Source organism: Dendrobates tinctorius, unplaced genomic scaffold (genome assembly GCF_039654945.1).
Source record: "Dendrobates tinctorius isolate UK_male_01 unplaced genomic scaffold, ASM3965494v1 ptg000020l, whole genome shotgun sequence".
Classification (NCBI taxonomy): domain Eukaryota; kingdom Metazoa; phylum Chordata; class Amphibia; order Anura; family Dendrobatidae; genus Dendrobates; species Dendrobates tinctorius.
Window position 1 is genome coordinate 52,605,154 of NW_027361688.1, and position 144,179 is coordinate 52,749,332.

Here is a 144,179-nt window from a genome sequence, read left to right on the forward strand (position 1 = left end):
GTAAATTTTTGGTGAAGAATCAACAACAAGTGGGACACAATTGTGAAGTTGAACGAAATGTATTGGTTATTTTAAATTTTTGTGGAAATTCAAAAACTGATAAGTGGGGCGTGTAATATTATTTGGCCCCTTTAACTTAATACTTTGTTGCGCTACCTTTTGCTGCGATTACAGCTGCAAGTCACTTGGGGCATGTCTCTACCAGTTTTGTACATCGAGAGACTGAAATTCTTGCCCATTCTTCCTTGGCAAACAGCTCGAGCTCAGTGAGGTTTGATGGAGATCATTTGTGAACAGCAATTTTCAGCTCTTTCCACAGATTCTCGATTGGATTCCGGTCTGGACTTTGACTTGGCCATTCTAACACAGGATACGTTTATTTGTGAACCATTCCATTGTAGATTTTGCTTTATGTTTGGGATCATTGTCTTGTTGGAAGACAAAGCTCTGACCCAGTCTCAGGTCTTTTGCAGACTCCAACAGGTTTTCTTCAAGAATGGTCCTGTATTTGGCTCCATCCATCTTCCCATCAATTTTAACCATCTTCCCTGTCCCTGCTGAAGAAAAGCAGCCCCAAACCAAAGTTTAAAGGGACGGCCAGGTCTTGGTAGATTTGCAGTGTTATGATACTCCTTCCAATTCAATATGATCGCTTGCACAGTGCTCCTTGGGATGTTTAAAGTTTTGGAAATCATTTTGTATCCAAATCTGGCTTTAAACTTCTCCACAACAGTATCACGGACCTGCATGTTATGCTCATTGGTCTTCATGATGCTGTCTGTGCTTCAAACAGAACCCTCAGACTATCACAGAGCAGGTGCATTTATAAGGAGACTTGATTACACACAGGTGGATTATATTTATCATCATTAGTCATTTAGGACAACATTGGAGCATTCTGAGATCCACAATGAACTTCTGGAGTGAGTTTACTGCACTGAAAGTAAAGGGGCTGAATAATATTGCACGCCCCACTTTTCAGTTTTTGAATTTCCACAAAAATTTTAAATAACCAATAAATTTCGTTCAACTTCACAATTGTGTCCCACTTGTTGTTGATTCTTCACCAGAAATTTACATTTGGTATCTTTATGTTTGAAGCATATGTGGGAAAAGGTTGAAAAGTTCCAGGGAGCCGAATAATTTCGCAAGGCACTGTATGTCGTGGGACTCTGAGATTACAGCGATACATTGCAACACTGGATGTAATGAACTCCTATGGTATCGTGTTGCGACCAGTGACATATTTTGCCACTGCAACACAGGGTTGCACGTTTCCAAACGTGTTGCACGCAACATGCGACTTGCGAGCAACATATCTGCAACTTCGGAAGAAGCAATAACGCGAAACGCGCGTTAAGGGGATTCCTGCACGTGGTCCTTCAGCATTTAACCTGTGTTATGTCGTTCTGAGGCTCATGTATGTCTGTGTGGTGAACATTTCCTGGCACTATGTATAACCAGCTTTTTTGCACTATGCATGCACTTTCCCACAAAAAATTTTTGCATTATGAACTTTATTGATTTCTTATTTTTTTTTATGCAATTGAGTAGTGCCTGGTGCTCTTTACAACCCATATGTGAGGATTATAAACAAATGAAGTTGGATATTCATGAATTTTTAGAAGGATAATGTATTTTTTGCCCCACTAGGTGGCAGTATAACAATAAAGAATATATATAAAACTATGTGATGCATTTTCTCAAATAATTTATAATAAAACTATGTAAATAACTAGAGATATTTATAAAATGCACATGGTTTTTCCTTCTATTAATGTGGATGATTTCTAGAGGCTAATATATTTGAATTAAGGACGACCTTATGAGAGGATAATTGTATCCTGAAAAAATCTGTATAACTGATACCATGTTTTAAAAGGACGTACCACGTGTTGTCTAATCATGCACCACTTTTAATGTCATTAAATAAAGAATTGTTTATTTTTTAATAGTTTCCTAAGTTTTTTGTAGGATAGAATATCTGCAACTTTGCTGTTATATTCACAGCAAAATTAGAGCTCTAAAATAGTCTCAGGAAAACAAGCCGCAGACAACTGTGTAATACGTAAATGAGCTGTTAAGATCTGTGGGCCGGACATAGATCTCCCTGAGAATCTGCCTCCAGAATATATTTTAAATGAAAGGGGGCGTTACTAGTGTGAGACATGTAATGACTGCCAGTCTGCTCTACTAATCTACATGTTTCACACGTTTCATTTAAAATAAGTTCGGGGAGATCTATGGCCCACCCATAGATCTTAACAGCTCATTTACATCTTACGAAAAAATGTGGATTTCTCTGGAATAGGACATCGGATCAGATATATCAAGGCATGCCATTATTCAGGTTCCTACATTCTACATTCTACATTCCTGTATTAGGAGGGTTTATCCTACTGACAGATTCCCTAGATGATTGCTGAATTCTTAAGCCTATCCTGTACATTTAATGTCCCTGTTATGGACGTGGGAATGGTAGAGATAAATGTATCCACTGCTTAGGTAAGAATCCATCAGTAGACCTAATCGGATTAGCGTCTTCACTGACCAGTGAGTTCTCTATATTTCCTTTCTCTGATGTATTGATTAGACTTCATGGTGTACATAGGCTTCACAGCATTGTGATGAGATTAGTGGCTTGGGCAGGACATTTCAGGCCGGCAGCTGGCACACCACACTATATACAGTACACTCTCAATAATTCTGTATGGAACCAAACATATGCATCAAAATTTTTTTTTAACCCTTACTGTAACATGTGGACATATTTACATATATGGCCAATTTACATGGAAGATGTCAGCTGATACATGCAAACCAATCCATGGGCAGCATGTATAGGCACTGGCTGTATTATCTCAGCCAGGTACTGTATGTGTGACTCTGGAACGTTGCGGCGTAGCAGAGAAAAATTTACTTTAAAAACCTCCATGGACCAAGCTGCGGTGGAGACTACGCGGATAGGCAGGTTCCCGGTGACTTTTCATCAACCGCTGCCCTGGAGTGACAGATCTCTGCCTGCGTGCACCGGATTGGGCAGCATATATCCATCCTCTCATGTGGACACTCTCTGACGGCCTAGATACTAGGAGCAGCAGTGGAGCGCTGGACCTGGTGAGGGTGAGTAAAGCTCAGTTTGGTCTTTTATAACAAACTGCAGCCGGAGAACATGGGTTTTCCAAAGCTAAAAAAACGCCTTTGAAGGATACTTTAGTGTCCCTCAGAAATGTTTGCCACTTAGCATCTCCATATGGTCAACGTCACATGACCGTATTATCGGTCCATGAAAAGACACAGACAGCAGTCAAGACCAATGATATTCACTGGGGCAGTGCAGATGAGCATATTTTTCATGAAGAGAGTCCAATGCGGGAAAACAAAATTTGCAGATTGCACTCATTTCTTCCCCGTGTCGGATTACACTCGTCCATTCAAGTCTACGGGTGCGCAAATAATACCAGATTTCTCACAGAGCCACCATACAGAGTACGATCTGAACAGATACGTTGCGATTCTTTAACATTGGAAACTAAATGGGCTTGTAAATTTTACTACTGATGTATTAAAACAGCAGAAAAAAATCCTCCTAAATTTTATGGATGAAACTCCATTTTTTACGTGCTCGTATGAACTTAATGTTCAAAAAAAGTAATTTTTCTTATAATGGAAGCCTATGCCATCTATCTACGTATAATAGCCCCCCACGCAGGGTGTTGATGGAGGCCTTAGGGAAAGCCCATAGTGCTTGGTACTAGTGATAAGCGAGTATACACGTTGCTCGATTTTCCCGAGCATGCTCGGGTGTCCCCCAAGTATTTGGGCGTACTCGGAGATTTAGTTTTAGTTTACAAAGCTGCATGATTTGTGGCTGCTAGACAGCCTGAATACATGTGTGAAATTCCTAACAAACAGGCAATACCCACATGTATTCAGGCTGTCTAGCAGCCGCAAATCATGCAGCTACGGCGACAGAAACTAAATCTCCGAGCACATCCAAATACTCGGAGATCACCCGAGCATGCGGGAAAACCCGAGCAACGAGCATACTCGCTTATCACTATTTGGTACAAGCCACACTTATACAGGGACTGATTTCTTTGCCCCGGGTGAAGCACAGCCCAGCCCCAGCTCTTCCTCACATGGAAAATAAAGGCGCACCTGCTATATTTTACATTTCCGTCAGAGATTTGCAGTCTGTTCCTTATAGGTCTCTATTTGGCAAATGGATTCATGAATTGCCAACAATGAGGACACGGGATAAATCGAATGTTTTTTTTTCCTTTTTGACAAATGAGAATCAATTTGCTATTTTGTAAACCACAACCAGGTAAAAGAACATTTCCTCACATCGACTGGTCAACTGGCTAATCCTCAATAGCACACATATTTATACCTATACCATCATTACATGTGCAGAAATATAAAACCACTATAGCTATATAATAAAGGAGCCCACCATGATGTAGTCATAACAGGATCCATCCCCCTGTGTTTCCATTGTATCCACATTCTTCACATATACTTGTATATACAATGGGCACTAGGTGCCAGTTACATTCTTACCAGGTCAGATGAGCAGCAGAGGAGGCAATGGATGAATCTTCAGCTCCTTGTTTGGATGTTTCCTTGTACTGAGGTTCCTTGAGATGAGAAGGCATCAGAGAGAAGATGAAGCTGGCAAATATTTTCTTTCTAAACATAAGACTCTGTCCTGAAGCCATGTCAGGGGGCATACACATCACATTAAACTTCAAGGGGCATTTTCTTCTTCCTCCAAGTTATATGGTGTGTGCTCAATCAGGGGTGCAGTCTCTGTAACACACCCATGCATCAGTCAGCATATGCACTCTGAGCAGTATGCACTGACCGCAGGGTCTCTGGACATTTCCTACAGGCAGATTTGCTGTGCTGGGAGCAGGATGTGGGATTTGCTGAAGGCTCAGCCTCTAAAGACCACAAGTAAAAGGGAAGGATCGCGCTAATTGTAAAAGGAGTGACTGTGTATTGTTCCAATAAGGAGCCACAGAGAGCTCTGGTGACACCTAGTGTGAAAATAGTAGTATGCAGGCAAACGATCATCCCGCATCATACAGATCAATGTTTTTCCAGGATTCCATGGATAGTCCAAAACAAATACTGATTTAATTCTAAGGGCTCATACCCATTTGCGAGAAAAATGGACTAGTGCAATCTGATAAAAAAAAAATCAGATTGCGCTCTGTCCAATGTTCTTCAATAGGTTACATCCCATATGCAATTTTTTTTTCTCGGCTGAAATCGAACCAAGAAAAAAAATCGCAGCGTGCTGCATCTTGCTGCGTATCTCGGATGAGACTCGGCAATGCAAGCCTATCGGTGCGAGAAAAAAATCGCACAGAACTCTGACCATGCGAGTGCTGTCCGATTTTTATGCTCTGATTTTTACTCACCAATGACCTTTGAAAAGTCGGCAATTCATCTGTCAAGTACAGTGAAATCACAGAGTGACATGTTGGAATAGAATGGATAGAATAGACATATACACATAGGATAGGTAGATTTAAAGATGTCAATGACACACACATGTTGTATATATATGTATTTAAGTTGCATATATAGATAGATGCAAGAAAAGGTGGCAATTCGTGTGCCGTGTACTGTAAAATCACTAAAGTGAGTTCATTGGCTGTGAACTCACAGGACGCTTCAGATGGCACCGCGAGCAGGAGAACTTTCTCACGCTCGTGGTGCCCTCAGACAGGGAATAGCAGTTCACAGGCAGACACTGAGCACATGATGCAGCCTGCCATCTAGATGTAGCAGAGCTAGACCCATCGTCGGACAAATGGATTAGCAGCATAAAGGTGAGGAATATTGTTTTTTTTTTTACCTTTTCACGAGGGCTTTGGTGGAATCAGGCGAGGTTGTAAGTATGGCTTAATTAAGATTATTAAAGGAGTCTGTGTATTTCTTTGAATTAAATGGCTTTTTTTCTGGTTGTCTGTGTTTTCTTACAATGTAATTATGAGGTTAGTAATGGGGCGTCTTATTGATGCCTCTCCATTACTAACCTCAGGGCTTGATGTCACCTGACTATACAAAGGTTACATATCAACCCACTCCAACTATCACCCCACTTGCCACCGCTACAGGGCAAGTAGGAAGAGCGAGGCTAAGTGCCAGAATTGGCCCATCTTAGAGATGCACCTTTTGTGGGGCAACTGAGAGCTGATGTTTTTAGCCTGGATAGGGCAGTATCCATGGCCCCTTCCTAGGCTATTAATATCAGCCCACATAGCATGTCTGCATAGCCTTTGCTGATTACTAATTATAGGGGACCGCACGTCATTTTATTTGGAGGTCCCCATTTTAATAGTCAGTAAAGGCTAATTATACAGCTGTGAGCTGATATTAATAGCCTGGGAAGCTCCATGGGTATTACCCCCTTCCCAGGCTATAAACATCGACCCCGTAGCCATGGGCTTTCCCTCTGCTGGTTACGAAAATTGCGTGGGAGCCCACCACACCCTGCTCCCGGGAAAACGCATGCCTTTTTTGATGCGCTTTTGTAAGCGTTTGTCAAGCATTTTTGCCAATATAATTGACGGTATGCGGAATCGCGTGCGATTCCGCAAAATTAATCAACATGCTGCGTTTTTAATCGCTAAGCGTTTCTGCAGCGGTTAAAAACGCACCATTGGCACAACATGTGCGATTTTCATTAAAAATCAATTGGATGCTTTTCTTAAGCGTTTCTGGAGCAGAATTGCTTGTCTAAAAGTGCTGCAGAAACGCTTAAAAAACGCTATGTGGGCACGCAGCCTGACAGCTCAGTGGTCCAGTCTGGCAATGAGGCGTGCTGAGCTGTTAGTTTCGGCAGTCAAATCTGAGACTGTGAGACGCTGGCTGTCTCCAGGTGTTCATTATCCCAGGTGATTGCCAGGCTACTTAACTGAGCTGTTTCTCCCAGACCTCTGCAAGACGTGCATTTAGCTAAGTGAGGTTTGTTCCTGTGTGCCTTATGAACTGTATGTTCATAATTCGTTTTAATAATAATAATAATCTTTATTTTTTATATAGCGCTAACATATTCCGCAGCGCTTTACAGTTTGCACACATTATCATCACTGTCCCTGATGGGGCTCACAATCTAAATTCCCTATCAGTATGTCTTTGGAATGTGGGAGGAAACCGGAGTGCCCAGAGGAAACCCACGCAAACACAGGGAGAACATACAAACTCCTTGCAGATATTGTCCTTGGTGGGATTCGAACCCAGGACCCCAGCGCTGCAAGGCTAACCACTGAGCCACCGTGCCGCCCGACCTTGGACCTCATTATGACAATTGATCTGTTTACCCCTTCTGCTCTGATCCGTTATCCTCCTGGTATTCTGACCTCAGAACTTTACCTGATTACGCCTTTCTCTCTTCCTTCTGTTTATGACGTACCCTCCTGGCTTCTGACCTTTATAGATTGAGCCACACGGGAGACTAGTTGAAAAGTGGGGCTCTGGCTTCTTCTCCCTGCCAGATTTCTCACTATACACACATGCTATACACACTATACACAGTGACACCTGTCACTCAAGGGGGAGTAGGTGGGGAGAAGCTGCCAGAGCTCTACCTCTCCGACTAGTCTCCCATGTGGCTCTTTTACGGACAGCTTTTGAACAATGTTTTTTTTCCTCGGAAACACTGCAATATTTCAAAGAAACCTCCATGGCTCTGATTATACAGCCAGTGCCTGATACACACTGACTGTGGTAGGGGCAACATGTATTAGCTGTTAGATTACCTTTAAAAAGTCACTGCTGATAGAAGCTGGTGCCATCTATTTAACACAGCTGGCATGTACCCTGTATGGAGTAGGCTCAGCTCCTGAGCACCCTTCATACATGTTTCTGTGTATTATGTACATACCAAGATGCAAGAATGGGTTTAACTATTGCCTCATGTGATACCTTTATGGTATAAGTTCTGACTGGGGCACTGACTCATGCTGCTGGGAAAGGACGGGTAATACACCTGAAAGGCATGTAGAAAGCTGTAGGACATACAGCTTTTTCATCCGTTGAACCTGGTTACTGATTCCTAAGAGGTCCGTATCCCTTAATATTTTACGTTGTTTCAGTCATAAGGTCAGACCATGTGACTGCTATGGGGCTCATGAGTAAGGGGAGCCCTGTCCCCGACAACCCATCTGACACCTGGCACCAAACGTTCAACTGTAACTGTATCCTGAGTGGAAGCAGGCACAGGTGAAAACAATGTGTGAACAGGGAACCATCAGCATCCTCTGCAAGCATTCAGCCTGTGTCTGAGCTCCAATCTAAGAACAGTATGCCCTTTTTATTTCAGCAATTAATACATTTATGGGTATATTCTTTGAGGGTCATTAAATGTATATGGGAAGGGGACTGTGAGTGATCACACTGTGGTTTTTGCTGTACGAACCACCAGACTGTAGGTGGAAGTGATTACTTTGGGTGCCATTATTCTGTGTTGGGGAACAGTGTAGGGGTCATCATACAGTGTTGGGGTCACTGGAGATCTTAATGTGTGTGTGTGTGTGTGTGTGTGTATGGGTGGGGACTGTGTGTGGGCATCACTGTGTGTAGGCATTGAATGGGAATCATGCTGTGTATGTGGAGGGTACTGTGCATGAATTCACTGTGAGGGTATCCTGTGTTTGTGGGAAAAATGTGTTGGTATCATGCTTTATGGTGGCCATTAATGGGTTACCATAGTGAGTGAAAACAGAAAGGGGTTCAATAGGGGAAAATTACTTTGTAAGTGCTACAATACAAGTTCCTCTCACTGCCCTTAATATCTGGGAGATACAGCCTTCTGTGTCTGCACCTATGTGCTGTGATCCCACTGACATTTTTTAGTTTGGTAAGGGGAAACCCCAATTAAGATGTTTGCTAGACCTTTCTCCCCCAGACATGGATTAAGGCGCATGACAGAACAATGGACAGGTATGGTATATTGTTGTTTTTTATTTTTGTTTTATTACAGGAGAACGAGGGCTTTGGTGAAATTAGGCGTTAGGTGAGTATAACTGTGCTTGTTATTTTTAAATAAAAAAGGAAAACACTGTTTTGTTTCATTTATAATAAAGGATTTTTATTTCATATGTATACAGAGGTGCTGGGGCTGATATATAGAGGTGCTGGAGTCTGGTGTATATACAGGGGCTGGTGTATACACAGGTGCTGGTGGAGATACGTTGCTGGGGCTGGGTATATACAGGTGCTTGGGCTGTTGTATATACAGGACCTGTATACACATCAGCCCCAACAACGTATATCCACCAACACCTGTGTATACACACCAGTCCCAGCATCTACATCACCCCCAGCCCCTGTATATACATCACATCAGCGCAGGCAGATGGCGGCCCCCCAGCCCCTGTATATACATCACATCAGCGCAGGCAGATGGCGGCCCCCCCAGCCCCTGTATATACATCACCATCAGTGCAGGCAGATGGCAGCCCCTGTGTATACATCATCATTAGCGCAGACAGATGGCGGCCCTCCAGCCCCTGTGTATATATATCATCATCAGCGCAGGCAGATGGTGCCCCCCCAAGCCCCTGTATATACATCATCATCAGCACAGGCAAATGGCGGCCCCCCAGCCCCTGTATATACATCATCATCAGCCAGGCAGATGGCAGCCCCCCAGCCCCTGTATATACATCATCATCAGCACAGGCAGATGGCGGCCCCCCAAGCCCCTGTATATACATCATCATCAGCGCAGGCAGATGACGGCCCCCCAGCCCTTGTATATACATCACATCAGTCATCTCATCAGCGCAGGCAAATGGCGGCCCCCCAGCCCCTGTATATACATCATCATCAGCACAGGCAGAAAGCAGCCCCCAGCCCCTGTATATACATCATCATCAGCGCAGGCAGATGGCAGCCCCCCCCAGCCCCTGTATATACATCATCATTAGCGCAGGCAGATGGCAGCCCCCCAGCCCCTGTATATACATCCTCATCAGCGTAGGCAGATGGCGGCCCCCATCCCCTGTATATACATCCTCATCAGCGCAGGCAGATGGCGGCCCCCCAGCCCCTGTATATACATCATCATCAGCGTAGGCAGATGGCGTCCCCTCAGCCTTTGTATTTACATCATCATCAGCGCAGGCAGACGGCGCCCCCCCAGCCCTTGTATATGCATCACATCAGTGCAGGCAGTTGGTGGCCCACCAGCCCCTGTATATACATCACATCAGCACAGACAGATGGCGCCCCCCCCAGCCCTTGTATATACATCATCAGCGCGGGCAGATGGCGGCCCCTGAGCCCTTGTATATACATCATCATCAGTCATCTCATCAGCGCAGGCAGATGGCGGCCCCCCAGCCCTTGTATATACATCATCAGCGCAAGCAGATGGCGGCCCCCCAGCCCCTGTATCTACATCACATCAGCACAGGCAGATGGTGGCCCCCTAGCCCCTGTATATACATCACATCAGCACAGGCAGATGACGGTCTCCCCAGCCTCTTTATAACTCACCCCCGGCTGAATTATACACTACTAGTACTGCGCGTCTGCTGCAGCACTGAGATTGCTTGAACTTACTGGACCTGAAGCCAGAGCCAGCGCATGGGGGTAGGAGTTGCAGCCGCTCCTCTGGATTCTGTATGATAGGTCAGTGGCAGTAGTGCTGCCTGCAGGCAGCCATTGATGGAAGAGCAGAGGCAGAGCGCCCTCTCTCCGGCTCTCCGCCCTCAAAGAACGTCCGAGGACGTGCAGCGTCACGTCGCGGCGTATTCTTAACCCCTAGGGTGCTGCCCCAAAAGCCTTGCCACTGACTGCAGTGTGCGCACCTTTGAAACTCCCGTCATGCCAGCAAATTTAAAGGGCCGGCGGCAGGAAAAAGTGGCCGGTGGCCGCATTAACTGGCAAGTAGCCAGAGGAGCGGGCGCCGCCAGCCAGTGGCCCACAACTGACTAATAAATAGCGGCCCAGTGGGAAAATGCCCTGTTGGGCAGGTTACCAATCCGGACCTGAATGTGGTGATGGAATCCTCAGGATCGCCTGCAATCAGGTACGGAGTGGGGCTGAAATTCAGTCCTGGCATTTGAAATCACACATGAACCTGATGAGAAATATTACTAATATTACCCTGGATGGAGGAAAGGAAGATTTACTACAAGATCAATATTTCTAATGCTACCTGTGACCTGCTGGGGTGAGTGACGGAGTCAGTGACTTTGTGCTCCATCACAATTCTTAGCAGTGTGAGTGTCTTGAGAACACTGATTTTGTTAACAACGTAGCAGACAAGGCAGCCCACGACCAGACAGGCCCTTCTGGCATTTGCCAGAATTGCCAAATGGCCAGTCCGGCCCTGACACCGATCCTAAGCACTCGCACCTTATATGTGACATAGGGTGGTTACTATATACTGTGACGGTCTGCCATTACACAGATCCTAAGCACTTGCACCTTATCATAGGTGACATATGGCAGAGTTTTTGTCATCATCCGCGATGTTCTGCGCAACCCAATGGACTAATTCCTGGATAAAATCTGACCGAGTATCTGTGGCCTGGTATTCAATCCATCAAGGCTGGCATAGCTCCTGTAGTTGCAGTTTCTGGTTGCGGTTATACATCCACTCTGGACCTCTTCAAAAGGCACAGCTGATTGGGTTGGACATGGTGCTGTCTGAAACCTATTGTGTATGCCTCACCTATGGTCTGCTGGGTTTTTATATACGCCTCCCTGGCTTTGGAGCCCTTGGATGGTGTCTATGAGCATCAGTCCCCTGCAGCTCCCCCCAGATCCACCTGGCTGAGTATTTTCCCACTGCTGCAATCAAATGTGGGTTAGTGGGTGCTCTTGTCCACTGTTCCGAGATCGCAGGGGCTCTTCCCACTAAACACCCACTCTCCTTTTCCGGTGGGCAGAGTACTACTCAGACAACACAGGGTGAAGGTAAACTGTTGCAATACTTTATTGAACCAACAACAGACTATAACATATAGAACAGTCCCAGCAATACCCAAGATGGTGTAAATTATAGTCTCACTTTTCTGCTGGCTTGCCGGGATTAGAGCAGCTGTGACGTTAAGTCCATCTAGTTCAACCCATATCCTAACCTAACATGCCCTAACATGTTGATCCAGAGGAAGGCAAAAAAAACCCATGTGGCAAACAGTAAGCTCCACATTGGGGAAAAAAATCTCTTCCAGACTCCACATTCGGCAATCAGACTAGTTCCCTGGATCAACGCCCTATCAAGGAATCTAGTATATATACCCTGTAACATTATACTTTTCAAGAGAGGCATCCAGACCCCTCTTAAATTTTAGTAATTTGTGCTCTAATACGATGTTCCAGTGGCCGTGGCTGCATGTCTCACGGCTGTTAGGCAGTCACAACACATGGAGGGATTGTCTATCAAACAACTATCAGAGTACGCTCACTCATCACTAATAGCAAATAATAATCTGCAAAATACAACTCAAGAGTCAACATTCTGACTCATATGAACAATAGTCTATATCTCTTGAACGACTGAAGAAGGACAAGTCTGGCATCAATAAGATTAACCCCTTAGCGACAGAGCCAGTTTGCAGCTTAATGACCAGGCCAATTTTTACAATTCTGACCACTGTCAATTTATGAGGTTATAACTCTGGAACACTTTAATGGATCCCGCTGATTCTGAGATTGTTTTTTCGTGACATATTGTACTTTATGTTAGTGGTAAAATTTCTTCGATAAGTCTTGAGTTTATTTATGAAAAAAATGGAAATATGGCGAAAATTTAGCAATTTTAAAACTTTAAGTTTTATGCCCTTAAATCAGAGAGATGTGTCACAAAAATATCTTAATAAATAACATTTCCCACATGTCTACTTTACATCAACACAATTTTGGAAGCAAAATTTTTTTTTGTTAGGAAGTTATAAGGGTTAAAAGTTGACCAGCGATTTCTCATTTTTACAACAAAATTTACAAAACCATTTTTTTTAGGGACCACATCATATTTAAAGTCATTTTGAGGGGTGTACATGACAGAAAATACCCAAAAGTGGCACCATTCATTTTGCCAAAAATTTACTTCAGAACCAATTTTTTTTTATTTTCACAAGTGTTAAAAGAGAAAATCAACCACAAAATTTGTTGTACAATTTCTCCTGAATACGCCGATACCCCATATGTGGTGGTAAACCACTTTTTCAGCACACGGCAGAGCTCCCAAGGGATGGAGCACCGTTTGACTTTTTCAACGCAGAATTGGCTGGAATTGAGATCGGATGCCATGTTGCGTTCGGAGAGCCCTTAATGTGCCTAAACAGTGGAAACCTCCAACAAGTGACCTAAGTTCCGTTTGGCAATTACTCTGATCTGCTCCTTGTCCACATTTTCCACTAAGGCTTTTGTGGATTCAGGAGCAGCTCTGAATCTGATTGATTTGGACTTTGCTAAATGTTGTGGTTTGTCCATGACGCCTCTGCAGATGCCCATTCCTTTGAGGGGTATTGATGCCACTCCGTTGGCGGAGAATAAACCTCAGTTTTGGACCCAGGTGATAATGCGAGTTGCCCCAGATCACCAAGAAAATTGTAAATTTTTGGTGCTGCATAATTTGCATGATACTATTGTTCTGTGGTTCCCCTGGTTGCAAACTCATAACCCAGTTTTGGATTGGAAATCTGTGTCTGTGGTGAGTTGGGGTTGTCAGTGTGTTCTTAGGGACGCTCCTGTTTTCTCCACCTCTCCTCAGTCTCATGATATTCCTGATTATCTGGTTGATTTCTCTGATGTTTTTAGTGAGAGTAAGTCTGCGTCTTTGCCTCCTCATAGGAGTTATGACTGTGCAATTGAATTGATGCCTGGATGTAAATTTCCCAAGGGTCGGCTTTTCAACTTATCTGTACCCGAACATGATGCTATGCGATCCTATATTAAGGAGTCGTTGGAGAAGGGTCACATTAGACGATCCTCGTCACCGTTAGGCGCTGGTTTTTTTTTGTGGCCAAGAAAGATGGTTCATTAAGACCGTGTATTGATTATCGTTCCCTTAACAAGATGACGGTTAAATATCAGTACCCGTTACCTCTGATGTCTGATTTATTCTCCAGAGTTAAGAGTGCCTGCTGGTTTACTAAGCTTGACCTCAGGGGGGCGTATAATCTTATTCACAAGCACGGGGATGAATGGAAGACGGCGTTTAATACTCCGGAGGGACATTTTGAGTACCTGGTGATGCCTTTTGGGCTCTCTAATGCCCCTTCTGTCTTCCAATCCTCTATGAATGATATTTTCCGAGACTTTGTGGATAAGTTATTGATCATCTATCTGGATGACATTTTGATCTTTTCTAGTGATTGGGATTCCCATGTGGAACATGTCCGGACTGTGTTCTGGATTTTGAGGGAGGATTCCCTGTTTGTTAAGGGATCGAAGTGCCTCTTTGGTGTACAGGGGATTTCATTTTTGGGATTTATCTTGTCTCCGTCGACTATTGAAATGGACCCGGCCAAGGTACAGGCCATTTATGAATGGGTTCAGCCTACTTCTTTGAAGGCTCTCCAGAAGTTTTTGGGTTTTTCTAATTTCTATGGTAAATTTATAGGTAATTTTTCTAGTATTGTCAAACCACTGACTGATCTGACCAAGAAGCGAGCTGATGTGCTGAATTGATCTCCTGAGGCTGTCTCAGCATTTCAGGAGCTTAAGCGGAGATTTACTTCAGCTCCAGTTTTACGGCAACCTGATGTCTCACTTCCATTTCAAGTGGAGGTGGACGCTTCAGAGATTGGTGCAGGAGCTGTGTTGTCCCAAAAAGACCCTGTGACTTCTAAGAGGAATCCCTGTGCCTTCTTTTCTCGAAAGTTTTCCCCATCTGAACGCAACTATGACGTGGGGAATCGGGAATTGTTGGCCATGAAATGGGCATTTGAGGAGTGGAGACATTGGTTGGAGGGAGCTAGACATCAATTTGTGGTCCTCACCGATCACAAGAATCTGATCTATCTGGAGTCGGCCAAACGCTTGAATCCTAGACAGGCTAGATGGGCCTTGTTATACACGCGTTTTAATTTTGTGGTCTCTTTTCTTCCGGGCACTAAGAATGTTAAGGCAGACGCCCTTTCTAGCAGTTTCTTTGCTGATTCTCGTAATGTGACCGACCCTATTACTATCCTAGGTGAGGGGGTAGTTCTTTCTGCCATTTCGCCCGATTTGAGACGCGCCCTGGAGGAATTTCAGGAGGATAAACCTGAGCGTTGCCCTATGAGAAGATTGTATGTTCCTGACCAGTGGAGAAAGAGAGTGATGTCTGAAGGCCATTGCTCCGCATTGGCTGGTCATCCGGGTATTTTTGGTACCAGAGATTTGGTGAGTCAGTCATTTTGGTGGCCTGCCTTATCTCGTGATGTCAGGAATTTTGTACAGTCCTGTGGGACTTGATCTCGGTCTAAACCCTGTTCTCGTTCTAGTGGGTTGCTGATGCTCCTGCCGATGCCCAAAAGGTCATGGAACCATATCTCAATGGATTTTATTTCTGATCTTTCTGTCTTTCAGAGAATGACTGTTATCTGGGTGATTTGTGATAGATTTTCGAAGATGGTCCATCTTGTACCACTCCCAAAGTTGCCATCTTCCACTGAGTTGGTGCCCTTGTTTTAACAACAGGTGGTTCGGTTACACGGGATTCCTGAGAACATTGTGTCCGATAGAGGGGTCCAGTTTGTTTCCAGATTCTGGAAAGCCTTTTGTACCAATCTGGGAATTCAGTTATCCTTCTCCTCCGCGTTTCATCCCCAGACCAATGGGCAGACTGAGAGAACAAACCAGACCCTGGAATCTTATTTAAGATGTTTTATATCTGCTGATCAAGATGATTGGGTCTCATTTTTGTCCTTGGCCGAATTTGCGCTGAACAATAGAGCTAGTTCTGCCACTCTGATGTCACCCTTTTTCTGTAATTTTGGGTTTCATCCTCAATTCTCTTCAGGGCAAGTGGAATCTTAGTCCTGCCCAGGTGTGGACACTGTGGTTGTGAGAATGCAGCAGATATGGGACCAAGTGGTGTATAAGTTGTCACTCTCTCAGGAAAAGGCCCAGCGTTTTTCCAACCGGCGTAGGACCATTGGTCCCTGGTTTAAAGTGGGTGATATGGTTTGGCTATCGTCTAAGAATATTCCTATGAAGGTTGCATCTCCAAAATTTAAGCCAAGATTTATTGGACCTTATAAGATTTTGGAGATTCTTAATCCTGTTTCTTTTCGATTGGCTCTTCCAGTTACGTTCAAAAATCATAACGTATTTCACAAGTCACTGTTGAAGAGGTTTGTTGAGCCAGTAGTTCCTGTGGTGGCACCTCCTGATCCTGTATTGGTTAAAGGCAATGTGGAATATGAGGTAGAGAAAATATTGGATTCTCGTTTGGTTAGATGGAGACTCCAGTATTTGGTCAAATGGAAGGGTTATGGCCAGGAGGATAATTCTTGGGTCTCTGCCTCTGATATTCATGCCAATAAATTGGTTCGTGCTTTTCACCGGGCCCATCCTGATCGGCCTGGTGGCATGGATGAGGGTTCAGTGACCCCTCCTCAAGGGGGGGTACTGTCATGAACTCATTTTCTGCTCCACCAGTTGAGAGTTCCCCTTCCGTTCTCCCTCTGGTGGTGACAGGAGGTAGTGCGGTTGGTTTAAGTGGTAGTGATCTGCCACCTGATGAGGAAGATAACGATTGGATCTCTGGAGTATCAGACTGGATATAAGACAGCCAACGCCCTATCCGGGTGCTGGTGATTCAGTCTGCTTCTCAGGTCCTGGACTTCAGCTCTCTTCCAGTTTTCTCAAGTTAAGTTTGTTTTTTGCTAATGTCCACACTTTCGCTTGTTGGTCAATTCAGTTTTTTGTGTAATCAGCCTGCCCCTGCTGGGGCTATGCTGAAATTCCACTCCTATTAATCAGTATTTGCCAATCTGCTTTTTGTCCCTTATTAGATTGGTCTCTTTTTTGCTCTGTCTCAGAATATTTCAGAGTGCTGATATAGGTTTAGAAGTCTAGTGACTTCAGGGTTAATTTTGCTATCAGAAGTGTTGGACAATATTTTTGTAGGCTTTTTTGGCAGATTGCAGACAGTGTCTTTCCTTTTCTGTCCTTTTTAGTTAGCCGGGCCCCATCATTTGCTCAGCCTATTTTCCCGCCTTTGTTTGTATTTTCATCTTGTTTCACCATCAATACATGTGGGGGGCTGTCTTTCCTTTGGGGTCTGCTCTGGGGCAGTTAGTTTTCCTCTTTTCCTGCTTTAGGCTTATGTAGTTCTCCGGTTGTGACGAGGCGTCTAGGACCAACGTAGGAACGCTCCACGACTGCTGCTAGTTGTGTGGTTAAGATCAGGGATCTGCAATCTGCATAGTTACCAACTTCTCTGGTTTTCTGAGACTTATCTTGTTGTCTTTTTTTCCTCCTCGGTTTCCCATTCATAACAGTGTTGCAAATGGCCTGTTTGGGGTTATCGGCAGAGTCTTTAACCCCTTATTGACTGCCAATACGCCTTTCAACAGAGGTAGTTAAGGGTACTTAAACCACAGCGCCGTTAATTAATGACGCTGTGGAAAAAGTGTATGGCGCCGCCCAGAATCGGATCGGGGGTAGCCGAGACCCCAGAGAACATAATTCGGGTCTGTTTTTACCAACCCCGCTTTTGAGATCTCCATTATTAACCGTATAATGGCATCTGCAAATAAAGCTGCGATTTTGCTTTCACTTTCTCTCTCCTCTGATGTGATCGCTCATCAGAAGAGAGAGAAATAGGGTCCCCGATCCTCCCCCCGGTACCTCCCAGTGATCTTCGAGCCCTCCTTCCTCCTCCGGTGGGTGCCGCCATCTTGGTCCGGGAAGAAAATAGTGGGCGCATGTTCATTCATTCAATGTACATTTTGATCACAGTGATCAAAATAAAGAAAATAGTAAATAACCCCCCCCTTTATCACCACCTTAGTTAGGGAAATATAATGAAATAAAGAAAATATATTTATTTTCATTTTTCCTTTAGGGTTAGGGTTAGAATTAGGGTTAGGGTTGGAAATAGGGTTAGGGTTGGAATTAGGGTTAGGGATTAGGGTTAGGGTTGGGATTAGGATTAGGGTTAGGGATCAGCATTAGGGTTGGGATTAGGGTTAGGGTGTGGGGGTTAGGGTTGGAGCTAGAATTGAGGGGTTTCCACTATTTACCAAGATTGGGGGTCTAATTTCTCCTGTTACCCTTGGGAAAATAAAATAATTGGGGGCTAAAAAACCACTTTTGTGGAAAAAAATTATTTTTAATTTTCACGGCTCTGCGATGTAAACTTCTGTGAAGCACTTGGGGGTTTAAAGTGTTCACCACACATCTAGATAAACTCCTTCGGGGTCTAGTTTCCAAAATGGGTTCACTTGTGGGGGGTTTCTACTGTGTAGGCACATCAGAGGCTCTGCAAACGCAACATGATTCCCGCAGAACATTCCATCAAAGTCTGCATTTCAAAATAGAGCTCCTTCCCTTCCGAGCTCTCCCATGTGCCCAAACAGTGGTTGCCCCACATATGGCGTATCATCATACTCAGGAAAAATTGCACAACAACTGTTCTGTCTCCGACATAAGCAATGACTCTTAATTACCTGTTTTGATAACATACCATATTGCTGTATGTACAGGATGTTCAGTTTTTCCTTAGATAATATTTAGTGTTCTTAGCTCCATCTAATGGCCAAAAGTTATAACTGTATGTTATTATGCATTCTACTTCCTGATTCATTCCCTCCAATTCCCAATGTATCCTGGGTAAGTTACAAGGCATCATGGTCTAATACAGCCCCCTTTCTCTGTCTAGTCTGCCATTTTCTGCCAAGCCTGCTTCATGTGGACATCTCATTTTTCTACCTCCCCTTGTGTCAGCATCGTCGATGAGTAACCACGCTCCCACATCTAATCCCTGTCTCAGATCACCACTAGTCAGCTCTCCCCTTGTTAGCTGTTAGCGCAGGTAATTTGTAATGTATGTATGTATTTTATGTAGCCATACTGATTGTTTGTATTATGTGCTTATTTGTAGTTTCACCGTGCATCTATATACCATCGCGTTCAATAAACACAGATTCAACCTACAGTCTTCGTATTGGACCCTCGGTATAGCGGTTTAGCTACCCGTATAAGTTATATGAACCCGTGCATTTAGCTGAGGACGGAATAGTGAAACGACGGCTCTCCAGCTAGTGGGAATACAGAGAGAAGAGCCTTCATCTAGTTTGCAGGAACTAGTGATGCTGCAGAAATCCATCTAGTGTGATTCAAGTCACCGGCTACACAGAGACTAATACAGCCACAGCAATCTCTGCACAGCCAAGCATCCCTCTAAGACACCATGTCCCACAAATTACACAGGACAAAATCTACTTCATCCATTTCCTCAAAGACTGTATCCATCAGCAGCGCGGTCGCCATTGCCCGCGCAAATGCTGAGGTCGCCAAAATGCGAGCAAGATATGCTGAAGAAGAGATGCAACTTAAACTAGAGAAAGCATGCCTAGAAGATCAAGAGAGAAAGTCACACATAGAAAGAGACGAGCAAGAGAGAAAGACGCAGTTAGAGAAGGCACGTGTGGATGCCGCCTTAGAGAGCCTAGAAGTAAAAAGAGAGGCTGCTGCAGCATTGGCCAAGGCAGAAGCACTGGAAGCCGCACACAACCCTGAGTTGCATAGTCGTTGCAGTACGTCAAGTCTGAAGTTGCCGCTGCAAGATTCACCACAACGCACATCTCAATATGTTAATGAACTTCCTGATTCAAACTATAACCAAGACACGACACATCCAGTGAAACGAGTGAGAGTCATCATGAGGCTCAGCTCCAGGAAAACGTGAAGCAAAGCAACTGTCCTGTCTTCCTTGCCCCTCACCAGGAAACCAACGTGAATCACCTTGCTGACACACCGCATGTCAGACCGAAGCAATATGACACCGGCTGGCGCCACCCAGAGGATACTAACAGGTATGACCGTACCTCACATCACTATCAGGGTGACCCATCACCAGTATACTCTGATGACAACCGGTTCACATCAGAACTTGCTAGGATCTTACCTAGTTGCCAAGGGACTCATGAAATTCACTGACCATGCTGAAGGTTACAGAGCTTGGAAAGCTTCCTTCCAAAATGTTACTAGAGACTTGGGGCTAAAAAACAGGGAAGAGATAGACCTCTTAGTCAAATATCTGGGAGAAGAGTCAGTCAAACACGCAGTAAGGATCAGAGACATTAATATAAACCACCCTTAAATAGGCCTTAAAGAGATCTGGAAGAGGATAGATGAGTGTTACGGCTCTGCAGAGGTAATAGAGAGAGCCTTGTTCAAAAGAATCGATGACTTTCCTAAAATATCTAACAAAGGTCTCCCAAAACTTAGAGAGCTAGGTGGCCTGCTTCAAGAGGTCCTAGTTGCCAAATGTGAAGGTGACCTACTAGGACTTGCATACCTTGACACAGCCAAAGGCGTTAACCCTATAGTCCAAAAGTTGCCCTACAATCTACAGGAGAGGTGGCTCACACGTGGCTCCATGTACAAATACAAACACAGTGTTTCGTTCCCTCCCTTCTCCGTTTTTGTAGACTTTACACATGAACAAACTGCAATCAGAAATGATCCCAGTTTGACTTAGCAATGTCATATGCCGCACCACCACCAGCTGCAAACCCACATAGAACATCTGTGGCAGTGCACAAGACTAATGTTTCTTCTCCAAGTTCCAAATACAGGTCTGCTGGCTGCTCTCAATCAGAGACACAAGTACAAGAACCTGACAAGCAGTGCCTGCTTCATCAGAAGCCTCATCCTCTCCTGAAATGCAGAGTCTTCAGAGGAAAATCTATGCCAGATCGCAGAATCTTCCTGAAAGAGAACGGTATCTGCTACAAGTGCTGCTCATCCACCACTCATCTCGCCAAGGATTGTAAGGTCAGTGTAAAATGCACAGAATGTGGTACCACAGACCATAACACCGCCCTACACCCTGGCCCAGCTCCATGGAGTGCACCTAACACGCCAGCTGACAGTGAGCATGGCGGGGAGGAAAAGAGCACCGATGCAGCTACACCAGAGATCACTTCACAATGTACTGAAGTCTGTAAAGGGACAATATACAGTGGGTCTTGTTCAAAAATATGCCTTGTCAGAGTGTACCCAAAGGGCCATAGAGACAAAGCTGTGAGACTGTATGCTATCTTGGATGATCAAAGTAATCGATCCCTGGCTAGATCAACATTCTTTGACCTATTCAACATTAAAGGACCAAGCACTCCTTACTCATTAAAGATATGTGCAGGTACTGTGACAACAGCGGGCAGGAAAGCCACTGACTACCAAATTGAGTCCTTAGACGGACAATTCTGCCTGCCACTACCTACAAACATCGAGTGTAATCAGATCCCAGACAACAGGTCTGAAATCCCTGCACCAGATGTGGCAATCCATCATGCTCACTTAAAACGCATAGCACACCTCATACCGGAGCTCGACCCTCAGGCACAGATAATACTGCTGTTGGGAAGAGATATCCTGCAGGTTCATAAAGTGAGAAGTCATATCAATGGACTCAAAAATGCTCCCTATGCCCAAAAGCTAGACCTAGGATGGGTCATAATAGGAAACGTATGCTTGGGACACATGCAGGCCCCATCTTCTGTGACAAGCATGCTAACAAATACACTGGAGAAAGGGCGCCCATCTCTGTTTCAACCTTGCAACAACGAGTTCCATGTCAAGGAACTACCACACAGCATCCAACTACCCAATCACTTAATAGACTTTACTCATGACAGCAGTATGGTGTCAGGAATCTATGAGGATCAGCTGGGGTACACAGTCTTCCAGAGAACTAAGCAAGACGACCAGGTAGCAATGTCGATAGAGGATAAGCTGTTCTTAGAGGTAATGGACAAAGGGCTCGTAAAATATGAGACCAACAGCTGGGTCGCACCTCTTCCCTTCAGAACCCACAGACCACATCTACCAAACAACAGAGATCAGGCATTCAAACGTTTCTCCTCTCTCAAACATAATCTGAAAAAGAAGCCAGATATGAGAGATCACTTCTTCTCCTTCATGTCAAAGATATTTGAGAACTGCCATGCAGAACTACCTTCCACTTTCAAAGACTCTGAAGAATGCTGGTTCCTACCCATGTTTGTAGTATACCACCCTAAGAAACCAGGCCAGTTTAGAGTGGTGTTCGACTCCAGTGCTGAGTTTGATTATGTCTCCCTGAATGATGTTCTACTGACAGGACCAGATCTCAATAACAAACTGCTGGGAGTACTTATGCGCTTCTGTAAGGATTCCGTTGCCTTCATCGCTGACATCCAGCAAATGTTCCATTGTGTCCTTGTGAGAGAGAGACAGGAACTTCCTAAGATTCTTCTGGTAGAGAGACAATGATCCTACTAAAGAAGTCACAGAGTACCGCATGAGAGTGCACATCTTTGGCAATAGCCCTTCTCCTGCAGTCGCCATCTATGGACTCAAATGGTCAGCTCTAGAAGGAGAAACAGAATACGGGTCAGATGTCAGACAATTCATAGAGAAAGACTTTATGTTGATGACTGTTGACTGTCTGAAAGCATGCCTTCAAATGAGACTGCCATCAGTCTTCTCAGGAGAGCTCAGAAGATGCTTGCTTGCTCTAACCTCAGGCTTCACAAAATAGCCTCAAACAGCCAAGAACTCATGAAAGCATTCCCTTCACAAGACTTGTGTAACAGTCTCAGAGATCTGGACCTAGGGTCAGACCCCACACCAATGCAACGCAGCCTCGGGCTTCTCTGGAATCTACAGTCAGACACTTTCACCTTTCAGGTCAGCCAGAAAGAAAGGCCTTTCACACGCAGAGGTGTCCTGTCTACCGTCAACAGCCTGTACAATCCCTTAGGTTTTGCAGCTCCTGTTACCATACAAGGCAAAGCCATACTAAGAGACTTAACCAAGGAGACTTCTGACTGGGATGCACCTCTGCCACCTGATAAGAGAACCCAGTGGGAGGCATGGAAGAACTCTTTAGCAGCTCTCTCCAACCTAAATGTGCCAAGGCCATACACCGCTGTACCGTCTACAGAGATACAGAGCCAAAGACTGTATGTATTTGCAGATGCTTCTGTCAAAGCAATTGCTGCTGTTGCCTACCTCAAAACTGTGGACTCCAAATGTCAGAGCCACATTGGATTCGTCATGGGGAAAGCCAAACTTGCTCCACAACCAGAGCACACCATACCAAGGTTAGAACTTTGTGCTGCAGTCTAAGCCGTCGAGTTAGCAGAGTTCATCACATCTGAGATCAATATCGACCTGACACAAGCCAAGTTCTACTCAGACAGCAAAGTAGTCCTGGAATACATCCACAATGAAACCAGGTGATTTTACGTTTATGTCAACAACAGAGTGCTACGAATTAGGAGATCAGTTCATCCAAAATAGTGGCATTACATCCCCACGGACCAAAACCCTGCAGATCATGCAACTAGAGCAGTTGACGCAAGTCGACTAGAGGGCACAACATGGCTCTCAGGACCAGAACTGTTGTACACTGAGGAACATTGTCCAGACACCTTTGAATTTGTGAGAGAGGACTCAGGTGCTGAAATCCACCCTCAGGTATCTACACTTCATACAAAGACTCCAGCTACTCTACTAACCCAGAAAACAGGACTATCCAGTGCCCCTCCAGGAGGATTCAACACTAAGGACCTCAATAAGCGCCAATGGAGGCAGGTACAAAGTCTTGCCAATGCATTCTGGGACAGGTGGCGCAAACGACGCTTGTCTACCCTGCAGCCACGGACGAAGTAGCAATCTACCAGGCCTAATCTTCGGATTGGTGACCTTGTCCTTGTTAAAGACTGCCAGGCCCATCGGAACCAGTGGTCACCTGGACTAGTGACTGCTACACTTCCGAGCAAAGATGGTAATGTTCGCAAAGTTGAACTTAGGATGGTCAAAGGAGATGGACCTAAGACATTCTTCAGACCAGTGACTGAGCTGGTCCTATTGTTGCCCTCTGAGAATAAGAATGGTGACATCCGTTTGATGTCAGACGGGGAGTGTTCTGTCTCCGACATAAGCAATGACTCTTAATTACCTGTTTTGATAACATACCATATTGCTGTATGCACAGGATGTTCAGTTTTTCCTTAGATGTTTAGTGTTCTTAGCTCCATCTAGTGGCCAAAAGTTATAACTGCATGTTATTATGCATTCTACTTCCTGATTCATTCCCTCCAATTCCCAATGTATCCTGGGTAAGTTACAAGGCATCATGGTCTAATACAGCCCCCTTTCTCTGTCCAGTCTGCCATTTTCTGCCAAGCCTGCTTCATGTGGACATCTCATTTTTCTACCTCCCCTTGTGTCAGCATCGTTGGTGACTAACCACGCTCCCACATCTAATCCCTGTCTCAGATCACCCTTAGTCAGCTCTCCTCTGGTTAGCTGTTAATGCAGGTAATCTGTAATGTATGTATGTATTTTATGTAGCCAAACTGATTGTTTGTATTATGTGCTTATTTGTAGTTTCACCGTGCATCTATATGCCATCGTGTTCAATAAACACAGATTCAACCTACAGTCTTCTTATTGGACCCCTGGTATAGCGGTTTAGCTACCTGTATAAGCTATATGAGCCCGTGCATTTAGCTGAGGACGGAATAACAACTTTTGTGGTCAAATTTCTCCTGTTACCCTTGGGAAAATAAAAAATAGCGGGATAAAAAATTATTTTTGAGGAAAAAAATGATTTTTTATTTTCACGCCTCTGCGTTATAAACTTCTGTGAAGCACTTGGGGGATCAAAGTGTTCATCACACATCTAGATAAGTTTCTTTATCTAGTTTCCAAAATGCTGCCACTTGTGTTTTTTTCAATGTTTAAGCATGTCAGGGGCTCTCCAAACACGACATGGCGTCCAATCTCAATTACAGCCAATTCTTCATTGAAAAAGTCAAACGGTGCTCCTTCCCTTCTGAGCTCTGCCGTGTGCCCAAACAGTGGTTTACCCCCACATATGGGGTATGGGCATACTCAGGACATATTGCACAACAAATTTGGGGGTCTAATTTCTTCTGTTACCCTTGTAAAATAAAATTTGGGGGCGAAAAGATCATTTTTGTGGAAAAAAAACTGATTTTTTATTTTCACGGCTCTACATTATAAACTTCTGTGAAGCACTTGGAGGTTCAAAGTGCTCACCTCACATCTAGATAAGTTACTTAAGGGATCTATTTTCCAAAATGGGGTCACTTGTTGGGGGTTTCTACTGTTTAGGCACATCAGGGGCTCTCCAAATGTAACATGGCGTCCAATCTCAATTCCAGCCAATTCTGCGTTAAAAAAGTCAAACGGCGCTCTTTCCCGTGCGAGCGCTGCCATGTGCCCAAAAAGTGGTTTACCCCTACATATGTGGCATCTGTGTATTCAGGAGAAATTGCACAGCAAATTTTGTGGTTCATGTTCTCTTTTAACACTTGTGAAAAAAAAATTGGTTCTGAAGTAAATTTTTTGAAAAAAAAGTTAAATGTTAATTTTTTCCTTCCACATTGCTTCAGCTCCTGTGAAGCACGTAAAGGGTTAATAAACTTCTTGAATGTGGTTTTTGAGCACCTTGAGGGGTCTAGTTTTTAGAGTGGTGTCACTTTTGGGTATTTTCTGTCATGTACACCCCTCAAAATGACTTTAAATATGATGTGGTCCCCAAAAAAATGGTTTTGTACATTTTGTTGTAAAAATGAGAAATCTCTGGTCAACTTTTAACCCTTATAATTTCCTAACAAAAAAAAAATGTTGTTTCCAAAATTGTGCTGATGTAAAGTAGACATGTGGGAAATGATATTTATTAAGAAATTTGTGTGACATATCTCTCTGAATTAAGGGCATAAAAATTTAAATTTTGAAAATTGCAAAATTTTCAAAATTTTCGTCATATTTCTGTTTTTTTCATAAATAAACACAAGTCATGTACAAAATTTTTTACCACTAACATGAAGTAAAATATGTCACGAAAAAGCATTCTCAGAATCAGCGGGATTCGTTAAAGCGTTCAAGAGTTATAACTAGTGTTGAGCGATACCGTTCGATACCCAAAAATATCGTATCGGATGGTATCGCCCGATACGAAAAAATATCGGGTATCGCCGATTCCGATACCGGAAGTCCCATTCAAGTCAATGGGACTTCCGGTATCGGAATTAAAAAAAGGCCTTTATTTCCTTGTTGGCTAATTCTACATAATTGAAAACAAATAAGAATCATGTAGAATGTATTGTGGGAGGTGGAGGAGACATTAAAAGCATAGTGGTTTATTCAAATCACATGGCATAGCATTAATTCCAATTTTTTTTTTCAAGACGTTCGGAGTTAAAAAGATATTGACTATGTTAACTTTTTTATATTTAGTCAGATATGTATGTTTCGCATCTTCCATGCTCTTCACCTTCTTTTGTACTTCTCCCACACTTTCTCCTTCATGATCCGCAGCAGTAGCATTTTTTTCATCAACTTTTTCTTCACCTTATTCATCTTCTTCTTCTTCACCTTCCCGTTAATTTTTTTTTTCCATTCTTCATATTCTTCTTATTCAGCTATTATTAATTTTCATATGCTATTTCTTCATCTTCTTCCTATTCTTCTTTTTCTTCATTTTCTTATGGTGACAGGCATTCCTATAGTACTTATCTATAAAAGTTATAAGATTACACCTTACGTTCTGCCTGTCACAAAAGATTTACAACAGGATTTGTCCGCGTTCAGTTTGGCCTGCAGCAGCAGGCATTTTCCAGGGGCACCACGAGGAGGAATGGACTCACCCCCATTTACTGCTTAGTCTTCTTCTGCTTATAATTTTGATTTCTTCTATGCTGATTTTTTGTCTTATGCTTAATGTTCTTCTGCTTTCTGATCTTCTGCTTATGCTTCTTCTGCTTCTTGTTCTTCTGTCTTTTGTTCTGTATCTTGGTGGTTGTCTTCATGTTCTTTGTCCTCTTGGTCTTATTATTTAGGGTCATATTTCTGGTCTTCTTTGGTGTGGTCTTCAGGGTCGTCATCATCAGGGTCATCGTCATGGAGATCAATAAGGATTACCAAAGACAATTTCAAAAAGCTTGATCTTGGAAATGTAGCAGAAGGTACAAGAAGGCTGAGAAACTGGCGAGAACCAGCAGACAGTGCTGGCACCCGGATGGGTAGCAGAAGGAACAAGAGCCAATGGCACTACCGAGGACCAACTGACGGTGCTGGACCACGGTTACTAAGCAGAAGGTACCTGTGCTAAAAAGCACTACCAAGGACCAGCTGACGGTGCTGGACCTCGGATACCGAGATGGAGGCACCTAGGCCAAAGGCTGTGGCGAGAACCAGCAGACAGTGCTGGCACCCGGATGGGTAGCAGAAGGAACAAGAGCCAATGGCACTACCGAGGACCAACTGACGGTGCTGGACCACGGTTACTAAGCAGAAGGTACCTGTGCTAAAAAGCACTACCAAGGACCAGCTGACGGTGCTGGACCTCGGATACCGAGATGGAGGCACCTAGGCCAAAGGCTGTGGCGAGAACCAGCAGACAGTGCTGGCACCCGGATGGGTAGCAGAAGGAACAAAAGCCAATGGCACTACCGAGGACCAACTGACGGTGCTGGACCACGGTTACTAAGCAGAAGGTACCTGTGCTAAAAAGCACTACCAAGGACCAGCTGTCGGTGCTGGACCTCGGATACCGAGATGGAGGCACCTAGGCAAAAGGCTGTGGCGAGAACCAGCAGACAGTGCTGGCACCCGGATGGGTAGCAGAAGGAACAAGAGCCAATGGCACTACCGAGGACCAACTGACGGTGCTGGACCACGGTTACTAAGCAGAAGGTACCTGTGCTAAAAAGCACTACCAAGGACCAGCTGACGGTGCTGGACCTCGGATACCGAGATGGAGGCACCTAGGCAAAAGGCTGTGGCGAGAACCAGCAGACAGTGCTGGCACCCGGATGGGTAGCAGAAGGAACAAGAGCCAATGGCACTACTGAGGACCAACTGACGGTGCTGGACCACGGTTACTAAGCAGAAGGTACCTGTGCTAAAAAGCACTACCAAGGACCAGCTGACGGTGCTGGACCTCGGATACCGAGATGGAGGCACCTATGCCAAAGGCTGTGGCGAGAACCAGCAGACAGTGCTGGCACCCAGATGGGTAGCAGAAGGAACAAGAGCCAATGGCACTACCGAGGACCAACTGACGGTGCTGGACCACGGTTACTAAGCAGAAGGTACCTGTGCTCAAAAGCACTACCAAGGACCAGCTGACGGTGCTGGACTTCGGATACCGAGATGGAGGCACCTAGGCCAAAGGCTCTGGCGAGAACCAGCAGACAGTGCTGGAAACCGGGTGGGTAGCAGAAGGTACCCATTGAAAGCAAAGTAGCCAGGCCGCAAGCCGGCCGCAGTTACCGAAACCCACAGTCCTACAGGGGGTCCATGTCCCATTGGCACTACGGATCCAGCCTTCAGTGCCAGTTCCCGCAGCCCACATAGGAGTCACCTAAACTGCAGGCACCGTAGAGTCGGCTAACCCGGCCGCAAGACGACAGGACAACGGATTGGTGGCATAGTGACCTTGACACTACCTGGAAACAGCAGGCGTGCTGGAACCAGGCTGGGCAACAGGGAGTCCCCGTGCCAAAGACACTGCCGAGAACCAGCTGACGGTGCTGGAACCCAGATGGGTAGCAAAAGCTACAAGAGCCAATGGCACTACCGAGGAACAGCTGACGGTGCTGGACCACGGTTACTAGGCAGGAGGTACCTGTGCTAGAAAGCACTACCAAGGACCAGCTGACGGTGCTGGACCTCGGATACCGAGATGGAGGCACCTAGGCCAAAGGCTGTGGCGAGAACCAGCAGGCAGTGCTGGCACCCGGATGGGTAGCAGAAGGAACAAGAGCCAATGGCACTACCGAGGACCAACTGATGGTGCTGGACCACGGTTACTAAGCAGAAGGTACCTGTGCTAAAAAGCACTACCAAGGACCAGCTGACGGTGCTGGACCTCGGATACCGAGATGGAGGCACCTAGGCCAAAGGCTCTGGCGAGAACCAGCAGACAGTGCTGGCACCCGGATGGGTAGCAGAAGGAACAAGAGCCAATGGCACTACCGAGGACCAACTGATGGTGCTGGACCACGGTTACTAAGCAGAAGGTACCTGTTCTAAAAAGCACTACCAAGGACCAGCTGATGGTGCTGGACCTCGGATACCGAGATGGAGGCACCTAGGCCAAAGGCTCTGGCGAGAACCAGCAGACAGTGCTGGCACCCGGATGGGTAGCAGAAGGAACAAAAGCCAATGGCACTACCGAGGACCAACTGACGGTGCTGGACCACGGTTACTAAGCAGAAGGTACCTGTGCTAAAAAGCACTACCAAGGACCAGCTGATGGTGCTGGACTTCGGATACCGAGATGGAGGCACCTAGGCCAAAGGCTGTGGCGAGAACCAGCAGACAGTGCTGGCACCCGGATGGGTAGCAGAAGGAACAAGAGCCAATGGCACTACCGAGGACCAACTGACGGTGCTGGACCACGGTTACTAAGCAGAAGGTACCTGTGCTAAAAAGCAATACCAAGGACCAGCTGATGGTGCTGGACCTCGGATACCGAGATGGAGGCACCTAGGCCAAAGGCTCTGGCGAGAACCAGCAGACAGTGCTGGCACCCGGATGGGTAGCAGAAGGAACAAGAGCCAATGGCACTACCGAGGACCAACTGACGGTGCTGGACCACGGTTACTAAGCAGAAGGTACCTGTGCTAAAAAGCACTACCAAGGACCAGCTGACGGTGCTGGACCTCGGATACCGAGATGGAGGCACCTAGGCCAAAGGCTCTGGCGAGAACCAGCAGACAGTGCTGGCACCCGGATGGGTAGCAGAAGGAACAAGAGCCAATGGCACTACCGAGGACCAACTGACGGTGCTGGACCACGGTTGCTAAGCAGAAGGTACCTGTGCTAAAAAGCACTACCAAGGACCAGCTGGCGGTGCTGGACCTCGGATACCGAGATGGAGGCACCTAGGCCAAAGGCTCTGGCGAGAACCAGCAGACAGTGCTGGAACCCGGGTGGGTAGCAGAAGGTACCCATTGAAAGCAAAGTAGCCAGGCCGCAAGCCGGCCGCAGTTACCGAAACCCACAGTCCTACAGGGGGTCCATGTCCCATTGGCACTACGGATCCAGCCTTCAGTGCCAGTTCGCGCAGCCCACATAGGAGTCACCTAAACTGCAGGCACCGTAGAGTCGGCTAACCCGGCCGCAAGACGACAGGACAACGGATTGGTGGCATTGACCTTGACACTACCCGGAAACAGCAGGCGTGCTTGAACCAGGCTGGGCAACAGGGAGTCCCCGTGCCAAAGACACTGCCGAGAACCAGCTGACGGTGCTGGAACCCAGATGGGTAGCAAAAGCTACAAGAGCCAATGGCACTACCAAGGAACAGCTGACGGTGCTGGACCACGGTTACTAGGCAGGAGGTACCTGTGCTAGAAAGCACTACCAAAGACCAGCTGACAGTGCTGGACCTCAGATACCGAGATGGAGGCACCTAGGCCAAAGGCTCTGGCGAGAACCAGCAGACAGTGCTGGAACCCGGGTGGGTAGCAGAAGGTACCCATTGAAAGCAAAGTAGCCAGGTCGCAAGCCGGCCGCAGTTACCGAAACCCACAGTCCTACAGGGGGTCCATGTCCCATTGGCACTACGGATCCAGCCTTCAGTGCCAGTTCCCGCAGCCCACATAGGAGTCACGTAAACTGCAGGCACCGTAGAGTCGGCTAACCCGGCCGCAAGACGACAGGACAACGGATTGGTGGCATAGTGACCTTGACACTACCCGGAAACAGCAGGCGTGCTGGAACCAGGCTGGGCAACAGGGAGTCCCCGTGCCAAAGACACTGCCGAGCACCAACTGGCGTTGTTGGAGCCCAGGGACAATCATGGTGTAGGCCGAGGCCTACTTGGTGGTAGTTTTAGATTGTTTGTAGGCTACAACAGACTGTCAATGTGCTCCAATTAGGCATCTGTCTCCACTCTGTTTCCAGGATTTCACGTGACCACCAACACCGCCAGTTTATGCGTACAGCAGCCGTCTGCCCAATCCACACGTGTTGCTGTGTTACTGGGATTCTGTAATGTCAGCAGAATCCCTGATGTGTGTCTGCCACTGTCTCCTGCTCTGTCCACATTCCCACCGCTTGCAGTGGGAAGGTGGACAGCGCAGGAGACAGTGGCGGACACATATTGGGGGATCTGCTGACGTTACAGAACCCCAGTAACACAGGAACACGTGTGGAATGCGTGGACGGCAACTGTGAGCAGGATCTGGCGGTGTTGGAGGTCAGGGGAAATACTAGAGACAGAGTGGAGACAGAGGCCAAATCAGAGAATGTTTAAATCTGAAGTAGTTACAATTTGGAGGCAGCAGCAGTTTGCCCTCCACACAGCAGGGGATCAGCTGACGTTACTGACCCCCACTTTCACATGAACGAGTGTGTTTTTCTGTGTGGATAGCACTTCCGAGCACCAACTAGCGTTGTTGGAACCCAGGGACAATCATGGTGCAGGCCGAGGCCTACTTGGAGCCAGGTGTAAAGCTAAGGTATTTTGACTTTGGAGGGAGCAGGACACTTTGCCCTCCACACAGCAGGGGATCAGCTGACGTTACCGAACCCCACTTTTACATGAACGAGTGTGTTTTTCTGTGTGGACAGCACTTCCGAGCACCAACTAGCGTTGTTGGAGCCCAGGGAGAACCAGGGTGCAGGCCGAGGCCTACTAGGAGCCAGGTGTAAAGCTGAGGTATTTTGACTTTGGAGGGAGCAGGACACTTTGCCCTCCACACAGCAGGGGATCAGCTGACGTTACTGACCCCTACTTCCACATGAACGAGTGTGTTTTTCTGTGTGGACAGCACTTCCGAGCACCAACTAGCGTTGTTGGAGCCCAGGGAGAACCAGGGTGCAGGCCGAGGCCTACTTGGTGGCAGTTTTACATTGTTTGTAGGCTACAACAGACTGTCAACATGCTCCAATTAGGCATCTGTCTCCACTCTGTTTCCAGGATTTCACGTGACTACCAACACCGCCAGTTTATGCGTACAGTAGCCGTCTGCCCTATCCACACGTGTTCCTGTGTTACTGGTGTTCTGTAATGTCAGCAGATCCCCTGATGTTTGTCTGCCAATGTCTCCTGCTCTGTCCACATACCCACCACTTGCAGTGGGAAGGTGGACAGCGCAGGAGACAGTGCCGGACACACATTGGGGGATCAGCTCACGTTACAGAACACCAGGAACACAGGAACAAGTGTGGAATGCGTGGACGGCAACTGTGAGCAGGAACTGGCGGTGTTGGAGGTCAGGGGAAATACTAGAGACAGAGTGGAGACAGAGGCCAAATCAGAGAATGTTTAAATCTGAAGTAGTTACAATTTGGAGGCAGCAGCAGTTTGCCCTCCACACAGCAGGGGATCAGCTGACGTTACTGAACCCCACTTTCACATGAACGAGTGTGTTTTTCTGTGTGGACAGCACTTCCGAGCACCAACTAGCGTTGTTGGAGCCCAGGGAGAACCAGAGTGCAGGCCGAGGCCTACTAGGAGCCAGGTGTAAAGCTGAGGAATTTTGACTTTGGAGGTAGCAGGACACTTTGCCCTCCACACAGCAGGGGATCAACTGACGTTACTGACCCCCACTTTCACATGAACGAGTGTGTTTTTCTGTGTGGACAGCACTTCCGAGCACCAACTAGCGTTGTTGGAGCCCAGGGAGAACCAGGGTGCAGGCCGAGGCCTACTTGGTGGCAGTTTTACATTGTTTGTAGGCTACAACAGACTGTCAACATGCTCCAATTAGGCATCTGTCTCCACTCTGTTTCCAGGATTTCACGTGACTACCAACACTGCCAGTTTATGCGTACAGTAGCCGTCTGCCCAATCCACATGTGTTCCTGTGTTACTGGTGTTCTGTAATGTCAGCAGATCCCCTGATGTTTGTCTGCCAATGTCTCCTGCTCTGTCCACATTCCCACCACTTGCAGTGGGAAGGTGGACAGCGCAGGAGACAGTGCCGGACACACATTGGGGGATCAGCTCACGTTACAGAACTCCAGGAACACAGGAACAAGTGTGGAATGCGTGGACGGCAACTGTGAGCAGGAACTGGCGGTGTTGGAGGTCAGGGGAAATACTAGAGACAGAGTGGAGACAGAGGCCAAATCAGAGAATGTTTAAATCTGAAGTAGTTGCAATTTGGAGGCAGCAGCAGTTTGCCCTCCACACAGCAGGGGATCAGCTGACGTTACTGAACCCCACTTTCACATGAACGAGTGTGTTTTTCTGTGTGGACAGCACTTCCGAGCACCAACTGGCGGTGTTGGAGCCCAGGGACAATCATGGTGCAGGCCGAGGCCTACTAGGAGCCAGGTGTAAAGCTGAGGTATTTTGACTTTGGAGGGAGCAGGACACTTTGCCCTCCACACAGCAGGGGATCAGCCGACGTTACCGAACCCCACTTTCACATGAACAAGTGTGTTTTTCTGTATGGACGGCACTTCCGAGCAACAACTGACGATGTTGGAGCCCAGGGATAGTCATTTTGTAGGCTGAGGCCTACTTGGAGGCAGTTTAAGATAAGACGTTGTTTGAATTTGGAGGCAGCAGCAGTTTGCCCTCCAAACAGCAGGGGATCACCTGACATTACTGACCCCCACTTTCACATGAACAAGTGTGTTTTTCTGTGTGGACAGCACTTCCGAGCACCAACTAGCGTTGTTGGAGCCCAGGGAGAACCAGGGTGCAGGCCGAGGCCTACTTGGTGGCAGTTTTACATTGTTTGTAGGCTACAACAGACTGTCAACATGCTCCAATTAGGCATCTGTCTCCACTCTGTTTCCAGGATTTCACGTGACTACCAACACCGCCAGTTTATGCGTACAGTAGCCGTCTGCCCAATCCACACGTGTTCCTGTGTTACTGGGATTCTGTAATGTCAGCAGATCCCCTGATGTGTGTCTGCCACTGTCTCCTGCTCTGTCCACATTCCCACCGCTTGCAGTGGGAAGGTGGACAGCGCAGGAGACAGTGCCGGACACACATTGGGGGATCTGCTGACGTAACAGAACCCCAGTAACACAGGAACACATGTGGAATGCGTGGACGGCAACTGTGAGCAGGAACTGGCGGTGTTGGAGGTCAGGGGAAATACTAGAGACAGAGTGGAGACAGAGGCCAAATCAGAGAATGTTTAAATCTGAAGTAGCTAAAATTTGGAGGCAGCAGCAGTTTGCCCTCCACACAGCAGGGGATCAGCTGACGTTACCGAACCCCACTTTCACACGAACGAGTGTGTTTTTCTGTGTGGACAGCACTTCCGAGCACCAACTGGCGTTGTCGGAGCCCAGGGAAAATGAGGTAGTAGGCCGAGGCCTACTTGGAGCCAGGTGTAAATCTGAGGTTGTTTGACTGTGGAGGGAGCAGGACACTTTGCCATACACACAGCAGGGGATCAGCTGACGTTACCGAACCCCACTTACACATGAGCGAGTGTTTTGTCTGTGCGGACAGCACTTCTGAGCACCAACTGGCGGTGTCGGAGCCCAGGGAAAATCAGGTAGTAGGCCGAGGCCTACTTGGTGGCAGTTTGCGATTGTTTCTAGACTACTACCAACTGTCAACGTACTCCAATTAGGCCTCTGTCTTCACTCTGTTTCGAGTATTTCCTCTGGCTTCCAACCACACCAGTTGCTGCTCTGAAATGCCGTCTGCACAACCCACACTTGTTCCTGTGTTACTGGGGTTCTGTAACAGCAGCTTCTCCCTAGAGGTGAGTCAGGCAATGTCTCCTGCTCTGTCCACATTTCCACTACAAGTAGTGGGAATGTAGACAAAGCAGGAGACATTGCCGTGCTCAACTCTGGAGATGAGCAGATGTTACAGGACCCAGGTACCACAGGAACAAGTGTGGATTGTGCAGACGGCACTTGAGAGCAGAAACAGGCGGTGTTGTAGGCCGGAGGAAATACTCAAAACAGAGTGGAGACAGAGGGCAAATCAGAGAACATATTAAATCAGAGGTAGTCAGAAGTTGTAGGCAGCAGGAGAGTTTGCCGTACACACAGCAGGGGATCAGCTGACGTTACCGAACCCCACTTTCACATGAACGAGTGTGTTTTTCTGTGTGGACAGCACTTCCGAGCACCAACTGGCGTTGTCGGAGCCCAGGGAAAATGAGGTAGTAGGCCGAGGCCTACTTGGAGCCAGGTGTAAATCTGAGGTTGTTTGACTGTGGAGGGAGCAGGACACTTTGCCATACACACAGCAGGGGATCAGCTGACGTTACCGAACCCCACTTACACATGAGCGAGTGTTTTGTCTGTGCGGACAGCACTTCTGAGCACCAACTGGCGGTGTCGGAGCCCAGGTAAAATCAGGTAGTAGGCCGAGGCCTACTTGGTGGCAGTTTGCAATTGTTTCTAGACTACTACCAACTGTCAACGTACTCCAATTAGGCCTCTGTCTTCACTCTGTTTCGAGTATTTCCTCTGGCTTCCAACCACGCCAGTTGCTGCTTTGAAATGCCGTCTGCACAACCCACACTTGTTCCTGTGTTACTGGGGTTCTGTAACAGCAGCTTCTCCCTAGAGGTGAGTCAGGCAATGTCTCCTGCTCTGTCCACATTTCCACTACAAGTAGTGGGAATGTAGACAAAGCAGGAGACATTGCCGTGCTCAACTCTGGAGATGAGCAGATGTTACAGGACCCAGGTACCACAGGAACAAGTGTGGATTGTGCAGACGGCACTTGAGAGCAGAAACAGGCGGTGTTGTAGGCCGGAGGAAATACTCAAAACAGAGTGGAGACAGAGGGCAAATCAGAGAACATATTAAATCAGAGGTAGTCAGAAGTTGTAGGCAGCAGGAGAGTTTGCCGTACACACAGCAGGGGATCAGCTGACGTTACCGAACCCCACTTACACATGAGCGAGTGTTTTGTCTGTGTGGACAGCACTTCTGAGCAACAACGGGCGTTGCTGTAGCCCAGGAAATAAAGTTCAGGTCATAGAAACATGAACACAACAGGAGACCTGGATCCTGTTGCCAGCCAATTATTTATTCTGGAAGAGGACTGGCAAATTCAGGTGAGATCCAGGCCTTGTTCATTTTCAGAAAAGTAAGCTGGTCAACATTATCGGCGGATAGTCGCGTGCGACGGTCTGTTACCACACCACCTGCAGCACTAAAGACACGTTCCGATAATACACTGGCAGCAGGGCAAGCCAGCACCTCCAATGCATACTGGCTAAGCTCTGGCCATGTATCCAGCTTAGAGACCCAATACTTAAACGGGGAAGAGCCGTCTGGGAGTACACTAACAGGGCAAGACAAGTAGTCTGTCACCATCTGACGGAAACGTTGCCTCCTGCTGACTGGAGCCGTCTGTGATGGTGTAGCCGTTTGTGGCGGTCCCACAAAACTTTTCCACATTTGGGCCATACTGGCCTTGCCTTGTCCTGCGGCACTGCCTCTGCTACCTCTTTGTGCAGAGCTTCCTCCACTGCCTCTACCCACATGGCTGCTTTGAAAAGCACTACCAGCAACACTTGCTGGGGGAATGGAGAACATGATGGCCTGCACAAGTGTTTCTTGGTACTCCCGCATTTTACGCTCCCGGTTCAACTGTGGTATGAAGCTTTGTAAGTTGTCCCGGTAGTGAGGATCTAGGAGGGTGTACACCCAATAATCAGCCGTGTGGAGAATGTTGGCGATGCGGCGGCCATTTAACAAGCACTGCAGCATGAAATCAACCATGTGCTGCAGACTGCCAACTGGACCGGAAACGCTCTCCCCAGCTTGAGGCAGCATCTCAGCCTGCTCAGCATCACCCCACCCTCGCTGTATACACTGACTACTAGAGCCTTGTGTACCTCCCTCCTCTGGAGAGATGTGTTCCTCCTCCTCCATTGACTCCTCTTCATCCTCCTCACTAAGTGTCCCCTGCCTGGGCCTTTGTGTAGAAGCACGTTGCGCAGACTTGCCAGAAGCAGATGGCATTTCTGACTCCTCGTCCTCGACCTCTTCAAAAACCTCCTCACTTAGTGCTTGTAAGGTTTTTTGAAGCAGACAGATAAGGGGGACAGTCATGCTGACTAGTGCATCATCTGCACTGGCCATCCGCGTGGAGTCATTGAAGGCACGCAAAACTTGGCAGATGTCCCTCATAGTGGCCCACTCAGTGGTGGTGAAGTGTGTCCGGCGCACAGTGCGATTTGTTTGCGCCTGATGCAGCTGGTACTCCATTACTGCTGCCTGCTGCTCACACAACCGCTCCAACATATGTAACGTTGAATTCCACCTGGTGGGGAGGTCACATATGATGCAATGTTCTGGCAGGCGGAATCGGCGTTGCAGAGATGCAATGCGCGATCTTGCCATGCTGGAACGCCGCAAGTGAGCACACTCTAGGCGAACCTTGTGCAGCAGTGCATCAAGATCCGGATAGTCCCTCAGAAAGCTCTGCACGACCAAATTGAGCACGTGTGCCAGACATGGTATGTGAGTGAGGTTGCCTAGGCCCAGAGCTGCCACTAGATTTCGGCCATTGTCACTCACTACCAAACCTGGCTGGAGATTCGCTGGCACAAACCACACATCGCTCTCCTGCTTGATGGCATTCCAGAGCTCCTGTGCTGTGTGGCTCCGATTCCCCAAAGAAATTAATTTAAGGATGGCCTGTTGACGTTTGGCCACACTTGTGCTCATATCTGGCCTAACAGGCTCATGCAGTGCTGATTCCGAGGAACTAGAGTAGGAGGAGGACTCAATATGTACAGACTGCATTCCTGCAATCCTTGGAGTTGGCAGAATACGTACAGAGCCACTCTCCAGATCTGTACCCGGCTCCACAACATTGACCCAATGGGCAGTGAGGGAAAGGTATCGTCCCTGTCCATGGCTACTGGTCCACGCATCGGTGGTCAGGTGGACCTTGCTACTGACGGCGTTTAGTAGCGCATTTTTAATTTTTCCCTCCACATGCTTTTGCAGGGCAGGGACGGCTTGCCTGCTGAAATAAAAGCGGCTGGGCACATTGTATTGTGGAACTGCCAATGACATCAAGTTCCGGAAGGTGTCAGTCTCCACCAGCCTGAATGACAGCATCTCAAGGGCCAGTAGTTTGGCAATGCCGGCATTCAGAGCCAGTGCTCGGGGATGGTTTGCCGAGTATGGCCGCTTTTTCTCCCATGCCTGTGCTACCGATTGCTGGTGAGGGACCTGGGAGTGTGCTGATGACTGAGAACGTGGTTCAGTGGGTGGAATTTCCCTGGGTCTCTGGACAACAGTGGCAGAGGTTCTTCCATGGCGTTCCAGTGAGGAAGCCGAACCAGCTGTGTGTGAGCTGGAGGAAGAGGCCCCAACACGAGCTGAAGAGGTGGTAGGTGCTGCTGAAGGTTGGCCTACATATTCAGTGTGTCTGTGTAACTCCACCTCGTGCTTGGTACGCACATGTTTCCACATATTTGTGGAATTGAGGTCGCTCACATTTTTCCCTCGTTTAACTTTCTGATGACACAGCTTGAATTTGACAAAGCAAATGTCATCTGCAACTGTGTCAAAAAAAGACCACGCACTGCAAGTCCTGGGAGCGCCCATTTTCTGTTTTGGAAGAGGATTGCTCCTCACGGGTGCCAAAGTGGAGGCTACAGGCAACCAAGTCTGCCCCCGCCCTCTCCCTCCTCTTTTGGCCGTTCGGGGAATCTCTTCCTAAGAGCTGCTCCCACCACCTTCCTGTGGCTGACGCCATGATGGGTCAAGGACCTCATCATCTCCACTCCCCTCTTCAAGCACCGGCTGGTCCTGGGTTGTCTCGCCAGCACTGTATGCACCAGAAATTGGCAACTGAGTCTCATCATCATCAGATGAGCACTGAGGTGTGCTGACAATAGGCACTGGCCCACCCGCCTCTTCAGATTCAGAGGGACAAAGCAGTTGCGCATCACTGCATACTCCCTCTTCTTCACGCTCTAGAATGCTGCTTGGCTGGCCACCTCTTTCCAAGCCAACAGATTCTGAGTACAGAAGTAAAGATTGAGATGGCTCCTGTCCAGGGCTCTCAGACTGCCTGGGCAATTTGGCAGGTGGTGAAGAGAGAGATGGTTGCTCTTCAGTGCTCTGACCCTGGGAGGATGCGGAAGTCATTGAAGTGGATGCGTTAGCTGCCATCCATCCGACAACGGCTTCAATTTGTTCGTCACGCAGCAGTGGGGTACGGCGAGGTCCTACAAAGCTGCGCATGAAGGACTGTTGCCTGGTAAAAGTGGGGGATGCCAGGTCACTGATGGCCGCAGCAGACACCGAGTCCCCATGTCCTCTCCCTGCTGAATCCCCCCGTCCTCTCCCTGCTGAAACTCCACGGCCACGACCACGTGCCTTACTCCCTGCCTTCTTCATCTTGGTAGACTGATAAAGATAGGCAGAAAAGTAAAAAAGGGGTGGCTTAGTGTTCTTATTCCTGAACACCTGCTAACCAGTATAAGAAACACTAATTTGGCTAAGAGTGTGTGTACTACACTTTAATATGATCTAATGTGGCCTACACAACTCTAAAGTGGAGTGTTTGGTGAACTTTATTTCCTTTTTTTTGGGGGGGGAAAAGAAAAGGATGTGACCAAAGTTTGAAAGCTATAGTATCACAAACTTTTTGGAGCGATTACAATGCAGGAAGCTAACCTACAATGCAATTGATGAGGCTCCAAAAAATAGGGTGATACTAGCCTGGCTGGCCCTGAAGGGCACAATCCAGCAAAAAGGCTCCTCTATCTAATCCTATATAGTGTTTGCAACCAACCAATGACAATGGATGTGGATGGAAGCACACTAATATAGGAGCAAAAATCTGGACAAATTAGCTGCAAAAAAAGGACTATGTATGAGGCAGTGACGCACGCTGAGTGGACTACAACCAGCGGTGGCTGTAGAACACACTGCAACGTGAGCTGCACTCACACACAGAGAGACCTATCAGACAGCCAAAAACAGTGCAGAGAAATGGGCTATAGCACTGAAAGGCTGCTGAATGGCTCCGCTGTCCACTCCTTTAGTGTTTGCAACCAACGTATATGGATACGTATGGAAGCACACTATACAGGAGAAAAAAAAAGCAGCAATAAAAGAAAAAAGTGTATGAGGCAGAGACACACGCTGGGCGGCCTACAAGCAGACGTGCCTGCAGGACACACTACACAGCGTGGGTCTGCACTCACACAGCCCTTGCAGACAGCTATTAAAACAGCGCTGCTGGGCTACAAAAATGCTACAGTGGTGGATTATGTAGCCTGGGTAGAGCAATAGATATGTTTGATGATCGCTATTTCTAACTGTCCCTCACAGTCTTCAACAGCAGCCTGTCCCAAACTGAATTCACAGCAGAGTGAACCCGAAATGGCGGCTGCTGCGGTTTTTATAGTGCATCATGACATCATTTCAGCAGCCAATCAAAGCCATGCCAGTAGTTAACATGCCTACATGCCTAACAGGATGTGCCCACACTTCTGAGGATCCCCATTGGCTAAATCAAATCGAGCGGGCTCCTAGCATTATGGGAACTTCCGATTCCGGTATTCGATATGAAAAAAGTATCGGAACTAAGTATCGGAATTCCGATACAGCGAATATCGGCCGATACCTGATACTTGCGGTATCGGAATGCTCAACACTAATTTTGAACAAATATGTGTACTTTTATTGTAGACTAGCGACATTGATCTCTCTGTATACGTTTTTTCTAAGATTTTCTATTATGGGTTTGATTTATTTCAGCAGGGTAGTATAATTTTTTTTGACTACGAGATAAGTTCTGTTTTTTCTGCTGATACCCATTCTGTGAATTATTAAGACTTTTAAGACTAGGAGATAAGTTTACAGTCCTCTATTACGAGATAAGTTTACAGTCCAATACTACGAGATAAGTTTACAGCACCTAGCACTTTTTTTAGCATGAGACAATAATTGTCTCTCCACTATTTTCGGCATTGTGGGTGTGAGTGTGGGTATTTTTTGAGTCCCCCATTTTTGTATATGTAGGGAGGTCTAGGGCGTTACTAGGGACGCCAACATTGAGCGGGGGCACCACATCGTCAACAACTAGGGTGCCAACCTCCGCGGTCAGGAAGGGTCTTGGTAGGGCATACTAGGGCGAAGTAGTTTTTGGCCCTTAATGTCTGTTAATTATTGAACCATTTGGTTACCTGACCCTCTATCTATTTATCTACCTCCCTATGTATTGAGGTAATTTTACTGTATTATGCTTTTTCGTGATTGAATTGAAAGTAAATTTTTAGGGATTATTCTTTTTCTGGTTCTGTTTAGAGTACATAATCCTGAATATATAATCTACTGGAGGTGTCATGATCTCAGTGCGGGTTTGACTCGCACACGTGGGGTTAATGTATGGAACCAGTACTGATGACTGCATTTCTGGGGTTAAAGGTTGTGATCCCGGTGCAGGCTTACCTGCACACCTGGGGCTATGATTGTGGCCTCTCCCTGGTTCTGGGGGAGGCTTCTTATAGCCTCAGGACGCTCCCATCCCTGTCAGTTATACTTTTGCCCTTGGCATTGTGTGGTGACCCCTGAGTGTGTTTGTGCTGTGTTCTGGTTACTTGATTCTCTGTGTATGACTCGGTCTGTTCCCTGGATATCGCTTTGGATTCTGCCTGGTACCTCCTATGTCTGTTTGGTTTTGATCTCTGCTTGGCCCTGATTATCCGCTCTGTCTCATCCCTGGTACTGTACTGTGATCCTGTGTATGACCTTTGGCTTTGTCTGACCTCCCGTCTGTTTATCCCTCCTGTACCTTGTTTAGCACTGCTTCTGGACTCAGGACACGCGCACTGGCTCTATGAGCAAGTGTAGTTCGGTGTCTCTGACATTATAACTGACCATTTCAGTTTTTTTTTTTTCTCTGAAAGGGAAAAAAAAAAAAAAAAGTGTGTGTTATCCTCATGGATCCCATACAAGCCTTGGCTGATCAGGTCAAGCACCTGACCCAAATGTTCCATATGCTCAATCTGGAACAACGCACGATGGCCCAGACCCAGCAACAGTTGGTGGTTACTGTGCAGGGGGCTGTCGATGCAGGGGCTTCTAGTTCTGGGGGTAGGGATGTGTCATTAGCGTCCCCCGAATCTCTGGTCAAATTGCCAGACCTTTTCTCAGGGGATAAAAAGGAGTTCAGGTCTTTCAGAGAAGGATGCAAGCTTTTTTTTTCTCTAAGGCCCCGCTCCTCCGGGGATGAGTTCCAGAGGGTGGGGGTCATTATTTCCCTACTTCGGGGGGGCTCCGCAAGCATGGGCTTTCTCTCTGTCTTCCTCTGCTCCTGAACGTATGTCAGTGAACGCATTCTTTGAGGCCCTCGGGCACATTTATGATGAACCTGATCGAGTGCGATTGGCAGAGGACATGTTGATGAGTGTCTGTCAGGGGAAACACTCAGCTGAGTGGTTTTGTTCTGAGTTCCGCCGCTGGGCAGCAGAGGTCTCCTGGAGCGACGCCGCACTCCGAGGACTCTTTCGCAGAGGCTTGTCCGAGCGGCTGCAGGATGCTTTGGCTTTACATCCCCCACCTAACTCTGTTGAGCATGCCATGACCCAGGCTGTCCGGATGGACCGCAGGCTGCGGGCCAGAGGGGTGATGCAGGTGGATACTCCATTATTCCCCAGTGGAAAAGAGACTGCCCCTGAGCCCATGGATGTAGGCGCCCTCTCCCTGAAGGGTACGGAGAGGAAACGCTGGAAGGACAAGCAGTTATGCTTTTACTGCGGTAAAACGGGACATTGGAAAAGGGAGTGCCCGAATTGCCCGTCTTCAAACCCGGTCGGCGGGAAACGACTAGGTCTGGGTAGTCAAGGGGGAGGCTGCTCAGACCCTCAGGTACCATTTTCCTCGTTTTCTAAAGTAGTACTGCCTGTGGAACTGTTTGTGGATGGTAGTTCTTTTTCCTCTACAGCCTTCGTGGACTGCGGATCATCTATTAATCTTATTGACTCCCAATTGGTCACACTCTGCAAGATAGGGACAGTTAGGCTCAAGGTTCCGATCAAGGTGATGGCCATTGACTCATCTCCCCTCATTAAGGAGGGAATTCGCTTTATGTCTGATGTATTTTCGCTCAGAGTGGGCGCTACTCATGTGGAAAACATAAGTTGTTTTGTGCTGGACAATCTACCTGCAGGGTTGGTGTTGGGCATGCCCTGGTTACAACGCCATAACACAGTTATTAACTGGAAAATGGGGGAGATTGTTCAATGGGGGTTTAATGATTTTGAGTTATGTGATAAATCTGCACTGCTGGTTGAACCTGTTAAATCTGTGTCTGTATCATCTGTCGAGCTGGAAGGTATTCCGGAATGCCTGAAGGACTTCGAAGATGTATTCTCCGAAAGCGAGGCCGAGACGTTACCGCCACATAGACCCTTTGACTGCGCTATTGAGCTGGTCCCGGGGGCTAAATTACCCAAAGCCCGTCTGTTTAATTTGTCCGGTCCTGAGCGCTTGGCTATGAAGGAGTACATTACTGAAAGTCTGCGCAAAGGACACATATGTCCTTCAGTCTCACCTGTGGCGGCAGGTTTCTTTTTTGTAAAGAAAAAAGATGGCGGGTTACGTCCCTGTCTCGACTTCCGGGAGCTTAATCAAATTATTGTATGGAATACGTACCCCCTTCCGTTGATTCCCGATTTATGTAACCAACTATCAGGGGCAAAGTGGTTTTCTAAACTGGACCTTCGGGGGGCATATAATTTGATAAGGGTCCGGGAGGGGGATGAATGGAAAACCGCGTTCCTCACGACCGAGGGACTATTTGAAAATTTAGTCATGCCGTTTGGGCTTACCAACGCCCCTGCCATATTTCAGAATTTCATCAACGTGGTATTCTCAGCTCTCATTGGTCGTTTTGTCGTTATCTACTTAGATGATATTTTGATATATTCCCCCGACAAGTATTCTCATTTGGAACATGTACGAACTGTGCTCCAAAGGCTTAGAGAAAATCATTTGTATGCCAAATTGGAGAAATGTGTATTCTGTGTACAAGAGTTGTCCTTTTTGGGGTTAATTGTATCCGGTGAGGGTTTTCGCATGGACCCCAAGAAGGTGCAGGCCATTGCAGATTGGGTGCAACCCCGAGATCTTAAGGGTCTTCAGCGCTTCTTGGGGTTCGCCAATTATTACCGCAAATTTATCCGGGGGTTTTCGCAAGTGGTCAAACCTCTCACGGATCTTACATGCAAAGGTGCGGATGTGAGAAATTGGTCCTCGCTAGCAAAAGAGGCCTTTGCAACGCTGAAAAAATGTTTTATGTCTGCTCCTGTGTTAGTGCAGCCAGATCCGTCCAAACCATTCGTCTTGGAAGTGGACGCCTCTGAGGTGGGGGTGGGGGCGGGGGCGGTTTTGTCCCAAGGGCCTGCCACTCTAACCAACCTCAGGCCATGTGCTTTCTTTTCCAAGAAGTTCTCTGCTGCGGAAACAAATTACGACGTAGGCAATAGAGAGCTTCTTGCGGTCAAATTGGCGTTTGAAGAATGGAGGCACTTTTTGGAGGGGGCCAGTCACCCGCTTACGGTGATCACGGATCAAAAAAATTTGTCGTACATTGAGTCTGCTAAAAGACTAACACCCAGACAGGCCCGTTGGTCACTTTTTTTTCCCGTTTTCAGTTTACGATTACGTTTCGTCCAGGGTCTAAGAATGTCAAGGCTGACGTCTTATCACGCAGTTTTCAGCCGGTGTCGCCCCCTGAGCCACCGTCCTCCATTCTTCACCCTGGGGTTGTGATAGCAGAGGTCTCATCTGAATTGGAACGGGAGATTCAGGGAGCCCAGTCGCTGGCCCCGGCGGCCAAGCCGGAGGGGAAGTTGTTTGTCCCAGAGCAACTTCGCCTGAAACTCTTGCAGGAGTTCCATGAATCCAAGCTGAGTGCTCACCCTGGTATTTCGGCCACACGTCTGGTGGTGGCTAGGATCTTTTGGTGGCCTACCCTTGGTTCGGACATAAAAAAATTCATTGCTGGTTGTGGGGTCTGCGCTCGTTCTAAAAGCTCTCATAGCCGGCCGGCAGGGGAGCTGATACCCTTGGCAGTGCCCGAAAGGCCATGGACTCACTTATCCATGGATTTTATTACCAATCTCCCTCCATCTAAGGGTAATACAGTGGTATGGGTAGTGGTGGACAGGTTTTCTAAGCAGGCTCATTTCGTACCCCTGTCCGCACTACCATCAGCTGAGACGTTGTCCAGGTTGTTTGTGCAGCATGTGATCCGATTGCATGGGGTACCCCTGAATGTGGTGTCTGATCGTGGTGTGCAGTTTGTGGCTAAGTTTTGGCGTGCTTTCTGCAAAAAATTAGGTATGTCTCTGTCCTTTTCGTCTGCATACCATCCTGAGAGCAATGGGCAGACAGAGCGCACTAACCAGTCCCTGGAACAGATCCTCAGGTGTCTAACCTCTGCTAGACAGAATGACTGGTGCGATGCACTACCGTTGGCTGAATTTGCCTTCAATAGTCGGTGAGTCAATCCACGGGTATGACTCCTTTTTTGATCAATTATGGGTTCAGTCCTCATTTCGGTGAGTTTTCTTGTTTGGATTCGGGGTGTCCCGGGGCTGAGGACTCTGTTCAGCGGTTAAAAGATACATGGGCAGAAGTCCAGCGGCGTATATCTAGGTCTCAAGGCAGGTATAAGTTTTTCGCGGACAGGAAACGAACACCTGGTCCCATGTTTCGGGTGGGAGAGAAAGTTTGGCTCTCCACGCGAAATATTAAGTTAGAGATTCCGTCAGCCAAGTTGGGACCCAAATTCATTGGCCCGTACAAGATTGTGGAAAAAATCAATCCAGTGGCGTATAGGCTGTGCCTTCCACCCTCTTTCAAGATCCCTAACGTCTTCCACAAATCTCTACTGAAACCTTTTGAAGCAGTCCGGGGAGACTCCGAGCCTGCTGCTCCTCCTGTTTTGGTCGAGGGGCAGGTGGAGTACGAGGTTGGTCATATCGTAGATTCCAGGTTGGTACGGCGGTCGGTACAGTACCTGGTTCATTGGAAGGGGTATGGACCGGAGGACAGGTCCTGGGTACCGGCCCGGTTGATGCATGCTGATCGCCTGGTGCGGGCTTTCCATGCTAAGTACCCGGGCAAGCCTGGGGGTCCAGAGGCCCCCCGTTGAGAGGGGGGTACTGTTGTGATCTCAGTGCGGGTTTGACTCGCACACATGGGGTTAATGTATGGAACCAGTACTGATGACTGGCATTTCTGGGGTTAAAGGTTGTGATCCCGGTGCAGGCTTACCTGCACACCTGGGGCTATGATTGTGGCCTCTCCCTGGTTCTGGGGGAGGCTTCTTATAGCCTCAGGACGCTCCCATCCCTGTCAGTTATACTTTCGCCCTTGGCATTGTGTGGTGACCCCTGAGTGTGTTTGTACTGTGTTCTGGTTACTTGATTCTCTGTGTATGACTCGGTCTGTTTCCTGGATATCGCTTTGGATTCTGCCTGGTACCTCCTATGTTTGTTTGGTTTTGATCTCTGCTTGGCCCTGATTATCCGCTCTGTCTCATCCCTGGTAATGTACTGTGATCCTGTGTATGACCTTTGGCTTTGTCTGACCTCCCGTCTGTTTATCCCTCCTGTACCTCGTTTAGCACTGCTTCTGTACTCAGGACACACGCACTGGCTTTATGAGCAAGTGTAGTGCGGTGTCTCTGACAGGAGGTTTGCATACTGCGACGTACACTACCCTGCCTGCCTAACACTGGAACCTATATACTCCGGAATTAGTCCTTAGAAGGACTGTTGGTTTAGCTGGATTTGAGTTGTTTAGGATGGTAGACCCCACGCTCACTAATAAATCCCCAATTCTGACCCTATCAAGGCAGCAGCTCTCCCTACACTATCTCAATCCGGAACTGAATGCGGCGAGCAAGGCGTCGTCCGGTCTCTTATACCCCTGATGATGCTGTGCGGCCAGCCAATCACTGCACGACAACAACAACAAAGATGGCTGTGGCATTTCATTGCCTGGCAGACAATCCCTGCATCGTGATTGGTTCTGTAAAGTCTGCCAAAAATGCTGGGTGGACACCCGAGTTCCCACCGAATAATCCCGGAAATGCTCGGTGCTGGCCGAGTACACCAAGTACTGTACAGTGATACTCAGGCGAGTACCGAGTAGTGGCGAACACGTTCACTCATCACTAATAATAATGTCTTTTTCAACCTCCCGCTGTCGCCTTAAGTCCATTATAGCATCACTGACTTGGCAGCTTCCTCTCTCTGGCACTGTTGCGCTCAATGATGACGTCATCCAGCCGCTCTGTGTCAGAGACAGGAAGTGCAGGCAGGGAGCAGGACGGATCCCTGCAGCTCCGCTGCCATTCTCTCTTCAGACAGCGGCGCTGCAGGGATCACTCCCTGCCCATCGCACATGAGGGTAATCTGGCCGGGGGCCCAAGGAGCCTCGGGGCCAGGTAAACAGGCCAGATTGTCCTCATTATTAGCCACCCTGCAGTTGTCCCCCTCCACCTCTGGGCCCAGGTGCAGCCTCACAGGCTGCACATGCGGTATGTCCGCCCATGCGTTGTACGCTTTGGAGGTGCTGCTATGCCCTGCCGCAAGTGTGTTGTCTGAGCGGGTTTTTAGTTCTGCAGGAGCAATCATAACAGATAGGCGCACATGGCTATCAATGGAAAATGCAGGCAGACTGACTTTTCTAAAATTGAACAATGGCTGGATTTCCTCCGATTTTTCAAGCCCTACGGACGACAGCAACATTATGTAAATGCAGCCCAAATGTTTTTCTTTGGAAGTTGTCTTAACGTCCATCTCTTACCATCCAAAACCATTTTGCTCAGGAAATCAATTCCTCCTCCTCCTGCTTCTGCAACAAGTACTTAGTTTTCATCTATGTATACCCCATGTGGGTATTGTTTTGAACTTTTTGAAACCTTTCCACATTGTGCAAGGGTGAAACTTGTACTCTTTATCTCTACCTCCTGTAATAACTGCTAAGTGTATTGTGATGTCCCCATCACGGCATCTTTCATTTGGTCTGAGAGAGACCTCTTGGCTAATTTTTTGAAACCTTTGCACATTGTGTAACTGTGAAACTTGTACTTTCTATCTCTACCTCTTGTAATAATTGCAAAGAGTATTGTGATGTCCCCATCACGGCATCTTTCAGCGTGTATGATACAGACCCCTTGGGTAATTTTTTGAAATCTTTGCACTTTGTGTTATGGACATGTATTCCTTATCTCTACCTATTCTAATAACTACAAAATATATTATGAGGTTCCCATCACGGTCTCTTTCAGCGTATGATACGGACCTCTCGGGGTAATTTTTGGAAACCATTGTACATTGTGAAATGGTCATATTTCTGCTTTCAATCTCTATATATTCTATTATCATATTTTTTTTATTGTGCTGCCCTTCTCACAGTCTCTTTAAGCTTGTATCTGGTAACCTGATGTTGTTTTTTAGGTCTGCAATTGAATATTTACTATGTTCCACACAATTCTTAAGGTTTCTGCCTTACATAGAATAATAATTTGAACAATGAAACGTGCGCTATGTATATGCTGCTAGTTGGAAAATCTTACCCACACATTCTTTTATAAAGGAAATTCAACATAATGCCTCTGTTAGCATGCTCCATATACTGCTCATATACGCAACACCCCAGTAGGTGGGCTGAACGCCTGGGTTCAAAATCTGTCTGATGATCAAACCACTGGCCCTTCCCCTGCGTTACGTCATTCCCACTCTGCTGTCCATGAAGGAGGCGCTGAGGCCTCCCGTCCACAACCGGCAGTTGAACTGACACAACAGGCAGCAACCAGGTCCAGTTCGTTGTCCCAGCGCAGCGTTCAGTTCACAGTTCAGTTGTCCCTTGTCAGCATATACTGTATGTCTGCTCAGAAATTGTTAGTTAGATAGGGCATACATATTTGTTAGCAATTTCCATTGTCCGGTGCTGGACAAAGACCATTGCTGACGTTTCCAGACTCCTAAATGAGACATGTGTCTCACTGTTGCTTACCTTACATTTTCTAAATTTGTGGCCTTATAAAAAAAATGGTAATGGGGTATTGGGGTATTCTGTGTATTTTAAGCATGTCTAATAGACTGGGTTAATACACTCCACAGATTTATTCAGGCCGCAGCCTTACACATATTGGAACATGGTCATTGCCACGCTAAGGCCTTTACCTGAGCTCTTGTAGCACTGCCTGTCACCTGAGTAATACACTCCAGAGACCTCGACACTCTGGGATATATCCCGCAATTACTCCTTTGTTGCTCAGAACCATGTAAAGGAGACATTCTGCCTGGTTGGGTAGTTTCCAGAAGAAGTGTGTAGGCTCGTGCAGTGGCACAGTGGAACTCCTGTCAATGGCATTCCTGTCTCTTTCCTTTGAGGTGGCTGCTTCCAAGAAAAATGAGGCCTGTGCATGTTGCTGACATGGGTTTCAGGCCTGACAGACTGACCACAATACAGGCCCTCGCTTGCATACACTGTATTCAGAATGTGATTCTAATGCTTTTGGTGTCTGGTAGAAACTTATATCCTGACATTGATCATGCAGCTCCCCCAACTCCTGTATTACATTCACCTTACAGCAGCTTCGTCTGCTAGGACACTGGCTCCATTGGGATCCGGTGGCAAAAATGAACTGTGGACCTAACAAAATGCAGGTTTCACAGCGCCTGGTGGCCCTCTGAAAATAAAAGAGAGGGTCACATAATGGCATGGTTGTGGACATGGTGGTGGTGGCAGGCAAAGCCCAAAATTCAAATTGGTACGTTTGAAATGGCATTGTAAAGGGATGGGAAATATGTATTCCACTATCTTGCTAACTATTTGGCATGAGGGAAGCACCTTCCGAATGTTGGAGTGAGAACTCTTCAAAATGTATGATACAGTGCCACCTGAGGGCCCTTTCCAAACTCAGGTTTCACAGCACCTGCTGGCCCTCTGAAAATGGGAAGCGAGGGCCGCATAATGACACGGCGGTGGACGTTGTGATGATGGCGGGCAAAGCCCAAATTTCAAATGGGCATGTCTTAGCTGACATTGTACAGTGATGGGGAATATGTATTCCACTATCTTGCGAACTATTTGGCATGAGGGAGGGACCTCACAAATGTTATAGGAAAAACTAAAGCCAAAACACTCCGTGTGAACAGATGCTAGCGGGGAGGTATAATTTTTTTTTTAATTTTATTTTTATTCAGCATTATATACATGTAATTATGATGGAAAAAAATGATTCTTGGAAATTTTCCCTTTAAAAAAATTTAGGTTTGCTTTGGTAGGTTTTCTTATAAATACGTAAAATTGGCGCAATAGTCTGACAACATTATTCCCAGATACCATATGTGAGTCAGAATGGCATGCAGGCATCTTCTCCATGCTGTTCCTTTTAGTTTTAGCTCTTTCCCGTCCATTTCAGCTTTATTCTCAGTTTTTCTCTGTTTGTTGGGTCCAGCAGAAAAATATTCGGCTTTTCCATTGACTGGCATTGGATTCGATATTCAGTACAAATACACGGATATTAAAAATTAATTGTGCCAATTTTCACGAATCCGAATATTTCACTATGTGATCAGCACTAGTTATTACCTCTCAAAGGGGTCACTCAGCAGATCTCCATGTACATAAACAGTGTGTCAGCACCGCCGCGACTGGTCCCGCTGCCCCTGCCGCCTCCGTACTCACCGCAGGCCCCGCCGCCGCTTCTGCTTCTGGCCTGGGTTCCTCCTGCCTCTCGGCTCCAGTGCGCTCCCCCGGTCTTCCTCCTTTCCGGCGGGCGGCTTCCCAGCGCGCTCCTCCTCTACCCTCGGCCGCGCGCACTGTGCCTCTGCGCACGCGCCAGGGTGCCAGACCGCGCGTCCCTGCGGTATGGACGTCCGTCAGCCTGACCTGACCTGGACCCACCGCCTGGCCAATCGGGCTACCATCAGGTATTTCAGGCCGCCCTCCCTTAGGGGAGGCGCCTGACTATCGAGTTCTTCTCGCTGTGTCCAGGCCCTGCTCGCTGCTGCTAGTCCCTTGCTCCAGCTCGCTCCGGCTCCCGTGTCTCCTTTGCCTGTTTTCCCTGCTATCCCTTCTGTGTGTCTTCCTTTTTTGCAGCTCCCTGTACCCCTGCTTCCGCCTGGTTCCCGCTGTCCTCCTTCGTCCGCCAGCAACACTCTCTCCATTCCCTGGACCCTGGTTATCCCGGCTCTCTCTGGGTTCTCAACCGATCCTCTGCTGCTTATCCTCTCGAGCCGACCCCTGGTTCTGGCTGCCGTGACGTTTGAACTCCTTGAGCCTGCTCCCAAACGGTCCCTGTATAGGAGTCGGTCCACCTGGTGCGCTCGCTCGGGGAGGGTTCGATGTCACGGTCCAGTGGGTCCACTCTTGCTCCCATCTCCTATAGCGTAACACAGTGTCAGACAGAAGAACATTGGGCCCACCAGAGAATTTGATTCTGACGGCCCACCTTTCTCCCCCATTCAAGGTTTGCACTATGAAATCTCCTGAAGAAGAAGTCAGGGCCCACCGGAGGATTCTCCGGTGCTCTGGTGGGCCAGTCCAACTCTGTACATAAACCTTCACCACACTGTGAGACCTACTCATCCTACTATGAGGTAACCCTGACAACTATAAACTGTAATGTAATGTTCTCTCATCCGGATATGTCTGGTCTAAAAAATCTCAGTAGGGGGTAAAATAGCGCATCGTAACGCACCCCTGTATGTGTCTGTGACTGAAGCTGCTTGCTACTTTGGAGGTAGAGGTCACCCCTTGTCACTCGGGTCCTTGTGCATCTGCCCAGGTTGCACCAATGCTATGCCCATCCCCACCAATGTGTTTATACGGTAAAACTACATTCAGGTCAAGCCACAATTACACAATATAACATACAAAGAAAAGTGCCAATAAGAGCGCCACGAGAGATGTAACTAGGATTCAACCACGTGTACTGATACATATACTTAGGGACCAAAACTTTTGAATAACAAAAAAGACAAAGGTTTCCAGATGTAATCCTCTGATATGTATGATGAAAGGAACTATTATTAGCATAGATCTACACAATAGAAGCCTATGGATGCGTCCTCCTGGAGTCACCGGGGACTGGATCAGGCGCTGGTGATTTCGCTATTATTATCATATGGGCCGAGAGTTCAAGCAAACATAAGGATTTGACGCCATCTTGTGGTTCATTTTTATAATTTCAGTTGTTAGTGAGCTGATGGAGAGGAGCAGCAGATTTGCAATCATCTTGACAAAGTTCTATTCTATCTATTACATTTTTATAAAATCCAAAATTCACAGTCAACATCTTTAACTATTGATGGGGTACTCAAAAGAGTGAAAATCATAGGGAAAAATGTCAGCTCACCATCTGTTGCAGTACCTGATGAAGTAACATCGCCCAGAGCGATGGATGTGGGCGAAATGGAGAAAGGTGGGGGGAAGAAACCAAGAAGGAAAGTTATCTATTTGTACAAAAAAAAATCATGAAAAAACTTTTATTCGGTACAGTAGTACATTAAAAAGACATTAATCCTGGTCACCACCTGGGATGAACAATCAACGCGTTTCAGCTAGGAACCTCACTCATGGTATCCCATAATTAAGAAATAAATAAGACCATATACCATAAATAAGAACCAGACCAGGTACTGACCCTCCCAGAGTCTAACGCAGCTGCTGTTTGGTGTTTTGATTGAAGCAGTGATGTCACTCTGACAGTTCCCATCACCACTGCAGCCAATCACTGAGCTTTCAGCAAAGCGGAAAACCCCTTTATGATAAAAGTGTTTTATGAATAATCATATGGATAAATGGCTGCTATGGAGGTTTACCTTTGGCATCGTGAATCACCCTGTATTGCAGTTCTTGCAGATCCTAAATTTTAATTTTCATTTCAAAAGAATTCCAGACAATATATCTCTTCATATCCGGAAAATGCTTGATAAATAAAGATGTCACTAAGGAGCATGTGGTAAGTTTGCTAATGATTTCCCACTTTCAATAATGGTTTTTTTTTCAATTTTATACAGCACAGGAAACATTAGTCTACTGGATGAAAACATAAAGTTCTTTACAAGTAATGAGAAGTATTTCTATGTAGACATGTTGAAGAATGTTCTGACAAATAGTAAAGGTGTTTTCTAGGCTTGAGGTTCCAGTCTTCAGTCAGTCTATGTGGCTGCAGACTTGTGAATCCTCACGGCACGCACAGTGAATGCTGTCAGGATTCTATGGTACAGATGCTGCGATTTACATATTTCCAGTCACAAGCCAACTAGACGTGTTCGGCCTGGCTCAATTCACCTGTCTGCACGTCTAGTCGGCACGTGACTGATTGTATTCAAATCACATACTCCCAGCGCCGGTGAATCGTGACAGCATGCATATCGCACGCCGCGAAGATTCGCAAGTCTACAGACTTGAACCACAAGAAAACCACAGAAAGAGGAAGAAATCCTCCAATATTCAGGAAAAAAACAGAAACAGGCAGAGATGCTTACCTGTCTAAACAGGCCTCAATACAACTGCACTAAACAGGGTGCAGCGGACCCAAGTAAAATGGCATGAACAACCCCTGTAAGGACTGGTATGACTGAATTTCAATGTATTGCTCTCATCAAGAGATGCAACCAAGCACTAAAATTGTAAGAGTCCTTTACTGTAACCAGAGTGAGCCATAGAATGTTCCTGAGGAGTCTGCCAGCAGGTTGTGGAAGGTGTCGTAAGTGCAGACCCATCACTGACTTTTTGCCACTTACAGTATCCACATTTTTTCAAGTTGCTGCCTCATGTGAGAAGAATTGTAACCACCCAGCGTGTTGCCTCTCCGTGAGAAAACTGATACTGAACTGTCGCCACTGTATGTTTGCATTCCTCCCTCTATACCTGAGTGAAGATATCAAACACTACTCACCGGTAGCCACTGTATCTTAGTATAACCTTATAGAGGCATACTACCTCCCTAGCACCCAGGGGTGTGTAACAATAATAGGTGCAAGGGTTGAGGCGCACCCAAGTCCTGGAGATTATGAAGCTAAACCGGTCCCTGTGCCCATGTTAGAATTATAAAACTATTACAGATCCATGACATCTAGGAGCCCCATTGGATATTTTGCACTGGATCCCACGTGCTCCAACACTGCCAGCATCTAGTAATAGAGTGCAAAAAGGGGGAGCCCAGTATAACCTGGAGACAGAGGGACACTAATGTGCATTTTGCCGTGAGCATTTTCATTGTAATTGTATTTAATGATTTTTAATAAAGTTGTTCCTCTTTATTAATGTAATTTGGATCGTTCCATAGGATTTAAGGAACATAGCTTCCAGTGTATTCTTGTGTTCCTATGAGCAGGTCTTCTGTTTCATTGGCCCAAGAGTTGTAAAATATCATAATAACTATCTCCAGAATAAAGTTGGTCACCCATTCCCTACAGCTCCATACGAGAAGAATACATGCTGTATGTTACGAGCTTGTTATTATTTCATGAGGTAAGAAGCAGAAAAATAAATCTCGTTAACTTCAGAAATCTAAAGCCCACCATGCACACTAAAGGGAAACCGTCAGTAGGATCAATCATAGAAATCTGTTTTTCTCAATTGCAAATGACTGTTAAGATCTATGGGCTGGACATAGATCTCCCTGAGAATTTTACCACCTGAGATTATTTTAAATTAAAGGAGACATTACCAGTGAGAGACATGTAAATCAGGAGAGCAGACTGTCAGTCGTTACATGTCTCACACTGGTAACTTTCCCCTTCATTTAAAATAAACTCAGGAGGCAGATTCTCTGGGAGATCTATGTCCAGCTCAGAGATCTTTCCAGCTCATTTATGTATTAAGTAAAATGTGAATTTCTTGGGGATAAGATGTTGGATTGCAGATATCAAGGTGGCATTTTATTAGCCTCTGCGGCCATATAAATAAGTGATTGCTGTTTTTTGTTACTTTTTTTTAATTGAAGTTGAAAATCTCTTTAAAGTTTTTGTGTTTTGCTGATTATTTAAAACTTGTAGTTGTCGATGCTTGCAGCACCATAATAAATACCCTGACATAAACCTGACGGACGTATACAAAAATAACACACTTTGGACCTAAATGTGCCCCAGGGGTGTACTTATAAGGGGTTCAGTGGTAGCAGTTGTGCCAGTATGTGGGGCCCGTTTAAAGATTTTACATTGAGGCCCTGGAATTTCTTTGTACACCTCTGTTGGTACTCATATAAGTATACAGACACTGTACGTTATAATTTGTGCCTAAATCTGGATGGTCTGCATTTGAAGAGGACCTGTCACCAGGTCAAAGTGACCAGTTTGTGCTCTTAATTAATTCCCGCTGCTCCCCTGAGTATTCTGTTTTCCGTTTTCTGTAAATCCGCCATATGGTTCTAGAGATATGAGCTTTTTAAGTGCCACTATGTTCTTTACCAAAGGGGCGGTGCTCACAGAACAGCCTAAAGACACGCCCCAGAGGATCCTGGGAGCCACGCCCCTGAGGTATAAACCAGATACAAATCAAAGAAAAAAGGCCCATATTGCTGGAACTGTATGGTGGATTGGAAAAAAATAAAAAACTGAATACTCAGAGAAGTAGTGGGAATAAAATAAGAGCCAAACCTGGTAACTTTAGACCTGGCGACAGGTCCTCTTTAATGTTTTCCAGTCACATGGAGGTTTTCTGATGCCCTCGCCATTATGAGGCCCCCATATGTATCCTATGTGCATTCTGTGTTATTCACTGGTCCTTGTCAGCTTCCTGGAGTCTGTGGCTACTAAATACAGGCTGATTTCTCAGAAGGAGATTACAATTAAGCGAGGTCCTCCATCATCGCTGTTCACCGCACCACCATGGACGCGCCGGATCTAGGGCCACACACACCTGACATAAAATAGCAGTAAATACGGCCTCACGAGTGAGCACAATACACAACATTATATCTTATATTACCCTTTTCCTATAGAAATATAAACTATAATCCTATATAATAGTATTTTACTGTTTCTTTAATCGAAGATTTAAGTCTATAAGTATAGGTTCAAGTTTTTGTTTTTTCGGCATTTTTTCCCTGAAAGCTATGGCAAATTTATTGATAATTTTCTCATCCCGATAAAAATGTTCTTTTTTTATATTTAGATTTTTTGAAGAATTTTTGTAGCATTTTGTGCTTCCTCCCTGCAGTTACACCTTCCATACACCAGATGTGCGCCATTGAGCTAAGAATGATTTTTGGTGCCGCAGTGAGGTCAGCAGGCTGTCATTGGTGGAGGCAGGCAGCTGACTTCCTGTCACCATGGTAACTGCTCGGCCTACTTCCACCGTAGTGCTCTCCCCTCCTCCACGGTCCCCACCTTACATGACGACCTAGGAAAAAAAGAAAACACGACGCCATGTTTGCTGCAGAGAAAAAAAAAAGCGTGAATGGCGGAATCTGATGCTAAACATAGAAGAGGTGTCAGATTCAGTCATTTATGGCGGTCTCATGTAGAGGAAGGGGATTTACAGAGACGTCCGCCATCTATGTATTATCCTCTGCAGTCTGCCATTGTCTCACATCCAGGAGTTACTGCCATGAGTCAGATGTCTCCTGTGGAACTACAGCTCCCAGCATGCACTGCTGATACCTGTAGTTCTACAGAACCCAAATCTAGCACCTCTCATTAGGCAGAATTCAGCTAGGGCTGCTGGGATTTGTGGAACTACAAGTGCCATCATTCTCTGTCACATGTTTGACTTGCCGAGACCTCTATCTATCTATCTATCTATCTATCCCATATCTATCATCTATATCTATTATATATCTATTATATATCTATCCATCTATCTCTCCATCTATCTATCTATCATCTATCTATTATCTATCCATCTATCTATCTATTATCTATTATCTATCTATCTATCATCTATCTATGTATCTATCCCACATTTATCTATCTATCTATCCATCCATCCCATATCTATCTATCATCTATCTATCATTTATCTATCCCATATCTGTCTATACATCTATCTGTCTCATATCTATCTATTATCTATCATCTATATCTATTATCCATCCATCTATCTATCTATCAATCAATCATATATCTATTTATCTATAGTGTCTATCTCTCTATCTGTCTATTCCATATCTAGCTATCTATTATCTATCATCTATCTATCTATCCCATATTTATCTATCTACCTATCTATCTATCTATCTATCTATCTATCTATCTATCTATCTATCTATCTATCATTTATCTATCCCACATCTGTCTATACATCTTTCTGTCTCATATCTATCTATCTATCTATCTATCTATCTATCTATCTATCTATCTATCTATCTATCTATCATATATGTAGCTATTATCTATCTATTATCTATCTATCTATCTATCTATCTATCTATCTATCTATCTATCTATCTATCTATCTATCTAGTCCTTGAAAGATGAAAGCAGCACACCATGGTAAATTCAGTTAAAGTGCAGAATTGTCCATCTGGCGATGTTTGGGTCCCAAAGCTATGGACCTTTTTCAAGCCATATTCTTGGGACTGAAACGTCGCCAGATGGACAATTCTGCACTTTAACTGAATTTACCATGGTGTGCTGCTTTCATCTTTCAAGGACGATTTGTGAGGTTTGGTACATACCTGGAAGGCTTGTACCCGATGATTGTTTTTTGTGCTGTTTTTTCACTTTTTTTTTTTTTTTTGCATATCTATCTATCTATCTATCTATCTATCTATCTATCTATCTATCTATCTATCTGTCTATTATCTGTCATATATTTATCTGTCTATCTATCTATCTATCCAATATCTATCTATCTATCTGCAGTCGGTTGCTGGAGGTAACAGAATGACTCACGTGGGAGCCGTGCAGCAATGACTGATCTTGTTGGGATCCTCCCTGTGGTTTTGTCCTCCATTAGAGCAGAGTTTGCATAATCAGAGCCAGTTTACTAAGACAATAGGCTTTTGTCTATGAAATACCCCACGGGCTCCAGATGTGGTAACGATAATACCTGGTATATGGAGAATGATGACAGAACAAACAAAGCTTCTCTTTATGAAGGAGAGCGGTTGGAGTAATCTGAGAAAAGGTGCGGACTTCTATACTGTGCCAATCAGTGTCAGTACAAAACTGGGCAAAGAAAATTTGGGACCAAATTGGCAGCTACTTGTGACCTTTCTATAAATCAATGAGAGGAAAGAATAGCATAGCACTCACCGATCCAGGTGAAAAAGTCCGCTTTATTTAGCAATCCACATTAAAACTTCATGGCCGGGAGGCTGGAGGGAGGAGTGAGCAATGTCTGACGACGGCCATTTCGTGCCTACTAGCACTTCAACGTGTCAGTCAACTGACCGTCTGACCCGTCGAAGTGCTAGTAAGCATGAAATGGCCGTCATCAGACATTGCTCACTCCTCCCTCCAGCCTCCCGGCCAGGTCACGGCCTTCAACGTGTTTGAGAGTGGGAACAGCGCCACTTTCACCTGTAGGCAGCGTCTGGGAGTGCAGATCATTGCAATGAATGGGGCTGAGCTACAATATCACATAGATTCCGTGGGTAAGAATGGCGCTGTTAAGAAGTAGTGGCAATTCTCTGATCTTTATCCCCTCTAGTCGATCTAGCATTTTTGTAGACCTGGATAGGCCAGACCCAAATACCGCACCCGGGTTTAACCAAGGCCTCCTCCATGTGGATTTTACAAGTAGAATTCCGACATTTCCATAGTTTAGGGCAGGCTGGGAAACTAAAAAGAAAAACTCAAAATCTCCCAGAGAACTGAAGGTCTCCTGTGGTTTGGAGATTAGGCTGCTTTTAAGAAAGAAGTAAGGAGGATGGCTTTGTATTTCTAAGGGTCGTGAAATCGTATCTGGCTCTGAAGTGAGCAGATCAAAGGGAGGCTGGGGCGCCTAATTTAATCATGTGCGTTTAATACATTTAGCAGTAAACCATCAATCCCTTCACACCACTTCTGTGAAGATTTCGGCTCTTTGCAGCTGTTTCTAACATTACACCACGGTGGACGTAAAGGAAGGGGCCCAAGTGCACTACAGGGATGGCTAAGAAGCTGTAGCCGATATATAGCCCGCACGTAGCGCTGCAATACTGTGATAGATTGGGCTTTAATGCGGTCTATAGACATTTTGCAAGTCTTGATTGTACTAAAAATTCTCTGCTCTGCCACCTTGTGGTCATAAATCATACTACACTCATTATTTCTCCAATTTTTCTTTTCCTAACATTTCCAATGGACATAGAAGTGTCCAAAAGTACATAATGAACCCAAATGTGGCTCCGACTGCAGTCCGACACGCACGTTAACTAGTATCGATTTCATCGTATTTATGTGGATGCCGATGTGCAAATCTGTAAATGCAGATTTAGAGGATTATGTGACTGCTGAATGGCAGCTCATGAGGCAGCAAAGCTGCTTGTGATCTATTTAATAGGATTAGGAGCATGACCTTGAGTGAGCGGAGTGACCTTGCAGTTATATAGGCTCCTGCTGTATTACTGGCCATGGATTAGGGCATAATAAATCACAGCGAGGGGCAGCTAAGAAGTCACATAATGAAGGATGCCCAGGAAGTGTTCATTATCCGCTCCCCCTGAGTCTGATACTTAAAAGAGACAGCTTTTATACAGTAAAGATGTATATCATTGTACCGTGTTAGCCAGTAGATAGAAGAATATATAGAATTGAGAGTCCTCAATGATAGTGTGGGGAGGAGGACTCCCAGGCAGTGACCGGGCAGGTACCCAGGGCACCGCCATCAGGGTTCCTGAGGGAACGATACTGGGAGGACAATAAAGGGAGAGACTTGACTGAAGTTGTCAGGAAAACAGGGATAAAAGGAGCAGGGGGCGTGCTGAAGAGGCAGTTGAGAGAGAGTGGGACAGGAGGCAGGAAGCCGGGTGACTTGAAGGGACACCAACAGGAGCCTGTGAGGAGGAAACTGGGCACTCACCGAAAAGGGAAAAGGAAGAGACTTCTACCGGAGGCCGCTTCCCATCCTCGTTCGCCGAAAGCCACGCCCGCCGCCCCCCGCCCCCCGCCTTGGTGAGACAGATCCCTCACCTCAGGATGCGGCTGTGACGACACAGAAAATGGCCACAGAGGCCTGGCCACTGCCCCCCAGCCTTCTCCCACCGCGGCGACCCTGTCATCACCGGCCGCAGGGGACACAACCTCGTCCTAGGCGCCATTAGAGACCCATTTCCCGGCTGGGGAGAGACTTATCAGAGGACAGTTACTGTTCAGTTGGGAACTGCGTGATCGTTTCTTCAGGGCCCGTTGCGCCCCACCGTCATCGTTTCTTCAGGGCCTGTTGCGCCCCACCGTCATCGTTTCTTCAGGGCCTGCTGTGCCCCACCATCATCTTTTCTTCAGGGCCTGTTGCGCCCCACCATCATTGTTTCTTCAGGGCCTGTTGCACCCCACCAGCATCGTTTCTTCAGGGCCCATTGCGCCCCACCGTCGTTTCTTCAGGGCCTGTTGTGCCCCACCGTCATCGTTTCTCCAGGGCCTGTTGCGCCCCACCAGCATCGTTTCTCCAGGGCCTGTTGCGCCCCACCGGCATTGCTTCTTCAAAGGCCTGTCGAGCCCAGTTTCATCCCGGAATATCGAGGCGTCAAGGCAGCCGCATCAGCGACCTCTACGCGGCCACGCCTGTGATCCTGACAGACCCCTGGAAAGATAAGTTTACTATAGGAGATAAGGTCCCCCAATTTGGTCATACGTGGCCTATAGCACCCGGGCAAACCGGGTTAGTCGCATTTACAATAAGAAAGTGTTGTTAGGTTTGTTGAGTCCCTGAGTGGACTGGTTGTTAACACCTTTTGTTTGCTCAAAATAGCCCAGCGGCTACAGTTTATAAAGGCTTACTCCACAAACCACACTCAGTCTCGTGTCTCGTCACTGCATCCTGCGAATCTGCTCGAACCCTACACTTGGCGTAGTCGGCAGGATGCAGTCTCCGAGCACAGACAGTGGTGCCCCAGATCAGGGTAGAGCTGTAAACTCTACAAATAATGAGGGTCCCCGTACCAGCAAATCATTGGGGGCCATGCTGAACAACCTGTCTAGATTTTACGGCTCCAATACTATGTTATGGAGCTGGACAGAGCGGATGCAGGGGCTCTTTCGGATGCATCCAGTGACCCCTGATCTGGAGGCCGAGGTGGCACTCATGGCACTGGGTGGGGAGGCACGGAGGTCAGTGATGTTGAAACCTCCGGGGTACCGCAACACATTTGAAAAAGTGTTACAGGTAGTAGAACAGACCCATGGGGACCCTACTAATGTGGGAGAGTTAAGAACCCGTTTGTTTAGTCGGATGCAGGTAGAGGGGGAGCCGATCACAGAGTATATGAATGTCCTCCAGGAATTGCATACGGCTATAGAAAGAAAGGACGGGGTAGGGGTAGGACCTGTTGACATTACCCTACGTGACCTACTGGTGACTGGTTTGCGAGATCCATTAGTCAAACAGGCACTGCGGGAGCAGATCAGAATGAATTCCCGAATAGACTTTTCAGAGGTGGGAAGTCAGGCACGTGCTCAAGAGCAGGAGCAGGGGATGGCGGTCCCCGTGGGGAAAGTCCGAGGTGCGGAGGCCTCCGCGAATGTAGTCGAGGAGCCTCAGTGGGTGGAGGAGATGAAGCAGGAGCTGAACAATATTAAGGGCGAGTTGGCTGAAGTAAAGAGAAGAACCGAGACCGGGACTGGACGACCTAGCTTTAACTCCGGCTCCTGGGGATCATGCTCCCTGCGGGGTGGTCAACCTACACAGGCCCGGTGTTTTGAGTGTGGAGAGCCAGGCCACTTTGCCCGAGAGTGTCCGTGGCGTGGGAGATACCCACCCCGGCGGCCATTAAACTAAAGGGCTCCGGGCTGGGGGGACGCCGCTCGGAGCCGAAAACCACAACTAGGGGTGGTGGAAGTCCCGAAGATTTGGTAGCAAAGTGTCTGGTGGTTTGGGCAGAAGTGGAGGGCCGGGCAGTCCGGTGTCTGGTAGACACGGGGTCACAAGTAACCACCATGCCTGCAACGTACTTTCAACAAAACTTCCCGGAGGCAGCAAGACCCCAGTGGGGGCCCATGATTAGACTAATAGCCGCCAACCAGGGGTAGTGTGGGTGCAGGTGACGTTGTGCGGTAAATCCCTTGGTCGCAGAGGGGTGGTGCTTACTCAAGGAGAAGCTGATCAACGGCACCCCGTCACCCAAGGTATGAATATTTTACGCGAGTTCGGCAACTTGCTACTAAATGATCCCACACAGAAGATTCTGAAGCAGTGGGGTTCTCACACAGCTCAGGGACAGGTATTCCAGCAGCTGGTGCAAGGGTGCATCAGGACTGCCAGGAGGGCGAGGCTATGGGCAAGGTCATCACGTCAGCGGCTCCCCTGCTTGTGCTGCCTCCTGGACAGACAGTGGTGACCCTGCCAATTCGAGCCCCGATACTTTTGGAGGGCGTGGAGGTGCAGGTGGAGCCGTGTCACTCAGAGCGCTTACCTCCTGGCATACTGGTGGCCCGTTCCCTGGCTACGGTGCAAAAAGGAACCGTCCTGGTATGCTGCGTTAACCTTGAAGACCGAGACACCGTTCTGAAAGCACGGACTGTACTGGCCAAACTAGTAAGACCTTTAGAAGAAGTGCTGCCAGCTCCTGTGGTTCAATTACGAGTACACCCCGAGGATCCTTGGGAAGTAACAATACGAACCTTACAGGCCCACGAAGTCTCGGCACAAGAGAAGGGCCGAAATATTTTGGAGCAAATGCGGGCCGAGCTTTCTGGATTAACTGCAGCCCAACTCTCACAGATAAAAACATTGCTTGGACAGTACCATGAAGTATTTGCTAGTCATGAGGACGATTTTGGGTGTACCACCGCCATCACTCATGAAATCCCCACAGCAGGAGCGGCCCCTATCCGGGAACAATATCTACAGATTCCGCCACTCTATCAGGAGGTGAAAACTTTGCTGGCCCAAATGCTGCGAAAAGGGGTAACATAGTAACATAGTAACATAGTTTTGAAGGCTGAAGGAAGACCTTATGTCCATCTAGTTCAGCCTATTTTTAGTGCAGCTGTTCTGCATTGTTGATCCTGGGGAAGGCAAAAAACCCACAGAGTAGAAGCCAATTTTCTCCATAGGGAAAAGAATTCCTTCCCCTAAGCTGGGTCAACCATCTACCTATAATATTCTGTTATTCGTAACCTTCTATACTGTTACTCACAAGAAAAGCATCCATTCCTTTCTTAAATTCATTCAGTGAGTTGGCCATCACCACTTCCTCAGGAAGAGAATTCTAGAGCCTCACTGCTCTTACCGTGAAGAACCCTCTTCTATGCTGGTGCAGAAATTGTCTTTCCTCCAAACGAAGAGAATGCCCCCTTGTTCTTGTCACAGTCCTTGGTACAAACAGTTCATTGGAGAGATCTCTGTATTGCCCTCTGATATACTTGTACATATATATTAAGTCTCCCCTAAGACTTCTCTTTTCTAGAGTAAATAGACCTATTTTTGATAACCTTTCTGGGTATTGTAGTGAACAAACTCCATTTATCATTTTAGTAGCCCGCCTTTGAACCCTTTCAAGTTCAGTAATGTCTTTCTTGAGCACCGGCGTCCAAAATTGCACACAATACTCCAAGTGTGGTCTGACGAGTGATTTGTACAGAGGGAGAATTATGTTTTCATCTCGTGTCCCCAGACCTCTTCTAATGCATCCCATGACCCTATTTGCTTTGGTGGCAGCTGCCTGACACTGGGCACTCCAATTTAGCTTCTTATTGACTAAGATGCCTAAGTCTTTTTCCATGTCTGATTTCCCCAGCAGTTTCCCATTTAGTAAGTAATTGTAGCATCTGTTTCTCCTTCCCATGTGCATAACCTTACACTTGTCTGTGTTAAACCTCATTTGCCATTTTTCAGCCCAATTCTCCAATTTACTCAAATCTGTCTGTAGTTGCAAACTGTCCTCCTTTGTGTTAACTACCTTACCTAGTTTTGTATCATCTGCAAATACTGATATTATACTGTGTAAGCCATCCACTAGATCATTAAGAAAAATATTAAATAGTAGGGCCCCAATACAGAACCCTGTGGTACCCCACTAGTAACCCTGGCCCAATCTGAGTATGCGCCATTAATAACCACTCTTTGTTTTCTATCACTAAGCCAGCTACCTACCCATCTACACACATTTTCCCCTAGCCCAAGCTTTCTCATCTTACTTACCAATCTTTTATGTGGGACAGTGTCAAATGCTTTAGAGAAGTCGAGATAAATGACATCCAATGATTCTCCTTGGTCCATTTGAGAGCTTACATCCTCATAGAAGCTGATCAGGTTAGTTTGACAGGAGCGATCCTTCATAAATCCATGTTGATATGGAGTTAAACATTTATTAACACTGAGATATTCCATAATGGTATCCCTTAGAAACCCTTCAAAAATTTTACCCACAACAGATGTTAAGCTTACCGGCCTATAGTTTCCAGGCTCCCTTCTACACCCCTTTTTGAATATTGGTACCACATTTGCTTGCCGCCAATCAAAAGGAACAGACCCTGTTTCTATAGAGTCTTTAAATATAAGGAATAGAGGCCTGTCTATCACATTACTTAACTCCCTTAATACCCGAGGGTGAATGCCATCAGGGCCTGGTGATTTGTCAATTTTAATCTTACTAAGGCAGTTCTGCACTTCTTCCTGGGTTAGGCAGGTAATACTTAATGGGGAGTTTACATCATCACTCTGCATTTCCCCTGGCAAATCCTTTTCCTGTGTGAACACTGTTGAGAAAAAAGTATTTAAAACATTTGATTTTCCCACATCGCTCTCTATGATTTCACCCTCATTGTTCTTTAAAGGGCTGACACCATCAATTTTAATCTTTTTACTGTTTATATAATTAAAGAATAGTTTGGGGTTTGTTTTACTTTCCTTAGCAATGAGTCTCTCAGTTTCCACTTTTGCTAAATGTATTTTTTTTTTTCACATTTTATTTTTTTCTCTATAACTTTTTAATGCTTCTTCATTGTCTTCTTGTTTTAGCTTCCTAAATGCCTTGTTCTTGTTATTTATTGCCCTTTTTACATCCTTATTTAGCCACATTGGTGTTCTCCTGTTCCTAGCCCTTTTATTTCTGTACGGTATGGCTAGCTCGCAGTGGGTGATACGGGAAAGTCAAAGCCCCTGGGCGGCCCCAATCCTGTTGGTCCAGAAGAAAGATGGTACACTACGATTCTGTGTGGATTATCGTAAACTGAATGCTTGCACTATTAAAGACTCATCCACTGCCCCGCATAGAAGAATCCCTGTCCGCCTTGGGAAAAGCAACATATTTTTCAACCCTGGATTTGGCCAGTGGGTACTGGCAGGTGCCCATGTCAGAAGAAGATAGAGCCAAGACGGCGTTCATATTACCCATGGGACTGTTTGAGTTTAATCGGCTGCCGTTTGGGCTGGCCAACGCCCCCGGGACCTTTCAGAGATTGATGGAGCGGTGTCTGGGAGATCTCAATTTTGAGGCTACGTTGATCTATCTGGACGACATCATCGTCTATGCCGCCACCTTTGAGGACCACCTGAAGCGGTTGGGACAGGTACTCAGCCGGTTGCAAAAGTACGGGTTGAAGGTGAAGCATCAGGAATGACACCTATTTCGCTGTCAGATTAAGTATCTGGGTCATGTCGTTTCGGCAGAGGGTGTGAGGCCATCCAAGGAAAAGGTTGCTGCTATCCAGGAATGGCCTACCCCAGAGACGGTGAAAGATGTACGGGCTTTTCTGGGGTTAGCCAGATATTACCGCCGCTTTGTAAAGAATTTTGCATGTCGAGCTCGAGCAACAGTAACAATGCCTGATGCCTAAGGACTGACCATCAGTAACAATGCCTGATGAGTAAGGACTGGCCATCAGTAACAATACTTGGCGCCGAAGGACTGGCCATCAGTAACAATACTTGGTGCCGAAGGACTGGCCATCAGTAACAATGCCTGATGCCTAAGAACTGGCCATCAGTAACAATGCCTGATGCCGAAGGACTGGGCATCATTAACAATACCTGGTGCCGAAGGACTGGTCATCAGTAACAATGCCTGATGCCTAAGAACTGGCCATCAGTAACAATGCCTGATGCCGAAGGACTGGGCATCAGTAACAATACCTAATGCCTAAGGACTGGCCATCAGTAAAAATGCCTGATGCCTAAGGACTGGCCATCAGTAACAATGCCTGATGCCTAAGGACTGGCCATCAGTGACCATGCCTGATGCCAAAGGACTGGCCATCAGTAACAATGCCTGATGCCTAAGGACTAACCATCAGTAACAATGCCTGATGAGTAAGGACTGGCCATCAGTAACAATACTTGGCGCCGAAGGACTGGCCATCAGTAACAATACTTGGTGCCGAAGGACTGGCCATCAGTAACAATGCCTGATGCCTATGGACTGGCCATCAGTAACAATACCTGGCTCCAAAGAACTGGCCATCAGTAACAATGCCTTGTGCCTAAGGACTGGCCATCAGCAACAATGCCTGATGCCGAAGGACTGGCCATCGGTAACAATACCTGGCGCCAAAGGACTGGCCATCAGTAACAATGCCTGATGCCTAAGGACTGGCCATCAATAACAATGCCTGATGCCTAAGGACTCGCCATCAGTAACAATGCATGATGCCTAAGGACTGGCGATCAGTAACAATGCCTGATGCCTAAGGACTGGCCATCAGTAACAATGCCTGGTGCCAAAGAATTTGTACCAGAAGGATTGCAGAGGGAGCAGCTTCATGTGCTGGACATGGTCAGGTGAATCGCAGGACAGAGTTTCGGGATATACAAGCCCTGTCCGCCAAACCGCAGGCAGATGTGGACTGATGATCTATCAAAGTAAAAATTTATTTAATGCATGGAATAAACACTATGGAGAGTTTTTTCTCTTTATGGTGTTTTGTTGCATGGGTGAAATAATTTTATATATTTAAAAACACAAAAACATTGAAAAACATTGTTTTTCGTCACCTCAATATAAAATGCAATGCTATCAACAAGTCATATGTACCCCAAAATACAGGGTGGGCCATTTGTATGAATACACCTAAATAAAATGGGGATGGTTGGTGACCCAGATCGTCGCGCTGAATTTACAGAATGGGCAAAGCAAAAATTGCAACAGGACCCTCAGTTTACACAGGACTCAGTGATGAGTCAAACTTTTTGGGTGGGCCATTTATATGGATGCACCTAAATAAAATGGGAATGGTGACAGTTTTCTTGCATAGGGTGTCTTGCATTGAAATCTGTTGCAATGACCCGGGTACTGAAATCACCAGACATCAACACAATCTCTATCCACTCCTCACGTGTTAACCTCTGCGACATGTCAATGGCTGTAAACAGAGAAACTTGTAAAGAACTCATGAAAGACTAAAGTTATGTTAAAACCAAGCACACCATTGTTTTTCTTGTGAAATTCTCAATAAGTTTGATGTGTCACATGAGCCTCTTCCCATTGAAAAAAATAAAGTTGGATCCAAAATGGCCGACTTCAAAATGGCCGCCATCTTGAAAAGTTTCCCCCCCTCCCATATACTAATGTGCCACAAACAGGAAATTGATATCACCAACCATTCCCATTTTATTTAGATGTATCCATATAAAGGGCCCACCCTGTAGTATCAATGAAACCTTTGCTTGTTATGCAATAAACAAGCCCTCACACAGCTCTGTCTATGGAAAATTAAAAAAGTTACAGGTCTGAAAAAATGGCAACTCCAAAAAACTATTTTTTTTACACAATTCAACTATTTTTGAGTTCGTGAAATAATAATAACAAACGATACACACTCGTAGCACCGTCATCATACTCACCGGAAGAATCAAGATGCCAGATCACTTTTAGTGCCATGAAAGTAGAATTGCTTTTATTTCACCATTTTACCCCCGTTTTCAGTACATTAAATAATAAAATGAACAATATCATTGAAAATCACAACTCGTCCTACAAAACATAAACTCTCATATGGCTATGTCTTTGGAAAAATAAAAAGTATTGGTGAAAGAGGAGTATAAAATGAAAGCCTAAAAACAAAAATTGTCTGCATCTTTAACGATGCTCGTATTTTCTTCCCGCTGCACCCCTGAGTATTCCACTTCGTTATTTTTTTACGATCCAACATATGGTTCTACAGATATGGGTCTTTGTAACGAATGGAAACAGAGGTACAGATGTTCCAGTGTACATTCGTTTATTGCAATTTTGTGGAGACACGGGACCACGGTTTGGGGGGACTCCAAAGGGGGTGTGACTATGCGAGCCCCAGACACCTCTAGTAAGACCCCTCAAACAGGGTTGGATAGGAATGCCCGAGGTACTCAGGTGCTACCTTCAGTTAGACCCTAGACACGTGGAAGCTGACCCAGCGGAACAGGAGGACTGGCAGGTATTGCGAGTAGCGAAGCACTCGACTGACGGCAAGTAGAAGAATCAGGTAGCGGGCATGAACTGGCGCATGAGGTTCAGGCGACGTCCTAGGAGACATAGGGAGACACAGCTGGCACACTGAGGAGATAAACAGAATTAGTAGGATACTGATGGAATACAGGCACAAAGGTACGGGGAACCTGGGAATAGCAAAGGAAACGCTGCTCAGGCACCTCCCGTAGGGAAGAGTTGCCAGAAATATTACCAGTTCCTCAGCCATTGGTTCAACCCTTTTTTTGAAAAAAGTGTGCTGTCTCTTTAAGAGGACAGGAGTGCATGCACGCGCGCCCTCAGAGCAGTGCCTGGAGACCTTCGGGGCCGCGCGCCAGGAAGCAACAGCAGCAGGAGAAGGACGCATGAGGCCGGAGCCGGAAACCTCGGAGATCTCTGACATGTAGCAGGAAGTGGATCGGGAGCTTGGATCTGCCCCGAGCTGGGGCGCTGGCGCTACAGTCTTTTTATTCAGTGCTGTTTTTTTTTATAGCCACGCCCCCCTAGTAAAAGCCATGAAAATTAGCACTACGTAAACAGGCTAAGATCTCTGGAATTCATATTATGGAGGTAAAAAAAAACAAAATGTGGAATACTCAGAGGAACAGACGGAATAAAATAAGGTCAAGAACAGGCAACTTTTGATCTGGTGACAGATTCCCTTTAAGGCGGTCAAATAATATTTTTTATTCTTATCTGTGAAACTATTAAGATCTGAATGATGCAGTTTTACAAGGTGCAGGGCTATGTAGTGAAAGAACTGCACGAATAAATCAGATAGTAAGAGATCACAACTAGGCGGCACTGATACAAAATATTGTGTACAGGTCTGAGAAATGAGTCAGTGCTACCTATACTATGTCATTCCGGCTGTTGAGTTCAGCTCCTTTGGCAACAGACATAACTTCCATATATCTACTTTATCCTTACCAGTGACTCACAGGGCGGCGAGGAGGAAAATGTGGATTATACCCAGTATATGCTTCCATTAGGCATCTGTCTAATCTCAAGCACATCCTATAATGGAAGCTGTTATGTTATAGGTGAGTTTTATGGTCTCTTTGTAGACAGTCCAGCCTTAAGGCCGCCCAGAAACTATAATCTGCTCCAATTTCAGGGCTGATCATTCCACAGAGAGCTTTAGTTTTACAAAATAATGGGATGAGATGTCATACCCTCATTGTCCACCAGATGTCACTTGGCCTGTTGTACTTTCCCTTGCCTGAGACGAAATTTCATCTCTTGCCAGTAACATATAATGTAAATATTATAATACCCCAAAAATACAACAGTATTCTAAGATCGATACATTTATTAAATTTTAACTTTTTAATTTTGTCTTTTTTAGGCATATTTTTTTTTAGATTTTTTTTTTATCTAAAATGTTACCAAATATAATTTTTCATTGCACATCATCAGTAGCATATAAGACGTATTCTATGATGTTACCGAATCTTTTACATTATATGTAAATATTTATTCAATTGCTTCATTTTTTTAAACTTTTTGCTCTATTTTGTTGTTATTATTTGACTGGTTTTATGGATTTATATGTTTATATCGCATAGCGGAAATTGTGAATATCTAGTCGACAGAAGACACATGTCAAGTTCAAGGATTTTCTCATAGCAATTGTGTAGCGCAGAGCTTTTGGAGAACTGTAGGTTAAGAATGTGATTTTTTTTTTCCCAGCCTATCACAATTTTCCCATGAGATCCATCAGTTTTGAGATGTGAAAATTGTTCCAGATTTTCTCCATAGTGTAATGTGCAACAGCTGTGCCGAACGGATGATAGCTCAGTGTTCTTACAGCAAAGCAATCATTATTCTATATACTCATGGGGTAAGAAAGCGAATTATACACTATGGTACAAAATGCCACATAAATAGAAAGAGGAGGTGAGACAGGAAAACTCCATGATGACGGCCATATGTACCATACAGACAGTTAGAGGGCAACATCCAGCTCACCGCAGCAGAATCCAACGGCCGTGCACGTAAAGAAGTTTGTGTTAGCAGCAAACGAGCAGTATCAAAGAAGGAAAGGTATCTAGAACCAGTCGGTTTGAAACGCGTTAGGCAATGAGCTTCCCGGGTTACTTGCCTTTTTCCTACATTAATGCTTTTATACCATAATTTTCATCATGTGATACATTATAGGTTTTTGTTTTAAAAAAAATATTCACCGATGGATCTGTTGCTGTATAGCTTTCCCTCTTTGGGACAGTGAGAGGTAGTCAGTGCCGTCTGCTTCCATCCAAGCTGCTATTTGGTGATGAGAACCCATATTCAAGACTCTAATAAATGCATTGTTATCTAGTACCGGGGAGGAAAATTGGTCATTGAAAAGGCTTTCTACACGTGTCCATCTTTACCTTTGTCCTTTACTTGAAAGATACCACAATGAGTGGGTGGTAAAAAAACATGATTTCACGATACTCTGTCACCAGATGTATATGTTATATTTATTTATTTTACTCATTTATATAGCGCCATTAATTCCACAGCGCTTTACAGACATTATTGGCACTGTCCCCATTGGGGCTCACAATCTAAATTCCCTATCAGTATGTCTTTGGAATGTGGGAGGAAACTAGAGTACCAGGAGGAAACCCACGCAAACACGGGCTAGAACATACTAACTCCTTGCAGATGTTGTCCTTGGTGGGATTTGAACTCAGGACCCCAGTACTACAATGCTATCCACTGAGCCACCGTGCCGCCATATGTGTACATGTGTCCGCCCAGTGGTTGTATGTGAGTTGAAGTGTAAGAGTTTTACTACAATTTTGCAAAATTGTATTGAATTTATTTGTGTGTGATATCCATCCATCCATCTATCCATCCGTTCATCCATCCATCCATCCATCCATCCATCCATCCATCATCTATCCATCCATTCATCAATCCATCCATCTATCTATATCCATTCATTCATCCATCCATCTATCCATCTTTCCATCCATTAATCTATCCATCCATCCATCCATCTATCCATCTTTCCATCCATTAATCTATCCATCCATCCATCCATCCATCCATCCATTAATTTATCCATCCATCCATCCATCCATCTATCCATCTTTCCATCCATTAATCTATCCATCCATCCATCCACTCTTTCTACTTCTCAGTGTATGAAGTTCAAAATAATTGCTATGTGAGTAATAATATCTATGTAACATAGTGTTTCTTTAGAATATCAATTGAAAAGGTAAAGGAAAAAGTTAATATTAGTCTGTATTTCCTTTTTTACCACCACAAAGGACTACAACACATTTTAAATTGTGTTCCCTTCTACATAACATTATTTTTAGATATTGAAAATGTTTTTTTTTAAATTGTCACTGCAGATGAGGTAAGAAACAGAGTTTCAGTCTGTCAATGACACTCGTTTTTTTCCCTGTTTTTTTTTTACAAGTTATGTTTTCATTCACTGCACACATTGTGAATCACATCATTTCACAAAAGACCTTTTGGGGTACTCTAAAATTAAAATACATTTTTATTATGGCTGATCTCCCCTGTGACTGGGGCTGGCATATTAGCCCCAGTTACAGGGCCAATATATCCTCCTGAGTCCAAGTCCACTGCAGAGCTGCAACTCCTGTTCCTTTTTAGCAACCAGCATTCATATGATTGCTAGGACAAGAGGAGAAAGTGATGTTCCTGTTTCCTAAACTGTATTCTCTGCACTCATGTATACAGTGTACAGGATGACAGTGATGGTAAAAAACCACCTCTGCATTCTCTATGGGCAGCCCACCAATCTCTGACTATGACGTTTGCAGGGTCACATACAGAATAGCCTGACATTTTAAGTTGTTATGTGGCCTGCAAGTATTAAAGCAGATCTGTCATCAGACTATAAGGCCTCTTTCACACATCCGTTTTGCGCCGTCAGATGAGATCCGGCTTTTTTTTTGTAAAACCGGATCCGGCGAAATGCAATGCCGGATCCGTTTTTTCCCCATTGACTTGTATTAGCACCCGCTTGTGCCGGATGGCATTGCGGTTCATCCGTTTTTTGTACGGATCCGGCTATTTGTCTCATTCCGGCGTCTGGAAAAAACGGCTACTGTGACGTTTTTTTGTCTCCAGCGAAAAAGCCGGAAGCGCCGGATCCGACGCTTCCGGCTTTTTGCCACAATGAAAGTCTATGGGCGCCGGAATGCGCCGGATCCAGAAAAAGACAGATCCAGCCACCGGATCCGTTTTTTTAAGTCTGCGCATGCTCAGATCCAATTGGCCAGCCCCCAGGAAACAGATATAACCTGCTAGACGGATCCGGCAGAAAAACGTATCCATTTCTACAGTTCTCCAAAATTTACGCCGGATCCGTTTTTTCTAAAAATAGCCGGATCCTGCCTGACGGCAAAAAACTGATGTGTGAAAGTAGCCTAATATGTAATCCTATCTAATAGCAGCATATTATAGGAACAGGCTTTACAAAATATGCCATTTGGCTATTAGGAGAGAAGAAAGAAATTAAGCCCTGCTGGAAACCTGACGGACTCACTATGAATCAATCTACTAGGATTTATTGGGATCCATTAAAACATTTCATTATCAAACATATTCTTCCTCTAGACCATTCCTAGACAATGTTGTATTGTGTTCTCATTTTGGCAGGATTATTCCACATTTATTGATGGCTTTAAGACCCAAGTGTTAGAGACTGTATAAATACGGGGGAAAAATGGGAACTATGTGCCTCTCATAGTAAAGCCTTGTAGTTTACGAGCTTCTGAGAGAGCCAAGACATCTGAAGTATCCTGGAGGAATGGAGCTCATGAAAATATGTTTTCTTTGGGAAACGCACATGTTGTTTTTCCCATTCTTGACTCCCAACAGACGAGTGTTAAAGGTCTCCAGGTCAGGTCCTCTGGGATTCTGGCAATTCATTAGGATGGCTTCCTCTGTAGAGTATACAGAAAAGAGAAGAGATCTGTACAAAGCTGTAAGACATGAAATCAGATAGTTTTATCATTTCTACATGTCCAGATTTCAGAAACGAGACCCCTGCCCAGGGCTCATACTGGTAAAAATGCAAATATCCCTTATGGGACATGGGACCACAATCAGCCCCTTCTCCTCTGCAGAGATCAACATTTTGCTATTAGACGATGAATCTGCATCGTGATCCAGATTTCATGACTTTTGCTTCACTTTGGTGACATTTGTTAATGATGGCCATGTAATGGTCTGCTACACAAAAGACATTCAAGTGACATCTGTCTGTTGCACTATTCGCAAGTGTGGGGGTAATCGGACACAATCGGCCAAATGTTACAACAATGCCTCAATAAATGCGAAATACTGCAATAAAGACAATGACTGGATGCGGCTGGCTGCCAGGATCTGGTATCTATAAGGAAAAAAGAAAGTGTCCTTCAGAGTGAAAAAGCGATAGCAATCGAAGATATCCCAGTGTAGATCTATAGTGGGCGGTTACACCAAAAACTGAACAAAGAAGGAAAAACTTATGGGTCAGAGGACAGAGACAGAGCAAGTACTTGAGTGATGGAAAGCTACTTACCAAGCTTGTGCTCCTCCATGTCCAGTGTCTCCTTCTATAGCTCCCACTTGAAATTATATTATTTACTTTAATTTTATTTAATTCCAATTTTAAATTCAGATATATTATGAAATTGACCAGAATTTTGGACCTGAAAACAGTATGGTGGGCCCTACTTGTAATTAATATGTATAGACAAAGGGGTTCACTGGATTCTGTTAAATTGTTGTATGATCCATATGTATGGGTAGTGTACTTTATATCATCCTTATACATTGTTACCTTTCAAAATATTGCAGGACTTGTGAAGAAGTGCTCCTATTGGTTACAGTAATGGTGGTTCTACACCTTTAATACCTATGACCCTCCTCCTAGAAATGCACAAACGAACGCTTGGTTTAGGCCTCTTTCACACATCAGTTTTTCGCCGTCAGGCGCGATCCGGCTTTTTTTTGTAAAACCGGATCCGGCGAAATGCAATGCCAGATCCAGTTTTTCCCCATTGACTTGCATTAGCGCCGGATGACATTGCGTTTCATCCGTTTTTTGCCGGATCCAGCTACTTGTCTCATTCCGGCGTCTGGAAAAAAACGGCTACTGTAACGTTTTTTGTCTCCGGCGAAAAAGCCGGAAGTGCCGGATCCGACGCTTCCGGCTTTTTGCCACAATGAAAGTCTATGGGCGCCGGATCCAGAAAAAGACGGATCCAGCCACCGGATCTGTTTTTTTAAGTCTGCGCATGCTCAGATCCAATTGGCCAGCCGCCAGGAAACAGATATAACCTGCTAGACGGATCCGGCAGAAAAACGGATCCGTTTCTACAGTTCTCCAAAATTTATGCCGGATCCGTTTTTTCTAAAAATAGCCGGATCCTGCCTGACGGGAAAAAACTGATGTGTGAAAGTAGCCTTAGCTAAACACAAATATAATATTTATTCTTCCATTTTCCATCGCAATAAGCCATATTTATTAGGGTAAAGCAAATAATCAATGCAGCTAATATAATCCATAATTTACCAATATATTATATTACTGGTTATAGGTCAGCTGTTTATCAGCTTTATAAAATCATGTTTCATTTCAGCTAAAACAAACCAAAGGCCCTTTTACATTTAGCGATGCACCAGCGATCCAACCAGCGATCCGACCCGGTCAGGATCGCTGGTGCATCGCTAAATGATCGCTAGTGAGCTTTCATACAGAAAGATCTCACAGCGATGCAGCAGCGACGCAGCGCACGATACTTACCATTCACACACAGCGATCCAGACGTCCTCCCGCCCGCGTCCAGCGTCGCTCGTCGTCACAGCAGGAAGTCTCAGCAGGAAGCGCCCGACGAGAAATGGAGCCGGACATTCTCGCGCGATCAGCGATGGACAGCGGGGGAGCCGGTCGCTGGTAAGTATCACACATAGCGATATCGCTAGCAATATCGCTATAACGTCACAAAACCAGTGACGTTTTAGCGATATTGCTAGCGATATCGCTTAGTGTAAAACCCCCTCAAGGCCGAACCTGCAGATATTCTCAGAATGATCTGTAAGACTGTGTACTATAGATTAGACATTCTCTCACAAACATGACGCTTGAACCCTTCTTTATCAAATTTTATCCTTGAGAGCTATTTGTTATGGTTTACTTTAATTAATTAAGTTTTCTGTTGGGGCATGTGTGGAAATTCCATGGCTGTGAGACAAAATTTTGATTTAAACACTGCACCCTTCTGCAACAGGGCAGACCCCCGTCTCTTTCATAGAGGCCTCCTTATACGCTTTTTTGTATTTATATACATTATTATTATTTATTTTTATAGCGCCATTTATTCCATGGCGCTTTACATGTGAGGAGGGGTATACATAATACATATATACAGTGGGGAAAAAAAGTATTTAGTCAGTCAGCAATAGTGCAAGTTCCACCACTTAAAAAGATGAGAGGCGTCTGTAATTTACATCATAGGTAGACCTCAACTATGGGAGACAAACTGAGAAAAAAAAATCCAGAAAATCACATTGTCTGTTTTTTTTTTCATTTTATTTGCATATTATGGTGGAAAATAAGTATTTGGTCAGAAACAAAATTTAATCTCAATACTTTGTGATATATCCTTTGTTGGCAATGACAGAGGTCAAACGTTTTCTGTAAGTCTTCACAAGGTTGCCACACACTGTTGTTGGTATGTTGGCCCATTCCTCCATGCAGATCTCCTCTAGAGCAGTGATGTTTTTGGCTTTTCGCTTGGCAACACGGACTTTCAACTCCCTCCAAAGGTTTTCTATAGGGTTGAGATCTGGAGACTGGCTAGGCCACTCCAGGACCTTGAAATGCTTCTTACGAAGCCACTCCTTCGTTGCCCTGGCGGTGTGCTTTGGATCATTGTCATGTTGAAAGACCCAGCCACGTTTCATCTTCAATGCCCTGGCTGATGGAAGGAGGTTTGCACTCAAAATCTCACGATACATGGCCCCATTCATTCTTTCATGTACCCGGATCAGTCGTCCTGGCCCCTTTGCAGAGAAACAGCCCCAAAGCATGATGTTTCCACCACCATGCTTTACAGTAGGTATGGTGTTTGATGGATGCAACTCAGTATTCTTTTTCCTCCAAACACGACAAGTTGTGTTTCTACCAAACAGTTCCAGTTTGGTTTCATCAGAGCATAGGACATTCTCCCAAAACTCCTCTGGATCATCCAAATGCTCTCTAGCAAACTTCAGACGGGCCCGGACATGTACAGGCTTAAGCAGTGGGACACGTCTGGCACTGCAGGATCTGAGTCTATGGTGGCGTAGTGTGTTACTTATGGTAGGCCTTGTTACATTGGTCCCAGCTCTCTGCAGTTCATTCACTAGGTCCCCCCGCGTGGTTCTGGGATTTTTGCTCACCGTTCTTGTGATCATTCTGACCCCACGGGGTGGGATTTTGCGTGGAGCACCAGATCGAGGGAGATTATCAGTAGTCTTGTATGTCTTCCATTTTCTAATTATTGCTCCCACAGTTAATTTCTTCACTCCAAGCTGGTTGGCTATTGCAGATTCAGTCTTCTCAGCCTGGTGCAGGGCTACAATTTTGTTTCTGGTGTCCTTTGACAGCTCTTTGGTCTTCACCATAGTGGAGTTTGGAGTCAGACTGTTTGAGGGTGTGCACAGGTGTCTTTTTATACTGATAACAGGTGCCATTACTACAGGTAATAAGTGGAGGAAAGAGGAGACTCTTAAAGAAGAAGTTACAGGTCTGTGAGAGCCAGAAATCTTGATTGCTTGTTTCTGACCAAATACTTATTTTCCACCATAATATGCAAATAAAATGAAAACAAAACAGACAATGTGATTTTCTGGATTTTTTTTTCTCAGTTTGTCTCCCATAGTTGAGGTCTACCTATGATGTAAATTACAGACGCCTCTCATCTTTTTAAGTGGTGGAACTTGCACTATTGCTGACTGACTAAATACTTTTTTCCCCACTGTATATACACACATATATATATCTTTTAAATTGTAAGTTTATGTATAAACCTATGAAATCACCCGTGAGGACTGATCTTTGAAAGTATCACTTATCACCTAGTAGGCAGAATTGCTAGAAAAAGCATCTCTTTCTGGAGGACCTGACTTATTCCTGCAATTCTTGATTATAGCAGAAGGACAATGGGTTTAAAAATATTGTTTGTCAAGAAAGTGTCAGGACCTTGATATAAGCACAGATCGCTCGGAATACATTTCCATAGTCTAGAAGTATGTAACTTGTTGCTCACAAAGCTGCTGATTTCCTGCTTGTCCTCCTGTTGATGAAGGCCATCTGCTGACTCCCTCCTTTGTCTTGGAAAACAGATCCCTCTGTTAATCATCCGTGTAAATATCCTATTTCCTTACACCGCCACATCATGTTTCCTAATGACTTCACAGCGGAAGAGGCCACAGGGTAGTCAGTGAAAGAGTTAAAACAGCTACATCATTATTCAGTAAACTTGATTAGGTAAATGCCAATTAAAATTCTTGTACATGAATAAGAAAAGTATAACTGATGAAGAAACTAGGAAGCAGAAGCTGCTACTATTTTTGAAGTTGATACAGTGCACAGGCAGCAGGGGCGGACACTGACAGCTTGGGGCCCCTGTATAGGAAATAGGCGACAAAGCTACATATATATATATATATATATATATATAGCCACACACACATATATATTACATAGTCTCCTTTATTATGTATATTGCCATCCCTTATCATACAGTGCCCTCTCTTGTTGTGTACAGCATCGTCACTTACATATCGGATTATATAGAGCCCTGTTTTTTATTACATACCATCCTGATTTGTTAGCTGTATAAAGCAATGATGGCTGATGGAGCACGAGAAAGCTTCTTTTCTAAAGGAGGAGCTGATGGACTGGTTGTCTGCTCACCGGCTGGTCCATCAACAGTCATTTTATATCTAACAAGTGAGGGAACTATGTAATAAAAGAGGGCACTATGAATAACAAAAATAACAAGAATAAATTATGTAAGAGACAGCACTATACATAACAGCAGATGAAGCTATATAAAAAGGGATGGCATCATATATAACTAGAGAGGATGGTACGTAATAAGGGACGGTGTTATACATAACATAAGAGGAAACTATGTAACTAAGGATGGTGTTATACATAATAAGTGAGTACACAATATACTAAGGAACTGTGCTATACATAAGTGAGTACACTATATACTATGGGACTGTGCTATACATAAAAAGTGACTAAACTATATACTGAGGGATGGCACTATACATAATAAGTGAGTGCACTTTATACTAAGGGACTGGGTAAGACATAATAAGTGATAATAATGTCTTCCTCCACCTACGCTGTTCCTAAATCAATTTTAAATTCCCTTCCTCCCATCCCAATCCCCCACATCCCTCATTGTCATCCTCCCCCAGCATCCCATTATTGTCCTCTCCACCACCCCCATGATTGCCCTCTTCACCACCTCCATAATTGCTTTCTCCCCACCACCCCATTATTGTCCATTCTACCACCTCCATCATTGCCTCCTATCCACCACCCCATCATTGTCCTTTCCACTGCCACCATCATTGCCTTCTCCCCACCACCCCATCATTACCCATTTCACCACCTCCATCATTTCTTCCTCCCCCACCACCCCAACATTGTCCATTTCACCGCCATTATCATTGTCTTCTCCCCACCACCCCATCATTGCCCATTCCATGACCTCCATCACTTCCTTCTCCCCCACCATCCCCATTATTGCGCTTTCCACCACCATCATTGTCTTTTCCCCCCACTACCCCATCAATGCCCATTACACCGCCTCCATCATTACCTCTTCCCCACCACCCCCATTATTGCCCATTCCACCACCTCCATCATTTCCTCCTCCCCCACCACCCCCATTATTGCCCATTCCACCACCCAATCATTGCTTTCTCCCCCACCACCCCTATCATTGCCCTCTCCATCAACCCAATCATTGCCTTCTGCCCCATCACCACCATCATTGCCCTCTCCATCAACCCAATCATTGCCTTCTGCCCCATCACCCCATCATTGTCCTCTCCTCCACTTAAACACACACACAGAGCACTATTCACCTCTCTGCATCCACACATACACACATGCCCTCTCCTCCACCTACACACACAGCACCCATTCACCTCTCTGCATACGTACACACACATCACACACACCTCACCTCTACGCACGGTATTCTGCAGCCGCAGCATCGCCGGCCCGGTAATGAAGTTGAAAACAGGCTTCGGGTGAACGGGTTAAAGGGTCAATATTAACTTAGAGTTGCTATCCCCAAAAGGTGTCACTAAAGTTTGTCTTCTTCCTCTCTGAAAAGGCTGTTTGCAAACTTTAAGCATGGCTATATTGTATATGATATTAGCAATTATGGGGTTATATCAAACATGTACCTTAAACCAAAGAAAGAGACTGTATACAGGGCATAACACTAAGATATGCAGAAGTTTTTGTTGACAGGAGTTTGATGAAACCCAAAAGGTCCATTTTCCCTATATGAGGAGACACAAGCTCTATATCATATATTTTAGTATTTTAAAGTGGATGTCACCAGATTTCACAATTAAAAACTGCATAATTATTAACTCGTTTGCTTAGACATGATGAGTATGCTATATTTACTTGAAAATCTATATGAGTCTGACTGTACAATGCTGAATAAACATTTTACTTAATCTCTGCCCACCTAGCCTGATTAACAGCTCCTCAGTGACCCGCGACCCTGCTGAGTTCTCACACTGCTCAGCACAAGTTACTGATGACCGTCAGGCTTGCACTCACGATCTCACTCGCTTTTGAGATCCACTCATAAAATGCTTATCTTAATATCAGGATTGTGTAGCCATTCTGATATGGGTTTTTAAAATGAATACATCAGCCTCATCAGGCAAAAAGATCTATTTAATAATGTATTATGTTTATATTGTGAAATCTGGTGACAGATCTGCTTTAATATTTTTAAGACCTCAGTCCAAATTTATTAGCAATCTTATTGTGTAGCCATGTAGACCTAATTTTAAAGTATAAGTGCCATGGAAGCCATGTTACTTGACTTACAGGTACAGTTTGTCCTTAATGCATTGTCTTACATTTCTGTTCCATACTTCTATCGTTTTGTAAGGAATAGACCCAAATTTATCAATTTTGAGAAAATGTAGCTGAGTAACAGTCATCATAAATAAGTGAACCCAGATCGGAGTCTTCATGGTATGGAAAAGTGTGATACTTGAACCCCATCTACCCTGGATCCATCGCGCCACCATCGTAGCAGACCACACAAGTACAGTTGCATTGAACCTGGTTTTGGTCAGTGTGTGTGATTTGCTACAATGAATGCGATGCTCCTTCAAAAACTTCCCCTCGCCTGGAAGAAATCAAACTAATTATACAGTCAGCATTACAGTATGTTTTGTATTAATGATGTGACACGCTGGCTATACATTGTACTGTCTTTACTCCGCATGTGACCCCAAGACTGTTTCTAGCATCTGCCATCAGAATCCTATTTTTCATTACTGTTGCATGACTAATGTAAACCATAGTGGGACCTCTGACATTTCAGCTCCGTTACAGAGCGGCATCTTTAATCAGTCCACTGCAGAAGGGAACGGTTCACTTTTTAGTATGCGACTAAATCCTGCATGCTATGTGTATGAAAATAGTCACTATTCACCAAAACGTATTAATCAAGATGCTCCATTGTTTTATTGTCAGTGTGAACTACTAACATACAAGATAGGGGCAAAAGTATTTGGACACCATCACAATACATCTACATGAGCTTTAATGACCTCTCTTTCTAAATCTAGTTGGTCCCCTCTTTGCAGATATAACAGTCTCCACTCTTCTTCAAGATTTTGGAGGAGTCTGTGGGAATTTTTGCACATTCATCCAGAAGAGCATTTGTGAGGTCTGAACTCACAATTTCTGTTCTTGTTAATCTCAAAGGTATTTGATGGAGTTGAGGTCAAGGCTCCTTGTGGCTGGTCAGGTTCTTCCACACCAAACTCCTCCAACCATGCCTTTGTGGACCTTGGGTGCAATAATGAGGCACAAATAAGGGATTTCCCCAAACTGTTCCCACAACGTTGGAAGCTACAATTGTTCATAATGTCTTGTATACTGAAGGATTAAGATTTTCATTCTCTGGAAATAAGGGACCTAAGATAACTTCTGAAGAACAAGTACATAGCATTAGCCCTCAGCCACCAAACTTTATAGCTGTCACAATGCAGTCTGGCATGTAACGTTCTCCTGGCACACACCAAGCCCAGACTTATCAGATGCCAGATAATGAAGCGTGATTCATCATTCCACAGAACATGTTTCCACTGCTCCAGAGCCTAGTGTTGGCTGCTTTACACCACTCCATGTGACGCTTGGCATTGTGTTGGTGAAGTAAGGCCTACATGCAGCTGCTTGGTCATGGAAACCCATGTCGTTAAGTATTTGTGCTGATCTTGTTATCACAGGAGGTTTGGGCTCTGCAGTTATGGAGTCAGCATTGTTGGTGACTTTTATGCCCTCTGCTCCTCAGCACGTGGCTTGTTACGCTTTGTAGGATTATGGGGTCTCCACTTCATGGTTGAGTTGCCACAATTCCTTCCACTTTTTAGTAAAACACTCAGAGGTGATAGTGGAATATTTAGGAGGGAAGATTAGCTGTCATTAGCTGACCTTTTACTTTGGTGGCTACTATTGCTGATATCACTGAACTCTTTACCACCAGCCACTCTGCCACACTTTTGTAGAGGCAGACCGCATGGTAGGAGCTGGAGTTTTTACACCTGTGGCGATGCGACTGAATGAAAAACTTAAATTCAATGATTAAAGGCCCTTTTACATTTAGCGATGCACCAGCGATCCCGACCGATATGACGTGGTCAGGATCGCTGGTGCATCGCTAAATGATCGCTAGTGAGCTGCTACACAGGCGGATCTCACAGTGATGCAGCAGCAACGCAGCGCACAATACTTACCTTTCAGACGCGGCGATGAAGACGTCCTCCCGCCCGCGTCCACACTTCACTCGTCGGCACCACAGGAAGCCCAGCAGGAAGTGCCCGACGTGAAATGGAGCCGGCCGATCTCGCGCGATCAGCGACAGGCAGCGGGGGAGCCGGTCGGAGGTATCACACATAGCGATATCGCTAGCAATATCGCTATAACGTCACAAAATCGGCGACGTTATAGTGATATTGCTAGCGATATCGCTATGTGTAAAACCCCCTTAGGTCTTGAGTAGTGTTAATAGTTCAATTGTTTTTTCCATATACTGTATGACATGTGCTTAGCATATATTTAACTATTAAAGGGGTTGTCCTCTACTCTGATAGCCCAATCTCAATTACTATGTTTCTCCCAAGTAAAAAAAAAAACAAGAGCTATATTCACCTTTGGTGCCAGTGCTGTTCCAGCGGTGTCAGCACTGGCTTTCAAGGGGCTCATGTAACATAACAATACAGTGTATGTCATGTGATTAGCATATATTTAACTAATAAAGGGGTTGCCTACAACTCAGATAACCCTTTATCCATAACTATGTTTTTCCCAAGTAAAATAAGAGCTACATTCACCTTTGGTGCCAGTGCTGTTCCAGCGGTGTCAGCACTGGCTTTCAAGGGGCTCATGTGACATAACAATACAGTGTATGTCATGTGATTAGCATATATTTAACTAATAAAGGGGTTGCCTACTACTTGGATAACCCTTTATCAATAACTATGTTTTTCCCAAGTAAAATAAGAGCTATATTCACCTTCTATGCCACCACTGTTTCAGCCGTGTTGGCACTGGCATTCCTAAGGATTCCTGCTTGCACTCAGCAGCCACCTCACTTTCCTTTCCTTTGGGCAAATCAGATACCTTGAGGATTTAAATTATGTCCGAAGGAGTGGAAAGTGAAGTGGCCCTGATTGGCCAGGAAAACAAGTAGAATAGCGCTGGCATGGAGATCATAGCTATTATTATTTTACTTGGGGAAATATAGTGATGGAGAAGGGGTTTTCTGTGTAGTGGACAACCCCTTTAACTAAATTTTAAAGAAAAAGCAGAGAAAAATTGAGCTTAGTTGAGTGTTATTTAAACGCACTTGCATTTTACTTATTTAGTTACAGCAGGATTTTTGTTTATTTTGTTTTTTGTACGTTTTTTCAATTTTTTAAAATTTTTTATAGAAGCTATAAAATCTGGGTCACATGCAATACCTAACAATGTCCACCAGATGGTGCCATTGACAATGCTTGGAATTTTGGGCTTTAAACCTGTGACAGATGTTGTAATGTGCCTTTATAGATTTAGGTTTCATCCCTGCCGTTTCCTAGACAACAGGGAATCACAGGATGCTTATAAATGTAGCTTTAACCCCTTACTCCCCACCCTACGGCAAGCAGGAAAGGAAGGAATCGTCTCCGTTAGTAATTCCCTTTTCCTGTTCCTTCCTTTCTCTTTGTGATGACAGATTCAGCTGTAGCTTCCTGTCGTTCCGGGAGTCACAAATGACCACTTGGCAACGGCAGGGTCTGTTTTTGTCTTAATATGGACATAAAGGAAGGACAATATAAAATAAACAACAGCTGCTGCAGCTCGGGACTACGTGGGTTACTGTGCTATGAAATATCATTACTACTGGGTTTTTCATGTCTATTTACGAGTCCCCTGCTGCGGCACAGACTATGGTGGTGGGGGCTGTTTTCGGCTATAAATCGGGAATCTAAAGGTTCCATCTTTGAAGCTTCGCTGTGTAGAACAGGGCCATGTTATATTGCATGGCTGCTAACACACAAACCGTGACTTAATCCTTCTGGCAGGCACAAGAATCTGCACTTTATTCTAGTCCCCTATAGTCCTCCATTGTGCCTTACTGGAAGTTGATGGACCGTGCCGGTGCTCGGTGGGTGATAGATTGTCACAGCATTAAAACGGGTCATCATGGCTCTTCCCCCCAAAAAAAAAAATCCTAAATCCTCAAATTCCTCTCCTTTTTATGTGAAGTTGGCATTTTCCACATGTGACACAAGAGGACAATGCTGCACTTTATCCCCCTTTTTAGGATCAATAACACATGAGCGGTGTGATAATTCGATTAAAAACAGGAAAAGCTTTCTCCTGATGGTGGAGCCGGGGATGGGGGCCTCGCAGGAAGCCACAATTTCAATATATTATCATAAATAAAACCGAATGAAAAATGGATCACGACTGATGATGCGGCAACAAAGGAAACATCTGGGATTTATTTAGCTGTTAGGTCCTATTGATTCCAGATTTACGTTCGGCTTTCTTTGTCTGTACAAATAGCATAATTTGAAAGCTAAGCTAGAAGGAGTTATCCTGCGCGCAGCTCTTATATTGTTATGTTACCGTGCTGCGTGTGTTATTCTGAGATGGGAAATGTTTTATTTTGATTTTCCTAAATAAAAAACACCTATAACATAAAAATGTCCTTATTTAATCTAGGCTTAGCTCTGGATGTATTGTCAAAATGGCCTTCAATGAACAGTCTATAGGGCAAAGTTTCTGCTCAAAGATACTAAGGCTATGTGCACTCTTTGGGTTTTTTTTTCGTTTTCGCGGCGATTCTCCGTTGCGGAATCGCCACGAAAACGCAAAAAACCCTGCATCCCTTGCAATCCTATGGGATTCCACAATGCTGTGCTAATGCTGCGGATTTTTCCACTGCGGAATCGCATAGTGGAAAAATACGCAGCATGCCCATTCTTTTTGCGTATTCGGGGCGATAGGGCACCCATAGGAATACATTGATCCGCTTTACTTTCCGTATGTGGCTATGCCCACCATGCGCAAAGTAAGCGGATTATGTGCGGATGGTACCCACGGTCTGGAGGAAAGGAGACTGTTCTCCAGGCCCTGGGTACCATAATCCTGTAAAAAATAGAATAAAAATAAAAAAAGTGATATTCTCACCTTCTGACGGCCGCCAGAGTCCTTCCCGCCTCTCACCACGCTCCTGGCATCTTCCGGTCCCAGCAATGCTTTACACGAATGACCGGTGATGAAGTCGCGCTCTCGCGAGCGTGACGTCATCTCAGGTCCTTCGCGCAAAGCATTACTGTGACCGGAAGATGCTGGGAGCGCCGCAGAGCAGATCGGGGGCCGTCGGAAGGTGAGAATACAATATATATATATTTTTTTATTATTTTAACATCCTACCTAGCACATTTTCAAGCATTGCTAATCGCGTGGAATGCGCAAGCATTCCGCAAGCGAAAAACGCTTGTTTTCCGTGGGAAAAACTCATGCGAATTCACATGCGTTTTACCCGTAAAAGACATCAAATAACAAACAGAGCAGATATTCACCCCCAGCGGGTCCAGCGCTGTCCGCTGATCAGGTCTTGCTGTTTTGTACGCAGCGATGACATCATATAACAGCACTGTAGCCAAATCACTGAGCTCGGCAGCCCGTGGAGGTTGAGTAGGAGAGGGAGCCACTCGGGAGGAGTGGGGATCCCTGGAAGAGGGATGGAGGAAGGAGTGCTGCAGCTGCCTCAGTGACCTGAGCCAGCTGGCACGGGAAAGGAAAGGAAAGAAGGAGAAGGACATTGAACCGAAGCCTGAGCTTCCATAGAAGGGAAAAGACAAGTATGGAATGTAGGAGTAAAAGGGAACATAGAGGACGTGGGTTAGAGGAAGAACCCTGCCTAGAAGTTCTAAACGCAAGGCCGGGGCCCGGTCCCCGAGGTTGTATGAACACTAACGGTTCTGCAGCAGACACCGGTGGAGTAGAGAGCTCTAAATGCACTACTCCCATCTAAGACTTGAGGGCACAGCAGCAATACGGATAGAGAGCCGGGACTTAGGAGTAGAGAGTCCCCGAAGCAGGCTACAGCTGTCTGCCATGTTCCTGGGAACTCCAGTGTAACACAGTACTAGATCTTCACACTTAAAGGCGCTATAGAGGAAACGTTCAGAAAAGGCACATAAGTTGGCGGAGTGTGGAAGGGAGCTTTCCATCTTGCCTGGAGGTTGACTGAGTCCCTGACCCGGAGGACACGGCACGGAAGCGGGCACTACAGACTGTGAGAAAAGCTTTGGAACTACATGCCCTGGTGTCCTCCATTCCTTCCTGCATCCGTCCGCCTAGCACTGCTGCATCACCTGCGCCAGATACTACACCACCTAAGTGTCTCCACATCTACACTGCCCTGGGAATCATAGAATCATAGAATCATAGAATCGTAGAGTTGGAAGGGACCTCCTGGGCCATCTGGTCCAACCCCCTGCTCAAAGCAGGATTCGCTAAATCATCCCAGTCAGATGTCTGTCCAGCCTCTGTTTGAAGACATCCATTGAAGGAGAACTCACCACTTCTCGTGGCAGCTTGTTCCACTCATTGATCACTCTAACTGTCAAAAAGTTTTTTCTAATATCTAATCTGTGTCTCCTCCCATTCAGTTTCATCCCATTGCTTCTAGTCTTTCCTTGTGCAAATGAGAATAAAGATGATCCTTCTACAATGTGACAGCCCTTGAGATATTTGTAGACAGCTATTAAGTCTCCTCTCAGTCTTCTCTTTTGCAAACTAAACAATCCCAAATCCTGCAACCTTTCCTCATAAGACAACAGCCCTGCCTGTGGAGGGCTATACCATTATTGCTGCACCACACCATCTGTCCCGGAGTATCTGTCTGCAGTGTCGGCTTAACACCTCCATTGCCGAACACCACAGGTGGCGTCACAAACTATTCCATTAACCACATTACACCATTCACATCTTCCTATTACTTGGGCGCCCAGGGCCACGGTCCGGGTCACCGCTGCTGTGACACATCCCACTGATACCGGCCCAGTACCGAGTACCCCACGGCCCTGGGAGGACGACCCAATAAAATGACAGCTGGTAGTTCCCAAGAAGTATAGGCAGGAGTTACTGCGAATCTCTCATGACATACCCTTGGCCTGGCACCTCGGCGTCAGTCGCACCAGGCATCGTCTGACACAAAACTTCTTTTGGCCGGGGGTAACCTATGATGTTCGTCAGTACTGCCAGACCTGTGACAGTTGCCAGCGCATTGGCAAGAGGGGAGATCACTGTAAGGCCAAACTACACCCCCTCCCCATTGTGGAGGAGCCATTTAGCCGAGTAGCGGTTGATCTGATAGGGCCGTTAGCCAAACCCAGTCCGTCAGGGAAAAAGTATATATTGACAGTGGTAGATTATGCCACACGGTATCCAGAGGCGGTTGCATTACCTAACATACTGGCAGAGACAGTGGCGGCTGCCCTGCTCCTGGTTTTCTCACGGGTTGGATTTCCCCGGGAGGTTATTTCGGACCAGGGTACCCAGTTTACAGCAGAGGTGACCAACCAACTGTGGAAGTTGTGCGGCGTAAAGTCCATTAGAAGCGCCCCGTACCACCCGCAAACCAATGGGTTGTGTGAACGTTTTAAAGGAACATTAAAACAACTCATTGGGACTTTTACCAGGACCTACAGGGACTGGGAGAAATTCTTGCCACACCTCCTGTTTGCCTATCGGGAGGTGCCCCAAGAATCCACAGGGTTCTCCCCGTTGGAACTGTTATATGGGAGGCGGGTAAGGGGACCCCTAGACTTAGTGTGAGAACACTGGGAAGGGGAGGGAACCATAGAAGGGATACCTATTGTGCCCTATGTGCTGGAATTTCAGGACCGCCTACAGGAGTTGACTCAGGCTGTACGTGGGAACATGCAGGCGGCCCAACGGTGCCAGCGCGTATGGTACGATCGGAGGGCCAGAGAACACACCTTTGAGATAGGACAGAAGGTCCTGGTGTTAGAACCAACTAGGCAGAACAAGTTCAAAGCTGCATGGCAGGGGCCCTACCAGGTAGTGGGGAAAATAGCCAACACCACGTACAATGTCGCAGATTGTGACGACCCCAGGGTTATCCGCATGTTCCACGTGAATATGCTGAAGCCCTACCGGGAGCGCCCTGAAGAGGTAGTGACCATCTGTGCACCTGAAGCAGAGGATTTAGCAGGACTCCCCTTGCCTGATGTCTTAGGGGAGAGGACTCAGTCTAAAACATGGGACCAGGTACACTTGGGAGAAAACCTAGGGCCCCGGGAGAGACAGCAAGCGGAGGCGTTGTTGAGGCAGCGACAGAGGATGTTTTCAGAGAGACCGGGGTACACCCACCTGGCACAGCACAAGGTTGAGACCCAGGATCAGACCCCCCTGAGACAACCCCCTTCCGCGTACCTGAGTCTGTACGAGAAGGGATGCGACAAGAGATACAAGAGATGTTGCGTTTAGGGGTCATTGAAGAGCCAGATAGTCCCTGGGCATGCCCCGTAGTGTTAGTGCCCAAGAAGGATGGGACTACCCGGTTTTGTGTAGACTATTGCAAGCTAAATGAGAAAACGGTGACGGATGCGTATCCCATGCCGCATGTGGATGAGTTGTTAGACCGGCTGGCGGGGGCAAAGTATTTGACCACCATCAATCTATGCAAAGGCTATTGGCAGATACCCCTAAGTCCTGATGCTATTCCCAAGTCTGCCTTTGTCACCCCGATCGGCTTATTCCAGTTTTGAGTTATGCCATTCGGGATGAAGAATGCCCCTACGACCTTCCAGAGGCTGGCTGACCGGCCTCTGGATGGTCTCCAGGACTATGCTTGTGCCTACCTGGATGACATTGCCATCTACAGCGCGACATGGGATGAGCATCTAAATCACCTAGAGACCGTATTGGACAGGATCCACAAGGCCGCAATCACCTTGAACCCCAACAGGTGTCACGTGGGCAAAGCAGAGGTTCAGTATTTAGGACATTGGGTGGGAAGTGGGAAACAGCCACCAGAACCAGCCAAGATTGAGGCCATAGCCAAATGGCCCACCCCACGCTCTAAAACCCAGGTCATGACGTTTCTAGGGACAGCAGGGTATTATAGGAAATTTGTCCCCAATTACAGCAGCATAGCCAAGCCCCTCACTGATCTGACCCCTAAGAACCTCCCCCGCCAGGTAACCTGGACCCCCGAGTGTGAGGAAGCCTTCCGCCAGCTAAAGGACGCCCTCACAAATACCCCGGTATTGGCCGCACCTGATCCAACTAAACGTTTCCTGGTTTAAACAGATGCTTCTATGTTTGGATTGGGGGCAGTGCTGAGCCAAGTCGGGCCGCACGGTCAAGACCACCCGGTAGCTTACCTGAGTCGGAAACTATTGCCCTGCGAAGTAAGCTATGCAGCCATAGAGAAGGAGTGCCTGGCAGTAGTATGGGCACTCAAGAAGTTACAACCATATTTGTATGGACAGTTTTCCCTCCTAACGGACCATAATCCCCTAATGTGGCTTAATCAGGTCTCTGGAGACAACGCCAGATTACTGCGTTGGAGTTTAGCTCTACAACCTCTAGACTTCACCATCCACTATAGACAGGCAAACAAAATGGTAATGCCGATGGACTAAGTCGACAAACGGAACTTGTACCAACCCCATAGACTTCGGTCATCTCCAAGCCGATCCGTTAAGGATCAGACTGTGTATGCCGATCGCGTCACTGAAAAGGGGGAGCCGTGTTACAGAACCCCCCAGCACACCGAATAGGAGATGTATGCCCTTAATGCAGCAACCGACTGGCTGCGACCCCCTGGGCAGAGGTAAACAAGATATCCCACTTCTGATCGTCCCCCACCTTTGTAAATCCCACGGCTATTGTAATGTATGTCTGGCATCTTAATTGGAGCCTGTTATCTACTGGCACGACACACATTGATTGTCCTGCCCTCTGTATGTATATATATTCTGAGACCGATGAGTAAAATGTTGTCATACTGGAAATACATGGAGTAGCAGTGATCTTTTATATGTTCCCATGTTACAAAGCCTTTCAAGCCAGCACCCTTCATTCAGAAGCGAGGAAAAGCAGAGTGGACCTCCTGAAACACGGGGTGGTAATGTAAGAGGTATTACAGCACAGAAGACCCCATTACATAGGGGTTCAGCCAGGAGGCCGCATTTGCTTATCCAAATCATTTGGGATAAAATTGAGTTACAGTGAGGAATCAGTAGGCCTCATTTTATCTTAAAATCTGTTTGACTGTCAGAATGTACACACATTAGGTTAAGAAAAAAAAATCTGCTACTCCTCTAACCTCTCCACACCACCTCCCATCATCAAATACATCACCCCTTTCCACCCACTCATCATACAGCACTACTATTCTAGACAAAGAGAAAACAAAAGCATTATTAATTTTCTACTTTTCCAGAGGACATGGGTATCGGTGGACTAGGCGTAAAGAGAGTATAACTGTGCTTTTTTATTTTTATTTCAAATAAAGGAGTCTGTGTCTTTCTTTCAAATAAAAGACTTTATTCTTGCTTTGGTTTTTGTTTTACAATCTAACTATGGGGTTCATGTAAGCTGTCAATACAAAGCTGAAATCAACCCCACAAATATTACCCAACTTGCCACCGCCATAGGGAAAATGGACAGAGCGAGGCTAAGTGTCAGACTAGCATGGGACAGTGTTGAGAGTTGTATTCAACTGCTAACAGAGAGAGCAGGCAGTGGCTGATGGGAGTTTCATCAGCCACTGCATGTACTACAAATCAATAAATATAAAAAAAAGATGTTGGGTTCCAATGTGCTTTTGATAACCAGTCAGGCAAAACTGACAGCTGCATGCTGTAATCATCAGCTGTCAACTTATTTAAATGAATAATTTAAAAAAACAGAGTTGGTTCCCCCCAATTTTTGACAACCACCCATGCTAAAGCAGACAGCTGGGGGCTGGTATTCTCAGTTTGGTAATCGGCCATGGATATTTCCCCCCCAGCGTAAAAATAGAAGCTTGTAGCCACCGCAAAAAAGCTGCATCCATTAGATGCGCCAATTCTGCCGCTTTGACTGGCTCTTCCCATTTGCTCTGGGGCGGTGGCAAGTGGGGTTCATATTTGTGGGATTGATGTCACCATTGTATTCTCCAGTGACATCCAGTCCATGGATTAGTATATAGTGCTTCCAAAGCTGGGTATCCTGTTGGGACCTGGTGTTTCTCTTCCAATGTTCACACTAGGTAGGTTTTAACATTAGAGAGTATAGTTACCGTCCCAATTGGGTATACCTTGTTGCGGTGGGACATCTTTATGCTTTTTTTTTTAATCAAAAACAGTGCTAATTATGTTAATTATTTAATGCACTTGCTTTTTTACTTATTTTCATTAAGGTATATGCACACATTGTCTTTTCTTTGGTATTATTTGATATATAACACAATTTTATTTCAAAGTACAATATTAAAGGAATAGTATGATTGTACACTTTTGTATATTTTAACATACAAAGGTTAAGTATATATTAAGATTAAGTACATACAGTTGTGGCCAAAAGTATTGACACCCGTGCAATTCTGTCAGATAATACTCAGTTTCTTCCTGAAAATGATTGCAAACACAAATTCTTTGGTATTATTATCTTCATTTAATTTGTCTTAAATGAAAAAACACAAAAGAGAATGAAGCAAAAAGCAAAACATTGATCATTTCACACAAAACTCCAAAAATGGGCCAGACAAAAGTATTAGCACCCTCAGCCTAATACTTGGTTGCACAACCTTTAGCCAAAATAACTGCGACCAACCGCTTCCGGTAACCATCAATGAGTTTCTTACAATGCTCTGCTGGAATTTTAGCCCATTCTTCTTTGGCAAACTGCTCCAGGTCCCTGATATTTGAAAGGTGCCTTCTCCAAACTGCCATTTTTAGATCTCTCCACAGGTGTTCTATGGGATTCAGGTCTGGACTCATTGCTGGCCACCTTAGAAGTCTCCAGTGCTTTCTCTCAAACCATTTTCTAGTGCTTTTTGAAGTGTGCTTTGGGTCATTGTCCTGCTGGAAGACCCATGACCTCTGAGGGAGACCCAGCTTTCTCACACTGGGCCCTACATTATGCCGCAAAATTTGTTGGTAGTCTTCTGACTTCATAATGCCATGCACACGGTCAAGCAGTCCAGTACCAGAGGCAGCAAAGCAACCCCAAAACATCAGGGAACCTCCGCCATGTTTGACTGAAGGGACCGTGTTCTTTTCTTTGAATGCCTCTTTTTTTCTCCTGTAAACTCTATGTTGATGCCTTTGCCCAAAAAGCTCTACTTTTGTCTCATCTGACCAGAGAACATTCTTCCAAAACGTTTTAGGCTTTTTCAGGTAAGTTTTGGCAAACTCCAGCCTGGCTTTTTTATGTCTCGGGGTAAGAAGTGGGGTCTTCCTGGGTCTCCTACCATACAGTCCCTTTTCATTCAGACGCCGACGGATAGTACAGGTTGACACTGTTGTACCCTCGGACTGCAGGGCAGCTTGAACTTGTTTGGATGTTAGTCGAGGTTCTTTATCCAACATCCGCACAATCTTGCGTTGAAATCTCTTGTCAATTTTTCTTTTCCGTCCACATCTAGGGAGGATAGCCACAGTGCCATGGGCTTTAAACTTCTTGATGACACTGCGCACGGTAGACACAGGAACATTCAGGTCTTTGGAGATGGACTTGTAGCCTTGAGATTGCTCATGCTTCCTCACAGTTTGGTTTCTCAAGTCCTCAGACAGTTCTTTGGTCTTCTTTCTTTTCTCCATGCTCAATGTGGTACACACAAGGACACAGGACAGAGGTTGAGTCAACTTTAATCCATGTCAACTGGCTGCAAGTGTGATTTAGTTATTGCCAACACCTGTTAGGTGCCACAGGTAAGTTACAGGTGCTGTTAATTACAGAAATTAGAGAAGCATCACATGATTTTTCGAACTGTGCCAATACTTTTGTCCACCCTCTTTTTTATGTTTGGTGTGGAATTATATCCAATTTGGCTTTAGGACAATTCTTTTTGCATTTTTTCATTTAAGACAAATTAAATGAAGATAATAATACCAAAGAATTTGTGTTTGCAATCATTTTCAGGAAGAAACTGAGTATTATCTGACAGAATTGCAGGGGTGTCAATACTTTTGGCCACAACTGTATACTCACATCGTCACCAAGGAGCTATTTAAACATCATCCATCTGGAATATCAGAGAAGCAACCACACTGCATGAGCATCCCCACTTATGCAGGTATCACTGTACACATATAAGTACAGGTACACAACTTCTGCTTCTATCTTAGGCCAGGTTCACATTACATTGAACCAGCCAGTTCAACGCATAGTGTTGACGGGCTGGTTAAACGGTATAGCATAACGAGATCATCAGCGCTAGCGGTGACGGAGCCTCAGACGCTGCAGCCCGCTTCCGAGGCTCCATTACTGAATGACAGCACATCGCGAATGCGTGCCGCTTTATGGCATGCGTCGCGATGCGCCCGACAATGGGGGTCTATGGCAGCGTTAACAGACTGCGTTACACCGCGTTATGCCGCAGTGTAACGCAGTCCGTCTAACGGACTGCCATAACGCAGTGTGACCCCGGCCTTAGTCATGTTTCTCTGGCCTTATATAGTGATTTGCACTATGTGTAAGTCTAGTTCAGCCTTGCCCTCCAGTGGTCAGACTTGGGATAAGATGAATCAGAGATACAAGGCAAGCATTAGACAATGGGCAATAAACCCACACAATTCCAAAGCTCTTAAGGATAACTTAAATCAACAGCAGACAGAGGTTAATAAAGCTTCATGTTTTACAATAACAAACAAAGGACTATTTTTCAGGTAAAAACCTTCAGACAACGGGAGTAAACAGCTCTCAAAATTTTGTCACTATCAACTTTGTCCGTCTATACATGTATGATCAATAATGCCGCTCTGTCATTGTTTGAATGCATTCTGTATATTTTAATATGGAGTCAAAATATCCATTTTTATGTTAACACTACAATCCACTCTTAGCTATTTTGAGCCATACATTATTTATACAAGGTGTCATAGCCTAAGGGGATGGTTTTACCGGATGATTGCCATAAAGATAATGGCATACAGGTATAATAAGAATTGTATGGGAAGCTTTGGGTTGCGTCTTCTTCTACAGTGCTGTGCAAATTAATTGGGACAAAGCATTTTTTTAAAGTCAAATTGTAAGTTGTTTACCAGTCAGTGATTCAAACCAGTTTTAACCTGTTTAAAGCAATTAAAACTGGTTTGAATCACTGACTGGTAACCAACTTATGATTTTACTTAAAAAAATGCTTTGTCCCAATTAATTTGCACAGCACTGTATGTCTTCAATTTGAGTTGATACTCCTATCAGCTTTGTTTATAACTGTAAAGGGGTCGGTACCGCCACCAGACAAGTTTCTAATATATTGATAGCAGTAGTAGTCTGTGTCATACCAAAATGGACAGTGTTCATCAGCTGAGTCAAGTAAATCCACAGATTCTGTTTGGTTTTCCATAAAGCCCCATATTCCACGGTTGGTCTCTCGGATTTTGGTCTGAAGATCTCTTGGGTAGCGGCGGAAGTTCAAAGGACCATGCACACAGTGGCTGAAACGATGCACCATTTCCAGATTTTGATCTAAAGGAAAAAATATATATTATTTTCTGAGATAACACCTGTCAGTTGGGACGTGTTGCCACTTCCTTGCCCAGGTTTTTGTATTTATTTTCAGAATATAAGAAATGGTCAATATAACAAAAAAATGCAGTACTTGCAGACCTCAAATAATGATAATAATCTCTGAGCACTTCCAAACACCCGGAGACCACCTGAGCAACGAGCATACTCACTCATCACTAATGGCTAGTGTTTGGGTGAAGCCATTTATTGGCTTCATCCAAGCCAATAAATGGCTTATTTATTTGGCTTTACCCAGAAAGAAATGAGAGAGGAAGATGAAACTTTACATTTATTCCACACACTCTCCACTGATGTCAACACACTCCTTACATCGGTATTCCAAGTTCTGTAAGCCTTGCAAAAAGAAGGATTTCGGTTGTGCCACAAACCATGTATCCGTAACAGCCATGGCATCAGAAATAGTGTAAAATTTGGTACCCTTAAGGTGTTTCTTCAGGTTTGGAAACAAATGATAGTCGAAGGGAGCTAGACCTGGCGAATAAGGTGGGTGGTCATCCAGCTGGAAGCCCAGCTAGGCCAGTTTTGTCTTGGTCGCTTGTGCAGTGTGAGCGGAGGCGTTGTCTTGCAGGAACAAGATTCCCTTTGGCCTACAGAGCTGACTTCAATTGGTCCAGAAGTTCAATGTAATACCTTGCATTGATGGTGGAACGCTTTTGAAGGTAGTCCACTATCAGCATGCCCTCCTTATCCCAGAACACAGATGCCATCACCTTAGTGGCTGATTTTTGCACCCTGAACTTCTTTGGACAAGGAGAAGCACTTTGCCTCCACTCTTTTGACTGCTTCTTGGTTTCATGGTCATACAAATAAATCCAGGTCTTGTCCATTGTGACCAGTCAATCCAGGAAGTTCTTATCAGTCTGGAAATGCTGACAAATGGACCAGGAAGTTTTCACTCGCATGCTTTTCTGATCTGTTGGCAAACATTTGGGGACCCACTTTGCAGATAGCTTCTTCATGTTGAAATGTTCATGTTCACACAAGCACGTTCACAGGAAATCCCCATGTCTGCTATTGCTTTAGCTGAAATTCGCCAATTCTCCAGTATAAGGTTGTGCACAGTATTGGCAATCTCCGGAACAACAACCACTCTCAGTCATCCAGGACGTTCCTCATCGTTACTACTGAAGTGGCCCGTTTTAAATTTGGCAACGTAGTTCTTAACTGTAGAATATGAAAGGCACTGATCCCCCAATGTCTGTGACATATCACCATGAATATCCTTGGCAGACTTTTCTTGCAGAAACAAAAATTTTATCACCCCTCTGTTCTCATTTGCTGTGTATATTGCATTAGACTCTATCATTTTATTTTCCCGCGTGCGTAGAAACCCCGTTGCCATAAGCTAACAACACAAAATTTTGAAAACATATATTAGACACATAAGGCTTTCATGTGATGTAACATTCGTCACCATAGAAAAAAAAAAAATTACAAAGCCAAAGACTTATCAGCAGCCCCTCGTATATTATACTTTAGTTCTTTAAAACATTTAAAATATTAAACAAATGATAAAGAATTAAAAAATGCAATATTAAAAATTACTATATTTAGCAAAGATATTACAAACGCAGTACATGGCAAGAGATACCATATATACATGGCAGCACAGGTTTTATATATACAGTGGGTACGGAAAGTATTCAGACCCCTTTAAATTTTTCACTCTTTGTTTCATTGCAGCCATTTGGTAAATTCAAAAAAGTTCATTTATTTTCTCATTAATGTACACTCTGCACCCAATCTTGACTGAAAAAACGATCAGAAATGTAGAAAGTTTTGCAAATTTATTAAAAAAGAAAAACCGAAATATTATATGGTCAAAAGGATTCAGACCCTTTGCTCAGACACTCATATTTAAGTCACATGCTGTCCATTTCCTTGTGTTCCTCCTTGAGATGGTTCTACTCCTTCATTGGAGTCCAGCTGTGTTTAATTAAACAGATAAGACAATTTGTAAAGGCACACACCTGTCTATATAAGACCTCACAGCTCACAGTGCATGTCACACCAAATGAGAATCATGAGGTCAAAGGAACTGGCCAAGAAGATCAGAGACAGAATTGTGGCAAGGCACAGATCTGGCCAAGGTTACAAAAGAATTTCTGCAGTACTCAAGGTTCCTAAGAGCATAGTGGCCTCCATAATCCTTAAATGGAAGAAGTTTGGGACCACCAGAAGTCTTCCTAGACCTGGTTGTCCAGCCAAATTGAGCCAACGTGGTAGAAGAGCCTTGGCAAGAGAGGTAAGAAGAACCCCAAGATCACTGTGGCTGAGCTCCACAGATGCAGTAGCGAGATGGGAGAAAGTTCCACAAAGTCAACCATCACTGCAGCCCTCCACCAGTCGGGCCTTTATGACTGAGTGGCCCGACGGAAGCCTCTCCTCAGTGCAAGACATATGAAAGCCCGCATAGAGTTTGCTAAAAAACACATGAAGGACTCCCAGACGAGATGAGAAATAAGATTCTCTGGTCTGATGAGACAAAGATAGAACTTTTTGGTGATAATTCTAAGTGGTATGTGTGAAGAAAGCCAGGCTCTGTTCATCACCTGCCCAATACAATTGTGGCGCCCCTGCGGGTCCAGATGCCACAGAGGTACTGCACCTCAACCAGAGGTGTGGTATACCACAACCAGGTAAGGCGGGTGCACCCGACCAGAATTCCAACATCCACACCCACACACACAGTAGTGTAGCAGAGCACCCTTCATGGCTCCCTGCTTGGAACACGAAGTGTGCTGGGAGGTGGGCGGAGCATAGCACGGCGGGAGATTCTAGGCTGAGGTTAGATTGAGATCCCCTGAGAGGGAGGGAAGGAGAAGGACGTAGTCTGCGTAGCTCCCAACTGCATAGGGAGTGCCAGACGGATTGGACTAAAGAAACAGCAGACTCTCCATAAGGAAGATTGGTTCTTCCAGGGACACAGTTGGAAAGTCATCCCGTGGGTCCCATTCCACGCTGACGGCTGTCAGGTGGAGGAAGGAACCAGACTGGTCGCAAAGGGAACGGCCCCTAGCCTAGTTCGCATTCCTCTGGGTGCCACTAGCAAGCCGATAGCTTTGGTTGCTTTATGGACCATCGCCCCTTCCACAGTTAGTCCGACCGGAAAGGCGGCTATATAGAGTCACGGGAACGGTGGGTCGTTGCCCGAACAGGATTCGCAGCTGCTGGCCCGGAACGCAAATTGTGAAGCGCTGGAGTGGAAGAAGGAGTTTAGGCAGCGTATAGTTTGGAGACGGCCAGGAAAGGAACACACTGACAGGGAAGGCTGTAAAGGTGCATTTCACCTTATCTGGAAGTTATCTGGACCCCTTTCCTGGAGGACAGCACTGAAGCGGGCAACTGTGTGCACCAGACTGTGAGTAAAGCCTTTGGAACTACAAGCCCTTGTGTCCTCCACTTATTCCTGTGCCACTCATCCAGCACTGCTTCATCCTCCACTCTACATTCCCCTCACCATCTACCAACTCCCTTCATCTGCCCTGGGACTACAGCTCTACCTGTGGAGAGCTTCAACATCATTGCTGCACCACAACATCTGTCCCAGAGAAGCAACCCTGCAGTGCTGGTCAAACTGACCAGAAACCACAGGTGGCATCACGAATCATCTCATAAACTCTATCCCCATTCAAAACAACCTCTTTTACATGACCGCCTGAGGCCACGGACCGGGTCATCACCACTGTGATATCTCCCATTGAAATCAACGGGCCCGGGGCCGAGTATCCCACTGCCTCCGGGGCGAGTCATTTTTGGCATCAGAAACAGGATGACGAAGCCCGGTATCACCGGGTCCTATGTGCTGAAGATTTATTACATTAAAAATTGCTAAAAATGTGCAAAAGAACCAAAATGATAGACTGTAAAATGGACTCTCAAAATGGCCACCGTAGCGGTGAAGAGGGGCGTGATACCGTGGGTGGCCCCAAGAAAAGAGCGCAAACTATCCTGGGCTTTCCCTGCCTGAATTTTTATGCAACAGCAACATGGCCCACCCCGAGAGGAGTTCGTATACTACCCTGGTATGGTGGAAAGGGAAGAAGGCACCTCCCCAAGAAGGCGGAACCAAGTCCTGTGGCAGGGAGAAAGGCCAAAGAGAGACCAGAAGACAACCTGACTGCCATGATGGAGGGAGCGCAGAGACCTGAAGAGCGTGGGGAAGAGGAGCTTTCCTTCCCCGGCGCCTACATCGCAGGCTCTGGCCCTATCTCCAGTATGGACTGCCAACAGCTCGAGGAGGAGATCGCCCTGCTAACCCGCAGTCTCCGGTTGAGGCAGGAGGCCCTGCAAATGCTGAACCAGCAGTGTGCCCGGGGGGGTCTGCAGAAGCTGGAACCTCGCCGATGGAACTTCCGCTACCGGCCCTTACCATCGCTGCATTGGCCGTCACCCAAGCAGCATCTGATAGCAGAGTGGTCCCTGCAACGTCGCTGCCAGCGTCTGCTGCCGCCATCCTGACACCGCCACCGGACACTGCCTGCCAGGAGGTGTTAACCGCGGGATAGGGAGCCGATATGGAGGCAGAGGCTGCGCTCCTGCCCGGACCTGACGCGACTGTGCAGGTCCCACCGACGGCTCCACCAGGTACCATTCCTGTACCGGCTTCACCCCTGCTGCGACCTGTCATGGCTGCTAACCAGGCAGCCCCAAAGACCGCTGCTGTCACCGGACACCGCCTTGCACCTGCACCAGGCCCAGAACATCAGGAGGAGCAAGGTATGACCGCCGCCCCTGCGGATGGGGGATCCAGATTTTCCCTTGGCTCCAACCCCCGGGCAGGTAGTGCTAGACCTGGCCTGGGACCAGGACGCCATCCCCAGGGGGGAGATACCAGAACCCCTAGCCATGGTCCCGTTGTCCACCATTGGCAGAGGCTGTCCCCAGGAGTTAGAGGAGGGTTACTGCCAGCAGCAGATCAGAAAGCTGGCAGAGGACCAGAGGGAACGGGAACAAAGGAGGTTGGCAGTGCTAGGCCCCGATCTCAAGAAGAAGCAAGAGACCCGCACTGGGCGGTATGGGCCTAAGGACTCGGCAGGATGGGGTCGGATCCTTAACCCTAACTTGGAGAAGGGCTTCGGCTTTATTCAGGATCACCAGGGCATGTGTGATCTATTTGTCAGCCGGCTTGACGTGGAATCCCATCTCAGGAAGAGACACCCAGCCCGTGACTTGCCCAGGGCGGACTACATCACCTTCACCCGTCATGAAGGCCTATGCAGTTGGTATGCCCTGAACGTGCACCGCATACCGGAGGAATTCATTTCAGCATATGAGGCAGGAAAGGCCTACGATCCTCCAGCCGAAGTGGCCCCCACCGTGGTGATTGTTCCAATTAGACCCAGTGTGGCCAAATCCACCGCAGTGAGCCACCCTTTGGTCCACTGTGCTACCCCTGCTGTGCCCCAGGCAGAGGACCCCCCAGCTGCCAGGCCAAAATCCAGGGAAGCTGTAACTCAGCAACGGGCTGCTGACCCCTATCTTCAGGCAGCTACCACTTACCAGCAGGCTGCTACCCCACCAGCATGGGCAGCCGTCAGTCCAGCTTACCGGGAGTAAGAGTACCTCCAGTTTGTTATGCCGCCAGTCTGCCCTGGAAGCAGAAGAAGAAATCTGCTTCCTCCACCCCAGGAGGGGAATATCAGTAAAAGTTATCCAGATCAATGAACAGTTACCCAGGAGGTTATAGGCATGTTTGCCTTCGTTTTTTCCTGTTTTGTTTTTGCCTCAGTTGGCACCAGTTTTATTAAAATGTAACAAAAACTTTGGAGATCATAGACAATGACTGATCCAGGAAACTATTTTGTATATAGTTGCGCCTCTTAAGGTGCCCCCACTTGGTTTTACGCAAACCATGTACAACACGGAACTACCTCAGACTTGAAGAAAAACTCGCGGGTGTGGCCGAACCCTGGGTCTGGAAATGAAGACCAGTAAGTCCTGCAGCCCACCCAGGACCACCGTTGGAGGTTTAGTGCGAGTCCTCCACCAACAAAAGGGACACTGCAAAACATCCCGGCTGGGACTGTGTCCACTACTCAAGAATCCTTACCGTTTTAAAAATGAAGCACTTTATATTATGCCTAATAAAAATGTGGTAGCAATGTTTAGCTATCTGATTAGGAATAGATATTCTGCAGAATTTAGTTTAGTAGCAGCATTTAATAAAAATGTGAAGTTTTGACTAAAGGTTTAACGGTGACGAACCAGGGCCTGCGGTTGTCACCAGGCAGCACTTAGTAGCATAGATAAAGTTATTGTAGGTAACGTTAAAAGTAGAGAGTGCCTCTCCTGTGAGAAGATATTTGATAGTAAAATAATGTTTACTGCTGGCAGTACTGTTTACAAGAAATAAATAATTTTGTATGCTCCTTATGTAACACCTTTGTTTTACTTGCAGCCCGTGGACGTGCTGGGTTTAACGGGGGGATATGGCGCCTCTGTGGGTCCAGACGCCACAGAGGTACTGCACCTCAACCAGAGGTGTGGTACCTCACAACCAGGTAAGGTGGGTGCACCCAACCAGAATTCCAACACCCACACCCACACAGTAGTGTAGCAGAGCACCCTTCATGGCTCCCTGCTTGGAACACGAAGAGTGCTGGGAGGTGGGCGGAGCGTAGCAAGGCGGGAGAGTCTAGGCTGAGGTTAGATTGAGATCCCCTGAGAGAGAGGGAAGGAGAAGGACGTAGTCTGCGCAGCTCCCAACTGCATAGGGAGTGCCAGACGGATTGGACTAAAGAAACAGCAGACTCTCCGTGAGGAAGATTGGTTCTTCCAGGGACACGGTTGGAAAGTCATCCCGTGGGTCCCGTTCCACGCTGACGGCTGTCAGGTGGAGGAAGGAACCAGACTGGTCGCAAAGAGAACGGCCCCTAGCCTAGTTTGCATTTTTTTACAACGAATTAACCCCTAAAAATAACACCTTCACCTCCCAAATTTTTCACACAAACCCTCATCTAATTATTAGTCAGGGACATATAAAAAAAAAACATGAAATGAAATGGTTTACTGTATGTAAACCATGTGTCATTTCATGTCGGGTTGGGGAATGATTTGACAGAAGCCGGCAATTGAATTACAGCTATTCTGCTATGAAGGACTCTATGAAATATAAATATATATATGTTTGTCTCAATGACATGTATGTATATATATATATATATATATATATATATATATATATATATATATATATACCTATATATATATATATATGCATTCTATGTGTCTATATCTATTCTTTCGTTTCTGACGGATGCTGACATGCGCAAAATACGTGACCACACCTTGCTTACGGATGACATATGGAGCACTATTTAGGGGTCATTCACCGTATTACGCATGTAAAATGCGGACCGTATTTTGCGTCGGCTAGTGTGACCCCGGCTTTATCCAAAGGTTCACCTTCCTACAAGACAATGACCCTAAGCACACAGCTAAAATAGCAAAGGAGTGGCTTCTGAACAACTCTGTGACCATTCTTGACTGGTTCAGCCAGAGCCCTGATATAAACCTAATTGAGCATCTCTGGAGAGACCTGAAAATGGCTTTCCACCAATGTTCAGCATCCAACCTGAACTGGAGAGGATCTGCAAGGAAGAATGGCAGAGGATCCCCAAATCAAGGTGTGAAAAACTTGTTACATCATTTCCAAGAAGACTCATGGCTGTACTAGCTCAAAAGGGTGCTTCTACTTAATACTGAGCAAAAGGTCTGAATACTTATGATCATGTGATATTTCAGTTTTTCTTTTTTAATAAATTTGCAAAAATGTTTACATTTCTGTTTTTTTCAGTAAATATGGGGTGCAGTGTACACTAATGAGTAGAGTTGAGCGAAACGGGTCGAAAAATTTTTGAAACGAAACCCGACCCTAGGATGAGGTCGGCCACGAGGTCGGCGACTTACGCGCCAAAGTCGCGTTTCAAAAGTTTGTTTTGCGCTCTTTTTCAGCCAATCAGGATCCGTACACTGAGGGCAACGTGATGACATAGGCACGGGTCACCACCATCTTTCAGAAGGGCATGCAAGTGATTGGCTTGCTTTGGGGGGCGTCACAGGGGGTATAAAAGGGCGTGCACGCTGACCGCCATGTTACTCATGCTGATCTCAGAATAGGGAGAGCTGCTGCTGCTGATGATTTTGTAGGGAGAGAGCGTTAGGCAGGGAAGAAGACACCAAAAACTGCTTCTGCTGCTAGCGATTTTGCCTGTACAACACACCAGTCACTGTGTGTGCAGTGCAAGGGGAGGCTATATAGTGGTGTATCAGTGGTGTTGGTTGTTGGGCTGCCTTCTAAGGCTTCCTGACATTCCTGCATTGCTGTTTACCCACTGCTCCGCAAACTGCTTTTTTAAAAGCAATCCCAATTTTTTGTCCTGCTGAGGTACTGAGCGTGCATTTTTTCACACCATACAGCGGTGTACGCTCCTCACACAGTACCGTGTAACGGCTGTTATCACAGCCACAGTGAAGCTATCAGTGTGTCACTCTGTGAGAATAAAACGAGGACATGTTCCGTTCTTACAGACCTGCACTCTAGGGAGATTCCTATTCTGCCCAATTCTACATACACCTAGCCAATTTCTGCCTGTGACATAGCGCTGTGATATTCATTGGGCCTCACACAATCCAAAAGTGTCCAGTGTCCACAAGTGTGTGCAGAAATTCAAAATCTCCCTTATCCTCTAGTCACTTTGGTCACAGCTGTGCCATCGAGCCTGTCACATAGCGCTCAGATATTCATTGGGCCTCACACAATCCAAAAGTGACCAGTGTCCACAAGTGTCTGCTGAAATTCAAAATCTCACTTATCCTCTAGTCACTTTGGTCACAGCTGTGCCATCGAGCCTGTCACATAGCGCTCAGATATTCATTGGGCCTCACACAATCCAAAAGTGTCCAGTGTCCACAAGTGTGTGCAGAAATTCAAAATCTCCCTTATCCTCTAGTCACTTTGGTCACAGCTGTGCCATCGAGCCTGTCACATAGCGCTCAGATATTCATTGGGCCGCACACAATCCAAAAGTGTCCAGTGTCCACAAGTGTCTGCTGAAATTCAAAATCTCCCTTATCCTCTAGTCACTTTGGTCACAGCTGTGCCATCGAGCCTGTCACATAGCACTCAGATATTCATTGGGCCTCACACAATCCAAAAGTGTCCAGTGTCCACAAGTGTGTGCAGAAATTCAAAATCTCCCTTATCCTCTAGTCACTTTGGTCACAGCTGTGCCATCGAGCCTGTCACATAGCGCTCAGATATTCATTGGGCCTCACACAATCCAAAAGTGTCCAGTGTCCACAAGTGTGTGCAGAAATTCAAAATCTCCCTTATCCTCTAGTCACTTTGGTCACAGCTGTGCCATCGAGCCTGTCACATAGCGCTCAGATATCAGTGGGCCTCACACAATCCAAAAGTGTCCAGTGTCCACAAGTGTCTGCAGAAATTCAAAATCTCCCTTATCCTCTCCTCACTTTTGTCACAGCTGTGCCATCGAGCCTGTCACATAGCGCTCAGATATTCATTGGGCCTCACACAATCCAAAAGTGTCCAGTGTCCACAAGTGTGTGCAGAAATTCAAAATCTCCCTTATCCTCTAGTCACTTTGGCCACAGCTGTGCCATCGAGCCTGTCACATAGCGCTCAGATATTCATTGGGCCTCACACAATCCAAAAGTGTCCAGTGTCCACAAGTGTGTGCAGAAATTCAAAATCTCCCTTATCCTCTAGTCACTTTGGTCACAGCTGTGCCATCGAGCCTGTCACATAGCGCTCAGATATTCATTGGGCCTCACACAATCCAAAAGTGTCCAGTGTCCACAAGTGTCTGCTGAAATTCAAAATCTCCCTTATCCTCTAGTCACTTTGGTCACAGCTGTGCCATCGAGCCTGTCACATAGCGCTCAGATATTCATTGGGCCTCACACAATCCAAAAGTGTCCAGTGTCCACAAGTGTGTGGAGAAATTCAAAATCTCCCTTATCCTCTAGTCACTTTGGTCACAGCTGTGCCATCGAGCCTGTCACATAGCGCTCAGATATTCATTGGGCCTCACACAATCCAAAAGTGTCCAGTGTCCACAAGTGTCTGCTGAAATTCAAAATCTCCCTTATCCTCTAGTCACTTTGGTCACAGCTGTGCCATCGAGCCTGTCACATAGCGCTCAGATATCAGTGGGCCTCACACAATCCAAAAGTGTCCAGTGTCCACAAGTGTCTGCAGAAATTCAAAATCTCCCTTATCCTCTCATCACTTTTGTCACAGCTGTGCCATCGAGCCTGTCACATAGCGCTCAGATATTCATTGGGCCTCACACAATCCAAAAGTGTCCAGTGTCCACAAGTGTGTGCAGAAATTCAAAATCTCCCTTATCCTCTAGTCACTTTGGTCACAGCTGTGCCATCGAGCCTGTCACATAGGGCTCAGATATTCATTGGGCCTCACACAATCCAAAAGTGTCCAGTGTCCACAAGTGTCTGCAGAAATTCAAAATCTCCCTTATCCTCTCGTCACTTTTGTCACAGCTGTGCCATCGAGCCTGTGACATAGCGCTCAGATATTCATTGGGCCTCACACAATCCAAAAGTGTCCAGTGTCCACAAGTGTCTGCAGAAATTAAAAATCTCCCCTGTCCTATAGACACCTTTACCTTGTTTTACATTACTATATAGTTTGTTGGATTTTGTCTACATTTCTACCAAAAATGAGGAAGGCTGGTGGAAGAGGCCGTGGAATTGGGCGGGGGTTGGCAGCTGGTAATGATGGTGTTGGAGGTGGATCTGATGGTAGTGGCAAGAGCAAAATAGGACCGAATGCAGGAGGTGTTGAGCCTGCGTCATCGTCTGGCTACATAAGGCCTCGAAGGCTTAGTTTTCTAGGAGTTGGCAAACCGCTTTTAAAGCCAGAGCATCAGGAAAAAGTTTTGTCTTACATTGCTGACTCAGCCTCCAGCTCTATCGCCTCCTCTTCTTCAATTGTAAAAAGTAAAAGCACTGAGTCGTCATTGGAGGCTCATGTTCATGAACCACACCTTTCCTTGTGTCCTTCACCCCAACCAAGATTGAAGGATGACGCAGGCCATACTACTGATTACTCCATGGAGCTGTTTTCACATACCATGCCTGGATTATCAAGTGAAATGGTGAATTACCCAGGCCAAGATGAATCTGACATGGAGTGCACTGATGCACAGCCGCTGATGGATGATTCTGCTGGTACATTCACTCAGAGCACTACATTGTCCTTGCAGTGTACAGAGCCAGATTCTGACCCTGATGAGACTCAGGTGCCCCTTCCCGCACACTATACCACCATACACGGTGACACAGAGGAAGGTGCACATGACATAGAAGAGGAGGTGATGGATGACCAGTTGTTGACCCAGATTGGCATCCATTGGGGGAAGAGGGTGCTGCTTCCAATAGCTCAGATGAGCAGCATCCAAAGCAGACATCGACATCGCAACAGCTGTTATCTGGCAGGCCCGGAGCACTCCAAAGACAGGTTCCAAACATCAAAAGAGTTTCTGGACAGCTTGTCCAGAGGGTCAAAAGATCACAGTGTGCTAGGCCGCAAAATGTCTGCCAAAGTAGGAAGAGTGCAGTGTGGCACTTTTTTGAACAAAATCTTCATGATCAGGCCAAGGTTATCTGTAAGAAGTGCGCAAAGACCTTTAGCCGAGGGAAAAATCTGAAAAATTTGAATACCAGTTGCATGCTTAGACATTTAACCAGCATGCACTTGCAAGCGTGGACACAACACCAAACCTCAAGTGCCACATGTGCAACTGATCACAACGAAGGTAGTCAGCAACGCTACATTGTTTCCCCCACTGTAAGCCCACCGGTTAGCACAGCAGCAAATGTTGAGGTGTCGTTGCAAGGCCACAGCAGTCAGGGAATCCCACTGTTATATCAACGAAAGACTGATTCTAGGCCATCAGAAAGAACACCAACTCCATCACCATCATCAACCCTCTCTCAGTCCGCCCTGTCCACCGCTACTTCCACCATATGCAGCTCTCAAGTCCAGCTCACCCTCCCAGACACTATGAGTAGGTCAAGAAAGTACTCAGTCTCTCATCCGCGTACACTGGGTTTGAACGCCCACATTGCCAAACTAATCTCGTTTGAGATGATGCCCTTTCGGTTGGTGGAAAGCGCAGCTTTCCGCGAACTCATGGCCTATGCAGTACCACGCTATGACCTACCCAGTCGCCACTGCTTCTCTCGCAAAGCCATCCCAGCCCTCCACCATCATGTGAAAGACCGCATTGTCCATGCACTCAAGCAGTCAGTGAGCGGAAAGGTGCACCTCACAACTGATGCATGGTCCAGTCGGCATGGCCAGGGCCGTTACGTGTCCATCACTGCGCACTGGGTTAATGTGGTGGATGCAGGGTCCACAGGGGACAGCGGTGGTGGGACAGTGCTGCCTAGCCCACGGTATAGGAAACAGTTGGCTGTAGGCGTTCGACCCTCCTCCTCCTCCTCCTCCTCCAGAAGTGAAAGCTCGTCCACAGAGCGCAGTCGTACGAGCACTCCATCTGCAGCTGCCATTGTTGCACACGAGGTGTCCCCCTATCGAGCAGCTAGTGGAAAGCGTCAGCAGGCAGTGTTGCAGATGATGTGTTTGGGCGACAGACACACCGCCGAGGTGCTGGCCGAGTACTTTCAGCGACAAACTGAGTCATGGCTGGGCAGTGTACATCTTGAGGCAGGCAAGGTAGTTAGTGATAACGGGCGTAATTTTGTGGCAGCCATAGCCCTTTCAAAACTCAGCCACATACCTTGCTTGGCTCACACCTTGAACCTGGTGGTGCAGTGCTTCCTCAAAAATTATCCGGAGTTAACAGTCCTGCTCCAGAAGGTGCGAAGACTGTGCGCGCACATCCGCCGGTCGCCTGTACACTCCGTTCGTATGCAGAAGCTGCAGCGATTGCTCCACCTTCCCAACCACCGCCTCATTATTGACATTGCAACAAGGTGGAACTCCACCCTGCACATGGTGGAGCGGCTGTGCCAGCAGAGGCAGGCCATAATGCATTTGTGGGAGGATACACGGCCAGGCACTTTGAGAGCAGACATGGAGTTGACCGGTGTGCAGTGGTCGAAGCTGAAAGACCTCTGTAAAGTCCTTCAGTGTTTTGAGGAATGCACACGGCTGGTAAGTGCAGACGACGCCATCCTAAGCATGAGCATCCCACTTATGCGTCTGCTCATGCAAACTTTGACGCACCTTAAGGAGCAGGCTTCTGCAGCCAATGTTGATGAGGAGGAAGAGGAGGAGGGAATCCTTGATGACATTCAGCCATTGTCTGCTCAGGGACCTCTCCTGGACGAGGTGGAGGAAGAAGAGGAGGAGGAGGAGGATGATTACTTAGGGGAGGAGGATGCATCTCGTGGGGCAAGTGAAAATGTTGGCGTGGCAAGGTCTGGTACAGGGTTTGTGCGTGACTGGAGGGATGTGGATTTGCCAGAAAGTGCTCCTCCAACCAGCACTCGCAGTGCATCATTGACACCGGGAACATTGGCCCACATGTCAGATTATGCCTTGCAGATCCTAAAAAGGGACCCCCGCATTGCCAAAATGATGAACGATGACGACTACTGGTTGGCCAGCATCCTGGATCCACGCTATAAAGGCAAATTACAAAACATCATGCCACAGGAGAACCTTGACCTAATATTGGCTAATAAACAAGCAACTCTGGTAAATCGGTTGCTTGAGGCATTCCCAGCACACAGCAGCGGTGATGGTTCTCACACGAGCCGTACGGGCCGGGGGCAGCTTGGCAGAGGTGTTCGTGGTGCACACAGCAGAAGTGGCGTTGGAGACAGGGGTTTCATGACAATGTTGTGGACTGATTTTTCGAGTACCGCTCACACAACTGGTAATACTGCATCGATGGAAAGTGACAGGAGACAGCAGTTGTCAACTATGGTTACAAACTACTTTTCCTCCCATATCGATGTTCTCCCACACAGATCATTCCCCTTTGACTATTGGGCCGCTAAACTGGACACCTGGCCTGAATTGGCACAATATGCCTTACAGGAGCTCGCTTGCCCAGCTGCAAGTGTGCTATCGGAAAGAGTCTTCAGTGCAGCTGGATCAATCCTGACAGAAAAAAGGACCCGTCTGTCAACCCAAAATGTGGATGATCTAACCTTCATTAAAATGAACCACGCATGGGTTTCCAAGGATTTTGTCCCACCTTCCCCTCATGACACATAGGGTGACAGAAAAATGGCTTGCTTTGGTCCACCTCTTCCTGGGACTTGACCTATTTCACCTTTTGCATCAGCTGAATGTCCAACATCAACATATGCCACTTTCTAAAACTCCCTAACTGTGCTGCCTCCCCCCCCCCCCATGGCCGGGGTCACCACCTAGCGCACGACACCATGCGAGTGCCGTTGCCCTGGACAGGTGGGTAGGCCGACTCTTGGGCGCGGGCACTGGCACAGGGTCCTTCATAGTGCAATCAAGTGTCTCTGACGGTGGTGGTGCACACCCGCCGTCAGACACACCGCCGTACTATGAGGGGCCCAGTGCCAGTACCGACGCCCATGAGTGGGCCCCCCTTGCTTGGGCAGGGCCCCAGCATTTGCAATCTTTACCTCTCCCTGCTCCTCCGCTGTGTAGTCTGGGCCGTCAAATCCATACTCTGCCTGACACCGTCTGAGCCTGCCTCCTGATGTATAGACATATATTTTGAATGTGTACGCTATCCATACATGTTATCCGGGGATACGGTACCTTTTCTAACCTTTGTGCAATCACGTGCAATCCATACTGGGCCTAACACCGTCTGAGCCTGCCTCCTGATGTATTAACATATATTTTGAATGTGTACGCTATCCATACATGTTATCTGGGGATACGGTACCCTTTCTAACCTTTGTGCAATCACGTGCAATCCATACTGGGCCTAACACCGTCTGAGCCTGCCTCCTGATGTATAGACATATATTTTGAATGTGTACGCTATCCATACATGTTATCTGGGGATACGGTACCCTTTCTAACCTTTGTGCAATCACATGCAATCCATACTGGGCCTAACACCGTCTGAGCCTGCCTCCTGATGTATAGACATATATTTTGAATGTGTACGCTATCCATACATGTTATCCGGGGAAACGGTACCCTTTCTAACCTTTGTGCAATCACGTGCAATCCATACTGGGCCTAACACCATCTGAGCCTGCCTCCTGATGTATATACATATATTTTGAATGTGTACGCTATCCATACATGTTATCTGGGGATACGGTACCCTTTCTAACCTTTGTGCAATCACGTGCAATCCATACTGGGCCTAACACCGTCTCAGCCTGCCTCCTGATGTATAGACATATATTTTGAATGTGTACGCTATCCATACATGTTATCTGGGGATACGGTACCCTTTCTAACCTTTGTGCAATCACGTGCAATCCATACTGGGCCTAACACCGTCTGAGCCTGCCTCCTGATGTATAGACATATATTTTGAATGTGTACGCTATCCATACATGTTATCCGGGGAAACGGTACCCTTTCTAACCTTTGTGCAATCACGTGCAATCCATACTGGGCGTGAGAACGGCTGGCGAGCTGTTAAGCAAGCTACAGCACCTGTGGTTTGCACACGTAAGTTTTTCATTTTTTCAGGAATGACGGTTAGGCCTAATTCCGGAACTGCGGTTGACCTGCACTTACTGGGAAATCATTGTTCGCGGGTAATAATTGTAATCAGTGATCCCCATCACTAACGTTGTTCAGCGGGTTATCTGCACCTGTAAGCGACAAACGCTGGCCTTTTCAGTGTAGCGCACATGCAGCCACAGACATGTAAGGGCATGACACACCAGTTATTGGCCAATCTCATGTGCCAGAGCCTCACGTGTCCCTCTAGTAAGCCGGACTCGGACCGCGGGGCATGACGGAGTCTCGTTCGTTAACGGAATTAAGCTTGCAATGTGTGCATCTGTTCTGTAGCTGGCATGGTTGAGGTTTCCCAGGTGGAGTCGAATTTAACCGTAGGCTCCACTCCTGGTGGTGCCCTTCTGGACATTCCTTTAAGGTTCAGCTTTGCAACCATACTGCCCACGTAAAACAAACACTTTGCCTTCATGAACGCTGTTTGGAGGGTCATGACTCGTGGGAATAACGCCGCCCAATCAGTTAACCTGCTAGAGAGATCGTTCGTTGCTCCCAAGCATGACATCACACTCCCTAGGAAGAAGGTAATGCCACTGTGGCGACTGTACTCCTGGGGGCGACACAAGTGCACTGATGCCCAGCCACTGCTCGATGAATCTGCTGGTACATTGACCCAGACCACTACATTCCCCTCGCACGCTACACGACCTGAATCTGACCCTGATGAAACTCAGGTTACCCTTCCCATATACAGTTCCAACTTACACGGTGACAAAGAGGAAGCTGCAGATGAAAGTGCAGGTTCGGCCCACCCGCCATCAGACACACCACCGTACTATCAGGGGCCCTGTGCCAGTGCCGTCGCCAACGAGTGGACCCCCCCTGCTTGCTCAGGATCACAGCACTTGCAAAGTTGAAATACTGTGCAGTGAGATGGAAGATGGGGACGACGAGGAGTCCAGACAAGTACAGGGATTCCCTAGCGAGGAGACTTATTTGATTGTTTTCAATGTTGGGACAGCAATTTTTGGGGAGCACTATACTCTGGAGAATGATAGATGGGGCCCACCATACACTGGAACATTCCAAAGGTGGACATCAGACACTGGAGCAGCATTTACAGGGCCCATTATACACTAGAGCATTAGAAATGGGGCCCATTATGTTTGGAGCATTATTTGGGCCCATAAGACAGTGGAGCTTCATCCATGGGGACCAACATATACTGTAGCATTATGTGGAGCTCATCATATACTGTTTCAAACATTATATGGGACCAATGATTCTGTATGGAGAAATAGATGGGCCTCGTCATGAGATGTAAAAAGTGAAGTATTTTTCATTGTACTATACCGCTATTTCTCTGCCGTATCGGAGCATGATGAGTTGTGGTATGTGTTAAAGGGGCGCTCTTTCGCCCAGGGCACATGAAAACCTGGAGCCAGCACCCCCCCCACAACTTTAGCCAAATAACCCCCATTTTTCAGTGCGTAACTTGTATTATGAAGTTAATTAAGGTTGACAAGCTTAAGTAAGAAGAATTGATGCTTTTGGCATTCAAATGGGCACTGTAGGTGTGTTTCCTGTCCTCCTCTCACTGCCGACTTTTATTCCCCATTGACTTACATTGGGTTTCGTGTTTCGGGACGACCCCGACTTTTCCCTATAATCGGACGATCTTGCTCGACCCGACTTTTGGAAAAGTCGGGTTTCACGAAACGAAACTCGACCCTAAAAAACCAAAAGTCGCTCAACTCTACTAATGAGGAAAAATGAACTTTTTTAAATTTACCAAATGGCTGCAATGAAACAAAGAGTGAAAAATTTAAAGGGGGCTGAATACTTTCCGTACCCACTGTACCCACTGTATATTTGTGGGACAGACAACACAATTACCCCTGAGGAAGCCACAACGCTGGTGGCTGTACGCATGGGGTTTTCTTTCCCACCACCACTGTCTGTCCACATTTTTCATGGACAATTTTGAATTCTAATTAACACCTAGGACTTTACAGGAATATTATAACCATACTTTGTGCAGGTAGTATACAGTATGTGTCTATTGTGTCTCCCAATAGTTCAAGTTTTAGTGCTTTATTTTCTTGCTGCACATTTTGCAAACTGGTTTAACATTTATTTCTGAGGGACATTCCATTTGGAATCATTTTTTGGTTGTTTTGATATAATTGTATTATGCACTTTATATTTGTTTAGTGGTTTAATTTGTATCTATACTTGTGATTTATTATCCAGAGGTGGTATTGGTGGCTCTGACACTAGTGTAAGGAGGTGGCAGGGAACCTCATGTGCCTCCTCTCTCCTGGACACTGTTCGGGCAATTACATGCAGCACCTCATTGTTATTAATGTGTTATGTCATGTTTATGTACTGTGATGTAATGTATCTGCCACGGATTGTGTATATGTTTAGGATTAGGGATAGAAACTGGCGTAGAGTAATAGTGGGGTTAGAATAGAGGGGGCACATTAGAGATAGAGAATAGGATATTAGAGAGTAGGATAGATAATAGTGTCAGTTAGGCAAAGGCAGCAAGGGGTTATTCAATGGGGAGGAGTTAGAGCAGAGCAGCACAGAGCAGGGAGGTGTAGGACAGACACTTCCTAATTAGAGGCAGACACCTGGGCAGCCTGCTCAAGGCAGAGAGAGAGAGAGAACAAAGAATTATAGTCATGGGGATAAGTCTGCAGATTGTAGTAAGGGGCCTCAGGTTGGAGAACAGTGTAAACGGGCACAAACTCAACAGAATTATCCCCAGGAAGGCTTTGGGGTCTAAGACCGGGGCGGGAGCAGCTGAGATGGCGTTGCCGGCACCTTTCCCTAATTGAACCGGACAAGGGGCTGACAGGGAGCTGGTGACGTGTAACATACAGATGGGACACGGATTTTCTAAAGATGCTGCCCGGATAGCAGGTACAGGGGAAGAACGGATGGGACACAGATTATCCACAGAGACAGCAGAGATTGCCAGGAGTAAAGGAAGAGAGGCTATAGAGAGAATGGAGTCTGTCTGGAAGGCAGGGAAAGTACAGAAAACGTTGCCTTCTGTGAACTGTGCTGCTGATGTGATGGATGCCTTTCTGTTCAGTAAAATTCAACAGTTGGAGAAAGACTGTGACTCCGAAGTGTTTTTAGGAAATGATAAACCAGGAGCCAGAGTGCCAGAACTGGAAGGAACTGTGACATTAACCGTGAGTGTTCTGCTATGCGCGCTGCATGTGCAGCAAAAAGGACATTGTGTCTCATCTGTGAGGTGCCAGGGTGTGGGAACAGTCCAGTATGTTGCCATGACTATCCCCTGGCCGCCTAACAGAATTGGCGTAGTCAGCAGAATTACGATGCCTTGTGTACAGAGATTGGAGGAGCCTTGAAGACGGCAATGATAGCGGCCATTAGAGAGTTAAAGATGGCACAGAACACTGAAAAGAAAATGGCGGCCACTGTCACAAAAGTTGGAAGCGGTGCTGCCTACCATGTGCATCCTAAATGGAAAAGAGCGCGAAGATGGAAGCAGTGGCCTGAGCTAAGGCCACATCCCATAGTGACTGGTGCCCACCCGAGATGGGCACGGCAGAAGAAGAGACCCTGATCCATACAGCAGAGTCCTGAGGAACAGGTGGTGCAGCTGGAAGTGATTCCTCCCCATGAACGGGTGGAGCCCAGAAGGGTAAAATGGCGTACCCGAAAGAGAGAGACACCATTGCCAAGTGAGATACCTATGCAGATGAAGATCGCCGAGAGCAAGGACACCACAGATGCCGAGGAGCCGGCACCAGAAGAAATGATAGAGAAGCTGAAAGTCATGGAGAGAGAAACTGTTGCGGCTGTGATCCCACGTTTACGCAGCCACAGTGGAGGGTGTCACAGCCGGCTGCAGCTTCGGTGAGTGAGAGACTTGCGCTCACTTCAGATCCCACAGCAGAAGAGGTCCGGTGGGTGAGGGGAGTGATTGAGGAGAAGTAGCTGGAGCACAGAATCTTAAAGGAGCAAGGGCCCCGGTGATCATATGCTGAGGTAGTGAAGGTGGTCTCCAGCATCGAGGAGAGCCAGGCGCGGTATTGTGTGTGGCCGCCCGCAATGGTTGTGGCCCTTACAGAAAGTCAGAGGGCAGAGGTGCCCTTAAAGGAATCTGTGGCCACAGGAAGGTCACGGGAGTGGGAGGCTCCAAGTTGCTGAGTCGGCCGTTGCTGAAGGAAAGAAGTCGGAGGAACAGTGAAGAGTTGTCCTCCAGCGGGTCTTCAGGCCACACTTTCATTGTTGTCCAGGGGCAGAATGCAGCCCACTATGCCAGTCAGTGGCCCTGCAGTGTTTAAAGAGGACCCCTTTAAGTTGAGTGTGCCAGTTGCACCGAGTGTAAAATGTATGAGAGACTGTTTTGCGTCTCCTGATGGGCAAGGAGCCCTGAACGGCACCAGGACTGGGTGCCAGTGGTGGCCAGTATGGTCACAGTTGAGTGACTTTTGTCCCCCCATCCAAGTTTCATATGCGCATGTTTGCGCACCCCCTGCTGGATTATGGGACCAAAGCCCTGAAAGGGTTAATCACATTAAAAAATGTGTAGAAGGGAAGATTGGGCTACTGTGGCGCCCCTGAGGCTTCAGTCGCCACAGAGGTACTGCACCTTCTCCTAAGGTGTAGTGCCCCACCATCCAGGTAGGGTGGGAACTCCTGACCACTCTCCACACCTGCATTCCACACACAGGATAGTTCAGTGGGGCCACCTAACAGCTTCAGGCTGGGGGTTAGCAGAGCACCCCTCGTGGAACCCTGTTTCGTAACACGAGATGTGCTGGGAGGCGGGTGGAGTGAGATGATACAAAAGAGAGGGAAGGTGTAGGATTCAAAGCCAGTCAGACGAGGGTCTGGGAGAGAGAGAGAGCAGGCTGATAGCAGGTCAGCCTGAGAGGAGCTCAAGGCGGAGGAAGGCAGTCAGTCAGGAGAGGCTGAGGACTGGTCTTAGTGGAACGAGCTCCCTAAGGAAGAGAAGGAGAAAGAGACGTAGACTGAAGACTACAGATTCCATAAGAGAGCTAGAACAGATCGGAACGAAGGAGAATAGAAGGACGGTGGGAAGCAGGTTGAGAAAGAGAGATAACCCTTCCAGTCCAGAGCGCAAAGGCCGGGGCCTGGTCCCCGATGTTGATTGGATCTTTATGTCCGGCAACAGACACCGGAGGAGTAGTGAGCCGCTAACGCCTTGCTCCCATCATAGACACAACAGCAACTTAATAGAGAGCCGGGACGCAGAGTGGAGTCCCCGAAGCAGGCTACAGCTGTCTGTCATACAAGTAAAGACTAGGAACACCTAGAGAGAGGCATTCCAGGGTAACTAAGTACTGGAGTGCTTCGCACCTAAAGGCGCATTGGAGGAGTCGTTCAGCAAGTTACATGTTGGCGGAGTGTGGAAGGGAGAATCCTATCCTGCCTGGAGGTTGGCTGGAGCCCTGGCCTGGAGAACACAGTACGGAGGCAGGCAGTGTGAGTAAAGCTTTGGAACCGCATACTCTGGCGTCCTCCAGTTATTCCCGCACCGCTACACCTGGGTAACAACATCTATACCATTCTGCGCCTCTCCTCATCCATTGCACCTACACTGCCCTGGGACTACAGCTCCACCTGTGGGGAGCTACACCATCTTTGCTGCACCACACCATCAGTCCCAGCGGATCTGCATGCAGCGTTGGCTCAACATCTTACTTGCCAAACACCACGGGTGGCGTCACAAACTATTCTAATAAACTTTAACACCATTAACATCACCGCCATTGATACTGGGTGCCCAGGGCCACGGACCGGGTCGCCGCTGCTGTGATACTTTCCCGCCTGACACCGGCCCGGTACCGAGTACCCCGCTGCCCTGGGCGAGCGAGGGCGACCCACTACCATAGCTGCTGAAGCATCGGGTCCGGAACTGCTGGGGACAATCCTCCTGTTCCTAGGGGAACTGAGATTGCAGCCGGAGCGAGCCAGTAACCAGGGTGAAAGGGGGGTGGCCAGTCAGTGTGAGGTAAAATGGGTTGCGTGGCAAGGGAAGCAGTCTTCCCGCCAGAACGCTGATGAAGTACAGACTGTAAATGCTGAGAGGGGAGTGACAGTCTGTGGCGTGAAGAGAAAGGGCGGCATAATAAGGGACTCACCGAAACCGGCAGGTGCACAGGGGAGCGTGCGACCGACGGAGCATCGCAGCTCTGACATCCAGAGAGGTGCACATCGGGCAGAGCATTGCAGTGTACACCTTCAGGTGATGGCGGCTGCTCAAAGAGACACGTGCCATTTAATGTTTGGCTTGTCTATACCCTTAAAGGTACTTATAGTTCTAACTGTACTTATTGTATATGATTATTGTACCTTCTGCAATTTAAAATACAAAACTCAATAAATAAGAGATTTAACAAAGAGACACGTGCCAAGAGGAATCCTGCGGAGAGCTCTATTCTTTTCCTCCGCAGATATATGGACTAGTGGCTCAGCATGCAAAACCGTAGACCGCCCACTGCCACCAGAATTAGGACTGTATGCTGGGTGAGAATGCCAGCAGACACCAAACTGACGCCACTAGCATCCTGCCACCCACGGGACCTTCAGCGAGTGACAAGCTGCGGAGCCACAATAAGTCTACTGTTAACCAGAGACTGTTAGTTAAACAACTGTTTATTCAGTTTAGTTTTGTACCCTTTTACCCTGCTATCTCCCTATGTGGAGTTCCCTACTGTTGATTAATTAAATATAGTTAACCCTGCTCTGTAGCATTTGTGTTACTGCATTCCAGCACCTGCATATTACATTTGGCGTAGTCGGCAGGATGCAGTCCGTGGACACAAATGCTGCAGACCAGTCCATAATGGGTGCCCCCAGGTCCAGTTTGCCATTGGGGGCAGTGCTTAGTAATCTCCTGAAGTTCACAGGAAATAACATGATGTTGTGGAACTGGACTGAATGGGTCAGAAGCATACTTCGAATGCACCCTATGGCCCCTGCACTACAGGCGGACATAGCGTTAATGGCACTAGACCGGGAGGCCTGGTGTTCTGTGTTGTTCCACCCTTTACATGAGCGGGATACGTTTGATAAAGTGGTCCAGGTTTTGGAAGAGATACACAGGGACCCCACTACCGTTGAATATTTGTGCATGCATTTGTTTGGTCGCATCCAGCGAGAAGGGGAGATGGTGACGCAATATCTCAACGCGCTGCAGGAGGTACATGCACACATTACAAAAATGGAAGCTGTGGGAATCACGCGAGTGGGGCCCCCTCATAGGATTTTGAGGGATCATTTTGTGTCGGGTCTTAGGGATGCACCGTTGAAACAGGCATTCCGAGAACGCTTGCGCGCTAGCCCACGCATTACCTTAGAAGTGGGGCAGAGGTGCGCGTAAGAGAGCAGGAGCAGGGGGTGACAGCCCTAGCAGGGATGGTCTACAACTATGATATACCTACTTCACCTGCAGCAGAGTCCGAGTGGGCCCGAGAGATATGAAAGGTGATACAAGAGATGCGGAGAGAATGGACCAGTCTAAGGACAGACCCTGTTATGGCTCAAGAGCCACTGAGGGAAGAATCCACAATCCGAGACAAAAATGTAACAGGATCTCGCCTTTCTACCAGGCCTCTTCAGGGAGTGAGGCCGCTTGGTGCTGAAGGGGGACTGACGTCCCTCAAATGTGGGAAGACTGCACCTTACGCTTGAAGCTGTGCGAGCTGAAGACGGCCCACAATGAGGCAGCCGTTAAACTATTAGGCTCCGCGGATGAGGGACGCAGCCTGTAACTAGGAAGACAGATGAATGGGGAAGGAAGTCCCAAAAATATATTTTCTGTGAGCCAAATGGGCGAGCTGTTCACTGCTTGATTGTCACCGGGTCACAAGTGACTACTCTGCTGGAAGCCTACTTAAGATGACACTTTCCAGAGGTCTCAAGGCCAGAGTGGGGATCAGTAATAAGACTAAAAGCGACCAATCAGTTGCCCATTCCGGTCGCAGAAATGGTCTGGATGGAGATTAAACTATGCGGGAAGGATGTAGGCTGCAAGGGGGTTCGTGTTAGTCACAGGAGATGCTGGTCGTGGACCCCTAATGACTCTGGGGACGAACGTGCTGAATGAGATGGGACAGCTGCTGATTAGTGAGCCACAGGGACTTTTCTTGAACCAATGGAGCCCACGAACCACCCAACAGAAGGTGTTTCAGAAGCTAATCCGAGCAGCTCAAGCCCAGGAAACGTCGGAAGACGGAAGAGTCTTGGGAAAGGCAATGGTGCCGGCTGCTGCAAAGATTACTTTTCTGTAAGCAAATTGAGTATTTGAGGCATATTTTGTCAAGTGAAGGCAGGGTCAGACTGGCCCACTGGGAAACCGGAGAATCCTCTGGTGGGTCCACCTCCTGGCCAGCACCACAAGTCCTGCCTCCTTCATTTGCCTGCTCGGCCCTGTATTCTGATCGGGTGCACCGAGCTGTGAGTGCTGCGTTATTCTATCCCAGTGCTGGTGGCCGTCTGCACTGTTCAGCAACAACTGATGCGACCTGAGCGCTTTCTCATCACCTGCTGCTGCCTCTTCTATCGATCTCATTGCGCTCACTGTTCTCTCATCTGCGGAGTGCTCGATGAGATCAAAAGAAGCTGGCAGCAGCAGGTGACTAGAAAGCCCTTACTTCACATCACTTGTTGCTGTGCAGTGCATGGCTGCCAGCATCGGGTATGGAATAATGCACTCCCAGCAAAGCCAGCACAGAGTAGACTGCGCAACTGCAGACACAGCACAGGAGCAGTGTGATCACTCAGCTGTGATCGGAGGTATAAAGTTTACCTCTGGTGTCAGCTGATGAGACTACTGCTCCCATCATTCAATATCGGCTGCCGCTAATAACAGTGAGAGCAGGAGCGGCCGATGGGTGTATTCATCAGTGGCTCCTGTGCTGTAAATAAATAACTAAAAAAAACAGCATGGGTTCCCATGTATTTTTGCTAACCAGCCAGGCAAAACTCACAGCTGGGGGCTGCAACCCTCAGCTGTCAGCTTCAGCAAGGCTAGTTATGAAGAATAGAAGGGTCCCCATGTTGTTTTTTTAAATTATTTAAATAAATAATTTAAAAAATGGCATGGGGTCCCCCCATTTTTGACAACCAGACTTGCTAAAGCAGACAGCTGGGGGCTGGTATTCTCAGGCTGGTAAGGGGCCAGTCAACTGACAATAAAAAGGTGACATCAAAGCCACAAATATGGACAAAAATACAGGGGGACCCACACCGTTTTTTTTAATTATTTATTCACAGGGCAGGAGCGGCTGATGAATACTCCCATCCGCCGCTCCTGCTCTCGCTGTTATTAGAAGCAGCAGGTATTGGATGATGGGAGCAACTGTCCCATCATCTGACACGAGTGATCAGAGGTAAACTTTATACCTCCGATCACAGCGTGAGAACCGCAGCTCTCTGACCGGCCGTGATGATTTCACTGCCAATCAAAAGCGGTGTTTGCTGCGCTGTCATGTTTGGTGTCCGTGCCCGAACAGTAGATGTTCAGTACGGACGCCGGACTTTACTGTTCGGGTTCGCTGATCTCTATCTGACATCTGATTCTGACTTTGACATCTGATATCTGAATCTGACACCTGACTCTGAGACCTGACTCTGACATCTAACTTATTGTTTGCTTATTATATATTGCTACCTAAATATCTAATCAAATAAATAATAAACCTATAGCTTAACGGTAAGACATATCTTCCATACAAAGTTTTGATTTGAAATGATTATGTGGCGCCCCTGAGGCCTCAGTTGCCACAGAGGTACTGCACCTTCTCCTAAGGTGTGGTACCCCACCATCCAGGTAGGGTGGGAACTCCCTTCCACATTCCAACACCTGCACCCCACACAGTGGCGTAGCAACTGTTTGTGGCGCCCGGGGCGGTCGAAAAATTTGCCGCCCCTTTGGTCGTTGATAATTCGGAAGCATCCGAAGAGCCCACACTACACTCAAAGATCTAATTTTTAGTCTGCTACTAACTCTGCTATTATTTCTAAATTTCTAGACTTTCATCTTCTTGCAGTTCTCTATATATATGTATGTATTAGCTAGATGATGCTGGATGAAGACCTAATGGCTTTTTTAATAATAATTTTTAATAATGTGACAGAAAAAACCCCAGAAAGTACAAATTATTTTGGCGGACAGGGGGCGGACACTGACAGCTTGGGGCCCCTGTGCAAGAAATGTGTCCGGGCCCCCCTCCTTTTATGGCGTCAAAGCTACGTGTGTGTGTGTATATATACATATATATAGAGATAGATATTGATATTATATAGCCACACACACACATACAGGTATATATTACATAGTCTCCTTTATTATGTATATTGCTGTCCCTTACACAGTGCCCTCTCTTGTTATGTACAGTACCGTCCCTTACATATTGGATTATATAGAGCCCTGTGATTTATTACATACCGTCCTGTCTTGTTGGCTGTATAATGCAATGATGGCTGATGGAGCATGGGAAAGCTTCCTTTCTAATGGAGGAGCTGATGGACTGGTAGTTTGGTCACCGGCTCCTCGATCAGCAGTCATTTTATATCTAAAAAGAGAAGGGACTATGTAATAAAAGAGGGCACTGTAAATAACAAAATTAACAAGAATACACTATGTAAGAGACAGCACTATACATAACAGCAGAGGAAGCTATGCAATAAGGGACGGCATCATATATAACTAGAGAGGATGATACATAATAAGGGATGGTGTCATACATAATAAAAGAGGAAACTATGTATCTAAGGATGGTGTTATACAGAATTAGTGAGTACACTATATACTAAGGGACTGTGTTAGACATAATAAGCGATAATGTCTTCCTCCACCTCCCCCTGTTCCTAAGGCCATTATAAGTCCCCCTTCCTCCCATCCCAATCCCCCACACCCCTCATTGTCCTCCTCCCCTCGCATCCCATTATTGTCCTCTCCCCACCCCATCATTGCCATCTTCACCACCTCCATCATTTTCTTCTCCACCACTATCTTTGCTTTCTCCCCCACCACTCCCATCATTGCCCATTCCACCACCTCCATCATTTCCTCCTCCTCCACCACCCTCATTTATTGCCCTTTCCACCACCACCATCATTGCATTCTCCCCCACCACCCCATCATTGCCCTCTCCATCACCCCCATCATTGCCTTCTCCTTCACCCCATCACTGCCTTCTAGACCATCACTCCCATCATTGCCTGCTCCATCACCCCATCATTGTCTTCTCCCTATCACTCCCATCATTGCCTTCTCCATCACCCCATCACTGCCTTCTCTATCACCCCATCACTGACTTCTCCCCATCACTCCCATCATTGCCTGCTCCATCACCCCATCACTCCCATCATTGTCTGCTCCATCACCCCATCATTGCCTGCTTCATCACCCCCATCATTGCCTGCTCCATCACCCCATCACTCCCATCATTGCCTTCTCCATCACCCCATCACTGCCTTCTCCCCATCACTCCCATCATTGCCTGCTCCATCACCCCATCACTCCCATCATTGTCTGCTCCATCACCCCATCATTGCCTGCTCCATCACCCCCATCATTGCCTGCTCCATCACCCCATCACTCCCATCATTGCCTTCTCCATCACTCCATCACTGCCTTCTCCCCATCACTCCCATCATTGCCTGCTCCATCACCCCATCACTCCCATCATTGTCTGCTCCATCACCCCATCATTGCCTGCTCCATCACCCCATCACCCCATCATTGTCTGCTTCATCACCCCCATCATTACCTGCTCCATCACCCCATCACTCCCATCATTGCATTCCCTGCATCACCCCCATCATGGCCTTCTCCCATTACCCCCATCATGGCCTTCTCCCATTACCCCCATCATGGACTTCTCCCATTACCCCCATCATGGCCTTCTCCCATTACCCCCATCATGGACTTCTCCCATTACCCCCATCATGGCCTTCTCCTGTCACCCCAGGCATCATGGCCTTCTCTCCCTATCATGATCTTCTCATGTCCCCATCTCCTGCAGGGCCAGGCTAACCTACAGACATACACACACACACAGACATACATACACACACAGACAGACATACACACACACACAGACATACATACACACAGACATACATACACACAGACACCACCTCTCTCCTCTCACCTGTCCGCAGCATCGCGCGCGCTTTCTCCCTCACACAGCAGCGGCCGCTGAATGATGACGTCATTTAGCAGCGCTCCACTGTGTGAAACAGGAAGCGCGGCCTCTGGGCAGGAAGCAGGACGGACCCTTGCAGCTCTGCTCCTGCTACTCACTCTTGCAGGCAGCGGAGCTGCTGTGATCGCTCCCTGCCCGCCGCTGCACTGCACTGCAGGGTGGAATTGCTGCTGCCGCGCCGCCCCCACACACATGCCGCCTGGGGTGGACCACTCCCCCGCCCCCCCACGCTACGCCAGTGACCCCACACACAGGATAGTTCAGCAGGGACCCATCCATGCTTTATGCTGGAAAAGTCATAGAGTGCCTTTTGTGGTCCCTGGCTTCGTAACACGAGAGGTGCTGGGGAGGCGGGTGGAGTTAGATATAAAAGAGAGGGAAGGTGTAGGATTTAAAGTTAGTCCGCAGAAGAGGGCAGGCGGAGTAGGAGAGGACAGCCACTTGGTGAGGAGTGGGGATCCCTGGAAGAAGGGATGGGGGAAGGAGTGCTGCAGCTGCCCCAGTGAACTGGGCCAGCTGGTACGGGAAGGAAGAGAAGGAGAAAGAGACGTAGACTGGAGACTACAGATTCCATAAGAGAGATAGAACAGATCGGAACGAAGGAGAATAGAAGGACGGTGGGAAGCAGGTTGAGAAAGAGAGATAACCCTTCCAGTTCAGAGCGCAAAGGCCGGGGCCCGGTCCCCGAGGTTGATTGGATCTTTATGTCCGGCAACAGACACTGGAGGAGTAGTGAGCCACTAACGCCTTACTCCTATCATAGACTTGGGACACAACAGCACTTGGACAGTGAGCCGGGACGCAGAGAGGAGGAACACCTAGAGAGAGGCATTCCAGGGTAACTAAGTACTGGAGTGCTTCGCACCTAAAGTCGCATTGGAGGAGTCGTTCAGTAAGGTACATATTGGCGGAGTGTGGAGGGGAGAATCCTACCCTGCCTGGAGGTTGGCTGGGGCCCTGACCTGAAGAACACAGTGCCGAGGCCGGCAGTTGTGTGAACTGCAAACAGTGAGTAAAGCTTTGGAACAGCATACTTTGGTGTCCTCCAGTTATTCCAGCACTGCTACACCTGGGTACCTGCACCTACACCAACTGCGCTTCCCCACCATTACTTCATCTACACTGCCCTGGGACTACAGTTCCACCTGTGGGGAACTTTACCATCTAAGCTGCGCATATCATCAGTCCCAGAGGATCTGCCCGCAGCGTCGGCCTAACATCACACTTGCCGAGCACCACAGGTGGCGTCACAAACTATTCCAATAAACTTTAACACCATTAACATCACCACCATTGATATTGGGTGCCCAGGGCCACGGACCGGGTCACCGCTGCTGTGACACACTCCCCCTGACACTGGCCCAGTACCGATTACCCCGCTGCCCTGGGTGTGAGGGCAACCTAATAGTAATAATAATAAGTTCACTGACCTCTATTGAAACCCAAAACTGTCTGTCTGTAAGCCAGGCAGTGAAAAGACAAAGGAGCACCAGCCAGGTTTGGCTTTAGGGGAGAGATGCAGCTCCAGCTGGGTGCCTCAGAAGAGGAAGGAAAGTTGCAGAGTTTAGTGAACCCGGTCCAGAGGAGCGCAAAGAAGGGAGATAGGGTATTAGAAAAAGATGATCTCCCTTCTTTGCGCTCCTCTGGACCGGGTTCACTAAGCTCTGCAACTGTCTGTTAGGCCTGTTTCACACATCAGTTTTTTCTGTCAGTCCAAATCCGCCAAAATAGCAGAAAACGGATCTGCAGGCGGACTGACAGAAACGTGTGCCAGTGGATCGGCGGATGTACGGATCCGCCGATCTTGCAAATTTAAAGGAACCGTGCCTGGTTAAAAAAAAAAAATAAAAAAATACCGGTGATGTAGTGTTCTCCATGTCGCTGCCGAGATCTCGCGGGAGCCGGGGTGGGAGTAATGGCGCGACTGAGATCTCGCGGGAGCCGGGACCAGGGGAAATGAGCAGGTGTGATGGATCGCGGGAGGGATAACCTGGGGATTATCGCGGGATATTAGCGCCAACTATCGCGCGATGTGGGGAGCAGACATCGTGGGAAGTGAGCGGTCCTTATCGCGGGATGTGTGGAGCGATCGCGCGATGTGAGTAACAATCATCGCGCGATGTGGGGAGCAGGGATGCCATGATCGCGGGAAGTCTGGAGCTGCGGTGAGAGGAGAGAGAGAGATAGATATTTTTCTACCGGCAGTCAGACAGAATTGGGGGTTAAATCACTACATGGCGGATCCGCAGCCCGAAAAAATGTTGCAGGGTCCGTCCGGTCATGTCAGCGGACACCAAAACGTGGCGGATCCGCTGACATGCGGATGCAACGGATGACCATCAGTCAAAATCCGCCAATAATGCTAGTCAATGGGGAAAAAATGGATCCGCCAAGAAAAATGGCGGATCCGTTCTTTCACCAAAACGGCGGATTTTGACTGATGGTCAAAAACGGATGTGTGAAACAGGCCTAAGCCGGAACACTTACTATTGAGATCTACAAGTAGTAAAAGGAAGTCATGCCTTCTATTTGATTACGTGATTTCCAGTGTATGTGACAGCGATCAGCGACCGGCCCCCCTGCCGGTATCGCTGATCGCTCTTGGAAAGCCCAGGACATTTCTTCCATCGCTGGCCAGCATGCATCACTGTGTGTGACAGGCGGGAGACCAGCGATCAGCTGGTAACCAACGTACACATCGGGTATCCAAGGGACGTGCGTCCCTTAGAAACCCAATGTGTACGTTAGTTACCAGCGCACTGATGCAGGGAGCTGGTAACTTAGGTATACATCCGGTATCTAAGGGACGCACGTCCCTTAGATACCCGATGTGTACCTTAGTTACCAGCTCCCTGCATCAGCGCGCTGGTAACTAACGAACACAGCGACGCTGCGCGCTTGGCGTCGCTGTGCTGATCGCTGGTGAAGCTGTCTGTTTGACAGCTCACCAGCGATCATGTAATGATTCACCAGCGATCCTGACACGTTGATATTGTTGGCGGGATCGCTGGTGAGTCGCTTATGTGTGACTCCAGCTTTTCAGACACGCTGTGTTCTTACCTGGTAAATGCCATAGACAAAAGAAATTTTTTTTGGGGGGAGGCACTAATTAACTATATATTTCTTTTCATCTGACTGTGGGACTGTACATTTGCAAATTTCCAAACGGAGCTGTGAAGAATTAAAAACAGAATGTGATTTGTTGCTTTGGGCAATTAAGATAGATTTCCTTTATTCCAGTTTTGATATGCTTCCCTCCTAGTTTTTAGGACAGGTTTAAAAGTGAGTCAATGGAAATTTATTTTCCAGATCAAATATATTGGTATTTAACGGGTTTGGTCCTTGTGTGGCATTGATGGCATATCACTTGGTTAAGCTTGCAATGTTCGTGATGGTCCAACCCAAGGTGTAGTCTCACTTTTGCACGTGGCATTTTTCATGTAAAAGCAAAAGTGTATGTTTACCAGCCAACATAAATTTAAAAGTAAAAAAAGGTGTTGTTGTTATATTTCTGGGAGCTGAACCTAGAAGCTCGGCTCTACGAGACAAAAGCCTTACTATTCAGCCATAATTTCAAATGATTCTAGCTTTCAATATTTCTTGGCTCATGAGATCAACCACGCAAATACCCAGGTTGTCTGAGAGTCGTTATGATTCTTAATCTGATGTGTGAAGAAATTCAGATATCAAACATCATTTGAAATTGGCTTGGAAAAAGTCAGTGTGAAAGTCTTTGAGTTTCAGGCAGGTGTTTGCACTGAAAATCACATCATCAAATAGAAGGTCTATCTCTCACGTGACTGTCTAATTCAATGATAGTTGTGCTGGCTTACATACTAAGAGTTTGAGGTTCACGTCCAGCAGAGAATGGTGATTTTTTTTTAAATTATTATCCTTTTAAGCCAAAACTATGTGTTACACATTTACCTTACCATTAAGCTATATTTTCATTATTTATTTATTAGATATTTAGGTAGTAATATATAGAGAGCAAACAAGTTAGATGTCAGAGTCAGATATCAAAGTGAGATATCAGAGTCAAATGTCAAACTCAGATCTCAAAGTCAGATGTCAGAGTCACATATCAAAGTCAGTTCTCAAACAGGGTAATTAACCTCAAACTGGCATTATTCTGATGTTTCACTTTGATATGTAATCATGTCCTTAAATGGACATTGCACCCTTGAGGCACTGCTGACCACTCTCTGTCTCCTGTAACCACTTTACCTGTTGTGAGTTCATTTTCCCCTTCACCATTGAGGTCTGATGAACTCCCTCTTCTGGTGAAGGAAGGTAGTGAGGCTGATTACCAAGCACCTGAGCAGAATGATGATGACTGGGTGACTGGAATTGCTGACTGGATATAAGGCAGCCGACGCCCTTCTGCCTTGCGGGTGATTTCTCTGAGGGATTCTTGGAGACCAGTCTGATTCCTGCTCCTCAATAGCTAAGTTTTCTGCTCTGCTTTTTGCATTTGTGTTTTGGTTTTGTTTTGCATTGTTTTTCTGGATTTCTGCCATTCCCTGCTGGGGTGAGCTGAATTCCTTTTTGCTCTGTCTTCAGAAAATACCTGAGTACTGATATAGTCTTTTTTGAAGCCTAGCGTCTTCAGGGCTTTCTTCCCTATCAGTCTGTTGGCTCTTGTTTTTGATAGGGTTTTGGCGGATTGCAGACTGCAGCTTTTCTATCCTGTCCTATTTAGTAAGCTTGGGCCCCATCATTTGCTCAGCCTATCTTTCTATCTATGTGAGTGTTTTTTCATCTTGCTTCACCGTCATTATATGTTGGGGGCTGCCTATTGCTTTGGGGTCTGCTCTGGGGCAGTTTAGATTTCCCTTTCTGTCTTTAGGCTATTTAGTTCTCCGGCTGTGATCGAGGGGTCTAGGGCACCGTAGGAACCCCCCACGGCTACTGCTAGTTGTTGTTGATAGGTTCAGGGGTCTGCAATCCGATAGCTGCCAACTTCTCTGGTTTTCTGGACTTAGCTAGTATTTCTGTTTTTGCCTCCTACGGTGACTCATTCATAACATTTACCCCTACTAGTTGCTGGATGAATTTAAATCATCAGCGCAGCTTCCTCTTGTCACACTTGCTACTAGGTTCCTTGCCACTGCAGGAACCACATTTATGCTCTTCTCCCCATACCTTTGCAGTTTACATACTCCAGGTGATGAATTCTCAGTACTTAGAAGGAAACATGTAGGGAGTGTGACATACAGGTGCTTCTCACAAAATTAGAATATCATGAAAAAGTTAATTTATTTCAGTTCTTCAATACAAAAGGTGAAACTCATATATTATATAGAGTCATTACAAACAGAGTGATCTATTTCAAGTGGTTACTTCTGTTAACGTTGATGATTGTGGCTTACAGCCAACGAAACCCCAAAAGTCATTATCTCAATAAATTAGAATGATTAACAAAAAACACCTGCAAAAGCTTCCTAAACATTTAAAAAGGTCCCTTAGTCTGTTTCAGTAGGCTCCACAATCATGCGGAAGACTGCTGACTTGACAGAAGGGAGTCACTGATACCCTCCATAAAGAGGGTACACCACAAAAGATCATTTCTAAACAAGCTTGTTGTTCACAGAGTGCTGTATCCAAGCACCTGTACTTATGGGGTACTTCTGAGGCAGTGCCACACTTGGGTTCTGCCCTTATTAGCGCAGGATTAATACATGGAGCACGACAGGGCTAAACAGTAACTGTTTGGAAGAATATATTTCATCATAGGGAGATAGAGTCTTTTTATATGATCAATGGTTTTTTGAGCACTTACACTATATATAGTCACAGTGAGATGGTCATTGTGTGTTTTGGTTTTTATTCCAGGTCATTTTAATAATATCATTAAAAGTTATATTTTATTCTATTTATAAAATTATCTCTTCTTGCTGATTTTTGATTTTGCCTATTGAGAGTTCATTTGGATTATCTGTAATATGTCATAGTATCAGACCTTTGCTGATTTTCTCTATTCTGGATCTGACATCACAAGCAATGCACATCACATTATCACACTATCTGACGGCCTCTATAATTAGATTTAATAACCGCAGGATTGTTTTTATGGCTTTGATATACTGAATTACTTTTTTAAAATGGTGCTGTGTCCTATCTGTGCTCTACAGATTTCAATGCGAGACAACAGCATCTACACCCACACAATTGCAATTCACATCTGGCACCACAATTATATTTTCTCCAGCAAACAACTGAAAATAGAAACATTGTGACAAAAAAAAACCTCATTACTAAGTTGGAAAAGCGCAGAAGCATCCATGAGACCCATGACGCAGCGCAGGAGCCCTGCTGAACGAACTACTAGGAAAAATGTATATTTCTTGCTGTGGGGGATTTTTAAGTTGTGACATGTGAACCACCTTTTTTTTTACCGTCCCATTTTACTGCATAAAGTTTAATAGAAATTATACATAGCAGCAATGCAAAGGTTGTACAAATCTGCTGGAGCCTTGGTTTCTTGATGTGATTGGAAGGTTGGTCCATCTTTGGTCTAAATGCCCTGGTTCAAAATGAGAAATATGGCCTTTTTTATGGAGGAAGGGGGTTACAAACAAACTGTAAGGGTGTGTGTACACGCTGCGGATTCTGCTGCGGATCCGCAGCGGTTTTGGCCTTGCTGATCAGCAGCAGTTTCTGCTGCGGTGTACAGTACCATAATATCCTATGGGAAATGGAAACCGCAGTGCAGACGGTGCAGATTTTTCCGCGCAGATTTGCTGCGGTTTCTAATCCGTGGAAAGAATTGACATGTCAATTCTTTCTGCGGATTCTGCTGCGGTTTGCCATCTCCTCCATTGTAGAGGTGATAAACCACAGGGGAAAACTGCAGGCTAATCCGCAGGTAAACCGCAGGTCTTTTGCAAAATCCGCGCAGATCAATCCGCAGCATGTGCACACACCCTAAGTCCACACTGATGGCATATCCTGCACATTTTTGACATAGTAAAGAGGATTGGAGGGTCGATTGACCTCTTTAACCACTTCCATGTTGCTCATAGACTTTAAGCGTCCAGCTGGTCTGTCTCCTACGCTGCAGTGGTGTCTCAAAACATCACTGCTCAATCGTGAAGCGACACACGATCATGCATCTGCAGGAGAAGTCACAGATATACACTCACTGGCCACTTTATTAGGTACACCTGTCCAACTGTGTGTTATGACTTAATTTCTAATCAGCCAATCACATGGCGGCAACTCAGTGCATTTAGGCATGTAGACATGGTCAAGACAATCTCCTGCAGTTCAAACCGAGCATCAGTATGGGGAAGAAAGGTGATTTGAGTGCCTTTGAACGTGGCATGATTGTTGGTGCCAGAAGGGCTGGTCTGAGTATTTCAGAAACTGCTGATCTACTGGGATTTTCACGCACAACCATCTCTAGGGTTTACAGAGAATGGTCCGAAAAAGAAAAAAAATCCAGTGAGCGGCAGTTCTGTGGCCGGAAATGCCTTGTTGATGCCAGAGGTCAGAGGAGAATGGGCAGACTGGTTCGAGCTGATAGAAAGGCAACAGTGACTCAAATTGCCACCCGTTACAACCAAGGTAGGCAGAAGAGCATCTCTGAACGCACAGTGCGTCGAACTTTGAGGCAGATGGGCTACAGCAGCAGAAGACCACACTGGGTACCACTCCTCTCAGCTAAGAACAGGAAACTGAGGCTACAATTTGCACAAGCTCATCGAAATTGGACAGTAGAAGATTGGAAAAACGTTGCCTGGTCTGATGAGTCTCGATTTCTGCTGCGACATTCGGATGGTAGGGTCAGAATTTGGCGTAAACAACATGAAAGCATGGATCCATCCTGCCTTGCATCAACGGTTCAGGCTGGTGGTGGTGGTGTCATGGTGTGGGGAATTTTTTCTGGGCACTCTTTGGGCCCCTTGGTACCAATTGAGCATCGTTGCAACGCCACAGCCTACCTGAGTATTGTTGCTGACCATGTCCATCCCTTTATGACCACAATGTACCCAACATCTGATGGCTACTTTCAGCAGGATAATGCGCCATGTCATAAAGCTCGAATCATCTCAGATTGGTTTCTTGAACATGACAATGAGTTCACTGTACTCAAATGGCCTCCTCAGTCACCAGATCTCAATCCAATAGAGCATCTTTGGGATGTGGTGGAACGGGAGATTCGCATCAGGGATGTGCAGCCAACAAATCTGCGCCAACTGTGTGATGCCATCATGTCAATATGGTCCAAAATCTCTGAGGAATGCTTCCAGCACCTTGTTGAATCTCTGCCACGAAGAATTGAGGCAGTTCTGAAGGCAAAAGGGGGTCCAACCCGTTACTAGCATGGTGTACCTAATAAAGTGGCCAGTGAGTGTATATATATTTTTTACCAAAGTAGTGCTGTGTACGCAGTAATAGGAAGAGGGGACAGACTTCCTCCTCCATTCACAGCGGTCATCTCCTTGCATTCCATTCTGCAGCCAGGAGACTGCATTTCCCTTGTAACTGGGGCTAATGCTCCAGCCCCAGTTTCAAGGGAAATAAAATAAAACTAAAAATATGGTCCATATAGGGAGCACAATGTGTAAAACAAATACAAAATAAAATGTATAAACAAATAGCAATTAAAAAAAATGCTAAAATCAATCCAAATCACTCTTAGTATCCCCGCCACCGTAAAAAAAAAAAAATTGCATCCGATATATAAAAATAATTGTACATAATGGGAGACACATTTTTAAATACTTTTTTGGTACTTTGCAGTCATAAATAAATTGGAAAAACAGACATTTATTTCCCATCAATATCGACAGATATCTTAAAAAAGGAAATATGACGGTGGCATAAAACTGAAGTCTCACGTATCATGAAAAAAAAAATCTATTCGAATATCCAAACGAGAAAAAAAATGTACCCTACATCTCTTAAAGGAAAACAGTCAACAGGTTTTTCTATGTAATATGAGAGCAGCATAGTACTTACTGTGTACTTTGCTGTTTCAATAAAATCAGTGTTTTATCAGCAGGACTTTATCTCTAGAAGACTAGAGGGGGTTTTACACATAGCGATATCGCTAGCAATATCGCTAAAGCGTCACCGATTTTGTGACGCAGCAGCTATATCACTAGCTCCCCCGCTGTCTGTCGCTGATCGCGCGAGATCGCTGGGGTCCATTTCTCGTCGGGCGCTTCCTGCTGGCGCCGACGAGCGACGCATGGACGCGGGCGGGAGGACGTCAGCATTGCTGCGTGTGAAAGGTAAGTAACGACCGCTGCTGTGTCGCTACATCGCTAGTGAGATCTGCCTGTGTGGCAGCTCACTAGCGACCATTTAGTGATGCACCAGCAATCCTGACCGGGTTTTATCGTGGTCGGATCGCTGGTGCATCGCTAAATGTAAAGGGGCCTTTGATGTCTCGTGCATCCTAGTCCAACCACACCCTCAACACTGGTTAGCAGATTTCTGTCAATATAACTTGTGCATAAAAAGCTGCCAATCAATGTTGTGGGCGGGGTTATACAGGGCTCAGCATTTGGGCTCTGCTAGATCTGCAGCAGAGAAATCTGTGATTCTTTACGCAAATGCTGCACCTAGTAAACTAAGTGATACATCACTGGAAGCCAAGTCTGAGCCCCTTACATCATATTGCTGTCAGATTACATAGCAAAAACCCACTGACACTTTCCCTTTAAACCACCTTTAAACCACAAGGTTGAAAAAACCTAAAAAGGTGTCTGGTTAGGAAAGGGGGGTAAATGACCCGGTCTTAAGCTGCTTAACATTAATTAGTACGATATTGTCAGAGAGTGGGCATTCAGAAACAATAGGAGGGCCCATAGAGTCATACTTTCATTCTGGGGTTTAAGCTGCCATTCTGTCATTCTATACGTTAATATTTAGATTTAATTCATCAGTGATACGGAGGTCTGGACCAGGCATTTTTGAGTAAAGTTTACAGGGTGAAGCGATCACTAATGTGAGTTCATTAAATTACAGTTTGTGAGTTAATGCTTTCGACCTCTGGAAAAAATGAGCCAGCCACTGAATAGCCTGCTTGTCACATACTGTAATGTGTCCTTGGTTATAATTAGAGCACAAATGAGCTTTGTTCCTGCTCACTGTGGTCTTGGTCATTAGACATTATGTTACAGAATTTAAAGAGGTATGTTCCATTAAACATCATTACATATAGCAGTGATATAGGGGTTAAGGCTCTGCTAAAGCTCAACTTCTGTCACCCCCTGGCTATTACAAGTTAAAGCCCCCATCACACATAGCGATCTTGCTAGCGAGATCGCTGCTGAGTCATAAGTTTTGTGACGCAACAGCGATCTCACCAGCGAGATCGCTGTGTGTGACACTTACCAGCGAGCGGCCCCCCTGCCGGTTATCGCTGATCGTCCTGGAATGGCCAGGACATTTTTTTGATCGTTGGTCTCCCGCTGGCCAGCACGCATCGCTGCGTGTGACAGGCGGGAGACCAGCGATCAGCGAGCTGGTAACCAAGGTACACATTGGGTTTCTAAGTGCCACGCGCCGCTTAGAAACTCAATGTGTACCTTGGTTACCAGCTCCCTGCACCAGCGCGCTGGTAACTAAGATACACTGCGGGTAACTAAGCGACGTGCGTTGCTTGTTACCTGCGTGTGGCTGGTGCTGATCGCCGGTGAAGCTGCCTGTTTGGCAGCTCACCAGCGATCATGTAGCGACACACCAGCGATCCTGACAAGGTCATATCGTTGTCGGGATCGCTGGCGCGTCGCTATGTGTGACGGGGCCATAAGTCCAACCAAGATGTATTTTAGCATGTACATGTATTCTTGCATGTACAATATTATATTAATTGCTAAAAATGAGAAACTACTGTATTTTCATGAGAAAAAGGAATGTGAATAGGATAAAATTTGTGAGGTTTGGTTGCAGCGAGATCCACTGGTAAAGTTACAAAAAGGAAAATATTTGTGGTTAAGTAACATGCTGCGAGCCTGGTTTGGAACCGTAGAGGCTTTTGCGTGCCAATATGTCCCCCTGTCTGCACACGGGTCCGTAGTCATAAGGCTGCTTTTCTCATGGATTCTCATTTATTGTCATTTGGTTCACACATATATTGTATGCCTTGTTAAAGGGAATCTGTCAGCAGGTTTTTGCCAACTCATCTGAGAGCATCATAATGTAGGAAAAGAGGCCCTGATTCTAATGAAGTATCACTTAGTTTACTGGGTGCAGCAGTTGTGACGCAATCAGAGTTTTTAGAAAGCATGTAGCAGCGCTCAGAAAGCTAACCCCACCCACATCCCTGATTAGCAGCTTTCTGTGTACAATGTATATTGACAGAAAACTGCTAATCATATCTGAGGGTGTGGTTGGACCAGGTTGCACGTGAGCTGTAGTCTGGGGAGTGATAATCTCCTGCTGATCAAAAACTTATTATGTTAAAACAACACAACACTGTCAAATAAGTGTTACATCACTAAAATCAATGTCTCAGCCCCTTCTCCATGCTGCCATCAGATTACATAGCAAAAACCTGTTGACAGATTCTCTTTAAGGCATCGGTTGAATGAATCATCCACCAGTTTTAAAAAATGACAGACAGTGGCATGGTGCTATGAGGTCTTTAAGCCATACTTGACAGGTCTGAAAATAAGGGAGACCTCCCAGACTCCCAAAAGAGTTTCAAATCTCTTTGTCTCCCAGAAAGCAGCACTGTAAGTTTTTTGTGCCTAATCTCCAATGGCGCCATCAAACACAATTTCAGGTGATGGTCAACAGGTCAAGGAGTTTGTTTAGCAGGGGTAGTGGCTACGATAAGGAGCATGCTCCCAGCTGAACCTCTAGGACTGTAAGGCTAGGTTCCTATTTGTACAGTTTAGTCCACTCTTTACACCTAATTTGCAGAAAATTGTATTCAGACATATGGCAGCATATCCATAGACTAAAATGGTCAAGACATAGTAAAAATGTGACTACATTTTGTTATATTTATGACATGTTACATATTTTTGGACATACAAAAAAATATTTTTTTGTCCCTAAAGAAGATATCAATAGAGATAAGCGAAATTTTACAGAAAATGTTCACCAATCTCCAAATCAGTACAAACTTAGCTCATTCGAATTTGTGTTTGTACTCCCGAACATTTTGCCTCAAAATAGGCAAAATTTGGGCATAGTTTGGTAAATGATTGTGTTTCCACTAATGCTTTTGTTAGGACTTTGATTAGGATAGTGGTTCTGTGTGAGCAGCAGGGGGATATGTTTTATGAGGGGAGGGGTTGTGTATAGGTCAGAGGAGAGGTGGAGTATAATTTTTTTTTTTAATAAACTTAATGTGTGTACATTCCGGCAGGCAAACAGGAATGCGAAACCATCCACAGCATCCAGACACAAGGGCTTATGACATTGGCTGCCGAAGTTACATGTCCCTCTACGTTTAAAAAGTGGACATGTTGTTTTGCTGGTGCAATTTTGTCAGTGTAAAGCCCACGTCACACATAGCGATCTCGCTAGCCAGATCACTCCTGAGTCACAAGTTTTGTGATGCAACAGAGATCTCACCAGCGAGATCGCTGTGTGTGACACTGACCAGCAACCGGTCCCCCTGCCGGTTATCGCTGATCGTCCTGGAATGGCCAGGACATTTTTTTGATCGCTGCGTGTGACAGGTGGGAGACCAGCGATCAGCGTGCTGGTAACTAAGGTAAACGTCGGGTTTCTAAGTGATGCGCAGCTCTTAGAAACCCGATGTGTACCTTAGTTACCAGTGCGCTGGTGCAGGGAGCTGGTAACCAAGGTACACATCAGGTTTCTAAGTGCCGTGCGTGGCTTAGAAACCCGATGTGTACCTTGGTTACCAGCTGGTTACGTCGCTTGTTACCCTCCTGTCGCTGGTGCTGATCGCTGGTGAAGCTGCCTGTTTGGCAGCTCACCAGCGATCATGTAGCGACACACAAACAATCCTGACAAGGTCATATCGTTGTCGGGATCGCTGGTGCGTCGTTATGTGTGATGGGGCCCTAACAGTGCAGAGAGGGTGCTCCTGCTGCAAGCTGCCATATACTTAGATAGGATCCTATCCTGTGTGAAATTGACTTTCCAGCTTCTAACTAGTTTGTGCTAATGGTGTTGTGCAGGCAGGAGTTCACATTTCCTAATCCATATTGTTTGGGCTAATACTGTGTTGAAGTCAGGTCTCAGCTGGTCAAATTTACTAATAAAAATTGTTTGTGCTAATATTGGGGTGCAGGCACCAGGCCCCATTTCCTAATCAAAATCATTTGGGCTAATATTGGTATGCAGGCAACAGGCCCCATTTCCTAATCAAAATCGTTAGGGATAATATTGGGGTGCAGGCATGAGGCCCCATGTCCTAATCAAAATCATTTGGGCTAATATTGGGGTACAGGCACCGAGTCCCATTTCCTAATTCAAATCATTTTGGCTAATACTTTGTTGCAGTCAGGACTGAGGAGGTCACAAGTAACTAATCAAACTCATTTGGGCTAATATTGGGAAGCAGCACCAGGCCCCATTTCCTAATCCAAAATCATTTGGGCTAATACTGTGTTGCAGTCAGGACTGAGGAGGTCACATTTAGTAATCAAAATCATTTGAGCTAATACTTTGATACAGGCATCAGTCCCCATTTTATAATCCAAATCATTGGGGCTAATGCTGTGTTGCAGTCTCGACTCAAGAAGCCCCATTTCATAATCAAAATCGTTTGGGCTAATAATGGGGTACAGGCAGGAGGCCTCATTTCCATATCAAAATCATAGACCAAAAAGTGGATACAAAGTATCCTGAACACACCACTCAAAAAGAGAGATATATCATAAATAAAAAATAATACATTTTATTAAGTAAATTCATATCATAGATAAATAGACAAACAAAATACAAGTAAGAGGAAGAAATACGTACCCAAGTGAAATACACACAAATACAGGAATAAAAGAATGGATACAGGTAATGGTAAACTCCTCCTCTGGACATACTCAACTATAAAGGCCATCCCCATTGCCCAATTTTTAAGGGCCAAACGTACTTGCTCTACGGCAGATAAATTTGAACAACAGGCAAAAGATTTAAGGGAATATTTTCGGGCAAGGGGGTACAGCCAGTGAAATATCAAACATGGGTACCATCGAGCCAAATATACCTCACGACAAAAATTATTATATAACTCTGTGGCTTCAAAGGAGAACTGTGATACTCACACTAGGTTTATCACTATGTTCAACTGCCAGTGGGACATTATGCGAAAAATTCTCACCAAACACTGGCCGGTTCTTCAAACTGATTCAATATTGAATAAAGAAATCTCGGAAAGACCCTTTATTACAGCCAGGAGAAATAGAAATCTCAAGGACCACTTGGTCAGGAGTCATTATGTTGTACCCCAAAAACTCTTTTAGGAATTAAGAAACAGAGATGGGGTTGTTTTCCCTGTGGGAATTGTCTGGCGTGTAATTTACATAATATTATTAGGACAAAAACCTTTACAACCGCCGACGGTACCCGGGAATACACAATCTCTCACTATATCTCGTGTACAACTTCTTTTGTAATTTATTTTGCACAGTGCCCTTGCTCTAAAATATATATTGGTTTGACCTCCAGGGAGCTACGAGTTAGAGTGAGAGAGCAAGTAAGAGATATTGTGGCAGCGAAAGAGGTAGAAGACCTCTCGCTGTTAAAAACTCTGCCCAGACACTTTAGGGTGCATCATAACTCAGATCCAAGTGGCCTTAAGGTCAGGGGAATTGACCGGATCCATGGAGGTATAAGGGGTGGAAACATGAAAAAACTCTTGGCCCAAACGGAGACAAGATGGATTTTTGAGTTGGGCACTATGACTCCCATGGGATTGAACGAAACACTTAGTTTTGCTCCGTTTTTGTAACTCTGCTGATTTTTAAACTTTTTTTGTCATGTCTTGTTTTTAACTTGTTTTCTTTGTTATTTTTATATTTTAGTGATTTTTTGCATCTTTCTTGTCTGAGTTATGGTTTTACATACTTACCCAGGATTGCCAAACATGTGTGGCCATATCTGATGCTGAGCTACATTGTGAAAAGGACTCTTTCCAACAATGCTGAGGTTCACCCTTAAATGATCATCACAACAATTACACAATTGGACTGTTCTGATATCTTTTGGCTAATGTTCTAGTGATCTTATTGTCATTGCACCTTTGATCTCATTGCTATTCATATTTATATAGAGAACAATTATGTTATGAGACTCTGCATGTTGGAATCACTGTTATATGGATCTGCAATGATATTATATGCTCTAAATGATGGTGTTTTATTATAATGCTTGAATCCTTTGTCGCACAACCTGCGAATTTTCTGAAAAGGTTAATGTTACACTAATAAGCTGTTATGGAGTGTGCTCTGTATTGCTGTGTTTCACCTTTTGGGCGATTTCTAATGTTATCTTTTGCATATGGCGTTATTTATAGGGCCCTTTCTACACTGCAGCGGTACTTTCCCAGATTCCTGCATTTAATATGTGCTGCAGGTGCGGCAAGTAAAAGGTTTTGCTTCTTCAGATATAGGCTCTGAAAGTATGGTGATCGGGCTACAAAAGGATGGCGACGCGCACGTGCACCACACCTGAGTCTCCTGCTTCTTGCCGACGGCCTCTATCATTTGTGGCGTGCGGATATGACGTCATCAGGGGGTTTTCCTCCATGCACGCCACAATTGAGTGCTGAAAGCGGCTGCACCTGAGACCCAGGGGTGGCGGTGATGTACGCGACAGAGGATTGGCCCGTGACTTGGTGGGTTTACTATATAAATCAAACAGGTCTCAAGTCATGACACACACAATTTCCTTGAAAAAGCTAAAAAGGCAAAACGTACGTTGGACTCCAGGAATTCTGTGAACAGGCGATTAAATGGGTTTGTGCTCATGTTATATGTGATTACCAGCATGGGGATTTTTTTCCTCTATATGGCACTTTGCACTTTACATACCACTATGGGTCTAGGTGGATATATGCTTACATGCTGATATATTTTTGCACTTTACCATTACCTGTATCCATTCCTATATTTGTGTGTTTTTCACTTGGGTACATATTCCTTCCTCTTACTTGTATTTTGTTTGTCTATTTATCTATGATATGAGTTTACTTAATAAAATTTATTTTTTATTTATGACATATCTCTCTTTCTGAGTGGTGTGTTCAGGATACTTTGTATCCACTTTTTGGTCTATGTATTTCACACGCCCCTGTACTTTATGCATGCTGGGAAGTCCTTTATGGTGAAGGTTCCCCGACCACATTAGTATGTTTTTGGACACTTGTGTGGCCATATCAAAATCATTAGGGCTAATATTAGGGTGCAGGCACCAGGCCCCAATTCCTAATCAAAATAGTTTGGGCAAATATTTGGGTGCAGGCATAAGTCCCCATTTCCTTATCAAAATTGTTAGGGATAATAGTGGGGTGCAGACATGAAGCCACTTCTCCTAATCAAAATCATTTGGGCTAATATTAGGGTCTAGGCCCCAAATCCCATTTCCTAATTCAAATCATTTGGGCTAATACTTTGTTGCAGCCAGGACTGAGGAGGTCATATTTACTAATCAAAATCGTTTGGGCTAATATTGGGAAGCATCCACCAGACCCCATTTCCTAATCCAAATCGTTTGGGCTAATACTGTGTTGTAGTCAGGACTGAGGAGGTCACATTTACTAATCAAAATCGTTTTGGGCTAATATTTTGATGCAGGCACAAGGCCCCATTTTCTAATCCAAATCATTTGGGCTAATGCTGTGTTGCAGTCTGGACTCAAGAGGCCCCATTTCATAATCAAAATCGCTTTGGGTTAATAATGAAGTACAGGCAGGAGGCCTCATTTCCATATCAAAATCCTTACGGGTAATATTGTTGGTGCAGGCACCAGGCCCCATTTGCTAATCACAATAGTTTGGGCTAATATTAGGGTGGAGGCAGGATTCCACATTTCCTAATCAAAACTGTTTTGTTCTAAGGCTAGTTTCACACTAGCGTTTATTTGCCGCTAAGCCCCGCCAGCTCCCTTCCCGCCCCATCCGGTCATCGCCGCCTGCTATCGCACATGGACGCTTGCGATCTGCGCACCCTATCTTTAGCATAGGGTGCGCAGATCGTGCGCTGGCCGTGCGCTAGTAGGATTTTGGCGTGCGCTGCGCACTTTTGAAGGTGCGCCCGTGCGCGCCGAACGAAGCATGTTGCATTTCAGCGCGCACGGCGCACCTTCAAAAGTGTGCAACGCATGCCAAAATCCTACTAGCGCACGATCTGCGCACCCTATGCTAAAGATAGGGTGCGCAGATCGCAAGTGTCCATGTGCGATAGTAGGCGGCGATGACCGGATGGGGCGGGCAGGGAGCCGGCAGGGGGCGGGGCTTAGTGGCGCCGTGCGCTGCATCGAATAAATGCTAGTGTGAAACTAGCCTAATATTGTTGTGTAGGCACCAGGCCCCATTTCCTAATCATAATAGTTTGGGCTAATATTGGGGTGTAGGCAGGAGGGCCCATCTCTTAATCAAAGTCGTTTGGGTTAATATTGGGGAGCAGGCAGGATTCCATACTTCTTAATCAAAATTATGTTTTTCTAATATTTCTGTGCAGGCAACATGCCTCAGTTCCTAATCAAAATCATTTGGGCTAATATTGTTGTGCAGGAACACTATCTCAGAAAATAAATATTGATTGTTAATTTAGTGACAGGTGACTGACAAGTCTGGGCCTAGGGTTGAGAAACTGAATCTAAATCCTTTCTGTTAATATTATGGTCCAGACACCAGGCTAAATTTTAGTATCTAAATCATTTCTGCTAATAGTGTGGTCCAGACACCAGACCATATTTCAGTATGTAAATTCTTTCTGCTAATAGTGTGGTTGAGCCAGAAATCCGCATTTCAGAATGTATATAGTTTGTGCTAATAGAGTGGTCCAACCAAGAGTCCACATTTCAGAATTTAAATCCTATTTGTAAGTTGTGTAGTCCAGCCAGCAGTACAAATTTTGGCATCTAAATCATATGTAATTGTACAGTATTGGCCATCAAGGAGTCCACATTTCAGCATTTAAATACTTTGTGCTGTGTGGTCCAGACATCAGTTTGCATTTCAGCAAATAAATACAAATCGTTAATTTAGTGACAGGTGACTGACAGGTCTGGGCCTAGGGTTTTGAAACACCTGGTTAAAAGAAGGAAAGGGTACATCCAACATGAGTGGGGGGAAAAGCAAGGTCGTGGAGGAAGGAGAAAAGGCTTGGTATTTGAGGCTTGTTGTTTAAGCTTTATTTTCAGTTTTTAGTTAATGATATGCTTGTGCTCCGGGGCAGGGCTGTGGAGGTCTTCATGTGGTGCTCTGCTTAGGTAGTCATAATGCAGACTGCTGACAGGTCACTGATCCCTAATTTAAAGAGTTTAAAGAGAATCTATTACTAAGTTTTTGATATGCCATCTTACAGCAGAGTAATAGAGGGGCAGAGATGATGATTCCACTAATGTGTCACTTACTGGGCTACTTGCTGTCATTTTGATACCATCATTTTTTTATCTGCTGCAGATCTACCAGTTCATATATTCTCAAAATAGTATATAAACCTTGTTATTCCTCATGGGAATACAGAGCAGAAAAAAACTAACTTTTTTCATCACTGAAAATGCAATAGAGTTATAAAGACGAGAAAGTAGAAAGGATCTAGAAATAGGGTAATAAGAATTATTATTCTGTTCCATGAAATGAGAAGCGAGGCATGTTATCTCAGGTTCTTATCCCAAGGTCTTTTCACATTACAGCAGTAGGAACAAAAGACACATTTTAATCATGCGACACCATCCAGCGTATCTGAAAATAAACACAATTCTGACACAGGAAATTGATCTGCACTGCAGCAAATACACTGCTGAAGGTCAGCAAGAAATTCCCATAACTCACTCCCACTGCTGTGGATCTGGCCCCCTTCCCATCCACAGTCGTTTCGCTGCATGCAGTTTACTCGATGATAATAATGCATAGCAGGGACACGCTGTACTCTGTGTATAGTACTGTTATCTCGTCATAATTAGGAAGAGAAAAACTTGTGAGCAGCCTGACCTACAGAATAATGTATGACATCCAGCAACACTGCCCGCTGAATGCTGCCTCAAGGATTCTCTGCAGCAGTCAAGAGTTTTTCAACTTCATAGTAAAAAATTATAATATACATGGTAAGATGGAAACATTATCACTGGTCAACACAAGAAAATAATCAATAAAGATCAACAAAGGTAATATGTCTGTTTTGTGGAATTTAACGTGCTGGTTCCAAAAATATGCTTAGTTTTGCTCTATCACATAAAGTTGTGACAGTACAGTCAACCAATGACTGCTTCTTGGAAAGTCACATGGTGTGGGGAGGGGCTAACTGTTATGAGGCGGTAAGATTTGAGTCAGTCAGTAAAGGATGGTGATGGCAGCAAGGACTGGTGTGTGAGACTCTGACAGGAGACAGGCCTCTACAGGGATCTGAGCCCTGCCATTGGGAGATAGAAGGGAAGGCAGTGGACCGCTGCCATTGTGAGAGGATTTTCACTGCATTTCTGGGAGTGCAAGTCGCCTCAGAGGGAAGAAAACAGCTCAGCCACTGAGGTGTAACTGAGTGAGGGTCTCCACAGAGAGAGAACCTGAAAGCAGCCAATATCACACTGAGAACCTGCCTGTCTGCCAATGTTCATCTGTAAGGAATAGTCTGACCCGTTTACCTCACAACTGTACATAGTTATCTACCAGATTACCTCCAGTAACATCACTTCTAAATACAAGCTGCCTCTGTCATCTCTGGGGAAATATCTACATATAGTGGGTCTGCTCATCGCATTTTTTTTTTTAGTTTGTCACCACCATTGAACTGAACTTACTCCACTGTTTGATCTGATTTAAAAGAGAAAAATGGCCCGACAGTGTATCAATCATTCGAACAGACTCTGCTATGTGTGTGGTTCTTTTACACCAAATGGCCAAGTACGTTCAATCACTCATGATATTATAAAGATGTACCAGATGTACTTTATGTGTCTACTTGGTGATCAAGACAAAAGCTGGGCCCCTCATGTGATATGCTCAAGTTGTTCGAGTGGTCTTCATGACTGGTTGGATATGAGGAAAGTGGCTATGCCATTTGCTGTTCTCATGATTTGGAGAGAACCCAAAAATCATAGTGATGACTGCTACTTTTGTTTTATCAAACTAAAGGGCTTTTCTACAAAGAACAAACATAAGATTAATTACCCTGAAATTGAAACTGCGATTAGGCCAGTTCCACATGATGGTACCTTGCCAGTTCCTGTACCACCTTTGTCTGGATTGGTTAAAAATGAAGTAGAATATGAAGACTATGGAGCTGAAGCTACTGGTGAAGACATGGAGACCTGAAGTAAAGATAAGTATGTATCTGATGGAGAAGCCAAAACGCTTTAATCAACATGAATTACATAATCTCATCAGAGACGTTTCATTGTCAAAAGATAACGCTGAACTTCTTGTATCTAGGTTGAAACAGAAAAATCTTCTTCATGATGATGTCAAACTGTGTTATTACCGAAACAGAAGTAACACTTTAACATAATTTTTCACAGTTGATGGTGTACTGTAACAATGTGAATGGCCTCTTTGACGAACTGAATCAAGAGTATGTTGTTGCAGATTGGCGAATATTTATTGACTCATCCCAGAGAAGTTTGAAAGCAGTGTTGCTTCAGAATGGAAATATGAAACCATCAATCCCTATTGCTCACTCGTGTCATCTAAAGGAAAGCTATGAAAATCTGTCAGTTGTTTTGGATGCTATACAATATAAACATCATCAATGGAATATCTGAGATTTGAAAGTGATTGGTCTGCTAATGGGAATGTAAGGAGGTTTCACAAAACATTGTTGCTTCTTGTGTTTATGGTGCAGTAGAAATACAGTAGAGCATTATGTTTGTCGTGATTGGGGACAGAGAAACATCTATTCTCCAAGTAGAGACAATGTTCAGCATAATCCTTTAGCTGCTCCAACAAAAATCTATCTTGCTCCACTACATGTAAAGTTTGGATTGATT

General features: G+C 46.0%; 1 protein-coding gene across 2 annotated transcripts in view; it reads right to left on the minus strand.

Annotated features, from left to right (window-relative positions):
• The window catches only part of RELL2 (RELT like 2), a 148,610-nt gene extending 143,651 nt beyond the window's left edge, over positions 1-4,959 (minus strand). For both annotated transcript variants that reach the window (XM_073568046.1, XM_073568043.1), the window contains exon 1: positions 4,567-4,959. The gene's annotated coding sequence lies outside the window, so the exon portion shown is untranslated. The remainder of the gene's footprint in view (positions 1-4,566) is intronic.
• Positions 4,960-144,179: the final 139,220 nt, after the last annotated feature.